Raw genomic sequence first — 144,179 nt, forward strand, 5'->3', positions numbered from 1 at the left:
GTATTCAATGTACAAAATGGGAGAAAAACATAAAGAAATTATATACATAAAAATGAGGTGCTCATAAGAGACATGCCAACACAAAGAGATTTTATATTTGTGCAAATGTGAATTTTACTAAATAACTTAATAAATAGCTCTCTAAGTAGGACAAAATCTCAAATTGTTTATGTACCAACCCCTAAAATTTTTATAGACTTATTTAAGATTCTAGATGATCAACATGTTGGTGAAGAGGCAAAAGAATTTGCACAACACATGAAAGAAGTGCATGCACAAGTAAATCACTCAACAAAAACATTATTATGATTTTTTGTTGCAACAATATTACTAATAAGTCTTTTCCTCCATACGTAATGTCCAAATCCATATTAAAATAGTTTGCCCTTTACTTATTTTTCTAGAAGAAAAAAGTGTTGATTAACACCCATGACATGAGCTTTAATATATATGCTCCCTTTAGGACATAGTGGACACTTATAGCTTATCTTAGCTTCTAAAACAAGTTTGTAAGTGTATCTAAGTGCATTGTACTATTCTCTTAATTAATCTCTTTACCCAAAAATTGAATTACATGATAGTAATGAGTAATAAAGTGGAGAGAAATAAACAATACGTTATCAATGTAAAATAATAATAACATTAAGTCCAACATTAAAACAATTATTTAAGCTTCATTATACATTAATGTAAATTGCAATTATGAAATAAGATTTGGTCCTTGACCTTCAATATTTTAATCTTCTAATTTGAAAACCCTTCCTAGTAAATGCCCATTCTCCTTTCCAATCTAATTTTTCATACTATCTTTCTCAAGTATTATCATCTCCATCTTCAATGAATTCAACCCATTTTTACATGTTGCCTTCCAACCACTTATACAGAAATATGGAACATGTTATTGAGAGACTACAATGTCAATCCTATTATTTTGTATTGAAATCTCTTTTATTTTCTTTCTATAATATTTAATTTGAGAATATAATTTGAAACATGAAATGAGATGTACAAAGGACACCTGCTCAGATATCAATACTTGAGTTGCTCAAACTCTCACCAAAGCATAAGGATATCTTGGAAAAAGCTCTTGTAGAAATAACAGCTCCAAACGATCTGGATATCGATCGGTTCCAAGCCATGGTGACACATATGACAGTGCCATATAACATATCCTTTTCAGAACACGATGGTGTCTCCTTGAGTCATCTGCACAACACCCCGCTCCATATCGAAGTCCTAGTCTACAAACACTGGGTGAAACGAGTACTAATAGATGGAGTATTTGGTCTCAATATATGTACCTTAAAGCTTATATGTGCATTGGGCTTCTCCGAACAAGCTATTGATCCTAAAAAGAAGATCACAATCAAAGCTTATGAGGATGAAGAAAGGTCATCTGAAGGAACTGTGGTACTACCCATTCAGGTAAGATCATTGCAAAGAGACATATTGTGCCAAGTCTTGGACATAGACTTGACATACAACATACTATTGGGTCATCCTTGGATCCATGAAATGAAAGTGGTACCTTCCATGTACCATCAATGTCTCAAATTCCCCTACAACGAACAAGAAATTTCAATATCAGCAGATACTAACCCCTTTCAGTACTGCAATGCTATGGGGGCAACTCAAAATGTCCTAGTTCCACACAACAAGGAGGCCCAAGCTTCCTCATCATCCAACCATAAATAAAAACTCAATTCTCTATCCATGAATTTTGAGCAAAAGATGAAGATAAAGGACCAAGGTATGGGAGAATACTCATTTGAACCCCTGTGTCTATCTAAGTTACCAACATCGCCAAAATATCATGGACAACCTTCCACATCGAGACATCAAGCAACACAACCCATCAAGAAGTTTGATGGTAAATCTATCCAAATGGCACACAAACTGAAGAACCAGACAACAAATACATACTCAACTGGCTATACAAGGATGAGGAAGAAATCAGAGTTGTTGCCCTAGAAGTGGTCTTTCCCACATAATAGTATGGAAATGGGTTCAGAATCATGCAACGCATGGGATACAAAGGAAAAGGACCTATTGGAAAGCATCAAGAGGGCATCCTAGAACCCATACAACCTCATTCACAACTGGCAAAAGACAAATCAGGACTTGGATATGCCCAACATGTTCAACCTGTGCAAAAGAGAGATCACCATCAAAGGCCTCTATGGAGAGAAAAAGTAACACCAAACAAAGAATCATGGCAAGAGGTGCTACACCATGCATCGACATAGACAAGAAAAAAAAAGAGCATGAAGAAAATGAGAGGTGAAAAGAAGAACTAGCTATCCAAAGAGAGGAGGCTTCTTATAAGAAAGTACATCATGTACAAGCACCTGATCAAACCAAATGTGAGCCACAACTTGAGGAGATTGCTACTTAAAGAAGGGAAATTGTGTATGATAAAATCCAAAGAGTACAAACAAGTACAGACCCTGAATTAGAACAAGCTACCAAACTTCTATCGATTATCAGTGACCCTTTCTCGCCCTGTAACATACTTGTCAGATTCAGTGGAGTGACCTGGGACAGCGATTCTGAAACAGATTCCAATGAGTATGAGTGGGACACTTGTTCTGATATTACTGAGGATATTGAGGTGGATACAATCCATGCATACAAACCCATTTATTATGAGTGATAAGGCTCGAGATCTATATTGTTTGAATTTGGCCCACAACATATCTATGAGGCTGGTGAGAATGAACAACTTCAATACAAAAGAGGCAATATCGACGAGAGTACCATCGAAAACCATGAGAGTGTTATAGACCTCACCCATGCTATGAACAAATATGAAAATATCTCTATCATGATCCTCACAGCGACTGATCTTGACCCACCAAATGACTCCCTACCTCTCATATATCCTGACCTTATAGACTAGGAAGAACCTAATCACAATATACCAATATTCCAAAATGATGAGGCCATTGTTCAATAATTCTGCTCTATTAACCCAGAAACATGCTCCACCAGTAAATCACATAACAATATCTACAATCAGGGGAGTGCCAAGTCTCTCTGTCATAAAATGAACAAAATCAACAATCGATCTAATGGTGAAAACCATCTAATGGCAATATTAGATCACAAAAAAAGTAAAAACCAAGGACGCATCTAATGGTGAAAACCTCTTTGAGGCACCTGAAGATGGGAGATTTGACACTCTTCCTAAACATTACTAGGAGAGATCACCAATCTTGATTGAGCCAACTCAATCAATAAATATCAGCACTAAAGCAGTAGCCAAAACCATACATCTAGCGGAATCACTAACGGAAAACAAAAACCTAACTTTGTCAAATTCTTCAAGGAGAAGCAAATCAACTTTGCTTGGTCTTATGCAGACATGTTAGGGATAGATCCAAATCTCATCATGCATCACTTGTCAATTTCTCTTGGAGCTAAACCTGTCAAACAGAAATTAAGGAAGATGAACCCACATGTCGCCATATTGGTCAAAGCAGAGCTGAAGAAGTTACTTGATGTAGGATTCATCTGGCTCATAGATTATGCAGAGTGGATTTCTAACATTCTGCTAGTCTCTAAACCAAATAAAAGCATCGAGATTTGTACAGACTTCAGGGATCTCAACAAGGCTTGTCTGAAGGACGACTTTCCTTTACCAAGCATCGACACCATTGTTGATCTAACGGTAGGGCATGCAATGCTATCCCTCATGGATGGTTTTTTCGGCTACAACCAAATCAAGATATCTCCACAAGATCAAGATAAAAATGCATTCACATGTTTGTGGGGTACATATTACTGGAACGTCATGACTTTAGGCTTGAAAAATGCAGGTGCAACCTATCAGAGAGAAATGACAACAATCTTCCACAACATGATGCATACTTTTATGGAAGATTATGTGGATGACTTGCTAGCCAAATCATTCACAAGAGTAGAACACCTGGACATCCTGGATAAAATCTTTCAAAGACTAGAGCAATTCAATGTCAGATTGAATCCTAAAAAGTGTGTTTACAGAGCCACATCCAGAAAACTCTTGGGCTGCATTGTATTAAAAAAAAACATCGAGGTGGACCCCGCAAAGGTTCAATATATCATGGAAATGCCATCTCCCATGAACATTAGTTAGCTACGATCTCTTCAAGCCAAGCTACAATCTATCAGAAGGTTCATCGCTCAATTAGCAGACAAATGTCTCCCATTCAACCATCTACTTCACAAAAATGTACCTTTCAGATGGGAGGACAAGTCTTCAAAATCATTCCATTAGTTGAAGAAATATCTCATGAATCCACCTATTTTAATACCACCAATAGCGGGAAAGCCACTCATCCTCTACATATCAGCAACGAAAGTGTCATTGAGGGCATTAGTAGCACAAGAGGACTCAATAGGAAAGGAAAGAGCCATCTATTACATTCGCAAGACATTGAATGGCTATGAACACAATTACACTTTCATCAAAAAAGATTGCTTAGCTGTAGTGTTCACTTCCCAAAATCTGCGACACTATATGTTAGCTCATACTATCAATCTAGTGGCAAAGTTTGACCCACTAAAATATATACTCAACAAAGCCGCTCTCACATGGAGGTTAGAAAAATGGGTCATGATCCTAAGCGAGTTCAACATTCAGTACACAGAACGGCAAGCTATCAAAGGACAAGCAATAGCAGATCAATTGGCAAAAGTACCTCTACCAGACAAACACCCACTACAGGTGGAATTTACAGATATGGATGTACTCATTGTTGCACCAAAGCAATGGACCCTATACTCTAATAGATCTTATACACAGCATGGATCAGGTGTCGACGTCGTGTTCGTCACTCCAGAAGGACACACAATTACACGATCCTACAGATTGATGTTCCCATGCACCAATAATATCATTGAATATGAATCTCTAGTGACAGGTATCAAAGTAGTCATGGAATGGAAAATCACAGAATTGAAAGTCTATGGCGACTCTCAATTAGTTATAAATCAGATCAAGGATGATTATCAAATGAAATATGATAAGCTTATGCCCTACAAATGCATGGTGGAATATTTTAAGAAATACTTTGTACGCATCACATTTGAACAGATTCCAAGGCTAAACAATAGAGTTGTTGATGCAATGGCCACTATTGCCTCACTTCTACAAATTCCAGATAAAAAGAATCGCTGTGAATTCCTGGTAGAGCAATTTTTTTCCCTGACCTATAACAATTCAGAATCCCAAGTTATTTGTGCCCTAAACAATTTTGATTCACCCCTATACGGGAAGATCTATGCCTACTTGAAAGATAATACCCTCCCACCAAACCTATCTCGTAACCAAAAATGAAGCTTTATCCGACAAGAAGCCCGCTATACCTTAACTGTTGATACGCTTTATCATCGAGGTCTTGATGGTACTCTTCTTTGATGCCTCGATCATAACGAATCTGACTTCGCCTTACATGAGCTTCACGAAGGTATTTGTGGTACGCATTCAAGTGGTCCTACTCTTGCCAATAAACTACTAAGGATGGGATATTATTGGCCGACAATGGAGAAAGAGTCCTATCAGTTTGCTCGGAAATGCCCTAAGTGCCAAATTCATGGCAACCTCAAACATGCACCAGCACAAGAGTTGCAACCATTCACTACATCTTGGCATTTCTGTCAATGGGGACTCAAACTAGTGGGAAAGATTCATCCTTCCCCATCAAATGGACACAAGTTCATCATCACGGAAATTGAGTACTTCACCAAATGGATTGAGGTAGTTCCATTGACTACAGTGACCAGCAAACAGATAGCTTCCTTCATTCTGAACTACCTCATCTGTCGGTATGGCATCCTTAGTTCCATTATCACATATAAAGGAAAACCTTTCAAAAATCAAGATGTCCAAGAGCTTTGTGAGTGATTTCATATCCAACATCACTTTTTGACACCTTATTATCCATAAGGGAATGGCCAAGTAGAGGCCTCAAACAAGACAATCTTGGAAATCCTCAAAAAGACAATGAATGATGTTGGTAAAGATTGGCATGTCCATCTTAATCCTGCACTTTGTGCCTACAAAATTAGTATTTGCACACCTATAGGAGCTACACCATACTCATTGGTGCATGGATCAGAAGCTATCCTACCTATTGAGGTAGAGATTCCATCACTTCGGGTGTCATTGAAAGGCCTCATTCCAGATGGGGAATATTGAGTCAATAGGTTGCAAGAGCTCGAGTTGCTAGATGAATGTCGTCAACATGCCTTTGATCATCTCAAGGCATATCAGCAAAGATTGTGCAGAAGCTACAATCACAAAGTCATCCCACGAGCATTCAAAGTTGGTGACCTAGTCCTAAAGGAAAATCCCTGGAATCAACAAGATTGAGAAAAGAAACGGAAATTTTAACCCAATTGGTTGGGACCCTTTTTTATCATATCAACTTATGGATCATGAGAATATCAGTTATCAACTTCAGAAGGGGACATTCTTGATGAGCCAACCAACAGCATACATCTGAAGAAATTCTACACTTGAGTCATCCAATGCACATATCAAGCAAAAAAATCAAAAAAAGTATCAAAAATCATCACTACAATGAAAACCTGGCAAACATGCGCCCTGTGACACAAAAAAATAATAATAATAATTGAGAAAAAAATACAAAAAAAAATGAAAAACAAATCAAAAAGTGCAATAAAAACAAGTGGTGAAACCTTGGCAACAGGCGCCACTTGTGAGAGAGCAGTTCCTCTATCTATCAATACTCATATCATATCCATTTGATCGGAGCCCATAGCCACCACAAAACACTTATACACACAGTGTTATCTTGGACATACTTAGTGTAGTCACTTTACCTGATTATCTGAATCATATCCCACCTTGGCTTGGTGATCAGTATAAATATTCATACCGAAGTAGTATAAAAGCAAGGGGAAAAATCCTGACCTCGTTGGGGGCATTTCGCCTTGAGGGTTTTAGACATCAGACCAAACACGTAGCAAGACAACAAGTACTAGAACAACCAACAGTAACCACAACAAAGCAAGAAGGCTAGACATCAAGGAATTGAGCTGACCTGAACTAAACAAAAGATCTATTTTCAAGATGTTTTACTTGACAAGAATACATTTCAATAGCATGCATGCTTACTTATGGTTGCTGATTTTTTCCTATCATATCTCCTAAGAGACTCGAGGATGTCTCAACGACTAGAGAAGAAAGGAAGGAATGTGATGTTTTCTTTGTCTGTTTTTTGGGAGTGAAGTCTTCTACTATGCAAATTTTTCTTATGATGTGATTGGGTAACATATCACCGAAGACATTTCGGATTTGTATAGGACAAAGGTTAACTCTTGTCTATTTTATGCAAGCAACATTCAGGTCGTCTTGGTTCAATTATACCTCCACACTTGTGTCATCTTGCAATATCAAAATCCATGTAAGTTATACTCAAGTCATTAAGCTTTAATTATACCATTATGCTTGTATCAACTTTCAACAAATCAAGGCCCGATGATGAAAATGAGGGAAGCACTGGCACTTTGATCAAAACAGATGGAAACATTTGGGAACAAGAATACATTAGCATCATTAGTATCATTTTGTTATCATTATCATTTTAATATTGTAATAGGTTGCATATCAATTTTAATCTGGCATTAGGTTGAACATCATTATCATGTTAATATTGCATTTAGGTGCATTCGCATTATTATTTTAAAATTGCATTCGATTGCATTATCATTTTCACGTCACATTATACATCTCATTTTCAAGATACATTTCACAATTATCACATTATACATATCATGTTCAAGATACATATCTCATCATACATCTCATTTTCAAGATACATCTAACATCATACATCTCATTTTCAAGATACATCTCATCATCGTCATCTAGTCACATTCATCATTACATCCCTCGCATGCATATCTATCGCATCATCATGGAATCTTTCTTCACTTTCATATCTTCATCATTCATTCAACTCTCATCTATCATGTCTTATACAGGATGTATCTTTCCTGAAACTAGATGTTTTGATCAAGTCTTATATAGGATATATCGTTCCTATACCAGATGTTTTGATCATCTTTGTCTTATACATGAGGTATCATTCCTAAAACTGGACTTGATCTCAATCTTATCAATTCTATTAATCCATTTCATCCGATCCATTCTATCATGTCTTATACGGGATGTATCTTTCCTGAAACCAAACATTTTGATCAAGTCCTATATAGGATATATCGTTAGACGTTTTGATCATCTTTATCTTATACAAGAGGTGTCATTCCTGAAACCAGACTTGATCTCAATCTTATTAATCCAATCAATATGATCAATCTTATCAGACCCATGCATGTCAACAACTATCCACTCTTCTATCTTTCAAATAACATTCTCCTTCTTTCGAGAGATCATTCATGCCTTTGGTGCACGAACGATCTCCCGAGGGGACTTTATCATATCAAATCTCGACCTCAATTTCATATTAATTTCATATCGACACCAGCTTCATATCAACTTTTCACATCAAATCAATTCTTCATATCTGGGGCATCATATCGAATCTCGACATCAATTTCATATCAGTCTCATATCAAATCAATTCTTCATATCTGGGGCATCATATCAAAAACATTTGACGACAAATTGAGCATTTTTCTTTGAATCAACATGTGGTCACATGTTGACTCAAAGAGGGGCAAAATGTAGACACCTAAAAGTTGCACAATGAATTAAGTGAATTTTATTCATTTAATTATCCCTAATTCTTACAATTAATTAAATTAAGATTTAATTAAGATCCCTATTCTTCTAATTAGCCTTTTAATCAAATTAAAGATTTGATTAAATCCATTTCCTCTAGCCTAACCTATTAATTAAATTGGGGTTTGATTAAGTACCCTTAGCCATTTAAATGAATAAATCTTATTTATTTAATTAAAATCCCCTTTTCCCCTTTTTGATTAAATTTACATTTAATTAAAATCCCTTTTACAATTAAATTAATCAAAATTTATTTAAAAATCCCTCCACTTGCAAAATCCTACAAAGTTGCATCCCCTTTTTGGCTAAATTAAATCATTTTAATTTACCAAAATTACCTATTTTCCCTCACCCACTTGCAAAATCCTACATTCCCCTAATCATTCTTTTAGAAGTCTTCTAATCCTATCCTAATCATGTCTTATTCTCCTAATCATATCCCATCGCTAAAATTGGGGGAGTCACTTCTCCAAATTTGGAAGAAAGTTTTCAAAATGCATTTAAGACTTTATCTATTTCAACAAGTTAACTTGTTGAGTCATCCAAACATGTAAGGCTCTTACATAGACCACTAGTGGTTTTCCTCTTTGAGCAACTTAGCCTCCAAAGTCTTGAAAAGGCATTTAATGCCACTTACAAGCCCACACCCCTTAGCCATGATGGTTGCTCCTTTAACCATTTTCCCATGTTGCACAAGAGTTTACCTCTTGGGTAATAGCATGCCTCCCTAGTTAATGACATTATCCATGATGTCACTCCTTGAGGTTATCCTTGATTACTTGATTAGCATCCCCTCAAGCCCTCTCAGGGTGACATTTGTCAACTTGGGATTGGATTGAATCTTTCCCATGGATTGATAACTTTCAATCCCAGCCCTTGTTGAGATTACTCAATCTCAACCATCCATTTCTCTATTTTCCCTATAAATAGATCTCATTCCTTCTTCAATTCATCAAATCTTGTGCATCCAAATTACAGTCATTTTGTAGGTTATCAAGGAGCTCATTTGTCATCTTCGAGCATCTAAGTCTTCTAGCATTTAGCTTAATTGCATTGTGTTTTAGATCATTTAGCTTAAATTGCATATCAATTACATACTTTTTCATCTTCATCTAGCTTAATTAGCTCATCATAATCTTCAATTTGGAATTAACTTAGCCTCATATCATCTCCACCATCTTGATCATAACTAGATTTTCATCTTGCATCCTTAGCTTTTATTCATATCATCATCTTAGCATTCACTAGGATCTTAGTTGCATTCATTTTTATCCTAGAATCATCATTTAAATCTCGCTCTAGGTTGACATCCAAGAGATCAAGTGCTCTTCCAAGTGAGGGACACCTCGAATCTTAAGGATCTTTAGAGATAGAGGAAAATGAGACGAATTTGAGAGATTTAGATTGACTAACATGTTTTGATTGATTTTAATCTCTAATGCAATGTCTCATTGGTGTGTTTGTCTTGTTTGTGTGTCTTTTGTAGGTTATACAATCTGAGCATACACCTTTCATTGATGTTTTTCACCATTTTCTTCTCTTGTCTTTACATTTTTTCTCATATCTAGAATATTCAATGAGTTGATTTACAAATTGGATTTTCTACATGTCTTATTCTATAAATGATTTAAATGACTCTTTTACCCCATATTTCACTTGTAAAATAGGAAATATCCTTGTCATCTTCATTGTAGCTTTGGTGAGGGCTCACCATATTAGATTAATCAATTAACTACTCATTAGCCATTTTTTTCATTGTTTAAAACTAAAGCAATTATTATATTAATGCATAACAACGTCTATAGATAAAATGCTTTCAAAGTTTATTTTCTCATACATGACTTAGTCCATCACCTCAATTTCCCTTTTATGAAACCATGAACCCTTCAACCATACTTCATATTCATGGAGGCCTTTTGATCGACACATAAGCCAAACAGTATCACATATTGTAATGATATAGCAAAATTTACAAATTAGCACTCACAAACCAAATAATAGCACATGTCATAATGGCATGGAAATTTTTAAAAAACTAGTACCCATATTCACAATTAAATCAATTGACATTATTATGTATCATCATTAATCTTGTTCTACTAGATTAATTAATTTCTTGTGATATTAACCATCACATAAAATAGCTATAATCTAATAATTCAATGAATATATTTCAAACTTAGATACTATTTGCAATTTGTCCAAGCCACAAAAAAAAAAAAGTATAGAATCTCTAGTGAATAAAATTACATCTTAATAAAGCATGGGCCTAAATGATTAGTATATTGTCCAAGGATATCATAGATAAGTCTACTCGGAGAATTACATATATAATGGGGAACTCTATCTCCAATGTCGCTTATTCAACATGCATCTAGGTATCATGGCCTCCATGCATCACCAATCTAAAATACCTTCTAAATTTATTTGTTTTATTTCTATTTATGGGGATTCTTTGCATAAATAGAGTAATTCAAAAATGTAATTCATAATTAATTATTTTCTTTAACGTCATAATATGTTGATTTGTGTGATAAAATAGAATAAATATACTTTTTAATCTTCTCCAAAACCACAAAAATTACATCAAACATCCTTGTAGAATTCTCTTTATCATTGTGTACAACAAAATGTATTTGTATATCAAAAACAAAAAGATTGTCTACATCCCATTTTTATAACAAACAAAAATAAAACAATCTCTAAACCTTACTACATATAACCTCTCAAAAATTCAAAGAACTATTTGAGCATTGAGCACTATGTATAGAAGAGGAAAAGCTTTACAACAAAAATCTACAATGGTTAATAGCCTTTACCTAAATTGTTAAAATGGAATTATATATGCCCATTTTTTTTAAAAGCGCTAATTAAATAGTTCTTATGTATGCTCGTCTTATTTTAAGACAAAATATAGTGTGGTTTCCTAAATGCAAATAAGCACAAAAAATTAACCTAAAGTTCTTATGGAACATCGTCCACTCTTCAGAAATGCATGTAGTTAGTCACATTGGTCCACTCTTGGGTAATGCATGTAGTTGGTCAATTTGACTAGACATTGTGTAACTGAAGTATATCATATGGCACTTGTGTGTCATAAAAAAAACATTTCATATGAGCCAATCATTTTAAAGTTATTTTTAAATAAAAAATAAAAATATCAAGAATTGTCATTGTTTTGGTAAGTTACTTGGTTTTGAAAGCTAACATTTTTGTAAATCAAGAGGAAGTGTAAGATTCAATGAATATCAAGACAAAAAAATAAATCAATGGAGTGAAAGCAACATCTATTCAATTTCTTAATTATTTGAGTTTTAACCTTTCAAATAGTTAAAGTAAATATTACAAGAGATTTGTAAATGCAATTGTAATAAATCTAAAGACGGTAATTAAATTCATATATTAAAATTATTAATTGAACATTGATTTTTATGGATTTTATTGTGTGAGAGTTTTTACCAACAACATTTCAAATCCAAAGTGATTAAAAAGAGAGGGGAAGGGAGGAGGGAGGAGGGAGGAGAGGTTGCACATGGAATTTAAAGAGAGTGAGACATAAAAATAAAACAATTGATTAGAGAAAGGAGAGAAAGATAAACATTTAAAAATGTATCTATGTAGTTATTAATAGAATGAAAAGAACAAATATCTTTATAAAGTATTTTCAGATGTATATGTAAAATGGTTGTCCTCTAGTCACTTCAACCACTTTCCTCTTAATAAAATCTATATGCACTTACTTCCCATTTGGCATACTACTCCTCATTTGAATCATAAGTGGAAATGCAGATTCAAGAGATTGTTACTTCTTTAAAGATTGAAAAAGGTTGTCCTCTAGTCACTTTAACCACTTTCCTCTAAAGAAAATATATATCTAGTTATTTCCTAGTTGGCATCCTACTCCTTGTTTGAATCATAAGTGGAAATGCAAATTTAGATCCAAATTTTGGATCAAAAAGAGTATTCAAATATGGAAATCTAAAGCTAACTTTGATACTCAAGCGCTGACATGGAAAATACTACATTACAAGATACCTATGGGAGATAGATTGAAATCTATTATGGTCCAACCAGCTAAATGTCCTTTTTGCAATGGTATTGTAGACACTTAAATTTGGTTAACTGATTTAATCAAATTTGATCCCTTTTAATTGTCTATATTAATTGAATAATTAATATTATTTAATTGATTATAGTATCCCTTCTGGCTGCATTTATTTAATTAATCGAGTCATGTCTAATTAATTGATTAATATCTTAATTGATTAATTACCCTATCCTTCTTCTACTAAATAAAATAAATAATTATTTTATTTGGTTCATGTCACCTTTTTCTTCCTTTTATTTGAATTTGAATAATTCAAATAATTCATTTTGGTCATGTGTCTCCTAATTCTACCCACCATCTAACCTTGGTTGCTAGCCAATCTTATCCTACCCTATCCAAATCATGTGCAAATTTCTTATTTTAACAAATTAGGAAAAGAAACTAATTTAGGTGTTTTATTCCCAAATTGACATGTGGCTTACCTTCCACTTATCATTTCTTGCACTGAAATTTGTCACTCCTTGCATTGCCACTTGTCTTCATGTGAGACAAGTGGCACATCCTCAAGCCTCCTCGCATCCCCATCAAATCCTATTTAATCCCCTCATTTTCCTTCACAATCCATCCACTTTCATGCTATCGTAACGTCATAATGTTGTTTTGATTTCTCACATCCATGTTGGAATAAATAATTTATATACTAGTTATTAACTTAATTACATTAATTCACTAAATAATTGATGCCTTAGTTAGTAATTAATTATTGGCTTTTATTAGTTAGTTAATTAATTAATTACGAATAATTAATTAATATTTGTCTCCATGCATAATGCAAACTAGGAAAAGAAAACTATGTTTAGATTTTCGAGAGTTTCATGCATTAATTAGTCTATTATGATATTAGTGCATAGATGACTTATTCATGCATTGTGTTTCAAACTCTTAGTCTATCTTGTAGATTCCACCATTTAGGGTTTCTATCTTCAGAGTTAGATTTTTTTATAAGGATGTCATATCCTTCATTGTAACTCAAGCAATAAGCAATAAACAATACAAGCAATTTCAAAGCAATACATTCAATTATTGTTAATTGTCTTCGATTATTCTTTTTTGTTCAATTCTCTCTTTATGTGTGACAGGTATTCTTGCAAAAGACAATTGGGCTTGTGGGATTCGCATTTCACGAATCCTAACATGTTATCAGAGCTCCAAATCTGAAGATTCATGTTCGCTTTTTTGGAGATTATTTGCATTTACACAACAAATTGTTCATCTTGGGTTAATTTGGAACTCACCATAAGTTCCAAAAGGCTCAAGAAAGACAGGATCGCCTTTCGTTTCATTGAAATCCGATATACAAAGTCCATTTTGCAAGGGTTTGAAGTTCGAGGGTTTTTCTCTATTGCAGGGGGTACCTCAAAATTCGGAGCTTTTTGAGCCCAAAGGGACCTCACGGTTGGATTCAGAAGGTTGTTTCCATGAAATTTTGATATATAATTTGCCTATTCTCGGCATCAGGGGCATTTGGGGCATGATTTTATTTTGACACATTTTTTCGAGGCACAAAAATCTATACGGTCGTACCTGCACCTATGTCAGAAATATTTTCCAAAAAAAAATCATTTGGCTGCCCTTCAAAGTTCAAAAAAGCAGCGGTTGGTTTTTTGCTCATAACTTGAGCATACAGAGGTGTTTGTTGGCAAACCATATACCGTTGGAAAGCTCTTTCCAAGCCCGATCTAGATATTAAGGTATATTTTTCTAATTTTTTCATTTCACAATTTCTCTTGCCATTTGAAGTCAGAAGTTGCAGTTTGCACTCCTGGGGGCATATCTTGTGCATCTGGACTCTGTTTTTCATAAACGAGATATCATCGGAAAAGTGATTCAGAGCTCTATCCAGATCCTGGGTCTATTTTTGCAGATAGCTTTCTTGAACACTATCTCTTCCTTCCAAATTAATCAGTGACTTCTTGGCCCTGTTTTCCCTCCTGTGATATGAGCTCCATCTTTTTGTCTTAGATCTCTATTGGTTTTTTCATCATGGAGAATAGCATTTAGATTCAGTGTACATGGCATACCTCTCCCTTATGAGCATTATGGGGAGGTTTCTATTGTTGTTGCCAATATTTCCTTGGTTTTGAGTTGGATTCTTCTATGTATTCAATACTTGCTCCTATGTACTAGGAGATGCAGGACCGTTTACCCATGCATTGTCTGTGAGATGGAGCACTTATGTATTTGTTCCTATGTACTATGAGATACGACGGCCATTTACCCATGCATTGTCAGTGAGATGGAATACTTACCATATCGACACTCTTCCATTCCTATTTCTGGAGGTTAGATTTCAACATCATAGGAGTCATTCTACGACAACATTTGCAGCTTCTTCATGCTTCAAAGTTTCTTCATGCTTGTCTTTTGTTTCTCTTTTGGATAGGAGTTTTGTTCCCATTTAGGGTTTTCTCCTTTGCTTTGTTTATGATAAACTTTCATGTTTGTTCATGGGTACCTCATCAGGCTTTAGGTCGGGACCCATCATGCATTCATCTTTGCATGATTTTTCTTGTATCTTTGTCTCTCTCCCAGTTGTGCATTCATGGGGGATGTTAGAATAAATAATTTATATATTAATTATTCACTTAATTGAATTAATTCACTAAATAATTGATGCCTTAGTTAGTAATTAATTATTGGTATTTATTAATTAGTTAATTAATTAACTATGAATAATTAATTAATATTTATCTTCATGCATAATGCAAAGGAAAAGCAAACTATGTTTAGATTCTTGAGATTTTAAAGCATTAATTAGTCTATTATGCTATTTGTGCATACATGACTTATTCATGCATTGTGTTTCAAACTCTCAGTCTATCTTGTAGATTCCACCATTTAGAGTTTTTATCTTTAGAGTTAGATTTCTTTATAAGGATGTCATATCCTTCATTGTAACTCAAGCAATAAGCAATAAGCAATACAAGCAATTTCAAAGCAATACATTCAATTATTGTTAATTGTCTTCAATTATTCTTTGTTGTTCAATTCTCTCTGTATGTGTGACAGGTATTCTTGCAGAAGGCAATTGGGCTTGTGGGATTCGCATTTCACGAATTCTAACAATCCATCCATCTTGCATACATTTTTAGTCGGTTTTTTTCATATCCAACCATCATGGAGTGTTTTCAAGCATCTTTGGAGGCATAGCATCGAGCATGCATTCAAATCAAAGGACAACCAAATCAATGAAATTGAGTTTGTGCTTTTTATTGTTTTATAATTTACATAATTTGATTTTCTTTTTAGCATCCTAATCATGAGTGTAGGCTTGATAATTGTGTAGTTTTAGGTTGTCGTTTGCATTTTCAATCTTTTTGTTTTGCACAATTTTCAGCTCAAGTATTGAAAGTTTAAAATATATATTTTGGGACTGCTTGTATGTTAAAAAGCAATGATTTGTTGTATTTAAAGACTTCTCTATAATTTTTAATCATGATTTGAATTGGAAAGAAGCTATTCTTGGTTTTGGCATTCAAAATTTCTATTCAGCACGTGGTTTTCAAAAATATATGAAAAAATAGATGCGGTGCTATGTTAACAATTATCATCATGTAACTAGTACTCTAAGGCTTTACTTTGATATATTTCTTCAAGTGGCCTTTGTTTTCTCCCAATTCAAACATTATACAAGAAGAATGCCAAGGTTAAGCAATAGCTACAATAGACTAAAAAAATTATAAAGTTTCAATCTGAGAGTAAACTCGGTCCTTTTAAAGATGTTATGTATCTTATTCAATTGTTGTCATTTTGTTTTTGCCCTAATTGTTGGACTGCTAGTCATTCAACTACCTTTGTAGCTTCAATTTTGTAATCTTTAATTTCTTTGTTCAATATAAAATAAAAAATTGTATCTATAAAATCATCATATTTACAAATATTTAGATAAATGGATATATAAAATATTTAGATAAATAGATATATAAAATATTTTTAAAAAATTAAGTAGATATACTAATAAATATTTAAAAACTTACAAAAGAAATCATACTAACAAATATCTCATAATATTAACAAAAATAAATAAATAAATGTATATAGATCTATGAATAAAACTAACATGCTAACCATCTTAGAAATATAATTGAACACATTATAAATTTATTTATTAATATTAAGATAAATAGATTTATAAATATATTTTTTTATAAAATATAAATATATTAATAAATATCAATAAATTTGAAAATGAAAACGAACAATCCATTAAAATTAAATTCTGTCAAAAACTATAAACTAAAGGAAAAAATCTATAAAACTATCAACTTATAAAAATTTCAATAAATAGATTTATTTAAATAAAATATTATTTAAATATATAAAACCATAAAAAATATAAATAGATATTTTGTAGCTATATTTACAAATATGTTTATTTAAGTAAACATATTGTTTTTTCTTTCAAGAAATCTTTCTTTAGCATACTTCTAAATCTAATTTTTAATATACAAATATTTATAAGTTGGTTAGTTTTATGGTTCCTTTTTTTATATGTTTAAAATTTCATTTATTTAAACAAATATATGTATAGATGCACTCCTCGTTTTATTTATTTCTCTATTTAGATTTATTTATTTGTTTGTACTTTTTGTTATATTTTTGTATTTTTTCTTTTTTCCCATATATTTATAGATCTTGCTTAGTATACTTTTAAATATATTTATTTATATATATATATATATATATATATATATATATATATATATATATTTTATTTTTATTTTTTTTACAATTTTAGAATAATCTTTTTGTAAATATTCTTATTTCTATTTTATTTTTCTTTTATATAATTGATTTTATCATGTCCAAGGGGTGTTATATTCATATATGTAAAAAAATTAAGTAAAAATTTAAGTAGAATAATGAACAAATATGATATCTTTCATGTGCTTTACCTATTAGATATACTAATTTATAAATATGTTTATTAATAAATTTATTCTTTTCATTTTATACTTCTTTTGAAGCATTTAACTTTAATTAGTTATTTGTTTTCATTTTGAAGTCAATGATATTTATTAATATATTTATATTTTTTTATAAATATATTTCAATCTATTTATTTAAATTTTATAAATATGATAGTTTTATAAATATGCTTTCAATTATATTATGAGTTGGTTATGAGTTGGTTAGCATTTTAGTTTTATTTATGGATATATTTATCTATATACATTTATTTATTTTTACTAGTATTATGAGATATTTGTTAGCATGTTTTTTTTTTGTTTATTGATATTTCTTTATATATATACACATTTAAGTATGAAGATTTTATAGACAAATTTAAAAATACTATTTTAAAGGTATTTGTTCTTTTCATTCTATTTTTAAGTATATAGATATAATTTTAAGTGTTTATCTTTCTTAATTTTTTGTAATTAATTGTCTTGTTTTTGTGAACGATATACTCACCCAGAACACGGGGATTTGAACCTTGGTGGCCACTTCGCTGATGAAATGTTTTAACCACGACACTACACATATAAAGACAAAATATTCTCACAAGGCGGAAAAGATCAAAACTGCAATAGAAGAAGTAATGAATGGGAAGAAAACAATAGGAAGGGCTAAGATATACACTAATTGGGATGCACAGATGGAGAAGAAATGGGTCCTCAAAGAGCCACATATAAATGTGATCCCTACAAAGTGCCATGATAGAAATACCATCAGATGGACAACCCCTCCGAGGAGTTGGACAAAATTGAACTTTGACGGTGCCAGTAAGGGGAATCTGGGGTATCAGGTATTGGAGCCATAATCTGGGATGAACAGGGCAATATCCTTCATGGGTTGTTTGGTGGCATTGGAGTTGCCACAAACAACGAAGCAGAGATTCGTGCATTAAAGGCAGGATTACATCTTTGTGTCCTGCAAGGAATTTCTAGAATCATAATTGAGGGCGACTCACAAATTATAATAATGGGATCAGTCGATCAAGTTTTCATAGCTGGCAGCTTAATAAATGGGTCCCTACGATAAAAGAGCACTTGGAGAGAATTGGGATCTACAAGATTGAGCATGTCTACAGAGAGGGGAATCAGGTTGCTGATTACCTTGCAAACCTCGGTGTGGGAGACTATGATGTTCCTGTTTACTTTTCCCAGACATATGTAGCGGAGGATATCAAAGGACAATGCTTGAAGGACTGTCGAAGATATCCTGACAGGGGATCGGGTAGCATGTCTACGATCTTTTGGACCCTATCGGCAGCCTTGCTGACCTACTCGTCTCTATTCCCGATGAGCCCGTTGATTAGAAAGAAAGGTAGTAAATTGTCCTCTTAACATTTTCTGTCTGGGAAAGAATCGACGGAATAGCTAGTAGCATAGAGGCCATTTTTCCCTCTGAACCAGCTTCTATCTATAATAACCTTGACAAAATGCAGGACCTCTCCCCTAACCTTTCTGCTTTGATTTCGCTTTGAGAGGCGAACCCTAAACTAATCTTCCTCGTCGATTAATCTCCGAACCTGCTATCTACGGGCCTCCGAACCTGCTATCTATAGTTGTCCTCCCATCCTGCCATGGCATCAGTCTCATAGGGTGAGTCGGTAAATGACTATGCTTTTCCATATCCGGTTGGAGTTCGAACAGCTGGAGGAGAACGAACCCCTGGCGAATAGTAGGTAGGGGTGGGAGGGAATCTATAGTTCCGCTGACAAACTAATTGTCGGTTCTGCGACTTGTATCTTTTCTCCAGGCTTTCGAGCAAGACCAGCAGGGTTTCTAGCGAGTGATGTTGTAACCGGTCGATAGCTCTCCCTTGCCCTATTCTTTTTTTGGGTAGATTTTAGGCGATTTGAACTACCCCCCGCGAATAGCAGGGCGGGTGGGCCCGGCCTATTTTAAGACCGGGACATTGTGGTGGCACCTTGATAAACACTGGCAAAGTACGAATCTGAGGCTGCGAGCAGGAAATTGTCTCTTTGGCCGTTCGATCACATGGCCCCGAGCAGCTCATCATGACGCCTAGAAATTGCTATTACATCGATAATAGCATTTTTGCATAATGAGAGATCCTAACAGGATATGGACAGAGCGCATTTGATTGACATCCCAAATCACAACTTTATATGGTAAATTAGTAGGGCAAAGGTAAAACATGGAGGTGCGAGTGCCATTTCGAGAGCTTTGCAGAGAAATTTTTGACAATGGCATACTTTGGAAGGGTCAGTTGTGTGAACTGTGAAAACGCATTGAACATGCAGTTGAGAAACCTATTTTGCATTGAAGATTTCATGTATGACTGTGCGAGGGCTCGTGGGCATCACTCTAAATTATGATAGACATTGGTGTGATGCTATGGTGTTGGAAGCCGTTCTCCTGCCACTGGTGGATATCATCGATTCAAAGGAGCGTGTGGTTGAACTGTTAGCAGGGTTCATAAAACCATTTATCGCAGATAGTGTTGCCAACGCCACTCTGAGTTTGGAGGAAGAAGTCAAAGTGAGCATTCTGAAGATATACTTCCAGTTTGATAACTACTTACCCTCGGACTCTAAGGATGATGGCGATGGCGATGAAGATGGCAATGAGGAAGGGGAAGATCGTGAGGAGTATGTAGAGGATGAGGAATCTGTAGACAGTGACACCATTCGTGAGATGGCCCGCAGGGAAGTATGGAAGGAAGAGCGGGAGAGATTGAAGACATTCGGGGAGAATGCATGGGAGATATTTAGGTGTGCGGTATTCAATGGAAATATGGAACCCTTTCGAAGGGTAACCAAGTTTGACGATTGGTGGCTTCCGAAGAACTCCACCCGCAATGCAATCAGCATTGGTGAATTCACTGTTGTGTCGGAATAGTATTGGGGTATACTTGGATAAATGTGGGACGATAACTTTTTGGATATTTATGTAATTTTGAGTATATTTGTATAAAAAGGGGTTGGGTGTGCATAGACAAGTGGGTTTCTCTTGTCTAAAAGTATATGTAATTTTTCATAGTCTCAAGTAATATAGGGAGCTATCCCCATTAATGATAGCACTTATATTAAAAAATAAAATAAAATAAATATAGACAAAATATTCATCTTAAATGAGTGATATTGTTTGATTTTAAATGAACATTTAAATTATATTTTTTGGGGAAATCTTGCAAGGCATTGAATGACTTCAATTTGGGAGAGATGAGGTCAAAGTAGATGATATTAGGATACCTTATTCTTGATTTGTGAGAATACAAAGAGAAATGTGGATGGGGTCGAAATATAGTTTGGAATTACTTCGAGATAACAATATGAAAATGTGATAGAATGTAATTTTGTGTAGAAAAAGTTGTGGTGGTTATTTTTTATCCTCTTAAGAGGAGATTACACGTGATTGTAATAAGAGGGTTGTTCAATGTGATAAATTGAGAAAGTATCTTTTCTTACAAAATATGTAGCAAATTAAATGAGCTTCATTTTGGAATACATTAGAGTTGGAATATTATTGGGATGGGTACTAAATGGATCATTCCTTTTAGAATGTATTAGAGTTGGAGTAATATTCAGATAGGTTTTCTAAGGAGAATTAGATTCATGTGAGCCACTACTCACAAAATACGGATCAATGAATTTGATAAAATCGATGCGTGTCTTCTCTTCTTATTTTGCTAATACTTAAAAAAGCACTTGCTCAAAATTCATTTTTGTTACTAGTACTACTAAAAGGGTTAAAGGCCACGTAAATGAGAGGAAGTTGCCCTTGTGTGTGTTATATATTAATTAAGATGTTAAGCATGCAATTATGGAAAAGCGCTTTGGTGTGAATACAAAAATAAGCATGATTCAACAAGTTCGATGTATAGAGAATTGAAGTAAATTATGATTTTTAAATATGTATTTAAGTCTTTATTGCCATTGATTTGACTTGATTGGTGATTAGTAATGTAAAGACCCAACTTGTAAGTCCATCCATAAAAAATTTGAGTCTAATGGTCCCTAAGCTCTTGATACCTTAATTTCAAAAAGGGAAGATTTAGGACAAACCGTCAAAAAAATTATTTTACACCTTTTGATAGAATTCCATTTTGAAATGCTTCCCACACAAAATACTCGTTTGCCTCCTAGTTTCTTTACGATATGAGTTGACTACTTTGCATTTGCTTGAGACAGGAGCGATGGATCATTTATATCTACACATCTATAGAAAACTTGAATATAAGTCCAAGGCTCTACATTTTAATGTGATCTCTCGTGAACTATTGACTGTCTTACAAAAAGTTAATTTATTCCAATGAGTTTAACAGGCCGATCAAATTAAGTTCAATATCAATCACAACTTCACGTAAATTTGATAGTTACTCTTAAAAAGTACAAGCACGTATTTGAACTGTCAATACTTTTTAAAATTCATTAAACTGGTACTTTCATAGGGACTCCTAATCAATGCCTAATTTTGCTAGCCATATTTAGGTATTTTTGTCATAAAATGCAACCAAAATTTTAAGAAGATTGTATTGCATGAAAGAGGGGACTTTGCACAAAACAACAAAATTTCTAGAATACATACAAGGATGTCTCAATATTTGAAGGACAACTTCAAAATAATAACTGTCGTGAAAAGAGTACTTGATTGGCAGGGTCAACCATCAAATTTAGCACCAGCTCCCACTCCATTTACAATGAAGCAAACCTTGCCTAACTGGAAATACATATTACAGCAAAATCCAATGAATTAATTGTCTTGATTTTAAAATTAGTAAATCACGTATGAAACAACTAATTGACCCTACCATTCCCCACTTGAAAATACAACAAAACATAAGAAACTTTATCCAACAGAGAATATAAATTTTTTGTTCTAGAAACACTAAACTACAACTGAAAAAGGCTGTATAATCGTACCTTCCACGCTGCCATTAATTCATAATCCAACAGAACTAATAAAAGCTCATTTACATAACAAGCTACAAAACAAATAAATATAGAACAGTCAAAAATACTTACCCAGAGTGCTATTCGTCCAGCAGGACCTCTTCCAGTTGTAATGTAACCTACATTCCTTAAGGCCCCTACTTTGGAAGCTAATCACCAAATGCAAGACTTTCATCCTCCACTGCATTTTATTTATTGTCTCCACATTATTTCACTGCATTTCATTCATTGCCTTTATACATTCTCTAAAAAATTTTACAATTTCACTAATTTATGTAACACATCTTCTTAACACAAATTACATTATAATGGTTCAAATTAGCATATAAAATTGTGTTTATAATTCATTTTTAAACATAATACACAATTGTAACTTCATTTATCAGTATGTGTATTGCAACATACACACTGAATGCTTGTATATTTTTCGCAACATTCTCATGTGATGCATGTATGTTCCAAACGATAGCATTACTGATAAAATTGCATAACAAAAATATATTGATCTTCAATATCTCTAACTGTCGAATTCCTTTTATTATGGCTGTCATTCTCATGCCTCATTGCTTTATACTAAAAAATTTATTGTATGATAAAAATGCATTCAAGAAACATTAATATCCTGAATTGAATGGTGTGTGTAATTCAATTTTCCAGATATTAAAAAAAACTGAGGCGGCATTTATTAGCCTCACAATGTAAACACACCGTGCTTGTATATTTTTAACAATGGTACTAATGATGAATATATGATTATCATTCTTACTCCGGATTGCTTGATACTAAAAAGCTATAATGTATGACAAATTGCGTACCAAGAGACATCAATATGCTAAATTTATCAATATGGCATGGTGAAGTAATAAAAGATGGTTGGCAGCTAAAATTATCAATGTCTCATGATACTCCTAATAAATTTATGGATAAGTGCAAATTCTTCCTTGTGATATGATTAATTTATTTAAGATGCATGATATTTATATGAACAACATTGAAAAACAAAACCTAGAAACCCATTTGGCACCAAGCTATTTATTATGCGCTAAGATTTCTATGCCCACTAGCACCGAACTATATTAGAGTCACAAAACCAACCAAACCACTTTCCACAGAAATAGACCATAGGCAAAAAAATCCCAGCAGCCCATTTTAGTACCAAACAGTATTCCAGGTCCAAAACCTACCATTCCAATTAGTGCCAAACTTAATTGAAGTCACAAAATCCTGGAAATCACTCAACCAAACTACATTTAAGGCCTAAAACTTAACCTATTTGGCCCCATATAAAGGCCTAAGGACTGCCACATAAGTTAACCTCCAAATTCATTTCAGTTCTCAACAAACTTGCAGTTTCCCTAGCGTTTATCTTTCACTGCCCTTATTTTATTAAAACTTTTAGCCATCGTTGATGTTTATTTTGATAGTTCATATCTTAACCAGATCATTTGGCATACCAAATGTCATTTACTAGGCAAATGGACATGGTGAGGTGGCACGTTATTTTGAAACCCAGTCCAATCTTATGTCTGATGCAACAGTATATATCTAGATCCACCACAAATACCTTCAGTTTAAAAAGCCAGAATTCCACTGAGAATCCAGATTAAAGATTATAGCAACTGCATGAGTTGGCATTGATCACCTTGACCAGTATATTTGCTTTTAGATCTTCTACTTGCCTTCCCCCTAGCCTGTTTTCTTTGAAATTTAGACCATGTAATTAAAATAAATAATTGCATAATATTTATCATCATTATCATATTTGTAATGAGAGAATTAAAAAAAGTGAAAGAAATTACAAATCCTCCCAATAGCGATTAATTAGGATGGTAATACTTCTGTGTTCCTCCATCCATACCAACACATCACATATTCAAAAACAGGTTTGAGCAAAACTTCATTTAACATTGGCCACAATCTTAAATAAAATGCATATACACAGTTCAATATTTATTGAACAAGCTATTGTCACAAAACATTGCTTAGTCAAAAAAAGGTATCAGCAAAACTTTATTTAACATTGACCACAATCTCCAAGAAAATGCATTTAAATTTTTCAATAAAGAATAACATTTGTGATATTACATCCAAATTCTGCCCAAAATCAAACCCAATCGTTGGATTTGTTTTTCTGGTTTGAAAGAATAGGTATGACATGATGGATGAACATTGCACTAATGAAAAAAAGCTTTCAAAAAAAATATGGAAGAAATTGTCATCCAAACAGTAAACAATAAACAGTTCTCAAGTCAATATTGAACTATGCTCATGTTTATTGTCGTGTAATGATTCCTTGGCATGTTACTGAAATGGAAGTTTGGTATCAATGGCATTTAAGTTTTAAGCCTTGATTGAAGTAGCTGCAAAAAATTTATACATAAAAAGAGGCCTTCACTGATAAGATGCAAGCAGCACAAATCCCATCAAACTAAAAAATTACTAGTATAATGCCCTTTCGTTATGGCTATGAAACAAAAAGTCAGAAATGCAAAAAATGGAAGTTGTTAAAGCCTGAATACAAGTCCAAAAGTTGTAGGCACGAGAAGGATGCACATAGTACAAACCTGTTTGAGAGAAAGATCTGTGACCGTTATCTGTACAGACATTCCTCCATTTCTCTTCAATATATCACAAGACATCTTATAGTCCAAAAAAGTGACATACCAAATGATCTCAATCATTAGCACAATGAAATTATAGTTACAATGACAAGAGTGATCAAAACATTTGAAAAGTGGAACTCCCTTTCAATAGTTAGAATTACTCAACTTTCTTCTTCGATTTTCCCTAACAGAGTTTGAAGAATTCATGTTCTTAGTAACACTTCTAGTTCTGGGGCGTTCTAGGACTTGTGGAGACCCTTTAACACCATTAAGATTTCTTCCCTTTGCTACTGTAGATGGTGTTCTCTGACTTCTAGTTCTTGATATGATTGACTCTGGAGGTGGAGAAGAGAAATCAGAAGATAAACATTCAGCAGAGCCCTCTAAAGGAAACTTCTGTTTATTTTGAGGAGTCATGATTGGACTGTGCATAGACTCTGGGGGAGACTCGAGCCTCCCTTCCGTACCAACATATTTAACATTTATTTCATTTGTACTGCTGACACTATTTGTACATTTATAATCATCAACTACAGTATGTACATCTTCATTTTCTGTTTTATCTTCCAGAATGATAGACTTATCTACATTTTCAGTTATTTCATTAGAGTCTGCAAGTTTATTTAAATTCTCAATTGGCTTGCTGACAGAATCATCACATTTCTGATCATTGACCACCATAACGCTATTTTCTGGCATGTTGCCAGCAGATCTGGCACAATCCTCCATAGATGAGGAAGGTTTACATTTATCTAGTGATGTGAAATCAGCATCATAATCATGGTCAGGAGACTGTCGGTCGGCTTGGACAGGCACAGAAGAGATATTGATGCTCTTTCCAGGATCTTCACAACTCCTAGCAACTGTCTCACAATTACTCACATCTGCAAGATTTTGCAAATCAAAATTCTCTTCTGATAAAGATTTTGATATCTGCTTCCACAATGTACTCTTATCATTGTCAGAAGAGAGCAACTTTGTATTTCCTGGTTTTTCTTTCTCTAAACTCAGCACAATATCCTTGTGTGATGCATTGTTTCCAGAATCTCTAGCCATCATATTCTCAAGTAGTAAACTATAAGAGTCTAATCTTGGCTCTACTGAAATGCTCATCTCCTCAGCATTCTTCAGGTCCATTTCATTTGCACACTTTTCAAGTTCTTCATCAGGCATTATAGTTGTAGATTTTTCAATTTCTTCCGAATGCATTACAGTGTCATCCAGAGCCTTCAGTTTCTTCCTTGGTCTTGTGTCATAATTCGACTCTGTACATATTCCGATATGAGATGGTGACTCTGACGCAGTCGGCAAGCTTGTGAATTCTGATCCCTCTTTGCAAAGAAATCCCTTGGAAGAACTTCCTGGATGTTCCTTGTTATTATCAACTAACTGGTTAGTATTGGGACTGTGTTGATTATTCATCAGACCACGCTGAATTCCTGACGGGACTGCTGGAGGTACAGAAAAATATGCAGTTTCTTTGTCACTTTGTCCATGGTCACTGGTTACAAACTGATAAAGTAAGTCAGAAGATAATTGATTTGTGCCGCTTTCAGGAGGCATATCCTGAGTAGATTTCAACTGTTGTGATAAGATATCACAGTGGAATGACCCAAACTGTTCTTCATTACCAATGTGATTATCTGTTTCAATTCCACCATATTCAGCACAAACAAGCCCAAAATCTTTCTCAAAACTATCCGCAGTTGTGGTTTTACCTGCCCGGCATAAAAGTGTTTGAGCATCTGCATCTGTATGACCTAGAGAAAGTTCATTTACTTTACCAAACAGAAGACTTTCAGTACATGCTTGGTTAGGTACACACTCTTCCAAAACACATTCTACTTCCTGACTTGTCCCTGTATCTCTTTGTCCTTGCTCATAAAGCTGATGATTTGCCCCATAGCCTGGTATGGAGCCAATGCCAGAGTATTGTTTAGATAATTGGTGGATGAGCTTTCTTATATAGAAACGCTTTAACAAAGAAGCCTCGGCTGGTAAAAACCAATCCCTGCTAAGCTGCCAAAGTCAACTAGAAATTAGAGTAAATCAAACTGCCATGAAACAATAACAAAAAGGTGAGATTTACTTCAAAAGTTTCATAATGAAAAGCAAATCAAGATGTTGTAAGTCTAAGACTTCGAAGAATGTATCTATATCCACAAAAATTTAGCATAGAGATTATCTTTTTAAAACTATATACATAATCATAAAACAACATTCTTCTGGACTTATGCATTCAAAAATCTGATTAACTCCACAAAGAAACTTATAGCAACACCTCGACAGACCACAAAGAAACTTATACATAATCATAAAACAACATTCTTCTATAGAATAAACTTATAGCAAGCACCACGACAGACCACTTGTTGCAAGAACCCAAGCTTTTCTCAGATGGCAGAACTTTTTCTGATAAAGAAAGATGCCTTACTATTTGAGAATGGGTCATCCTTCACTTACTTTGCCTTGTTGAAACAGTTGTATCAACTAGGGCCATTTGCTTTAGAAATTAACTGCCTAAAATGCTTAACCCTGCTGCTTCACTACAACCCAATTGACTCACTATATATCTCTGAGACTAAAAAGAAATCCTAAGTTAAAAAAATTCAGCATGTTATCCAGCATCCAATAAAAAATGAAAAAAAATCAAAATAAATTGTTTCACCAATAAACTACACATTTTCAAATTGCATCCAGGTTGCCAGTGAAACATTCATCCCTTCATTTGGTGTACACATAATAGTACAGTAATACCTGAAGGTAAAATTAAAGCAGATGACCAGATTTATATAGGCAATATAGGGTTAAGGGAACTCAATCTTGCATAACTGTCCATACAACTCTTTAAACAGATAACTCTCTAATATCAAATGCCTTCAGTAAAAATTCCAACTCCCCGTTGCAGTGAGTTATATCTTCTTGAGCATTCAATAGAGCTGTTGTAGATGGGGCACTAAACAGACATTTTCAACTTGGAACATAAACATTAGCCATCGCATTGGAATCAATTCTTGCTACAAAACTAGCACTACTACATTTGGAAATTGCATGAAATCATGAACTTTATAGCCTGGCAAATCAGAAAGAACACCTGCATATAATCCCAAATGGTGACAATTTATGTGTATCAAGGGTGACCAGATCTGGGCTCTGGTTTTACTGTTCACTATATTCCCCAGGCCACTGCACAGATAGAGCAGAAGCCCAGAGAGCTGGCAAAGAATGATGCTTCCTAGACCAATTTGTACTTGATTGCAAACCAAAAAAAAAAACAGAAAACCTAAAGCCACCAATGAATATTAAGCAAACTTTAGTTGGAAACTCATACCCTCACTCTGGTTCTCATCTCCCATCTCAAAAATGCATCCGTCTTGGATATGCATCACGAGATGTCTTCCAGAAATGTCCCTTAAAAATCAAGAACTTCCTAGTGAATTTTATTGAATGTAATATTAAATGACTGGATGCTTCCGTAGTTAGCAAAAGAAGATCAAAAGAGGTAAAGATATAAACTGTTAGGCATGTATTTTGATGCTTTTTGCATGAAATTTATGACATGTTTTATGGTGAAAGTTATCAAAGCCCATAGTGATATTAATAAGAGAAAATAGTACAACTAGAGATATCGGTAGTTGGCCAAAGAGGGTCAAAAGAAGTAAAGAAAAATACTATTAGACATTTATTTTCATGTTTTTTGAATGAAATTTATGACATGTTTTATAACAAGAGTTATCAAAGCCCAGAGTGATATTAGTAAGAAGAGGAAATAGTACAACTACAGATGTCAGTGTACATAAAAGCTTAAACAATCAATTGAAATGGGTCAGAGGGATAACTCCATGTTAGTAGCTTGTGCTACTAAACAATGTCAAAGACCTTCTAGATTCTTATGTAATGTAGGACTCTCCAAACATCACATTACTTCAAATGCTATGATATAAAGCTGTCTTAAATGTACCCTGTAGAGGCTAAGGGTTTCTGATTAGTAAATTAGTGCTTCCCTTAACTGTCTCCTATTTTTTGAAAACTTAGCATTCCCATCCATCTAATGCTCAATCGCATTTATGATAGCTGTAACAAAAAAACTCTAAAGTAGAAGTGATGTCCCATTTGCATTGTTCAAATGAAGGGTTGAACAAACACCCTAGAACTTATGCCAGCATACACAAGATGGGAATGTGTGTGCTTAAGAAAGAACCAAATAAGTTAGGACTCAGATTTCTCATTCATAACACAGATGTTAAAAAGTGCAGAAGAATATATTCTGGATTTCATAAATGTCAATGATGCTCCCCTGCTTATTTATGTACAGTTTCCTGGATTGGGATTGAGATATCATATCAGAACAAACAATTCACATTAAAATAGAGAGTAAAGGTTAATTGGTGGTATGAGTTCAATATCATCCAGCTAAACATGGTTTACCATTGTTTAAAAGAGGTAAATCAATTCTGGATATTTTCCTGGATTGCAATAACATGTCATAACAATGAATTCACAATAAAATGTGATACGAGATTGATATCATTGAACTAAACATGCTTTTTCAATGTTTAAATCATACCAGCAAAAAACTTTTGGGGAAAAAATGGGCAAACTTAAGTAAAAGATTTTTTGAAAAAAATTGGGATTTAAACGGGAAAAACGGATTTTAAAAAATAACATTAAAAAATGTTGAAAAAGAGACAAAAACTACTTGCTTTTGAAATTTAAAGACATTTCCATAGCATAGAGATATACAAAACAAATAAAATAGAGAGTTTAGCCCATGAATTGTCTATTATAGAGAATTTAGTCCATGAATTGTCCAAATGCTAAGTTACCGGGTTCTTCATATTAGCGGCAGAATCCAAGCTGGGTATGGTTTTGGGCACAGTACAAGCCAAGTTCGCCCCCGGGTTTGTCCCGAGTGACCAGGTTCCCTTAGCGATGTCGTACCCACAGGGAGACTGGGTTCCCTTAGCGACGTCGTAAATGCACTTAGGACAAACCCAGACGTACCCAAGGGAACCAAGCTCGTGGGTGCCCAAAAAACGGGGCCCACAAGTTAAAAACCATTTTTTAACTTCAAAAAAGATGCCTCTATTTTCTCTTTTCATTCATTCACATCATTCTACTTGCATTTTTCACATTTTTTTCTCTCCAAGCAAGTTTTGAAGGTGATTGCATTTTTCTTTGAAGGTGAAGGCTATGGAGATGTGAGACACACATCAAAGACGTAGGAATCATTAGGGAAGGAATATTTAGTCATCAAAGGTGAGTGAATCTTCATTTTTTTCAAATTTTCAAAAATTCTTTTTCTAGATTATTTTATGTTTTTTTGAAAAAAAAAAAAAAATTGAAATTTTTTTTAAGAAATTTTGAATATTTTTTTACACTTTGTATGCATAATAGGAGGTTATAATGCCAATTTTTTTCAATAATGTTGGGTTTTCCTTTTTTTATTTTAGGTTCATTATTCATAATTTCATACACAATGGCTGGAAGTGCAAGTGCAAGCTCTAGTTCAGTTGCCCAAGGCCCAACTCAACAGAACCCTTTAAAAATTGATGTTGATTGACCACTTTGGCATTATACAACAATGATCAAGCAAATGCTTGGTGATGGGAGATTTTTTTGGCAGTGTAACCATTGTGGCGTTGAGTATACCAGCTCATACTATTGAGTGAAAGGTAAATTTTGCATCATCCCTGAAAATGGAGTAAAATTTTGTAAGGGATCAAATGGCAAAGGGCTGCCAAAAGCTCTAATTATGGATATATTAGAGAACAAGAGGAAGCTGATAGGAGAAGCAACAAACCAAAAACTGATCATCCTCTTGCCAACGCAAGCTCGAAGAGGCCTCCTAGTAGTAGTAGCTCCACAAGACCAGCTGGCCCACATCCTTTCATGCCAATGCCACCACCTTCTAAACCAGAGAATGTTGAGGTTGCAAGTAAAAGAAGCCCATTGGATAGTGCCTTCAAAAATGAAATCAAAGATGTCGCACATCAGAGGATTGCTCATTGCATTTATGGCAATGGGCTTCCTTTCAACATTGTTAGATCACCTTATTTTCAGAACATGGTTCATACCCTTTGCAGTACACCTCTTAATTATGTTTGTCTTGAGTATGAAAGGGTGTGAGCCACCTTATTGGCAAAGGACAAAGCTTCTGTAGAGACACAATTGAGAGTCATCAAAGATACAGGGTTGGAAACAGGAGTGTCCATTGTTTCTAATGGATGGAAAGATTGCAAAAATAGGTCATTGATCAATGTTATAGCAGTGTCCCCTAAAGGGGTGATAATTTTGAAAGTGATGGATTGTTAGGGGCAAGTGAATGATGGATGTTTCATTGCCAATATCCTCATAAAATCCATTGACATGGTGGGGGTTCAAAATGTTGTCCATGTTGGCATATCTGATGAAGACAATAATGAGGAGATTATTGGCATATGGAGATGATGATGAGATGAGAAGATAACCGGTAAAGTTATTGTTGGCATAACCGGTAAAGTCGATAAAGTTGATGGAGATTGTTGTCTAGATGATGATGATATAGTTGTAAGTTGTTTGCTGAATTTATTTGTTTTATCATTGATGACAACCATGTTTGTTGAGTCATCTAAGTCATCTAGACCTACCGGTAAAGCCTAACCGGTAGAAGAATATGTTAAACAGCAAAACTGCTAAGTTGCAGTATACCGGTAAGCAGGAACAGTGCGATGATCAAGACACCGGTATGGACGATTGGTGATGAATTAGATGTTGCGGTGTAGAATATATGTTTATGACATTGGCATGAGTCTGTGATTGCAACCGCATCAGCAAATTTAGTAGATTGAGTGAGTTATGATTGACTGTCATAAACTTCTGTGAAGAAGGTATACCGGTATTAGATCTTTAACCGGTAATGATTTATGGTTTGGCGGTGGATCTTATCATGTTCATAACTTAGTGATGACGTGCCGAAAACCGTGTGTAATGATAAGATGGCATTTGAGCGCGTACAAGGATCGGTTTTCTTGGGAAACAACAAAGTCCTTAGCAAAATGTGACAAGGGTTTGACTACTTATCAAATCGATGTGCGATAATGAACGGTGATCATTCAACCGTTGAAATTGTCTTAAAACTTGTTGTAATGATCTGTAAATAATTTGTAATGATCTATAATGATCTGAAATGTAAATTCAATGTGTTTTGAACGTTGTTAGTGTTAATTTTGTGACCTAGATCAGTAATCAGATTTCTAACATTTAGTTATTTGCTAGCATTAAGTAAACCATAATCAAGTAGATGCAAGAATGAAAACAAGAGAGCAAGAGAACAACACAAATACCCTGGGAAAACCTCCAAGGAGGAAAAACCTAGCACTAAAGACCCACAGGTCAGATTATGTATTCAATCTTAATCGCATCAATACAATACTTAGCTTGACTCTTCAGATCTGATTCCTTTTATCATGTTAAATTTGCCCTTCTAAATACACCAAGTCTTCATCAAGGAATACCAAATGACTTCTATCTCTTTGAACAAGTTCGCACAATCCTCTCCTTTATTCGCACCTTCAATTGCAGAGCTATTTCGCTGATTGCATAAGAGATGAAGTGAATGATTGTATTTGCAAGTTGACTTTATTTTTATGTGTCTTAACCTTTATTAAATCCAAGTCAGGCTTCCTCCTTTTGGCGCCAATTTATTTATTGAGGCGTGGTGTATTTTAGGGTGGCGTGAAGGTTAAAGGGCCTGACCTTAACTTGGGGGCGCATTACCCCTTTTAGGACCTAGTCCTATATGGGTTCGGATGTTGCCTTAAGGTAATCCGAACCCATCTTACCTAGTTACAAACAACAGTTAGGGTTATGTAACCGACTTAGTTGAAAAGTGTATTTAGGTCGAGTTTGAGAAGAGATTTTGTGTCGGTGATTTGAGAAGAAGAGTGTGTCAAACCAGATTGAAGGGTCTGCATGTGAAAAGCAGAGATTGAGCTGAAAAGGATTTGTACTAGCAAGGAAGTAAGTGTTGTGATCAGATCATTTGCCTTCTTGTTCCCTAACAGTTACAACAGTTTGAAATCCCTTAACCGGGTAGACTTTAACAGGTCTTATTTGTAAATCCCTTGACCGAGTGGCTCAATAGCTTTAGTTTAAAATCCTCTAACAAGGTTACTCCTAAAAAGGTAGAGCTCCTAACAGGGCTAAGGTAAAATCCCTTCACCCAATGACTCCTATCAAGGTCTGCTCTTAACCAGGCATATTGTAAAGCTCCTAACCGGGCTAGGCCTTTAACCGGGCGCATTCCGAAAGAGTGCAAATATTTTGTGGGTGCTAATTCCCACCGTGGTTTTTCCCATTTGGGTTTCCACTTGAAAAATCTTTGTGTTCATGTGGTGATGCATTGTTGATTTGAGCATTTAATATCTTTACATAGTTTGCATATTGATGAACACTCAAGTAAATGGTTTGGTAAATCTGCTAACCGGTTTGTTTGAGTAGTTACCGGTACTGGTATTTGAAGTGTTTTTTAAAGTATTGCAGATTTGTTTAACTACCAATTCACCCCCCCTCTCAATAGCTACCGGATACTCATAATAACAATCCAAGTCGTAACAAAAAATGCTAAAAATTGTAGGGCAGTTGGGTCTATAGTGGAGGCTACATATGGTCACATTTTTTGGACACCATGTGCAGTCCACTCACTCAATTCAATCATGCAAAAGATTGGCACACAAATTGATTGGGTGAAACAAGTTTACATGGAGAGCGAGGAGATTAAAATGCTTCTAACTAATCATCACATGTCAAAAGCCATATTCAAAACCTTCTCCAAGTTGGAGTTCTTGAAAGTAATTAAAATTTATTTTCAATTTTTTAGTGTTTATTTTTTATAGTTGATATATGACGTGTATTCTTTTATTGCATGTTAGGTTGCCAAAATACGATTTGCATCTCACACACTCATCTTAAGACAACTTGTGAAGGTGCGAGAGGCCTTGAGTGCTATGGTCATCAACACCATGTGGAAGGTATGGAAGCAATCAAACACAGGAAGAGCCCAAAAAGTAAGAACATTGATCCTTGATGATGATTGGTGGATAGTGTGGAATATGTTTGAATTTCACCAAGCCCATCATGAGCATGATTAGGCATGTTGATAACGTCACCCATGTTTGGGTGAAATTTATGATGGCATGGATTGCATGGTGGAGAAAATAAGAGCAATAATAGAGGCCAAGAAATGAAAAATAAATTGAATGAATGATTCAATAATTGGATAATTACATTGAACGATATACACACGCATATATAGAGGTTACAAGACGATGTTCTATAAACAGAACTAGTCGTTAAAGTGAAATCAAATAAGCTAAATAATAAAAAGCTAACTTAAGTTAAATAAGTCGACTAAAAAGCTAAATAGCTAAATAAGTCGACAACTAAGATGACTGCTAAAAATAGAAGATGACCATTATAGAAGATATTAATATTATTTTAACACCCTCCCTAATGGTCATCGTACTCAAAACCCTACAGAAGACACTGCGGGTGTTTTGATCACAAATGCAAAGAACACTCTGTTGCTACAGAGACCCTCCCAGGATCTGCAGAATGTAAATGACCAAGAGTACCAAAAGCCATCCAAGCGAATGTAGCCTCCACATGCGAATTAAAGATCTAGCACACACAAATTACTGAAGCCTGAAACAATGATTTTGACGAAAAAATCAGCAAACCCTTTTGTAGAAGAGTACCAACTCCAAAACTGACTACAAGATACCACAGTTGCAAATGTTCGCCCTGGCAGGTGCGACCCAAACTGACTACAACAAAGCTAGATTTTTGAGAAGAAAAAACAATCAAAATCAGAGAACTTCGCGAATCACAAATCCCACGCGAACTTCGTGTATTACAGATGATTTTTGAGGAAAAAATCATAAAAACCAGCAAACAATTTTTGAAGAAAAAATCATGAAAACCTAGAAATCCCACGCAAGCATTGCGGATGACAGATAACTAAAATCTTACATGAATACTGCAGCGAACAATTTTTGAGGAAAAATCGTGAAAACCCTAGGACTTGTAAGACGAGATCTGACCTAAATCAATCTGATCAAGGCAACGATATTCAAATATCGTGAACATGCACTGTTTCCAAGTGTTGTGGCAACTATTGAACTTTTGTCTGTGTTCCAACATGATGTTGGTCAAAGATGCCATCACAAAAACTGAAGTTGAACATGGTCAACCAAGTGAAGGCACAAAGAATGAGATGGAAGATTCTGATTAAAAATCAGAATAGAACCCTATAGGAGAATTCTGGCACGAATTCCAAGGCATGAATTTTGAGGTTTGGAAGAAACCCAAAAATTAATTTTTTTTGCAAACTTAAAACAGCATAAACGGTGCCCAGAAGACAGCAAAATTCCCGACGTCCACAGAATTAGCAGAAATTGCAAACTGTTTTTAAATTCCAAGGCAAATTTGTTGGCACAAAATTCAAGGCACAGAAAACGAGGCACCCAGAAAAATCTAAGACCAACCCAAAAAAGCTCTCGAAAAACCCACCAAGAATCTGAAATCAAAATGCATATCCCATGGCTCAAAAATCGAGACATGGAAAATGATGCACCTAGATAAATCTAACGACGACCCAGTTGAGGTCTCGAAAAACCCACCAAGAATCTGCAACCAAAATAAAATTGACTTGAACTGAAGGGTAAACCCTAGTCAAAAATTGCAGAAACCCTAGGAAAATTTTCAATCTGCAAAAGTAAACTCCAGGTTGCAAGCCCGAAAATCTCCAGAACGCTAAAAAAAACATGACCTGCTGCCCAGCACAAAGAAATTCACCCACGAACCAGAAACCCTCAAACCCTAAAAAAGCTTTCAAAAAAGCAAAATCGTTTTTTTTATAAAAACAATTAAAAAATATCTAGAAAATATTCCAAAAAGAAGGCCATGAAGTTTTATTAAAAAATTCGCCAAACTTTAAAGAATCCCATCGACCTGCTCTGATACCATGAAAAATAAATTGAATGAATGATTCAATAATCGAATGATTACATTGAACGATATACACACGTATATATAGAGGTTAAAAGACGATGTTCTATAAATAGAACTAGTCGTTAAAGTGAAATCAAATAAGCTAAAAAGCTTAAAAAGCTAAATATAGCTCAAAAGGCTATATAATAAAAAGCTAACTTAACAAGCTAAATAAGTCGACTAAAAAGCTAAATAGCTAAATAAGTCGACAACTAAGATGACTACTAAAAATAGAAGATGACCATTATAGAAGATATTAATATTATTTTAACAAGGAACATGACCCAACGGAAATATTTTTCAAAGTTGTGCAATATATACCATTGGAACAAGATGATCACCCCCTTACAGCTCTTAGCATTTGCTTTGACACCAAAGTTTTATAGCGTAGAGATGCTTGCATTACCAAGCAGGGTTCCACCATATAGAAATGTGGAGGTTGCTACCTCATATATGACTGTATTTAAAAAGATATATTTAGATGAGGAGACTAGAAATATTGTCTTGAAAGAGTTTGGCCAATTCGTATCTACAAAATATCATGATGATGTAGCTCTTCAAGCTAGATATGGGATGGATGCTGATGAGTGGTGGTATGTATGGTCAAGGCTCCCTTTTCTTGCAGCCTCTTTCAATTAAAACTCTCTCCCAAGTATGTCTTTTTTTATTTTTTTATTTTTTTTGTTTTCCAATTCCATCAATGTTATCACGTTAAAATATTTTTATTTTATAATTTACACTTATAATTATGTTTTAACAGGTTGCAAGTTATTCAGCTTAGCGGAATTGGAATACAAATTACTTCATCCACTCGGTCAAACATAATCGTTTGCGTACAAAAAAAGCTGAGGATTTGGTCTACAATGTACATACACTCCAACCTTTGTCTATTGTCACATAAGAAACCTGAATATAATGCAGGTTCGACAAGAAAATGGGATCTAGCCCCTAAGTGTGCTGATTTAGATGCTACAATTGCACAGCTTGTGCAAGTCTCTATAGATGAGGCAGCTGTGGAACTTGACAGATATGTAGCTAGTGGGAGTGGCAATCCAATGGATTGTGGTTCAAAAGATGTTGAATTTGAACCAAATGATGACCTTGGGCTTGGGCTTGGGCTTGGGCTTGTTCCTTCAGATGAAGATAAATATTAAATCCCATATGGCTTGTAATTTGAATTTTCATTGCGTCATGACATTTTGAGACTTAGTAGTTGAATATTATCATTTTTGCAAATTATGAATATGATATTACATTAAAAATATTATGAATCTTTATTGGCAAATATGGATGTATATGGGAAAATTAAAATTGTATAGATTGTATCATTGTAATAACAGGAGTCACAGTTTATATTTTATAATTTTTTATGTTTGAAAATGTGTGTACGGACATATCTATACCCATACCCAAGGAAAAAAATGCAGTACCCACAAATCCATACCCGATTCCGTATCCGTACCCGTACCCAAACCAGTAATTTAGTCCAAACAAAACATATGTCTAAAATAGCAGAATGCAGTGTAGCACGTTAAGCTACTAAATGATTCTTTGGTAAGTTATGTATGAAGTTGATAAAAATATTACAAAGTTAATAATAAAAACAGTTGAATGATATGCAAGTAGACCTCTAGTCTTGTCGTATGATGTGAGTGGATAGTAAAATATTACTAACAGCACTGCATTCCAAATTATTATTAATATCAAAGAATATTTAATCATTGAGACTGCATTCTGGTAGGATAACAGGAAAAAACAGTTTATCATCACAAAATTCCGAAGTAAGAAACTTCAAACAATATATCATCCAAATAGAAATCTAATGAATCAATAAAAATAAAACGGTAAATAAATTCTGGATATTCAAAGCCCATCACTAATTGTGATCAATGTTAACCAAACGAACTCACCCCAATGAATCTAATGACAATAAATAGCACTTGATGTTACAGGACAGAAACTCCCCCAAGAGAAAAGTAACAGAGAAAATAATCAGAACAGAATTTGTTCCATGGAAATGTGCACAAATTCACCCTATTTTCATCTCTCTAAACAGCAAGTGTAATAAAAAAAATATATGCCATAGTTCGCTTTTAAGAATTTAAAGTACATTGATCTGTTGCTTAAGAGATGGAGTGAAAATAACCATTAAAACATCTGCCTTAAAATTACAATTATCCTACAATGAAAATTGCTTGCATGCTATGTTTTGCGGCATTTTGGGGAGGGCATAAATATATAACAGCAGAAAATAACATGACAATGTTAAAATGATGTTGGACGGTATCTGAAGAAGCCTGCATGCCAACCACATTCCAAAAAGAAATTATTTATTTGTAATGCTTACACAATACCACACTATACCATACTATGGCAAATAAACCTTTGATATCATATCAAGAATTTTGAAGTTTGTAACTTTTTTGAACAATGAAATCAGAAATCCAGATTATTGCTGTCATGATTAATTTAACTGCTGTTGAAAGGCTGGCTGTAGTGGTATACTTATTGCTGTTGTCAATACTGCTTTTATAATGCTGTCATGGCATATTCAACAGTCTTCTTTTGATAGTTATGAAAAAAATTTAAAAAACATTATGAAAAAACTGCTTTTCTATAGGGGTTGCCTAACTGTCCCTGGGACAGTCAAGAGACGTCTGAGACGTCCACAATTTCCTTAGGGATGGCTAGGTGTCCCCTACATGTTTCCTGCCATCCCGTATTTTAGGGATGCATTCAGGGATATTTCTGGATTTTTTTATATTGGGACGGCCAGGGGACATCGCCTGGCATCCCCCCATCCCCAAAATGCCTCAGGTGATGGGGACGGGTTTGAGAGGTGGGGACAAGTCCCCATGTAACACAGGTTGCATGCTAATTTTTCTGCAAATAAATTCTGAACATACAAAAATATTTCAATACTAAGTGCACAACTGCCATCACAAGGATTCAACAAGCAAGAAGAGACAAGGATGAAGCTTACAAATTTGGAAACTTTTCTCTTCAATTCCAAAAGGTTAAACTTTGCTGGAGCATCTCTTAGAAACATTTCAACATAATGGAGCAGAAAAAGCCCACAATCAAAGCAATTATCTTGCTGAGGTGCCTGGGGAAGCAATGAAAGAACAGAATTTAGAATCTGAAATTGAGCCAACTAAAATCAAATAATACAATGGCCATGTTCTATCTTCTGTTATAAAATTACAGAACTAAAGAAGAATAGCCATCTTTTCCAACAACAATAACTACTAGTCAAAGAAAATCCATTAAACTAAATAAAAATTTGAACATGACCAGTCACAGTAGAAATATAGCAATTTTAAAAAAGGACAGCCAAACAATTATCTTGCTGTCTGTGTGGAGCAAAGAAAGAACAGAACTAAGAATCATATCCCTGTTGCATCCTTTGTTATAACATTACAGATATACAAAACCATAGCTATCCTTTCAAATGACAATGCACTACCAAACAAAGCAAATCAATAAAAGTAATAACTAGCATAGATATCTTAAATACATCTAACTAAAAGATGCCGAGAGATATCAGTCTTCAGCCACCTATATTGGATTTGTAACATAGATTAGATTGGCCCTTCAAGGTTGATATCTCTCAGTGTCGTTTAGATGGAGTATTTAAGATATCTATGATAGCCATTTTTATTATCAACTCACTCAGTTACAACCCCCTTTGCTGCCCTTGCAGTCATTTCTATCAGCATAATAACTCAAGCATGACCAGCTATTGCAGAAATCTAACAATTCAGAAAAAGAATAAACAATGGTCCTTGTCACAGATCTGTAACTTCAAGTACTTCAGGAAAATTGTCCTTGCAAAATACTCAAAACAATTCATAGTCGCTACTTACAGCCTCATGCCGTGACCATGTTCTATATTAACTGATTTGTAGCTTACAAAAGCGACACTAATGCTCATTTAATTTGTTTACTAGTTTCTTGTGAATTGACTATTTTTATTGTATGTAGAATCCTATAATTATATGTTGGATTCTTCAGAAACAGTCTTAATCTTAGTATAACAAATACTTCATACTAGCAAATACTGCATCTTGTTTCAGAAGATAAAAACCAACATGTAATATAAAATTTCTCACCTTTTCATTCTTTTGAGGACATTGTCCATCTCAGAAATATTTAACATTAATGAAAAGTTCACAAAACAAGGTGTACATACTTTATGTGCAATAACACACAAATGGATTATCCATACACAACTGTATTATTTTATGTGCAATGAATAAGAATGAACAAATTGAAATAAAACAATCATGCAAATGCAAACTGCAACACTGACCTCAACAATCTTAAGTCAAGAAAGACACTACAGCAGTCATGTTCATAAATTCCAGACATGCTGATGCGAACCAGGATTATATATTAAGTTCCAGACAGACTGATGCAAACTCAACTAACTAAGATAACCATTGCATCCCAAATAGAAATCAAAAGCAAGCAAGAGCCTAACCTCTACAGAAATGAATGTCATATTTGAAAATCTTTCATGAGCAGTATTGAACATTGCTTCATCCTCCATATGTCTCTCACGCCATTCCTCCCACAAGTAACTGCACCACAATCCTTGTATAAAATCAAAAAATGATTTCTATTGCATTCAACAAAACTGCAAAGATATCAGTGATACATCATTCTACAAAATAAGCCTTCATTTTCATAGATCTATTCATTTTAAATAATCATGTAAACATTTCCAACATTTATTTATATAAATTATATTGCAAAATGGTGTAAATTATCCTCAATAACTGATGAACACGATAAAAAAATTCCTGAATTGAAAAAAACTCAAGTTAGTTCAAAATAAAGCAGTACTGCAATCAGCCAAGACTCTTGGTTACAAATTTGAGAATAGAAATCCACAGCAAATACATCTCCACAGTGGGAACAAAGAACAAAACAGAACCTAGCTCTGCACTAATTAAAATCAAAAAATATAACAGAATACATTGAAAAGATGGGTTGGGGAAAGATTTGAGTTCATACGAATAAAAGCAAGTTGCCTTCATTTAAAATTATAAATCAAGTTACATAATAAAGCAAAAACCAAAATTGTGAATATGCATGCAAATGGCAAAACTAAACATGGGGTCATGTATTTTCCATCTGAAAAAGTTAAGAAAAAAAACATAGCAGAAATCTCGGAGGACAAAACCATGAACACCAACAACTAAACCAGAGAAATAAGTATGATGTGCAAGGGTTGTCAGACAAATCTTTCATCCATCCTCTCAAGGATAAATAGCTTATGTCTGAAGTGTAGAAGGATAGACCAATAAAATATGAACTTAAAAACTTAATCGATATTAAGTACATGCTTTATATTCAGGAATTAAGCCTCGCAGAAAGCATTATTAAAATTTTCCACTCCAATAATTTTCAATACACAAATTCAGCCTATGATGATGTTTCTAATATAGTCATATGCTAAATTATGGCTCGAATATGGTTAACTGAAAGCCTGAGCACTACCTAAATCATAAAGACCAAAATGTCCATTCTTTTATTTTATTTTTTCAACATTTTACAGGATTTTCAATCTAAGTTTGTAGAAAAGAAAAAAACAACTGTTTGCATCTGTCTGATTCTCACAAACATTGCAAAAAGTTGAACCACCTCGTCAGAAAATTAAAAATAAAATGCCAATGTTAAGGTCCCAAAATACCTTTGGATGAGCTTTCTGAGACTTGTGTGGCTCCCAAGTGAGTCCATGTGTAATATGCATGGTGTTTTTGAATGATTTTCATCTGCAATCCACACCAGTTAAAGGACTGCACACTTGAACAGTTACAGTTATAAAGTGATGATAACTATTAGCACTCACCTTCCAGAACTGCCCCAGGATTGCAAATAACAATCAAACTCCAATGTAAGCTGCAATAAAATAGGATCCATGATGTAAATTGTATGATAAATTATTTATAATTATATCTACAAAATGCTTTGTCAAACTAGAAATTCAAATATAATACCTGTAATTTACAGGTATAAAAATATAATCCTTCTCAAACAAGTTCACTCTTCGAGTCCATTTTCTTACACGCTGGAAAGCCTGTCGGTTCACTACCTCAGTATCTGGAGCCTTATCCAAATCAGCTAGCTTACGAAAAAAAAAGCTGTTAAAGAAGTGACAAGCATCTCTCTTTTCATAAGAGATTGTAGACTGCAGATACCTGCCCAAGAATAAACAGTAGTGGTTAAAATTTGCAAGCATCATATAAGAATATTAAGGTAAATCTTCTATATCTGTCCATTATACATTATTTGTCCCATCTCCGATCAGATGGTTCAAGATAAGTATACGAATTATTTTTAAGAGTAGACCATTTAGCAAGTTATTATAATTTTAACAATAAACATCATAACACTGAAGAGACTGTACAAAAATAAATACAAAGGTTAATCTTTCATTAAATAATACAAATCAAAATCACAGATTTTACCATAAGGGTTCATTGAACATTTGATAATAAGACAAAAAAGAAAGCTAGAAAACATAGATACCCAAAAGGGGTGAAACCCACAATACATTGTCTACTCTACACCAACCATGGCCTTACTATGCTGGATTCAAAAAGGTTCCTTATTTTGCCTATCCATGCCTATCTCTTATTTCATGCACTTTACTTGAATATGCTGTGTTCTCTTTGTTGAAAATGTTAGCTAAGTTCGGATATCTGATTATCGAACTTTGATGTTAAATGATAATTAAATATGTATATGTTATCTCAATGTATTTGCTATTGGGCTGGACCCAAATGTAACGTGGGAAAGGCAATTTGATGTGTCATTGGGCTGGGCCCAAAATGTAACATGCAAAGGCATGTCAATAACTATTGGTCTGGACCCAAATGTCCAACGTGGTAATGTGCAATAACAATATAACATTAAATAAATAATGTTGCAAGCCGACCTAAGGGTGTCTACCGCCAAAAGGAGGATATATATAATCAACCTCAAGATGAAGTCAAACACATTCATTTTTACGTGCAAAATGCGATCTGCTCTTTAGCTATCTGCGCTTCTTCACTTAGCGATCTGCTCTTCTACATTTAGCGAATCTTCTGTTCTACACCTTGGCGAACTTCAAGGACATTGTTGAGTGAAGTTGTCAAACTCATCTATATTTCTGCTCCAGTCTATTGGAGTTATCTTCTGCTGATCTGCTCTCTTGGTCATCTATCTGCGCTTCTTCACTTAGCGATCTGCTCTTCTATATTTAGCGAATCTTCTGTTCTACACCTTGGCGAACTTCAAGGACATTGTTGAGTGAAGTTGTCAAACTCATCTATATTTCTGCTCCAGTCTATTGGAGTTATCTTCTGCTGATCTGCTCTCTTGGTCATCTACTGCTGGTTAGGGCTGCATCCTCTTTCATCTTGTCAACTTGCTGTTTGGACAGCAATCAGAGATAAGTCTGTTATGTTGTAATTGCCCATCATTGAGATAATATACTTCATAGTTTAAGGCTGGGTTTTTCACCTCCAAGAGGGAGGTTTTCCCCGGGTACTGGTGTCTTGTGTCTTGTGTCTTGTGTTTCATTACTGTTACAGTTTATTCACAGTCTGAATATAGTTAATTAGTTTGTTTAACATCTGAGCACTTAAAATTAACACTCTTCCCCAAGGAAACTCTTTCATTCTCCTTTCTATTTCCTGTTCTCATATTTGATATTCTGTCAGCTCCTAGAACTTGAATCTCATATTTTAAAATCTTATTTGACATTTGATATAGATATACACACATGTATATGTGTGTGTGTCTATGACACATTAACAAAAGCAATATTCTAATTAATTCTTTCAATAACATTAATAACAAATTCGACCCCTAACATTAGATAATAAAACTCTGAAACACAACAGGAAGTAATAATCTACTCAAGAACAGGGGCAGTGTGGACAAGAGGGACACATTTATGGGGCAGATTTTTTGGGATGACATTTTGTAGGGGGTAGAAGGGGACGCCTAACAAAATAGGGAAAAGATATAGGAGATTTCAAATATTCATAACCTTATAACATAACATTAGAGTTCAGTTGAGTTTCACATATAAGTTAAAAAACATGTTGACAAGATTAATTGTTCTTATAATAAATGTGCGTATACACTATATAAAAATTACAACATGATGCCCAAAAGCTGCAAATCTCAACTACAAAATGACAAAAACATAGGAAATTTGCCACTGTCCCTAATCAGTATTTGCTAACACTACACCAAATTTGGAGTTTGAATATGAGCCAATGCCACTACACGGGGCTGCTTCATCCAATGGAACCCCAGCCAATGCCTTTTGTGCCTCCCCCTCATCAAACTTTGTGACATCTTTGGAATCAACATCCCAACATCTAGCTAAAGTCTAATGATACTCAAGAGCCTATCAATCTTGATGCCTCAAGGCGCCACACACAGCCACTAACTTCTCTACTTGTGGAGAGGTATGCATAATCCTCTTGACTAAATAACTGATAATATGTGGACCGATTTCTCTTTCGAATGGAGAAACTAGCAACATGTGAAAGGATGAGACTTGCAAGGTATCATCAACTTCGAGTCATCCTTTCAATACCACATCCACCAACCAATAGGGTCAATTTTGGCTACTATGATTCTATTTGTCCCGACCTCTAGTTTGTTAAATGTCAGACCAAAGAGATTGACAAAATCTAACCACTAGTCAAAATAAAAGACTCCTCATCAATATACATCTTTCAAAAGGCCTTCATGAGCCCTTCTTTCACCACTTCATCATGAAATTAAGGCACTGTCTTGGGCTTTGTTGCATACCATTTGGGATTTAGAGCTTAGGCTGCCATATGAAGTAGGGTGTCCATAGTATTCCACCACTGCATCAATGGGCCTAATATGTTCCTCATAAAATTTTAAAATTTGTGCATCCCCCTCATCAACCTCTATGGCAGCTTTGGAATCAGCAATCCAACATGTAGCTGGACTATGATACTCAAGAGTCTATCCATCTTGAAGCCTCAAGGCACCATAGTAGGCCACAAACTTCTCTACTTGTGGAGAGGTATGCATATTCCACATGAGCCCTTCTTTCACCTCAACATCACTCTCTCAGGATTTGTTGCATACCATTAGGGATTTAGCACTTAGGCTGCCATATGAAGCAGCGTGTCCGCAGTATCCCGCCACTGTCAAAATGGGCCTAATATGTTCCTCAAAATAATTTTTTATTAGAATCCCTAATATGAATGGCTTGCTTTATCTATTCAAACATATTTTCAAGTGTCCCATAAATCTTTCCAAGGCCAAGATGTTCTATATTAATATATCTTTTGACCTACACAACAAGTCAAGATGGATCAAACATATTTGCAAACAAGTTGCAAAAAATAAAATTTCAAAAAAGATTAAGACTCAAATAACAAAGAGTCAGTGCTACTGAAAAAAACAAAATTGATTCACAAGTTAGAAACATTAATTAATTAACAATTTAATAATGTAAAAAAAGAATCAGCAATTTTGTACCTCACTATGGATCACCAACCACCATCAAATATCTTTTATTTCACAAATTTCCCTTCTATCATGCTTGCATTTGGCCATCTACCCCACTTAGATTAACCATAATCAACTATAGAGACCTTTGTACCTCAAACATCCTACCCAACAAAATTAAGTAGCTAACATATCTAACATCCACGGGTTCAAGGAATTCCTTCTTCGAAAACGTCCTAAAGAAAACAAGGTGTGATGGTTGCAAATGAAAATTTGTATGTCCCTAGCGTCTAATACCACTATCTTCACCTAATCTATTTTTTCAATGTCTTTCAATGTGTTGTTTAATGCATGAATGTAACAAGGGCTCTAGAAAAAGTGTTTGTAAACACCCTCCATCACACTAACTTGCACACATGGATTGAAGTGGTCACCATTTGTACAACATTGGAGGGCCCAACCTCTTATATGGTGTCCTTCAAAATCTGAAATTGGATGTTTGCATCTTTGTTTTTGCCTAAACAAATAATACTTCTAAGATACTAAAAGTCGTTTGAACATGTAACGATTATATTGATGAATGGTTGATATCTAATATCAAATCACCCATTCTTGATAATATAGAAACCATCCCTTATCCAAGTTTGTCTTGGTTCCTCCATCACTACACTCACCTTACAATAGTCTCCATCAAAGAAGATTGTATGTAGCTTATGTTCTCCAAGGCGCAAATGAGAAACCAACAACAATTGTATCTTTGAACATTTGTTTAAAATTGGAACAACCAACCACATCAAATGGTATGGCATAGGCAAAAAACAAATTGGCAATAGCCACTCCTCATGATTGCATATTAAACATCCCTACAACACCAGTAGTCATTTTCTTTCCCTTGGTAAAACCCTCTCCCCTTTGACTCTCATTATCCATGGTTTGGGTAGTGTTGTGACGTATTCACACATCGCCCATTGCAAATGGGGACCCCCACTTTTTACTTTCTGGGGTTAGTCCTTTTGGTTTTGTTGTTAGTCGTTTTAGTGTATTAGTCTTTGCATTGAAGGGTCGCTAGGGGGCTCATTAGGATAGCAGGCTCTACTTGAGTCAAGTGGATCTACTCAAGAGGTCAGGTCAATTGAGTGATTAGGGTTATTTAGATCATTCCTAAGGTGTTTTGTGTGTACTATCCGATCGCACTTCAAGTTGCTAAATCAAACCTTGGTTGAATGCATAATGTCCTCCTAGGTCCCATCCCTTACATCAAGGACAGAGCGAATTCGCCTTTAGAAGTATGGAATGTCATCCTGATCCTCTAATGTCGTGAAATTTGGCTAAGTTTAAAATGTCATCCTAATCCTAAAATTTGACTAAGTCTGGAAAATTGAAGAATCCTCTAAAAACTAGATTTTGCATTATAACTCCTGGAGGTCCGAAACCACTCTCAAACATCCTGACAATATATATGGAATATAGCTTAAAGTATCACTTATACTTAAATGTTATATTCCATATATGAATCCTGACGAGGAACCTAACATGTCAAATTTCACTCCTGACCCTTCCAAAGGGTACAGAGCGAATTTCAAAATTCGCTACTGACCCTTCCAAAGGGTCCAGAGCGAATTTCTCAAAAAACATGGATTTTCCTCACAATTTTAAAGCAAATTGCCCTCGAGGTATTTTCCTAAGATGGTTTGAAGCTAAACAAGCAAGCTAGGAGAAAGCTTTCTCAAGGACAAGCCCTATTTTGCAAGTTTTGCTCCTGACCCTTCCAAAGGATCCAGACTGAAATCCTTGGGATAGCCTAAATCCTTGCCAAAACGTTGAAATGGACACCACTTTGAGAGCAAGTTAGCTTAAATATGATAAGATAAAGGGGAATGGGCAAGTTCAAGGCAAGTTGGGATGTGGATGGAACCTAAAAATGTCAATTTTGCTCCTGACCCTTCCAAAGGGTCCAAAGCGAAATTCCTAGAAGGACTCCCCAATTTTGCCTAATGCACTAAAAGAACCTTATTTTAAGCTAAATTGATGGCAAGTTGACTTGATGGTGGTAGAAGGAGGTTTGACAAGTTACATACAAGGCAAAGAAAGGAGATAAGAAGTGTGAATTGAGCCTAAGGAAGAATTTCGCTTCTTACCCTTCCAAAGGGTCCAGAGCGAAATGTTTTCAAGCTCCTAACCCACCCTTGACCCTTCCAAATGGTCCAAAGCGAATTTTCTTGAAAACTATTTTTTCTCCCAATTTTGTGTCAAGCCTAGTGTTGATTGATGTAGATTGAACTTAGAGGCATCCTTAGGCATGCATTTCAGTAAGTTGTGGTCACAAAATGTGAAGAATTTGTCCTAAAATGCTAAGTTACCGGGTTCGCCCTTGGACCCCCCTGGTACTGGTCCTGGTTCGAACGGGTTCCTGGTTCGCGTTCGGTTCGGACTAGGTTCGACTAGGGTTCGAAAAACCCAAAGGTGGTTTGTCCCTGGTCAAACCCGGGTCAAACCCGGGCAGCTGGGTGGCCCAAAAAAGCAAATTATATGCAAAATGTAATTTTTTTTTGAATTCCGCCTACTAAAAAGTGAAACTTATATCCTAAAAGTGACTTCTAAAACATTATATTCACTCATTTCACCTCATTTGTGTTGCAAACATATGTTTTATGAGAGCAGGTTGAAGAAAGGGTGAACAAAATTTGGCTTCCAAGATCAAAGAGGAGGAGTTGAAGACTGATGTTTGTTTTGTTGTTTATATGATGCTACGTGACATGCAAATTTTTAATTCATGCTTATAGGCTTCACAAATATCAAAATATATATATATATATATAGATAAAAAGAATTTACATGTTTTTGTACTAACAAACCCAAACGAACCCAAACCCCTTTTCAAAATTTTGCCGTACCGGCATACCAGGTTCTTCGAACCCGAACCAGTGCCCGAACCCAAACTGGTAACTTAGCTAAAATGCAAATTTCGCTCCTGACCCTTCCAAAGGGTCCAGAGCGAAATTCTTAAAACCTCTATTTTGCTCTATGTTTGAAACCAAGATTATTGTTCCTATGGCATGGTTGGGAAGGGATTAATGTGCTCTTGCCTTGAGAAGAGATTTGAGGCAAGGAGATGATGAAATTTGAGCTAAAATACCAATTTCACTCCTGACCCTTCCAAGGGTTCCAAAGCGAAATTCCTTATAGGTCTTGTCCTTGGCCAAGGTCCAAGCGAAATCCTTCTTTTTGGTCTTTTTGGGGGTCAAATCAATGATGTCTTCAGGAGAAAGGGATTCAAAGGTCAAGTGAAGTTCAAGGCTAAAAGGAATGTGAATTAAGCGTAAAATGCAAAATTTCGCTCATGACCCTTCCAAAGGGTCCTGAGTGAATTTTATCATAGGGCCTGTCCCTGGAGAGGATCTTGAGCGAATTTCATTCCAATGCCTTCTTGTTGATGATTTAAGGTAGGAAATGCTATGTTAGAATGAATATATTATGTATACTTAATCATCTTTTGTTTGTTTTGCAGATCAACAAAATCAAGTTCGAAGGAGACTAGGCCAGGACAAGGGCGACCTCTTCAAGTTTCATCATTATCGAGGACACTTCAAAGGCATGGAGGAGGACTCAAGGTGCTTCTAAAGCGTTGGAAGACTTCAAGTGTTCGAGGAGTTGCAATCTATCCTCAAGACCTCATTCTACCACATGAAGAAACCACAGGATGTTAAGAAGAAAGATCTTATAAACACTTCAAGGCGAGGTGAGCTACTAGAGGAGTGACTTGACCGGAAGGAGGCCTCATCAAACATAGGAGGGTCAAGGAAAGGTGCGCCACTCATCAAGTGCATCAAGGACAAAGGAGGATCAACCAAGGTCATCACAGAGCAAGTACCAGACAAGGTGGCACCCCAGTCATTGTTCTTCCAATCAGATAGCTCCACCTCAGCATGTCCACATTCAATGTACCTGACTCACCAATGATGGCACAAACTTCGAGGCACATACCCCTGCTTCCTATTGGTTTTCAAATTTTGAATGTAATTTTCTCATTGGCTAAGGGAGTTTGTTGTAACAAACCCTAATTAGGGTTTTCATCTTGTAATCCTAGCCATTGATTGTAAATCAACCAAAGCCATCGAATTGTAAAGAGCTCCTTATATAAAGCTCTGGCTCTTCATTTGCAAAGGTTAATAGTTAATAGTTAGTTCATATTGGTTAGAATAGCTAATGATTAATAGCAAATAGAATAGCAATTAGAGTAGATTAGGAGAAGGCAAGAAATTCTTGCCTAAATTGTAAATGAACCCCATTTTCATTGAAGTTAAGGTGAAATGTGTTCTTTCTTGCAATATGCATGGTTTCTTGTTGAATCTTCAATTTCAGACGGTAGATAATTAGATTGAATGGAGAAAAATTGTTGAATGCACTCGCGTGGAATCCGCCTAGTCCAAACCACTAGCCTCTTGCTGATTGTAAGGGCACCCTGCATGGTCAACTGGCATTGAATGAGCTTAATCTCGAGTAATTACGCGTCTATTGTTCATGCATTAACTTGAATGGTGATCAGTGTTTGACAGTGATGATTTGAAGATCTTCAAAACTACCTTAGAAGATCGCACTGAGTTAGTGTCGGATTGTTCAACCTGATGGTGAGACCCGGCCCAGTAGGGCTCCACCTAGTTGTTCATCCATCTTCTTGCATTCTAGGTCTTAGATTAGATTCTCCAAACCTATATCTTTTACCATTTCTTTATCTTCCAGCCAGTAGATAAGACTTGAGTTCCAGCAAATCAGACGCTCAGGCATTCGGATGTAAGTCCCCTTGTGAATCCAGCATAATCACATCAGACCAAATAGAGCTTATCCACACGTAGAGACCCTACATATAAGAACCTTGGAGTCTTCTCGAATGATCCTTAGGCGAAATCTTCAGCATTCGAGGAAACTTTGTTCAAGAGAGGATAAGATACCTTGGTATTTTATTTTGTGTTCGCATATGCATGAAAAACACATCAACAGGTAGGCAATGACATAGTAGGCTACAAATCTCTATCACCATACCCCTATTTCTTGCCTCACTCTCTATGTACAACCTAATCACCTCACCTTACTCAGCTAAGGTGATATTTTCATAACATTTTACCTTGTCTGGCCATTCACAAAAGATGAAGGCAAACCCTTGTGTTTAAAAAACAAACATAGCCATATTCTACTCCTAACTGGATTTTTTTTTGTCTTTGTTCATTGCTATTGTGAATTGTATACTTCCTATATTAAATGATCCCTTTGCATAAGTTTTGATAAGTTTAGAAGGGCATTCAAATAGGTTATTTGAATGCACAATCCATGCAACACTCCCAATTCCAAAACCCACAATAGTACTTCTATGACCTCTTTGTTGAATTTGAATATCTTCACCCCCATTACCCTTATTGCTACTCATCGTTTTATTTGCTGGAAGTCTAAATACAGCTGCAAGTTCAAACATAAAACAAAAAATCCTCTATAAGTGGTTTGAAACTTTGTTAAAATAAAAATAAAGAAATGCAAATAAATTTCTGCTGATGAAAAATAGATAGTAAACTTATCTCAAATGATGTAGATTTGATCCTCTCTTGTCTTCTTTATACCGATTTCTCTTCTCTCGTCAAATTTGCTATCTTTCTTTGTCTTCTTCATAATTTAGGAAATGGCAAAATGACTATCTTTTTGCTGGTTAATATGGTTATCTTAGGCTTAGGGTTAAAGTAAAGGGTTGTGGGGGTCCTGATGGACCTCCTCTACCTTTTTTCACCCATTTTTTTGCTTTTGATGTTGGTTGAACCATAAGAAACTACTAGTCATCACAAGTGTGGTTGAGGGATGTATAGACACCCCCTCTAGCCATCGCCTCTCATTTCCTACTCGAATTTTGACATTTTGGAACATTTCTGAATTTCTTCCAAAATCGAGCAGGAGGTGAGGATGTTTTTGACCCATCCACAAATCCCCGAAAAGTCCTCTACAGCAGATGGGTCAAAATTTGTAGGGGACGTATCCCCGAAGTACATAGCACATTAATTTCTAAGCAAGGTCAAATTTCCCTAGACCTTGTGTATGCAAGGTAAGCATAGGAATTTAAAGGAATAATGAGAATAATAAGAACAGTAAAAGAAGCACGAGTATATTCTTACAATTCTTGGGGTCCTGTTCTAAAATTACTTTAATAATATAAACATCAATTAAAAAGAAGGAAGCATGCCATGTTCACTTACTTGATATAAAAATCTATTAATGTGTCATTGATGAATGTTTCTGGTTGTAGAAGCACAATGTCTCTTCCACTAATTGCAACAGCATCTGGATCTCCTTTAGGGAAAACAAATTCACAAAACGTTTCCTCAAACCTGCAATTATGATGATAAGCACAAGTTTTCAAAGATAAGTTATGTTTACCATAAAAAAATAGATAGCCATCTAAAGCTTTAACAGTCACCTTCTAGTTTGACAAGCACACTCAGAAGAAGAGAATTTGCAATGCTACTTATATTTATTAGACACAGCTTTTATGCGTTAGAAAGTAAATTATTTGGATCTCAGAGAAAACTTTTTAGGAGGCCAAAACAGAAACATTAATAAGAGCAGCAATCTTATACTACTTACCACAGTTTCAAATATTCCTGTAATTAATGTTGTTTTTTTTAATTCTTTTATTTTATAATAGATGAGTTAGTTTTCTGTGAACGAACACAATAAAAGTGAAGGCTTTATGAGAAACGCTCTGATACAATGTTAGAAAAGCTTTGAATACCATAATAGAAATGTTAGAAACTAGTACTTAACATAGGTTATTGAATAATAATTAACAATGTATGTGATTATGTAATCATCACTTTAGTTAGTGTAGATTATTAGCTAGTTAGTTGTTAGGTGGTTTTTGAGTAGTTAGTAGGTTGAATGGCTATATAAAGCAATTGAATGTAATTATGTATAAGTGTTAAAGATGAATGACTAATTTGTGGGTTTGGACATCCGGCTCTTTGTTTGTCTCAATTTCAATAAAAAAAACCATGGATACTGGCCTACAAAAGCTCTGATAGCATGTTAGGAAAAGCATGGATACCAGGTTAGAATATCAATACTAGCATGTGAGAAAAACATATGGTTCTAGTGCCATGTGAGATGGGCAGGAAAATTACTCTCAATCTGTTTTTAAAAAAAAAATGTTAAGATTATATCTTCTTCAAGAGATCACTATAAACACAAAGCAAATGTTATGAATCTGAATTCAACAAATATAAATAGCATAATAACATTACAGTAATACACTCCTCTCATGGAGTTTCACTCTCTAATTCCTCTTCTTTCCATTTTCCTCATTCCACTTCTTGTGTGAGGGAGGAAAATCTAACTTATCAAATTTCTTAGCTAACTCTAAAAATGATCCTAGCAGCCATAATGCATCACACTTAGTTTTGACTGGCCAGATTACATGGTTAATTCTTATTGGCTTGCTTGCATAACAGCTTCATTTTTTAAATTCCTAATTACTAAAAATAGGCAAATTAACTTATTTTTCTTATGCAGGATAAAGCTCACTTGTAAACTTAAGAAATAAGGTGTAAAGATAAAGATGGAAATACTATATATATAGTTGATTTGACAATAATAAAGATGGAAATACTATATATACAAGGACATGGTGGCTAGAACACAAACACAATAAGATTCTGGCAATGGAGAATTTTAGATAAGGTGATTTTGAAACCTATGGGAATGAAGGTACATGCAGACAAATAAAGGGGATTGTTTGATTTGAAGATATGACCACAATCCAAAAATTAAATTCATCAACACATAGTATTCAAAACAAATTGTGCAACCAGAGACCCATCCATTTCATAGTAAAGCAGTCATCCATACGTCTGCCTATCGAAAATTTAAGATATTCATAACAGGCTAAAATAGCTTACTTCAAAAATTCAAGCACAAAACATAGAAATATAAGTATAAAAAACTTCTTGTAAAATCCATACTTGAACAATCAAAGAACAAGATGCAGTACTTTTATACACAATGAGTAAGTAGCAATATAGATGAAGCGTTGATTTATTCAATATCAAAAAAAAATTTAAAAATGATACCCAAAAAACATTAATTGAATCATATCATTCAAAAAACAATAATCAGAATAAAGCTGGATCATTTTACATATTTTGGGGGTTTTGGGCTTAGGAAGAACCCAGATCAGAGATAAATGAAAATAATTTATCAAGCGACCATTTTTCTTCCCTGCAAACATTTCAAGATGTCAAATTAGGAATGACAAGGGCTGAAATAATGAGCATTTATGATGGCTATTATGGATACTTATGAGCACATACAAGAAAAAGTAAATATCCAAAGTAAGTTCAATAGATTATGATATACAATCTTCTAATACCCTAAATTATGTAACTATAAAAATCGAAGTATGCACAAGTGAAACAAGCCCACTGGAGGAAGGACATTGTATATTAAGCATTCCCACAACATTATGGGAACTTTTCCCCAAAGTGAAAAACAAAGCTATGTTTCCTTGTAAATGATCCTTTGGAATTACGAAGAGGGTTATTGTTATATTTATTTGCTTCTTTGGCTGAAAGTGAGATAAAAATGTTCCTGTTGAATGTTTCAAGGGTTCTAAATCTAGAATTTTGAATTCAACGATGAATGATAGTGGGGAAAATAACACCTCTTGGAACCCTATCCCAAAAGAATGGGTGAAATTGAACTTTGATGGGGTGGCTCGGGGAAACCCTAGGACAATAGGAGGTGGTTCTGTGATATGCAACTTAACTGGAGAGCTACTTTATGATGATTCTCTTTCTATAGGTGTTTGTACAAATAATGAGGCGGAATGGGAAGCTCTCATTGCAAGGCTAAAAGCTGCAAAGTCACAAGCTACTAAGCACTTGATTGCGGAAGGAGATTCAATGACTGTAATTAATGCTATGATTAAGGAACAAAGTCCAGTCTAGAAGATGAATATGCATACAAAGGAAATGTTGAATATCAAAAAATCAGTTCATTCTATCAAGTTTTCTCATTATTAAAGGAGGTATAACATTGTGGCAGATTATTTTACCAATGAAGGTGTGCAACAATCTCCAATTACAACCATTTATAGTCAAAGTGTGGCTCATTGGCCTCACATCATAATCTTTTTTTCAAATCTCTTTAGAAGGCGTTGGTAGGCCTGGTCTTGGTATAAGTGTCTCCTCTTAGTTCATTATTGTTGAGGTTGTTGGGAGGTATTTCAACAGGTTTACATCAGTTGGAGATAGGTTCGGCAAGGGTTTCTCCCTTGCATAGGTGGCTACATTGAACAGTGTTAGCATGTAGTAAGATTCCCAATATTCAGCAGCATGAGTGTTTATGGAAGTGATTTTGATGACATTTATGAGGAATTGTATATGTTAGATTCTCAGAGAAAATATAGTTCATTTAATATCATATAAGGCTAGTTATTATTGAAGTGAGGAGTTAGTTTATGTTGATGATTTATAGCTTCAGTCGGATAAAATTAAATGTTAAATTGGCCTTAAGGCCTTCAACATTTAATAATATATATCATTATGTTATTTATTATTATTATTGTCAAATTGATTAGATAATAATAATTATTACTATATTTAATTAATAACATTATTATGTAACTTCGTGTTTGTTAGTGTTTCGATTCTTTAATGAGTCGATACAGATTTATCTAGCCACCTCTTCATGTTAAAGGGACACAGCCCTTAAGGAAGGATAACGTGATTTCCTTAGAATGCACGAAGGAGAATATAACAGATTGAAATACTAAATCGGTGAAAAGAACTACGTACGTGGAAGATATAAATTATCTGTGTGAATCTATATATATATACATTGTAATCTGCATCTATATCAGATTGAAAGCGAAAACTGTATTCTGACAATCACTTAGCAGTGAACCTAAATCAGACTGAAATTAAGTTCATTGTGTTCAATATTTAAAATATAAAATTACCTAATCATATAAATCTGATCCAAACTTAACAGTTTAGGGCCAAGTCACAAGGTTCGCCGAATTTCTAGCTTGAAGTTTGAAATTCGGCAAACTTTTCAAAAAAAGTATAAAATTTGTAAAATTCGTACAATAAAAGTAGCAGGTTTTTTTAATTAAATTATTATTTTGCAAATGCATTTCCGTTTACGTTCACGATAGTTTTTTAAATAAATCGAACGCCCATGCCGGTATCAACAAAGCATGAATCTGGGAGTCTAGACGTGGCTAATAAGAAAATTCGTTCAGCTGGTGAGTTCAGTACACTTCTTCTGCGACGAGCTGCATGTTGTCAACCTGTGAAAGGTAAGGCGCAACGAACAACAGGAGGGCGTTAGGCCAAGGCGTAATAGCAAATTGGCTGCCGCTGCAAGTCTGCAACTCCCAGCTTGGCCATGACGACTTGTTTTTAATTTAGATTTTTTATTTTATTTGGTTTTTAGGTTTTTTTAATCACCATTTCTATTTTCGTAATCGAGATTATAAAAAATTAATATTATTTTATTTTTATTAAAAATTAACATTTAGATCTTAATAGATTTAAATTTAATATTATTATTTATTTTTAATTATTGTCGAATATAAACATTTGATAATTAAAATTTAATATATTGATATATTTAATTTAGAAATATAAAAATTAACAAATATAATTTTTTAAATTTCAAATTTTAACTTATCAATAGTTTTAAATTTATTTTATATTTATCAACATTTTTCTATTTATTATAATTTATTTCAACTTAATATAATATAATATAATAATATTTATAGATTATATACTTTTTAAATAACATTTAATTTTTTTATTTTCTTTAAAATTATATTTAACTTTAAATATGTATTTTTAATACATCTTGCAATTGTAATTTCTATGCTTCCTACTACTAATTAAATTTATATATGGCAAATTTAATGTCGAATTTTTTTTGAATTTTTTACCCTCGTTGAACTTCATCCAAATTTTATAGTTGCCGAATTCGAACTTGAATTCAAACCTTGTGACTTAGGTTTAGGGCATGTATGTAGGCATTATGTTTGTTTCATGGCAGCTATAAAATTCCTTACTAGGACTGACTGCAAATAGATATATATTTCCAGTTTATATAGTATTTGATTAGCCGGTTGAACATCGAGGGCCTATGAATGTCTTTTTGAAGTATAACCCATGCAGTTTCTAATTATATTTCATGATGCACCTGTTGAAGTTGCAGTGGCTGTTGATGCCAACCACGTGGCTGTCTGCTATCGGAAGATCTTCATGAATGCACTGGTTGAACGTATGAATGTGTTTTGCACTTAGCCTCACGGAACAACGGTTCGTCCGAATCACTTCTTCACGGTCCGCCATGCACAGCTAGTCTGGAATATGCCTCTCCACGGTATATGTTACGCACAGCAATGTCTTTCGTGATTACAGAGCGAGCAAGGGTAGACCAGATATTGGGTTTACTGGATGATGACACTCCTGTTAGTTCAACTCCGCTACACCACGGGCAGGGATACTTCCACGGAATACTTCCGTTGCACCACCATTTATGTTACTTCTGCTACTCCACTGGGACCTTCGGGAATGCAGGACCAAGACGGGAATACACCCGACGTCGGACCTCTGTTTCACGTGAAATGAACAAGAGTTCGTATTAAAACAACACCCGATATCGGGTTTCTCTGACACGATAGGAAGAATAGAATTTATGTGCCTTTCCGCTAGGCTTCGGGTAGTCTCCGTGAGGAATGAAATTGGCATGCCTTCCTGATAACTTCTGATGGTCCCTTTCCAGTTTGTATGTATGAATACGTGTGACAATAATATCATCAACACTCACGTCGTAGACTACTCCTTGATTCACAGTTCCAATAGGCCAGTTATGGCTGGCGAAAGGAAATCATTCATAGGCTTGATATCTCACAGATAATCAATCTTCACTTCAAACATTGCTTTGTATAAAATCCGATATCCTCCATCTCGGGTGCCCATCCTTTTATTAACATCAAGTTGGTTTAAAAATCCCGTAATAGTTAAGACTATTTACGGTGTTAAACAAAAATACATGTAATTAAAAGACCTGCCTTTTAACCATAATATATGTAAATATTAATTATTTATATAAATGAATGGGAAGGTTTATATAAAATAATTAATATTTGTTTTAACATTCGTCAATCATTTATTAGGGGACATGACAGCAGCGCACAAATTATATAGTATATGATTAGTAATGGCACAAAGATTTGAATTCTTGAGTTAGGCAATGGCAGTGTGGCCGCTATTAGTTTGTCAAAAGTGCTTCTTTTCTCCCTTCGAGAAGAAATTTGCATGATTTTGGTGATGTCTCTTGTTGGGCTTGTTGCCAGGTCATGAATTATGAGCCACAATTCCTTCCTGATAGTGATACTTTCACAAGGAAGTATTTCTGACTAGTAGCTACAATGTATATTTGCTTGAACAAAGTTAGCCAAGCTAGTGTTTGTTAGTCTTATGAGATCAATTGTTGCAAGATGGTTGCCACTATACAAATGCTAACTAGAAAGACATCCATCAACAATCTAGCTCTTTTTCTCCGAAATGTGGAGTTACATGTATGGTTCCTAAAGATATTTTTTCCTAACTAACTTGTAGGCATGGTGGTGCCAGACATGAATTTGGAAGCAGTCCCAGATGAACCAATGCTTGACACAAAAATTGGTTTGGCATCTTCGACATCTCCACAAGAGGAAACTTCAAGTGATATAGAGGAGCTTTGCAGTGAAATAAGGATTTTGTGAGTTGTCATGCCCCCTTTTTGAGCTAGCATCATTTAGAAGATAGAAGCTTATTTTCTTACCAGGAGGCTAAAGCATAGTTGTCACAATCAGCAAGTGCTTGCTGACTTCTTTACTTGGAAAGTTGCTTGTAAATCATGATCATAACTTGTCAAGTTTCTAGTGAGTACTCGCCATTGTTTTTGACAAGTACTCACCAAAAACTCAACATGTCCATGAAAAAACTCGATCAATGCTGCACAAATGAGTGGCATGCCTGGGACGCACTAAAAAACACGTAAAAAAAACAATTTTTCTTTTGCTTATAGAGTCTCCCAACGCCCTCACTATTCCTCACACAGCAATTGACGAGCAAATTTCAAGAATTTCAAGGGCATGTTAGTAAATATTTTTTCTTCTCACGCATTTAAATTCATTTTAACAGCTAAAATCAAACACGTAGGCTATGAAAAGCTCATAATTTCTTGAAACCTAGTAGTATTTTGAGATTTGATTTGAAAAAATTGGATTTAAAACCATCTTGTTTGCATCTATGGTGATTTTTTTAGAAATTCACTATTTGTTTATACACATTATTTTTATGATTTTAACCTAATTTTGGGAATAAAATGATTAGATTATATTAAATTTATGCTGATTTAAAGTAATGTATCTTAATTTAGATAAATTTTAGGATTAATCTAAACTGATTTTTTCTATTTAAAAATTAAAATGTTGTATTTTCACTTTGTACATATAGGTTAACCATTAGATACAATGGCAAATAGAGCGGCCTCTAGATCTAGATCAAGCTCAAGCTCAGCCCAATCAAGGTCGGTTATAGTTACTCGTCCAGTAATAGCCAGAGACTTTGCTTGGAAATATTGCATACAAGAACCTACACTAAGGGTAGATATTTGCATTAGATAACATAAACTACTTTGTGGAGGCATAAATCCCCTCAAATGCCATCTTCCAAGCATTATGCATTTGATGCCAAGCCTTGTAACAAGGCCATAGAAGAGATCAAACGCAAGATGAATGCACACTTAGCATTAGAAAAGGAAAAAAAATATACAAAAGAAAACAAAAGCAACCATATCTAGTGCAAATGGTCATCAGGCAAAAATAGATGATTAAACAACGTTTGAAGCAATAGTGAGCTCCCTTAATGGTCCACATGTAGTAACCACATTGGCATCGTCTTCATCCACTTCAACTAGTGCACCTACACCCGTTATATGCATGCCACATAGCTTTTTTGTGCTCAAAAACACACCTAGAGAACAACCATCGTTGGAAGGTACAAGGTCGAAAAGGGAAGTCCATCAACAAGCAAATAAGGCATGTGCCAATTTTTGGTACTTCAATAACCTTCCTTTCAATGTGGTGAGCAATCCTTATTGGGAGAATTTGGTAATTGCATTGTCAATTGCGGGAAAGGCTACAAGGCACCTTCTCATAAAGACTTCAACGGCAGGTTGGTAAATTATGCTAATTTAAACTAACATTAAAATTAAGTTAAATTTAGGCTCAATTTATGTTGATTAATTTAAAGAAATTTAATGTTGAATTTAGGATTTTTCTGTTTTCAAAAATTTTAATTTTGTATATTCACTTTGTAATTATAGGTTGCTCCAAATTCAACCAAAGAGGCAAGCTAATAGTGAAAGAACAACAGAAGCGAAGGAGAAAAATATGGCTGCACTATCCTTTCAAATGGATCGACATATGAGAAAAATCACACCATTATAAATTTTTTGGTAGCTTCAAATGCTAAGGTGATTCTTTGGAAATGGTTGATGTCTCTAACAAAGTAAAAAATGTGATACAAATCATAACTGACAATGCAATAAAATATGTGGCTACTGGGAGATTGTTGCAAGACAAGCATTGGTCACTCTTCTCAAACCCTTGCCCAACACATTGCCTTGACCTTCTTTTGGAGGAAATAGGCAAACTTGATTGGGTGAGACCAGTTGTAGATGTTGCAAAAAGCATAACAAAATTTATCTACAATCACACTCAAATTCTTAATTTGATGAGAGATCACACCCAAGGGAAAAAATTGGTGCAATCAAGTGTCATAAGGTTCACGACGATTTCCCTAACATTGCAAAGCATTATTGATTTGACTTTGCTGAAATAGATGATTGTAAGTCAAGTACGGCTAGGCTCATCATATTCAAAGAAGCTTGAAGGGGAAGAGTTGCAAGTATAGTCTTCAACAATCTTTTTGCACAAAGAGCTACAAAGTTTGTTCAGGTAACCTCAAAACATTGATTTTAAATTCAAATCGAATATTTTATTTTTTAATTTATGTCGTTCATTATAAATTTGTAACTTAAATCTTTTTGTATTTGTATTTTGTAGGTGTCAAAGCTCTAGGTTAGAGTTATTTGTTTGGTATATGAGGATCAAAACCCAATGGGGCATATTTATGAGGCCATGGATCAAACCAAAGAGTTCATCCAAAATTATTACAAGCCCCAGATTTGATCCCATTTGGGAGACCTCATTATTCAAGCATTACACACAAGGCTAAAGGGGGCACGCTCTTCTCTTCAAAGCTAGCTATTCGAGAAGAACCACTCAAACACCAATTAATAAAATTTGGATACTTCATATCACATGCATCTTAAAACTTACAAATTTACAATTATTAATAATTTGATAAAATATGGGTTGATTTTTCTTTCTAACGCTTCAATATTTTATTTTGTAGATTCTTGGTGGAGAGATTGGGGTGCAAATACTCCAAATATCCAAAAATTAGCCTCCACATTTTGTGCCAACCTTGTAGGGCATCCAATTGTAAATGCAATTGGAGTTTGTTTGAGACCATCCACATGAAAAATGGAAATAAATTAGCTCAAAAATGTCTCAATGACCTTGTCTTTGTACAATACAACCTTTGGCTTCACACAAGTGTGGATTTCAAATCAAAGGATTTCATTGATTTGGATGAACAGCCTTAATTGTTTATTGAAGATGAGATTCTTGATTTTGAGAGGCACGCATTGGAATATGTGGGTGCAACAAGAGATAGAAGATTGGATGATAGTGATAAGGTTGAGGAGGAGCCATTAACATCTACTAGTACAATGGAGGTCGACCCACAACCTTCTATGCCAAGCGAAGAGCCACAACAAACTCCGAGGATTAGAACTTCAACCTCTCCTCAAGTTTCTAAATAAATATAAACAATTTTTTAAGTTGCTGAGTTTTTTAAGTTTTTGCCAACTCAATAATTTTGGGTCTATCAAGTTTTTGCTAAGTCTGAGTTTGGCAACTACAAGCTAAAGGATTAAGCAAGAGAAAGGACAATGATGATATGTTTGTAAGATATGAATCCCAAGTTGCTATGTCTAAAAGAACAATGTCCTACTGCATTGACTCAATGGGGTCTATACATGAGCCAATGCCAATTTGATTAGGAACAACAAAAGATGAAGATGATCGAGATGGGATCTCAATGTGAGTAGGAACATGAAGAAAGACCTCTGATTCCATTGGAACATGCAACACTTAAGATATACTCAAGCTCTTCTAAAGACTAAAGAATCATCATCCAAGGGTATGAAATCTGCATGTGCAAAGGAAGACAATTTGTTGCAAGATCCTCTAGGAATGGAGAGATACGAGATTCTCCGTGCATCTCCCAAAGTTGACTCCAACGTGAACGAGGACACTCAAGGTCCAAAATAGCACACAGTGTCATAATCAACACTAAAAAAATCACACCTACAACATGGTCTATGATATTACCCCAAGTGGGGTCAATCGATCAGGTATGAGTCCATATAAATAAGGCAACATATCTAGCCACTTGAGATGTGTCAAGATGCCATGACACCAAGACTCATAATTGCTCGTTGCCAAGTGGACATCCCATGATACCTCCTGAAAGGAAATAATTACTCCAAAAATCTCAGCACATGTAAAGCACATCAAATATAGCCCTCTCCAACAAACATATCCATCCCAAGTACCAAAACATCCAAGTTATTGAGCAAATAGTGAAAATACAAAAAATTGAGTTAAATATACATGGGGCAAAATCTGGAAAAATAGACCAAAGGTCTAGTTTTAAAAAAACGGAGTCTGAGTGTGCAAGATATGGCCCTGTAAGCATAAACCTAAAGGCTGACTTTGAAGGCCTAGTACGGAAAATTGGTGCAAAACTTGACAAAACTAGCTTTCCGATGATATCTCATATGTAGGACTTCAACTCTATGTGACCAAATTATGGCTAAAAACCAACTGCATGTCAATCACGACTTGGGAGGTTTGAAGGGTTTGCATAAATAAAAAAATTCCAAAAACAATAAATTTTCAAAACTAGAAAGTTTTTGAAAATAGAGAGTTTCCAAAAATAGAAAATTTCCAAAAAACTACCCATCTCCAAGACCACACAAGAAGGCAAACTCGATGACCCTGTAACGCTTCTAAGAAAAGAAACTCTCAAAGCTCAAGAAAGGGTTTGTTGAATCCACACTCTGATACCATGTTAAATTTTGCATCACAAGTTTGCAAGATCAAACAGCAAACTAGAACGCCTTCCACAAACAATAGTAGTAAGAAAAATATGCCATATTCCTCAAAAGAAAAAATTACAGGATAAATTACAATGCATAATGATGTGCTTATATAGAGAGAACAAGGATGCCCTAAACTATATTTTAGAGAGCTAAAGAAAAAGCATGAGGAGCTAAATAAATCTCAACTACAACTAAACTAAAGTTAAGCTAATATTATCCTAACTAAATAAAAGCTAAATAGCACCTAAGTTTAGCTTAAGTGAATAAAGTAATTAAAGGACCTAATTAATAAATAATTAAAAAATTGTTCTAATTACTCCAACAATTTCTCCTCCTTTGGTTTTTCTTTCTCTTGCCTCCTCTTCCAAACTTTTGTGGTTCTTCCTTTCACTTAACAAGGGTATCCACGTTCTTGTTTTGTATAGGAGGTTCAACAATACCACCTACAACACTAGTTGTACTTAGAACACATAATGTTCTAGTCCATTAAAGGAGAAAATGAATTGCAATTTCTACTTAAGAACCCAAAATTATTATTAGCATGTGCCCTACAATCCATACACATAATGTTCTAGTCCATTAAAGGAGCAAATGAATTGCAATTTCTCCTTAAGAACCCAAAATTATTATTAGCATGTGCCCTACAATCCATTGCTTTATGACCAAAATGATTACCAAAAAAAAAGCAATAACCAAAGCAATAATTTTGGAACCTGGTCATGTGAAACCGCCTTGTGTTGATGTTGTAGCTAAGGTCAGACCCTTGTTTGGATTGACTTAGTAAGTATAAATATAGAATATAAATTATATTTTATTATGTATTGGGTCGACTTGTGCAAGTCCGCCACCCTTGGGAGAAGTCACATTGTTTCAATAAAGAGTTGCCTTTGCATAGGAATAAAGGAAGATTATATACCTTCCATTTTAACACAGCAGATCATAAAAATTACACTGCAATTCACATCTTCTGACAGATTGAATATTCAAGTGCTCGGCGGAGACAATCGTGCATTGTCTATGGTTGGGAGGGCAAATCATTGCCCGTGGTTAAATGAGTATATAACTAACATGGTATCAGTGGTTCCTATGTTCCGGAGCATCATCTGCAGAGCTATGTTTATCGGTGTCGTTAAAATATTATTGACTACCGATATTGACTCTGCATAACAAGGATTTGATGGGTTGTGTGCAAGCTTGATTTATGACAGTGGTCTGAAACAACGGTTGTTGAGATATGATGCAAGAGAAAGGGGTGAATTCATGCCTCATATCATGGAGTCGCTATGCATGTCTAAATCGATATTAAACTGAAGGTCATTGATCACCATGCTGATGTAATGTGATTTTATTAATATTGGTTGCCACTCAAGGTTTGAGATCATTCACCAAGCATGGCATGAGCTTTATTGAGGCCAATATAACAGAAGGGTTGATTCCTATTTCCCATCTAGCTACTTAATTCTCCGCCTCTGATATTGATGTGATAATAAAGAGAGGTGCCACAAATATAATTCGTGTTTGCCGTTAATAGGTATTGGTGATTAAATAGAGGCGCAACTCTTGTAGAGGTTTGGAAAGACTATAGCCACTTTGGGCTTTGGCTATCCACCAATTCGTGGAGGAATAGAGGCACCAGTTCGTGGAGGAAATAAAGGTGCAGCTGTCTGATTTCTATATCAGAGATTCGAACAATTGTTGTAGGTATCGTTGTATGCAAAGTCACAGGATACGGCGATTTTCATGGATGAGGTTAGAATTTAATCGAATTTCAAACTTCTATAAAAAAAATCGAATTTAATCGAATTTCCTCTATAAAGCACTGCTATCCGCCTCTAAACACAACTCAGCTGGTCGTGGGTATTCTTTGTATATACTTTGTATCTATTGGGTCATGGGTGTCTACAACTGCTGGGTCGCCCTCGGATTTTCTCCAACAAGGGTCGCTATTCTGATAATTTATTAGAAGTATACATATATTTAAAGATAAACAAAATTATAGAAGGTGAATTTTATCCGAATTTTTTTTCGAAATTTTCCCTTGTCGAATTTCATCCAAATTTCATGGCTGTCGAATTCGAATTCAAATTCGAACCTTGTGACTTAGGTTGTATGTATACTTGGCTTGATGCTCTTGGGATGATGCCATCCCTGAATAATTATGCATCTACAATCTTGTTTCTGGCTAATGGTAGGTTAATTCTACCCTTCTTGGCTGTCATAAGATCGAGCCACAAACGTGTCAGAGGGCATGGCGAAAACGTTGTGGAACGATGTATGCTTCCCTGACAGAGGGAGCAGCTGGAGGTGTGACGAAAACCCTGCCATTTGGAGAATATAGGAAAGGAGCTCAGATGCAGACCTGAGTCTCTCTTTTCTGAGTCGATTGACCAAGAAAGCTACAGGAGGAGAATTGATATTCAGTTCTGCATCTGCATTCTACAGAAGCAGTCATTAGTCTTGGAAGTATCTGGAGCTGCTTTTCCATGGCACCAATATTGTTTGTTTAGACCTGAGCTAGTCCAATCAGATTCCACATTTACATATCAGTAAGTCTGTAGAAGGAGCGCACCTGGAAGGAGTAATATCCAGCAAGGAGAATCTGTGACAGAGACCAGATAAGTCTGCTAAGTATACAAGATTACAAGTATCAACAGTTGTATATAGTGATGCTGATGATTGACAAATCATTCGATCTTAATCTGCTGGGCTATGTGCTGATCGCTCCATTCGTGTCCTTCCTGTAGTGGAAGCGGATAAAGGTTCTGATCATGTTAGTACAGTGAGATAAGTATTCCTTGCTTGTATCTTTGGAATCACCTTTCTGGGCTGAAACTCAGTTTATCTGACATCGATTATTTGGATAATGTGATTAGTTGAGGTCATGGTTACTTTTTGTGGTGACCACTGACATAAAATCTCTTGGTGATACCATTCACTCATTGTGAGTTGTTTCGTGGTAGTTGTGAAGATTTATGAGAGTGTCTCAGAAATGAAAGGAGAACTGCAATCTCAATTGTGATTAGTTGGTCACATCGATTCCATTCTCTATGCCCATGGATTGTGATGGTGCCTTGAGAATCTTGGTTCTCTATTGAATATGTTGGCTGCATAATCTGAATTGAGCAGATTGTCTTTTGTGCTGAGATTAGCACTTCCGAGAACAATAAAGATGAAAGAAAGATATTTCAGAATCAATAAAGATATAAGTATTTTATGTTTGTATCATTGAATAATGTTCTTGAATCTTCTTGAATAATGTTGAGAATATGTCTATGTCACCGCATTCGCCGAATTTCATGATTGTTGATTTTTCTCCTCAACAATCGTGTCTGAATTGTTTCTGGGGTTTATAATTTTTCCCTTAAAAAATTATTCTGGGTTTTGTAAAAATTATTGTCTGGGGTTTATATTTTTTTCCCTTAAAAATTGTTGGTGGGTTTTGCTCAGTTCATCATCTAAAAAATCGTGTCTGGTCTTGATCGATTTTTATCCTCAAATCTTGCGTTTTTTTTATTTTTCTTCTTAAAAATCGTTTAGGTTTTATAATTTTTTCCTAAAAATTATTTGGTGGGTCTTTCTAAGTTTTTGTCTTCAAAAAATATTATCTGTAAGGGTTTATAATTTTTTCCTTAAAAATTATGACGGGTGTTCCTGTTTTAGGTCTTTTACCATTTTCTCCAAAAAACAATGATTTGTAAAATCCAATCTTTAGGGTTGGACGATTTTTTCCACCAATCGTGGTTTCTTGCAGCTCTTCTGGATCGCACCTAGCGTTGCTAGGGCAACGGTTTGCACAATGGTTTGCCGATTTTTTTCCTCAAAATCGTGATTGTTTTTTTGAAGCAATTCGGGTTTGACGATTTTCTCCTCAAAATTGTTGTTTCAGTTTGAGAAGCTATTTTCGGTATCTCTGGCTACAAGGAGGGACAATTTTGTTTCGCAACATCAAGTTGGACGAATCTCAGTTTGTTTTGGTTGTCTTGGTCATTTTTAGAATTTTTACAGAATCGGAGAGCGTCTCAACAGCAGGCTCATTTTGCAGAGAGTTCTGAAGAGAAGGGGCAGCTTTCTCTATGCATTCATGACCAAAAGGGGGCAGCCTTCTATGCATTTCTTACCAAAATACCTGTAGATTATGTCTTATGTAGGGTAGTTAGAACGGTGACCATTTAGGGAGAGTATTAAAATATTGTAATGTTTCTTTAATGGTCATCTTAGTTACTTTAGGAATTTACCTTTTTTGTCTTTTGTTCACGATTGTTTCATTTAGAAACATCGTCTTTGTATATCTATTTAAGGAGACTTTGTCTCCTTTGTTTAATACATCGATTATTTGAACAGATTCTTCATTGGCTGCATTAAAACCTCTTGATCCATTGTTAAAATATTCTGATGAACTGATAGTTCTTGACTGCTCTATGGACGTTGTAGTCGGAGGTAAATAATTGAGGCTACATGGTTCGATTTTATTATTGTTCATACTCAGGACATTCACATTACTGTGAATTGAAAACTCTTTTGTAGGACACAACCAGTTCAGAGTCGTTGTGAAAAAACCAAAAACATGAGCGGGAAAATCTGGCAAAAAATGCACGAACAAAAGAAAAATCCGTCACACAAACCTAAGTCACCAGGTTTGAATTCGAGTTCGAGTTCGGCAACAATAAAATTCGGATGAAATTCGACAAGGAGAAAAAATTCGAAAAAAAAATCGACATTAAATTCACCTTATAAATTTAATTTAAAAAATAATAATAAATCCACAAAATTAAAAAATATATTAAATATTAAGATTTAATATTATATATTATTCATATATAATAAAATAAAATAATATCAAATTTAAATCTATTAAAAAAATTAATAAGAATAAAAATAATATTTATTTTTTTATAAATTCAATTTACATATTTAAAATGTTAGAGAGCATACGAAGAGCTATAGAAAAACTTCTAATAAATATAAAATAGTTAAAGGCACAGCAAATACGCAAATATTCCAGAAGAAATTCGCGCAAAGTTTTCCCGTGGTCGAAGAAGAAATCCGTGGATCGTTGCTCCGACTCATCAGCCGAAATGTGTGGCTCATCTCTTTGACTCATGTCACACATCACAAATGAAATGCCCTAGCTGCCAGCAGGCAATTGGAAGAGCTGTGAATCAGAGGCAAAACAAATGTGTGCCCTAATTTAAAAAACCTGTAAAGAAAACCCTACAAAAAACGTTTTTTCTGAAAATATATTCTAATAAAAAAACTGTTTGTTTTTACAATATGAATATAGATGCAAAAATTTTGCAAATTCCATACCTATTTTAAATGTTCGCCAAATTTCAAACTCCAAGCATGAAATTCGGCGAATGCGGTGACATAGACACAAACCACGAATTTTTGTTTTCCAAGAAAACGCAAAACCCTCGTTTTCACGTGAGTAACAAGATCATGGGCTTCAAGCAGAGAACAAAACGGCTTCCTTTGAGAAAACCCACAAATTCTCCAACGATTTCGAAAAAAACTCCAACAATAAAAAATAAAGAAAACAAATTTCTAGAAAAAAATCCAAATAAGAAGAGGCTACGAATTTTTATAAAAAAATTCACCAAATTTTATGATATCCCATCGACCCACTCTGATACCATGTTCAAATAATCGATGTATTAAACAAAGGAGACGAAGGCTCCTTAAATAGATTTACAAAGACGATATTTCTAAATGAAACAATCATGAACAGAAGACAAAAAAAGAAACTTTGTAAAGCAACTAAGATGACCATTAAAGAAACATTACAATATTTTAATAGAATCCGTCTTCATCTTCACCCTTCAGTTTGACGGCATAATGCAATTGGCACCATATTCTTTGCACATTCACATATCAAAGCATATCTTCTAGGCTCCTATGTGTTGACATTGCATAAAAACCTGAATACATATTCTAATCAGTTCCAATTTTCTTTGCCTTATTATCCACGACTTGCTTTCTTTTTCATTTTTGAATCTAGTTATGAATTTATGCCATGGCCCATTTTGAGTTATGAATCATGCTAATATTGTTAGGTGTAAATATTTAATTCACAGTTTGAAATTTACAGGTGATGACATGCTTATTCACAACCATATAGCGTATTCCACAATATTCTATTGTAAAGCAAAAATTGTCAACTACACATCAACTCCAGAAACTACAAATTAATGTCTTTTCTGAAACTGAGAAATAGAATTCTTCAGTGTACCACCATCAAGCAGAAGATCACCCTAATTATCAACTTCATCTACTCAAAAACAGAGAAAAAACCAAAAGCATAACCATAATATTTGCTCATAATTTGAAAAACAAGATCACAAATGCAAATCTGTCAACAGAACTGCCCAACAAGAAATAAATTGCTAAGACCTAGCAATATAAACTTGAGATGGGAAAGTTGTCAGAAAATTTGTTATTTAAACTTTGTCTACAACTCTAATTGCACCAGATAACTATTTGCAAAAACCTATCACTATTTTGCAAAAAACAAAAAGAGTATTTTCGTTCATTTGCAGCCTGCAAGAAATCACATCATAAAACTTGTATTACAAGGACTCACATTTTTGCTGAAAATATTAATGCTACAAGAAATACGAGATAAAAACTTTTCTCCACAATTCAAATTTCACTAGAGTTCATTTTACTTCATGAGCTTGCGAAAACTTTCATTTACTCCTAGAAGAAATATAATGATGCATGCAAACTCTCAAACCTGCAAGAAATCACCCTAGCAACTTTTGCTAATTACAAGAATTCCATTCCTTTGCAAACTGTGAGTGAACGTTGACAAAATGCCTTCCATCAAATTAAATTGTTAAGAATATCCACACATTTTGAGTTTCTATACATACACGATGTGCTTATGAATTTGAAATTCTTTAAATCATTTCAGATTCCGAGGTTTCAATATTTCTCTCAAAATAATTTCTAGATTTATTAAGAATTTCTCTTGTATGTCAATGTCTCCTAGGTTAAATTATTGACATGAAATTATCATAACAAGCATTATAGTTTTGGGTGCAGAATTCACTTTATCTGTAAATATAAAATGTCCAATCCTACAAGACTCTTAAATAAGAAAGTTGAAACAGTTATGAGCACAGGATAACCCTTCTGTGAGAAGATTGCATACCTTCCAAAATCCTGATCTTCAATAGCAAAAGAAAGATTTCTGGGAAGTAATTCAAATATAATGTCCTCATTCCGAAATATGCTCCTGAAAATACAGTCAACTTTACTTCGAAAAACAAATTGAAACAATAACCTCACAGTAATGTAATCTGTACTGCTAGAGAACATCAAGGGAAAGCTGTAAATCACAACAAGGTGTGGAGATATGAAAATCTTGCATGCATTGTGAACTAATCCAAGCAAAGGTAAGACATCATTCACCTGAAGACGTGAAACTTAAGGGAAGAAGGAAATATGAAAGGATCAATTAAATTAGACAATATGAACATCAAAAAGCAACAAATTACATAGATCTGTTCATAGATTGATCAGTGTAGGGAAGACTATAAATTTTATTGATACTAACTCGATGATATCAAGGTCAAATCCTGGCATGGTTCATTTTTTTTCCACATCATTAATGTAATCATGTTATATTGAAGATGAGTTGTAAGGACGTTTTCCTATAAACATAAAGGCCACATTGTAAAAAGGTCCATTATAGGTGGCAACAAACCTATGGTTTTAATTTTGCTCCATATAAAGTTTTCCAAAAAACAGAACCTTTAAATTTTTATTATCTCGTATCACACAGTTTGCTTGAATACATAGTATTTAATGTTTGGGCGTCATGCAAAAGAAAGTGAAAGCTTGAAGGTAGTTATGAGGTGGATATTCAAGTGAATGGATAAGGCAAAAGGCAAAGAATTTGTTAAGATTAAGATCTAAGCTAGTCAAAGAGGAGGCTGGAAGCACCAGGGTTTTGAGGATTCCCACATTTCAAAATGGCTTCTCGCTCTAAGATGGTAAATTGTTTGAGAAGCACCACCACATTTGTGTCCCTTGCCTTCATCAAGCAAGGGGATTTTGACAGTCCTTAGCAATCTTTGTGGATGGTGTAACCTTCAAAATAGGTGAGGCTACTAGATCTGCATTCACTTGTTTTGTTGATAATGTAATCCTAAAAATAGGTGTGATTAGCATATCTACATTCATTTTGTTCCTGTGTACATCAGAGGAGGTATTCAGTTCCCACACACTGATGAAAAGTTATTGACACTTTTGAAGGAATGCAGACTCTTCGAGAAGAAATGTTCTCTCATTTGAGGGCACCAGAGGTAGAATTTTGACACACTTGGAGGAGGGTGGACTCTTGAAGGAGAGTTTTTTTCTTGCTGTGCATGGAGGTTGGGATCTATTCCTTATGTGATACAGAGGATTTGTAACCTTTGATAGTTAAAACATTAACATATATGATTCAATTTGATGTTGAGTGAGTGGAAAGTTTTGAAGAGGTGTGTCATCATATTTCCAAATGTGCTATTGTGTTCAGTCCATGTGATGTTAACATTTATAATTTTATTTGGATTGATGTACTAAGGGTGGGTATGTTGAATTATAATTACATCATTAGGTTAGAATATAATTAAAAATTAATGAGTTTGATTATAGATTAGTAATGGTTAATAAATAAATAAAACAACTGTTAACAATAAGTAGCGGTCTTATAATTAAATTAGGAGTTACTTCGATTAGGTAGTTGAGAAGAGTAGTTGTGGGGTACAAGAAAATTGAAAGGCTTTATAAGCCAATGCATTGTAAAGAATTATTAATCCAATGAAACATCATGTAACATTTTATTTCTGCAACAATAGTGTAACAACAGTGAAATAATATATATGTGTTTGCTTTACAAATTTCAATTTTGTAGGTCCAGATTCATCCCATATTTTGTAGAATAAATTTTCAGAGTTTTCATGGTGACTTCCTTTCATTTCCAGCACTGTAAATTTTCTAGTTGGAGTGACGTTTACTTCTCTTAGATATTGCCATTTGATTTAAGCAGTTAGAATAATATGTTCATATTCTAGTGAATTCTACATTACAATTGGGAAGTTCAGAACTTAACTTTTTCGCCCCTAAATCCCTAACAATAATCCCAGCTCATACGCACCCTCCTTCCCTCCCCAATCCCTAATTATAATCCCAGCCCTTGAAACTCATAACTTCTCCCACAACTACCATTTGTCACACCCACAACTCCCCCCTTGCACACCCCACTTCCATCCTTCTATTCAACCACCCAATCCTCCACACAAAAACACAAGTGATTTTCCCTTTGAAGATCATGTGTCCAATGTGCAGTCTGCCAACAAGCAAACTTTCACAAAGACAATTCCATTCTAGAACAAGATATCCACACTTGTCAACCAATTCATGGATATTAAAGATGAGTAGAGTTAGATATTCTCTTTGATGAACCTAAATATTATTCTTATATTTTTCAAATCCTTCATTTCACACATCTCATTTGAGTAGTTGAAATTTATAATACGGAACCAAACTGATTGTATTATCTGACTTGTCTGATGATGCATTCAAATGTCATTAGATGACATCAACGTCTACACCTCAACAACATCAATCTTCTATTGTTCCTAAAGCCATAATTCACCCTCTCACCATTTTCCCCACTAACAATAAAATCTATATCAACAACTCAACAACAAAAAGATTTTGCCTATTTCATATCACTCACAAGATGGAAGATTTTTAAGGATGCCTCTCCTTTCCTTGCCTACCGCATTCAAAAAGTCTCAACAAGGATAAAGTTAGGAAGGAACTCCAAACAGGTTGCTATAAATATAAATATACCTATAAATGAACAAGGAGAAAAATAAAAAACTTTTTAATCCCACAAGTTTGTGTCTACAAGAGAAGGAAAGGAATTTCAACACAAAACAAACATGAAAAGGGAGTGCAGCCAAGCATCACTTTGGATCCTATGCAGTGTATGATGTTATGCACACCCACATTCCAAGGTAAAAAGTGGCTCTTTCCAAGAATCCTATCTGGAAATTAAACCTAGTTTCAGCTGCTGAAATCCCTTTTGGTTCTGACCCTCTTACCCATTATCCAAATCTGCATGTCAATCCTTTGGTCTGCACTCAATTCCGTTGCCAACATAGTGTGCAACACTCCTCCCTTGCCACCATGTCATGCTTGATATCTTTTTTCACCTATGGCCCTTTCCCTCACCCCTCCAACTCTATCAGCTATCAATAGGCATCTTTTCCATGCACTCTCTTTACTCACAATTCCAACTGAGTAAAGTAGTCCCACAAAATCTGCCACTTCAACTGGCAAGCGAAAAAAATTCCTATGCTTGACCCCACCCTTCTAACCTTATTCCATGAGATTGCCAATGCCATCCCACTTCAAAGGAAAAATGAGGGAAGTTAAAATGGAGACAAGATTATTGCACTCATTACACATTGTGGGGAAGCTGTAGAAAGAAATGAATACAACAAATAATCACATTGACATACTCAATATTATTATCCAGAACCATGAGAGCACCCTTCAAGCCATGTAAACCTTGCTGGTGTCATGAAAAGATCAACAACAAATAATTGACATGGTTTATGAGCATGCAGATCTTTCAGCCCCAACCCTAACCCAATACCTTGGCAGAGAAGCTCATATAGCATTCCAGCCAGAAGAACTATTTGATCTGCAGGGCTTCCTCAAACCTAGATGATAATGAATCATCGGCATGCTCTCAAAGAGGACGTCAGCTTTCAGTAACCTCACATCTGTTGGTGTTGGAAATAAGCCAGACCCTGACCGACAATGGACTGGTCCAGGAGGGGCCAGTAGCTCAGAGGTAGAGCACTCCAGCAGCGTATGGAAGGTCCTAAGTTCGAGTCCTACCAGGTCCATGTCTCAACATGCTGGCCATACCTTTATGCTGATTATGTCATTACTTCCTACAAGTTTGGAAACAGATCAGAAAGGAGGAAGATTGAAGGGGCCCTACTATTCTGGCACGCCATAATAGTCAGTAGGTAAGGACGGGTGAACAATGTGAGAATCGCTGCCTTTAATCATAAATGTTTATATGGCTTCTTGAGTTTACATGTAGTTTCCAGTCACTTGCAAGGTGAACATCTGATGTTTCATTGAATTTAATTAAGTTTGTTATTGGCTGGCCTAGGTGTTTGGCCAGATTGAGTTAACAGATCTGCTCTTTCATAAAATAACTCTTACCAAGTTGATATGTCCTTATTCAATAATTTTCTGAGTGTTTTGGTAAGCTATAATTTGGTACAGTATTTCCCAACATTGGCATGACACTTGGTTTGTGCAAGTTGACAATGCTGCAAAATAGTATCAAGGTTACTTTTATTATTTCAGTCTGCTGTGTTGACAGCTTTGAGTGATCCTTGCGTGCAACTCCTACATGTCGTCACTGAGTTGAAGATAGATGATGAGTGATGGCGAGGCCCAAAGGCCACGCAGTCATCATCAGATGCTTCATTATGACCTAAGTGGATGGTAATTTCATTGCTAAGCGAAATTAGGAAAGAATGTTGAGGACTAACTTATAAGAGATGAGTATTTTTTATGGTTGAATAATGTTCATGAATTTTTCATTCATGCTATTTGGATTCTAGCATTGATATTTTCTTGAACTATTAGTAATCTCTCTTAATGCTTTCAGGACGGACTGGGGAGCATAAGGATGATGAGAAATTGCATTCAAGAAAGGAAGATCTTGATAATTGCTTGCATTCTTTGAAGAGGAAGAATCAATATTCAGAGCGAGTCCAACATACCGTCAAAAGCAACGAGGAAGGTTGATATTAGCTTAAGAGGAAGCTCGTCAGCTTCAGCGGGAGCTTGTTGTTGTTTCAGCTTTAGAGGAAGCCACATTTTATTAAGGCCATCTTCCGGGAGAAGGTTGAGGTGAAAGCCCTCGGTTAAGGCAATCTTCCGAGCGAAGGTTGAGGTGAAAGCCCTCGTTCCACCCTCTACGAATAGGTATGGTCGTTCCACCCTCTACGAGTAGGCATGGTGGTGATGCATTCTTCTCTAGGAGAAGTCTGAGGTTAGAGCCCTCATTCCACCCCCTGCGAGTAGGCATGGTGGACCCACCCTCTGCGAGTAGGCATGGTGGATATTAGAATCCATGTTCGTTCACCCTCTGCGAGTAGCTATGGTGAACGTCATTTGGTTTCCATTCATTGGAGTAGCCATGATAGACCTATTCACCCTCTTGGAGCAGCTATGGTGAACGTCATCCATGGGAGTAGCCATGGTGGTTGTATTCATTTGCATCCTTCATGGGAGTAGCCATGCATCTTGAGAAGGTCTCCTCCCTAGCTAAGAGGGAGTGTTGTTGTATGTAGCTAGGTCGGAGCCCTTCTAGAGCCAACCTAGCACATCTAGCGTAGTTGTGGCCCTATTGGTGTTAGAAGATAAAACATGTTGTATTAATCATGTCCTATGTGGGTGGCGTATGTAACTTGTGGGTTTATCTTGTTCATAACAAGTTTTGTTAACCCTACCCTATCTTGCTTAACGTGTTGAGGTCATCTATAGCGTGTAGACCTAATTTGTTTTGGTGTCAACTTTGAAGCATTTAATTATAATTAAACATATTCTCTATGCAAGCCAACTTGGAGAATCTAAAGGCTATGTCGCCTATATATATACACAAGTCTCCAATAATTATCACATACGCAGCAATTGCATGCTCTATCAGCGAATTACTTCTGTGATCAGCGAAGTACAGTTGGAGGACAGCAAATCATCATTGAGAGCACAGCGAACATATTCTGAAGACAGTGAATATATTTAGAAGATAGCGAACACCTTTGAAGCATAGCGAACACTTATGAAAGGTAACTGAACTATCATTGAGCTGTGGACATCATCAGCGAACTTCATCCTAGTGACAGCAACATCTGCAGATAAGTTCACTATTACAGTGTGCCCTAGATTGAAGATTTGTGTATATATATATAGGTGACATAGCCTTTTGATTCTCTAAGTCGGCTTGCATAGAGAATATGTTTAATTACAATTAAATGCTTCAAAGTTGGCGCCAAAACAAATTAGGTCTACACGCTATAGATGACCTCAACACGTTAAGCAAGATAGGGTAGGGTTAACAAAACGTGTTATGAACAAGATAAACCCACAAGTTACATATGCCGCCCACATAGGGCATGATTAATACAACACGTTTTATCTTCTAACACCAATAGGGCCACAAGTACGCTAGATGTGCTAGGTCGGCCCTAGAAGGGCTCCGACCTAGCTACATACAACAACAACATCTATCAGAGTTTAGGGAAGCACTATCTCCTTCATGCCTCCTGACATTCCTTTGCCGAATTTCGTCTCTTATGTACCATGTCATTAAACATTGCTAGTCTCTAGGATATCTTTTCAGCAGAAATTCTGTATTATATATCTGTTTGCTAGTTGTTTATCAGCTGTTGTTCTAACTGTCTTTTAATTTCCAGAGCAACCATTCTGTATTTCTCAAAAGGGCTGTAATTTTTGTATAATCTTTAAACAGATGCATATATTATATGATTCACATTCATGCCAGTAATGGTAAACATACATGAACAGCAAGCACAAAAGCTTACTACATAATTTCTAATTGCACTCTTTGTCCGAGAGAAAACTACCAAAAGAAAAACACAAAAATAAAACTTTTATGACATTAAATAATAGCTGACTACAGAGTAGTTTCCACTTGCAATCCATGTGACTACTGCAAATCTTACTCTTTAAACAAATTTTATAGCTTAGATGAGATGAAAAATAACTAATTCTTCAATGATTGTATTAAACCCATTCTCATACCATAATCCTAAGTTTAACGATTTCAAATAATGGCTGATCAAAAGAATTAACTTACCCGTCCAGAGATTTCCAAATAGCACCATATGCATCATTTAGGGACACAATGTGTTGGAATTGTTCAAGCCAACTTGCGTCATTAAATGCAAACAACACAGACGTACCTGTCTAGCACAGAACCAGGTTATCACATCTAACACTATAATCATTAAGTACGTAACCACAATATTGAAAACACCACTATGCAACTAACAACATAGTAACTCTCATTAGTCTAATACCGAAGCAGTACAGAAAAATCGTAAATTGTAGAGTAGTAAGAAGAAAACCATGCATGAAAGACCTGTCCCTTCTCATCAAATAATTTAATATAAAAGAAGGTGATCACTCCTCATATGAAATCAGACTCCCTTATATGGTGCCTGATCATAATGTGGTAACCTCTTACAAATGTAGGTAGCTGTAAGATTTTTACACTATCTCAGTTTCATATTCTATAGTTGTTTCTAGTTTTCTGTTCAGTTTCATATTCTAAAGTTGTTTCTAGTTTTCTGTTCAGTTTCAGATTTCTCTTATAAGTTTGTCTGTTCAGTTTCAGATTTCTGTTATATTTTTTATTTCATATTCTGTAAGACTTAAAACAGCTAGAGCAGGTTTTTAGTTGAACTCATAACAGTACAGAGACTGCACTGACCCAAACATAATTGTTATATACTTGCCATACAATTACTCTTTGCTCGCAGTACCACATCCTATCAGCAACCTAAGAAAGTCATTTAAATCAAAACGTGCACATAATGTTACTTTGGGCTTCTTATTTGTGTTATGATTCAACATATAAATCTATTTATATTTACAAAGTCCAATGCACATCAGCCAATGGGGCAAATATTAAGAAAGCCAATTTATCACCCCATAGACATGAAATCTCTGTAAAATACGTACTACATACACACGCATGCATGGATGTACCCACACACCCACCCATACTTCTTAAAGCTTATACATGTATTCAGAAATTGTGTATAAACTTATCATATATAATTACTAGCAATTGCACCTTGGTGTGCGATGGGTACGCCGAAAAAAGTGTAGAAGGCCAATTAGGATTTTTTTAAGTGTTTTTGGCATACAAATGATGTTGTATGTGCAATGAAGGTCTCAATGGAGATGTTATAGCTTCAAATCAATGATGCATCCATTTATAGGGATCCAACAATGACTGAAACGATATCTTTGAATAAAATGAGGAGGGATATGAAGATTAGTATAGGAAGAGATAAAGTGAGATAGGAGAGAGGGATTGGTAGAGGTGGAAGAGATAAATATGTGGAGAGGCAGAGAATGAGAGAGGGAGAAATGGAAAGATAAAGATAGAGATAGGAAGTGATATATTGGGAGAGTTATAGGGGTAGAGAGAGCTGGAGAGATAACAAGATAGATATAAAGGAAAAGATGGAAGAATAATTATGGAGAGATAGAGATAGAGAAGTAAAGAGATATAGATGTATAGGTCTAGGAAGAGGGAGAGGGAGACAGCGAAAGACATGTATGGATAGAAAAAGGGAGACATGTCTAAAGATAGAGGCTGAGATAAGAAAATAGAGTGAGAGATGAAGAAGAAAAAGTAGATAGAGACATAGAGAGAGGTAGAGGAAGAGATAAAGATAGAAATGGGTAGGAAGAGATGGAGTGAGATATTGGTAGGATCTGTTGATTTTGTGTGTGTGTGTGTGTGTGTGTGTGTGAGAGAGAGAGAGAGAGAGAGAGAGAAGTCTAGAGTTAAAGGGGAAGAAATAGATAGAGATATAGAGGGAGAGATAAAGAAAGATATAAATATTGATATAGAAAGAGAAATATAAGGAGTTATAGAGAGAGAAAGAGGGAAAGAGGGAAAGATAGAGATATATGAGAAGAGTAAGGGAGAGGTGGTAGAGTTAGAGAGATAAATAAGGAAATAATGAGGGAGCAAGAATGGGAGAGATAGGGAGATAGAGAGAGGAAGGGAGAGAGACATGTCGAGGGGGGAGAGAGTGGGGGAGAGATAGGTAAAGTAATAGAGGGAAGAGGGGGGAGAGAGGCAAAGAGATAGATGGAGGGAGAGAGAAGAGGGAGGTAGGGAGAAGAAAAAGGAGAGAGAGGGAAGATATAGCTTAATATATAGAGAGGAATTAGGAATGGGAGTGGGAGAAGGAGAGATGTAGATAGAGGACAATGTCGAGAGAGAGATAAAGGGATAGGGAAAGAAATAGAGAGGTAGATAAATATATCAATAGAAAAAGATAGAGAGAAGAGTGAGAGGGAGAAATAGAGATACAAATATTGAGTAGGAGATGAAGAGAGAAAGAGAGAGGAGTGATATAGATATATATAGAGAGAGTGATATAGAGATATATAGGAGTGGTATCAGAGCATGATCTTGCCAGCCTGTAGGGTAAGGATAAATCGTTTATGCATTCTAATCAATGAGAAGGGATGTATTAACTCCATCCAAAAATATGACAACTAAATGATAATGGCAAGACAATATGAGAGATTGTTGAACATACGTGTTTTGTGCAAAGAAGACAATCAAGTATATAATATATACACTATATTAAGAGAAAATATTATGGAGATCTAAGGTGAAGTATATGAAGAGTCGGTAACAGACTTTTGAGAAGAGATTGTGGATACTTTATGACAATATTATGATCGGATTATGGAAGACTTTATAGCACATTTGTGGAAGAGATTTATAGTAAATTATGTAATTATGATTACCCCAAGAGATGGTTCTAGTCCTGGTTGGACGCTCCTGCCTCTTGTGGATAAAGTGAATTGGCCCAAGAGAAAGTTCTGGTCCTGGTTGGACGCTCCTGCTTCTTGTGGATAAAGTGAATTGGCCCAAGAGATGGTTCTGGTCCTAGTTAGACGCTCCTGCTTCTTGTGGATAAAGTGAATTGGCCCAAGAGATGGTTCTGGTCCTGGTCCTCGTTGGACGCTCCTACCTCTTGTGGATAAAGTGAATTGGCCCAAGAGATGGTTCTTGTTCTGGTTGGACGCTCCTACCTCTTGTGGATAAAGTGAATTGGCCCAAGAGATGGTTTTGGTCCTGGTTGGACACTCCTGCCTCTTGTGGATAAAATGAATTGGCCCAAGAGATGGTTCTAGTCTTGGTTGGACGCTCCTGCTTCTTGTGGATAAAGTGAATTGGCGCAAGAGATGGTTTTGGTCCTGGTTGGATGCTCCTACCTCTTGTGGATTGGTTACTCTGAGAGATGGTTCTAGTCCTGGTTGGACGCTCCTACCTCTCGTGGATAAAATGATATATTGATTGGCCCAAGGGATGGATCTGGTCCTGGTTGGATGTTCCTGCTTCTTGTGGACCAAGTAAACTATATCTACATGTATATGCTTGTATATGAATATATCCATGTGTATGCTCTGTGTTTTATGTGTATACTCCGTGTTGGGCATATCTACTACATGAATATTTATGATTACTGATTTCTATCATTGTGAATTCTATTTTTTTGTTGACAAGAAAGATGAGTTTATTTAAGAAAAAATATTTGCAATTAAGGTCTTATATGTGTGTCATGCTTCTAATCCTCTTCTCAATGAATGAGGATTTCACCTTTGTTGTCTCAAGGAAACAATCAAACATAGTTCTTACAATTACAATTGATGAGAGAGAACTTGTCTTAAGATTACAAATCTTCAGAGGTTAGTTAGGAATCCTTGCATTGGGAAAATTTAGCTAAATTGATCATTGCTTGAGGACAAGCAATCTTGAGTGGGGCGAGCTGTAATGACCCCACTTTGAAATACAATTTAATGATAAATGATAATAATAAAATTAAAATTAAAATATAAAAGAATACAATTAAATATGATTAAATTTTAATTAAGTTAATGAATGGTTGAAGACGTGAAATTAAAAGTTGTGACTCCCTCAAACATGAGATATATAAGGGAGAAGAGAACCTCATTTGAAAGAATAATTTGGGGAATCAGAAGTGCAGATCTGAATGTGGAAGGTTGTGTTCCTTTCAAAAGGCAGAAATAATGAAGAGTTGCTCTCTTTCAAAGGGTGCTAATGGTGGAAAGGGTGTGTCTCTTGCCAAAGAGGAATACATGATGAAGAGGTGTGACCTCTCCCTCACATTGGAGGATATAAAAGGCGAAAGTCTCATTTGAGGAGGACATCCGAGGGAGATCAATTTGAAGAATAATTTATTATTCTCAAAGGGCAGCAATGAAGAGTGATGACTCATTTCTTATGAAGAGGTGTGACTTCCCACAAATGAAGATGTAAAGAAGAGATTAATTCAATTGAGAAGGGGGAATTGGAGGAACCATCCATAAGATCAAAGAAGACAAAAAGTCAATGGATCAATATCTAATATCAGAATTAATAAGGGTGAAGATTAGCAGACTTTGATATTTACAAGGGCAAGATTCGGGGCAATCCCAAAAGGGGACATTACACATTTAATTTCTTTGTGAAGTTTTTTGGCATATGCATGGGAGTTTATGGTGGTCTTTATGTGAACCTTGTGTAGTACCACAATGCTTTGTTGACTTTAGCAACACAAGCATTCATTAATGAGGGCATGTGCGGACATGTGTGGACATTCTGTGACAAGGTAGTATCGCCCAGAGCCAGATTGCAATAATGGTTTCGGGCTTGCTTTGCTATGTGTCATCATGCATTAGTGTTTTAGAGGTGGATTGTTCATTTTCTCTATGGGTTATGCAAAAGGCATGCATGAGGAAAGGCCAATTAGGCAAGATTCTCAATGCATGGGTTTATTTCATATCAATGCCTACAATTCATGTTCATATGCAACTCAAAGGCAATGTTGTCTGCAGTTGTTAAACTCATTCTTGGAGAGGGCAACACTGATGATGAAGGACAGCCAGACTCTAAGGAGATGAGATTCCATTAATTTGTGCTAAAATAGGCTCAAAGAGTCCCTAATACAGCTCTAAGGATGAGGCTTCCTCAAATGTTCTTGCCTATACAATTTGAAGGGATGCTAATAGGTTCCAAATTTAAGCCCAGTAGAAGAGAAGAGAAAATTTGCTAATATGGATGGCATGAAAGTGGATATAAGCCAGCTCTCATACAGGAGAAAGTTTTGGGATAGAGCAGATTTTGTTTTTGTGTGCCTACTACTAGTATTTGCATCAGGTATTGCTATTTATATGTTTTGAACTTTCATGACCAGCAACCATATGATTCTCACATTTTGTGGGAACGCGCAGCATTGAGCAAAAAGAAGAGTGGCAACCATGCAAGGGGTCAGGTTAAATGCTCTCAATCCTATGGCCCCGTCCAGTGTTAATGCAGTTGAGAAAATAGTGGAAAATGGAGAAGCCTGCTCCTAAGGTGTATGTCATTGGACAATTGATTGAGTTGGCAGCAAGGATGAAATATTATTATTTTGTTATGGCGTTTTGTGGCAGAAGGAAATTTCTTTGAGAAGGTAGTGTTTTGCCTGTGATGTCGGTTTTGTATCTTGCCTCCTCATGTAAGGATAATTCAGGCATGGTAAGAAGAAATTTCTGGTAGTTGGAGTTTTTGGATCATTTGTCTACTTTGTGTCAGCTAGTCACATGTGCTCTGTGAGGATTTTTCATTGTCTATGTCTTCTTGTCATCAAGCAATTTTTTTTAACATGGCCAGAGGCTTTGGTCTTAAGGTGACAGAATAAATTTTTGTGCCTTGTTATTGCAATCATGTTATCATTTTTTTATTACCTATATATTGTTTCTTAGCTTCCCTTGGTGGGGTGACATACATCTAACAACTTAATCTAAAAAGGCAACCACGTGTTCACTAAACCATGAACACCCCCCCAAACACCCAACCCCAATGTACCACCCATATTAAATATATTTGCAATATCTACATGAAAGGTATGCCATGCCTTCCACTACATTTGTGTGTTCTAGCAACTGTATTTAATTAGAAAATCAGTGGTTTTCCACATTTTAAGGTTCTTTTTATTGAAAATAAAAAAATCACTAGGATGAAGCATGGATGGAACAGTGTCATATCCAAACATATCCAGCAAGGCAACCTATTTGTTTTCATTTTGGGTATGGGCAGATACAGTAGCCCAGCCAGATCTGAGCCATACCATAGCCATGCACATATCTGATATGGTGGTATAAACACCAGGAGAGAGGAAAAGCAGTATCCTGCTACTCTAGAAAGAACGTATGGCAGCATAGGTAGTACTGCACAGATTTATAATACCATCATATTAAAAATAGCTTTGTAATTGTAAGCAACATTATTTGCTGCAATCATAATAACAGATATGAATTCAATAAACAGCACCATAAACTAAAAAAAAATATACAAGCATAGGTAATATTTGATTCAAGCTGCAACAAAATCTCAGTATACAAGTCAGAACACGTGCAGAGTACCACAAGGCTTGAAACATTAATATAGAATGTTCTCACTTTGAAACACATACCAGTCACTCTGAAGAATGTCTCCAGTTCATTATTGCAGCCCTTTTTAAGATCAAGGATTGCCACAGCAACATTGACCTGAAAAATCAACAATTTTCGGTAAAAGTTTACCGCTAGAATACCAAAAACATGTAGTTAACAGCTAATGGAGTTAGGACAGCCACAAAAGCAGTAATTTACTAGTTTATTTGCCACTTAAAATGCCAATAACTGGCATTCAAAGAAAAATAAATAGACAATCATCACACTCACTCCAGAAAGCCAGTAAGTCTTCAGATATTCTACATCAAATATGTTCCATTGAAAAGCATTGACCTCATCCAAAGACGATTTATGGTCAACAATCTCAAGTTTGATCCCTTCTGCTGAAAATATTAACCGGGGTGCCAAGAAAGTAACATCTCCAAAGAGACCAAACTCTGGATTAATATAAATCTCCATATCTTCACTTCCCTGTTATTCAGAGAACATAGTTCAAGTCATTAATTGAAATAACTGTTGGCGGGCAATTGTACAGGAGAACTCCATTTCTAGCAGAAGGAACTCAATGTAAACTTTAAAATAGCTAATACAGGAATATATTCAACCATCAAGACATTCACTCTAATATACCCATTGAAAACTGATGCAAAAGTTTGAAATGCATTTTCCTTATAGATTGATTTGTGATATTCCTTAGAACTCAGGCAATCATTCAACAAAAATGTTAAATATTACGTCAGCTGAGTTCTATAACAGCTTCCGAACAAACACAAACAAGTTGGATATATATTTATTTATGTGAATATCCACAATCAGGTGTATCTAACAAGTAATTTAATAGATTTCCAATTTAAATATGTTGCCATGCTGATCCTTTCTGCATCCTCACTTCTTCCCCAATCAAAGGTAATGCAATTAATTTAGAAAGGTCCTTACATTCAACTGTAACCAGCTTCACACACAATTGTATTGTTGGAATTCAACCTAAGTTGCCAGTTCCAGTTCTGGTTCAGGTTCAGGTTTGCAGATTCGGTTCACAGATTCAGTCCAAAAAAAAGTTGGGGTTGGGTTCTTTTTGTGTGTTCATCCATATAAAAACTTATAAAAATCACAAATATATAAAATATTTTAACCATATTATCAAATTTAATACATATCGATTCTCTATACTAAAGATTATAAATAGCTAAAAATCATAAATTTATAAATAAATTATATAGGTTAAATAAATTAATAATATATATTAAAGATTAGTTAATATTATAAAATATAAGTTCTTCATTTACTATACCGTACCCATATAGGTTTGGTTTGGGTTTAGGTCCCAGGTGGGTTCCCCTCTAGGTTCACTGATAAAATTATAATATCTAGTCACGGGAAACTAGCTATTACTGAATATCAAGAATGCAATACAATCCTATTAGGCACAGAAACCAGGACCACTACTCACCTATGTGTCTTTAACAAACATTATAGGGAATCCTTGTTGATTCTTGAGTTGTCAGTCTCATAATATTTAATCCTTTAAATCCATAAGGCTATGTCTACTAATACATTATGGCATAATTTCAAAAAAAAAAGGTATCCAGTGTCGAGAAAAGGCTAGGTCTTGTTTACAAATAATCTATTATCTTCTACCAAATTGCATGGAGGGGTTCTCAATCAAAGCATCTTCTAAAAACCAAAGATCTAAGGGAACACTCATTGCAATCAACAAACCAATAGACAACAAGGATATGTCTGCCCTAATTATCAATAGCGCACCACCCTCCTTTGAGACTTTTGTGGAGTCTCTCAACCTGTTGGAAAAATGCTAAACTTTGACCTTTGACAAGGTAAGTTGCTACTCATTGCACAAGAAACGTCAACAAGAGCATATGAATATGCATTTCTTCCAGGAGTTCAAAAAGTGCACTTGCTGCAGAATTTCAAGGTACACACCTTAGAGCTCTTCCCACTTCATAACCACAAAAAAGGTACAATACTTCTGATGCCAGAAATTTGGGTATGTGAAGAATGATAATGATTGCAAGAAAAGACAATGTGATCTATCCTACAAGCCTCAAAATGACGCTAATGTGGTGGATACTGCTGAGCAACACCATGAGAAGCATACATTTATGGCTTTTCCAAACAGTGGTAAAAGTAGTTGTTGGTTCTTTGATTCAAGAGCATCTAGACACTTCACATGTTGAAAGGATTAGTATGTCAAGTTTACTGTTGATGATAATCACAGGGATCTATTTCAATTGGTGATGGCAAGTCCCATACAATATCGTATGGGACTGGTGATGTCAAAATCGCATTCAATGATGTCATCAAATTTTTAAAACGAAATGTTAGCTATATATCATGTTTGAAAAAAAAAATTATTCTCTATTAACCATTTTCTCTCAATCTCATTCTTCATTTTTTACCAGCATCGGTAAAAAGCTAGCATTGTGGCACCACTGACAGATGTACCAAATAATTCATGGGGTGTTCCAATGTGTCAACCTTTGGATGGTTACTTACAGATGTATCAGCAACACAAATATTAAGCTGTCACCATTCTAATTGGGATTCAACTCATGTAGAGTTCATCTTCAGTTGAAACTTTATCTCTGCAACACTTACCTATTATGGCTTGGAGGCCCAAATGGTACCATAAAGCCTAAAGGTGAACCCAATGATGATCAAATTAGATGCATCACCTCGAAAGTTAGGCAAACCAATTGATAACTCTACAACAAAGCATGTTCATTGTGTTCTTTTGCATATCATTATCATATGCCTATTGAGTGATGAAGATTGCTTAGAAAATATTTCTTCCCGTTTTTGCATATCTTAAGGAGCATATGACTAAACCTCCAAATCCTCCTAGCTTAGTCAATAAGGGGGGGTATAGTTCAATATTATAATAAAGTGTATGTGTACACTAATCCATAATTAGTAGTTGTAACAGCTTTTGTCTCTTTTTAGACTACCATCTATTCTTAGGCTTTTAGCATGTAACTACTTTCAATTTTTTGCAAATGATCAATAATATAATGCAACTCTCAAGCAAAGTAAGCATGCCATTTCCTCTCAATCCCATTCTTCAGTTTTTACCAAAAATCCCACCCAAATCAACTCAAGATCCAAACCATAACAAAATCTAGGACCTTTTATGAGCAATCTAGCAATTTAGGAATTAACCAATGTTGCTCAAGAGGTTTTGTGGAGTTTGGTGATAGAAAACATTTCGAAGAAGGGAGGATATGGAGAAAGAAGATACCCACCACATCCCCTTCTTTGGCAAAAATAGGGGAGTCTCAAGATGTGGAGCTCAATAAGGGACATACCCTAGGCCTAGGGCATTCCCCACAAAGAGGAAGCTGAAAACATGTTAAGCATCCTAGCATCCCAATGATGTATTGAGGGCATCTAGACATCCCTATGACATACCAAGGACATCTTGTATTCCCCCTATGGGCATCAAGTTTATGACAGTCATTAAAAATATCCTTTTTTAACAAAAGTAATATAAGTTAGAAGAATTGCATCACCAACTTTCCAGCCAAACTTGAACTCTCTCATTCTCCTTTACAAACCAAGTTTTACTGGAAAGTTGAAACCATATATGCTTAAATTAACATTATGATTGGTGTGATTCATGCTTGAGACATATACTTGTAGCTTGGTCATGAAAAATATATATTTACACTCATTAGTATTCTTGCTATAGTTCCACCGGAATACAACTGTTCTATGTGCATTCATTGAACTGCAAATACATCAAGATCAACTTCTACAACAATCATTTTTGAGTCATCTTGACTACAAATCCATAATAGCTATTCTTTTTGGGTGCATTCATTAGTTCATTCTATATAATGATATTTGGTGAAGTAAAGATATATTAATCTACGAACTGCTACCCAGTTAACAACAAATTCTTCTTTATGCAACATGAACACTAATGTTTACATATAAAGAACACACCATGCTTGCTTCACACCTAATTTTCAATTCTTGCTCTTAACAAAATGCGTCCTTTGGCTGCCAACATGACTTACTATCATATTGAATTATTTATCTCCTTTCAGTCCAATGGTGTTCCCAGCAACCATTAAGATGATTAATAAAAGCATTGTGCCAAGATTACATCAGATAATTGGCACGCTATGGTAAACAGCAACCCATGATGCACATCCCCAGCTTCACTCTCATTCTCAAGCCACTCACACATGAAATAGGCTTTCTAATTGGGAAATTTTATAAAAAAGATATTACACAATTTTTCATGTAAAATTTACCTCTATATATATGTACACGGTACACCAACCCCAAATTTTAGAAAAAATTGTCATCCCCAAAAACCCTATCCCTGTGTCCCTGAATGTTGGAGAAACACTGGATTTAAAAAGATAAAACCATTTTCCTTCAGAATAAATCCTCTCCACTAACTTTTCTTAATTGGAGTTATAGTGTAATGATATGGGATACATTTGTAAGGCGCAACAGACATTCAACACTCATTCTTTGTGATTCAGTGACCTGTAACTCTAGCAGGCATATGAAAAGTTGGCCTGCAATAATTATAGGGTATAGTCAAATGCAACCCACATTTACAAATCTTCTAAATGCAATCTAAGTGTGTCCCACACATCACTTAAGGCATCCCATGACCTTGCCCAGACTTATCAAGCAAAAAAACAGCTTAAGATAATGGGCAGATGGTTTAAGAAGGGCTTTGGAATACCCCTTAGAACTATTACTGTAGAGAACATGAAAGAAAATAGCAATGCAACAGAGTTTCTTGCTTTAGGGTCCCATTGCAGGAGCAAACACGAGCAATTTCCAGAGCCAGTACATCCGTAGAAGAAAGGTCATACCCTAGCCAAATTCTGCAGGATTTATTTTAAAAAATATTCAATCACGATACTAGCAGGCTGTAATTTTCCGTAAAAACACCTTAAGCATTTCCGAACGAAACCTTAAATTTCTGTTTAACAGTCTGCTTAATGGTAAAGTGAAAACTCCTCACAAATATCTGGAATTTCTTTGAATAATCCACATATCTATATAATCTGTCCTCTTCATTTCTAGATCTGTCCATTTAGTCCAGCAGCAAGAAGCAAATTTTGACAGAATTTCCCCTCAATGATTAGCTGAAGCTCAACCTATAATGTCTGTCATATGAGGAATCCTTATCACTCCTGTTCATTATAAAATTGAAGACAATCAAACTCAGGCTTAGATAAACATATGATAAAATAAACTCAACATTTTCACTTTCAGAGATATTGTTGATATTATAATCCCATGTAAAAAGGAGTTGTAAGACAGACTATTTTTTTATTGTGAACGATGATATGCTTGTCACAGCACCCACAGTTAAAAATTCAAGGCTTAATTTTCAATATTAGAAGCTTTTGTGTAGACTTTCCTAATGTGCAAATATAATATAACAGCTGTAGCATCCATTTCTTCATCACCTTTTCACCATTTATGCCTCCTATTCAAACAAGGCAGTTTTCAACACTGAATTTTTTTCTAAGCACTACAGTTTTTTAAGCTGACGGATAAATATTTGGATATTTTGTAGTATTCTGAATCTTGCAGGATTTTTTTTTTATTATAAATTATTTATTTATTTTTGATGTATTCTTATATATTACGAATTAAATATATATATATATATATACAAACTACTGAAAAATAATAAAATTTTCATAATAACATTATAAATATATTAAAAAATTAATAATTATATAATGTAAATGTGTATGTAACAGCCATATCCAGCTGTACAAAACCTGGGGTGGAGGAAATGCCGTAAAGGCATACACAAACTGATCCTTCACTCGAATCAGCTACTTAGAAAACTAGAAAAAGAATTGTTTTAGTGACATTTTGCTATCTCTATCAATGACCAGCATCCCAAAGTATCACAATACAGACAACAATTTATTTACCGTATTTTCATATTCATCCGAATTGTGAGAGGTATCTTCATATGAGTGTTCTGAGGCACCTGAAAAATAAAAGAGAGCAAATGAAGCTGATGATTTTCACACTATAAACTATAAAGACAAATACATTAATCTAATAAATATTGAGAATGAGTGCACTAACCTTCATCATCTGAGGCTTCAGACATGGCATTTGATGTGCAAAACCTCCTTTCAGAATGACCTTCATCCTCTGAAATTAAGTCAACTTGCTCTTCCTGATATTTAAAAAATTCTTAAGGCATTTCTCAAGCATGGCAAAGAACCTTGAAAATCACTATTAGAAAAGAACATAAAATAAAAAATAAACTGTACAGATTTTTGTTGTTAGTAATGCTTCTGGATTTCAACTGTGTAGAGATTTTCAGTATCAACGTTTCAGATCACACTCTGTGATGCATCATCTGGTTATTCTCTTCCTGATGATGGATCACAAAGTGTGATGTGAAACATTTGTCTCATGGTTATTCTATCCCTGACGATGGATCACAGAGTATGATCTACACAGTTGACATCCAGAAGCATTACCATGGAAAGATCATGACTCTTATTGACAGATTTTCTTTAAGGGCCAGCACACATACTCCTGAATGATCATGAGTGCTACTAGTCATTTGCTTCCCTTCATCATTGTTAACTGGTGCATCTTCATCGAGACCTGCTACAAAACAATCCATTTTATAACATATACTAGCACAGTTCTGCAGTTCATGATGAAGATGCTTTAAAGCAAAATTAAACTTTAAATTTATGGACTTGTATCGCTTATCCAATGGTCACCTCTATAATCTGCTAGACTTTCAGTGTGGTCATCAGCATTGCTTTCTGTTATTTCTCCTGCATCATTAGCTTGCCCATTAGCTCTGCTAACCACAGAAAAACTGAATAACATAAAGAAATTCTAAATGCTATCTCTTTATTCAATATTGTTTCTTGCTTCTTTACCTTGTTGGTAACACACATATTCTGAATTAAGCTCATCATTTGTCTCCATCAGATGTATACTACTTTTTCTGGAAACTGTAAACAAGAGATAAGGCTTAAAAGTTTACAATGCAACTTTAAAGTTTAAACATTTTAGAAAATTCCATGGGAAAAAAAAAGTCAAAAATAATGGCTTGTGCTTCCATTAGAAGTCTACAAAAACAGTATATCGTTTGGATTTTATTACTCAAGTACCAAGCATTAGGAAAATAAAATCAAAATTTGTGAAGTCAAGATGTATCTCCAAAAGATGCTGTGCTTAAATTTAAAAGACACTGTTGCGTGAAACAAATTCTCCACCAACTAGGCCTGTTCAAATACATTTAAACATAGAAATCCAAGTTGGCTCTTACTTTTCGTAATAAATTCCAGCACAATTCTACAGAGATTCATACCAGATATATTATGGTAGTGTAAAAGACAAACACTGCAATGCCACGTGAATCAGGTTGCAAGTTTAACAGCTAAAGAATACAATCACAAAACTTGTAATGTAAACAGGTTAAAATCAATAATAGGGACATGCATATTGCAGATATTGGAAGTTGTAATTAGTGCCATTGCAGGAATGATGTAACAACTCGTAAAATTGGTTCGTGTGCAACAATTCAAGTCATTCGTTGAGGAGATCTTTTAAGTTTTATTGAAGTGAGAATAGGAATGCACAATATAACCTTCTAAAAGTGTAACCAAATTAGCACAAATAGCAATGTCTATCATATACAATCAGAGTACATAATGTACATAGTGACCTTGCATATATAGGCAAGGATGATGAAGCAAGAAGGTAGGAGACAATGACTAACTACCCCTCCAAAGATGGACATTGGTGAGCTCACTTGACAAGTGTATGAGCAAGTAACAAGTGTGTACAATAGGTGTCTCACAAAGTGAGGACACATGTCTCAGCCACATGAGGTGAGGCAAAACTCTAAAAGTCCCTAAGTGGAAACTTAAGCAATGTGAATATGACTCTCTGGTTATGCTAGAAGCTAACTAGTTTGATAAAGTCACTATTTACTCCAACACCCCCACTTAGGGAGTAATTTTATACAATGATGATGAAGGGTTCTAGCTACTAGCCATGTTAGGTACCTATGTACAAATTTCTCATAAAGTGTAGAAAAAGAGAAAACCCAATGGGAAAAACTCCTCTCCAAAAGAGAAATGATACAAAGGCAATGAAATGTACAAGTGAAGAAAATAAGTGATAGAAGGATTATTGATGATGATCCCCCAAGGACTACTTCTAGCACAACATACAATGAATATTTCCCTCCATAGGAGAGAAAGAAGAGACCATGCAGCCCAACCTAATATGATGCTCAAATGCTCCATGTATTGTCCTGCTGGAAAGAACCTTTAAATGCTCTCTATTTACACCAACAATATCTAGGATCTAATTTGATGAATTCACTACTTATAACAACAATATCTAGGATCTAATTTAATATCCATTCATCAGAAACAGCATATTGGCCTTCTTGGAGAATATGGAACATTCAAAAGTAACCATTTCTGGGACCAAAGCTATCTTTATACCATATGAACACTTGAAGATTGACATAAGCAATGACAAAAATCATGTCAAAAGCTTTATACCAGCATTATTGTAACAACCTTTCTTCACCTGAAACTGACATGCTCCAAAAGGCATTCCAAAGCACTCAAGGTACCAGTGCTCAATTTATCCTGCTCACAAGACAATTTGGGGACATTTAGATTTCTTGGAGAGTCACTGCACATTGTCAACATCACTTGACTATCCCAGAGACAACTAGATGTCACCAAATTCAATATATTTTCCTACTGAAATATTATATTTTATTAGATTTGAAATATTTATAAATTTACATATTTCCATTTATTTCCTGTACTTTTAAATTGTTATATACATGTTAATTAGCTGTTTGCAGTCGTCCCCAAGGCCTGGGAAACTTTGCACCATCAGAGAAAACTATTATCTTCTCACCCAATTTCAAAAACTTAGAGAAACATTGAACAGCTGTGATGTCTTTAAACCAGATGCATTACCAGCACTGGTGCAAATAAAAGTCGGATAAAAATCTAGTCACAATCCTTTCAATTCTTTATAATTGGCTTAAAAATGCTATAATGCAAGAGTTAGACTTTTCAATCTAGAATAGCTATATAGAAATTAGGGAGATGAGGATCTTACGGTGAACATTTTAATATTACATGTGCTAAAGTGTTTTTCTTAAAAGAAACTTGGAAAGAAAATTAATGCTATATAGTGTTAAAGCTCAAAATGTTGATACAAAAGCTCACTTTTAATAGACTTGCAATTTTTTACCTCCACATTCACCAAATTAATCTAAATAAAGAGCAATCACAAATTGCATGAGCAATTTTTAGATCCACACTCACCAAGATAATATTTCAAACATTGTTCCACAGAGTTTCCTAACGAGGGGGCAGGTTTCGGGGACCAGGGCCCCCTACCCATACCCAGCGTAAAGCCTTCATAAACAGAGGACTTCAAAAAGTTATACTGTTGACTTTCAAAAAGCACAGTAGATTTACGATTCTTATTCCTCACCTTGTTGGTGCTGCATAGTCCCATTCCCAGGTCCTGGTACAGCCAATGCCTGCTGAGAGTCCATCATCTCCAGCAGAAAACTGATTCCTGCTGCAGCCTTCCCTTGCTGTGCATCCTCACTCATCGTCGCAGTGCTGATATAAAAATAGAGGTGGATTGAAATCTTCAAGGCAAAATCTGCAATATAACATCTCTGTGACTACCCTATGAAAGACCAACTAGTTTTCACGAAGTTAAAGGTTGCAATTGGTGTGTAATGGCATATGCCTTATAGCAAGTGACACAGCAGCGACTCCGACAGAGGCAGTGGGTGGATGTTTCCCCCCAGTCCCCAAGTCTCGGAAACGACACCCTATAGGGGAGACAGATTTTTTCGGGGGGTGTCCCCGTGGAACACTGGTAGGGGGTTTTGATTTAGACGGGATATATTGTGAAATCTCTTGAAACAGCTCCACTGTAAGTGAGACCAAATGAACACATTATGGCCAACTGTAAACAGGTTTGGCTCCCTCATGCCACTTTAATAGATCAAAAAAAAAATACAAGTGGTACCATTATAGAGAAATATTGAAACATTTGACTTTCTTACCTTTTCAAATACCTATTTGCATAAAATCCTGCATGCGCTGTCTCCTTGAGAGTTTAAAAATATAAAATAAAAGATGTAACATTCATGAGTTATGGCTTTGAATATTGAAAATCAAATTTAAAGGCTTCATATATCATATGGAAATGAAAATCAGAATCACAAGTCTGAAGTCACATAATTAAAATGTCAAGACACTTAGCTACGAGCATTAAGAAACTGGATCAACAAAATACCCATTGGGCTAAAAAACTCCTCATCACTGCTGGACAAAAAATAAGCTACCTCCTGGCAACATGACCCCAACTAATCCTGGCTACGCGCTGTGATCCAAAAACCTTCCTGAGCTTCTCAAACTATACATCCAAGCATGTTGGACTCTCCTTGTGCTCAAACATCTTACAATGAGCAAGGCATAAGGCACTATGCATATCAAATAGTGTCTTTACCCTTCTAGAGGTAACTCTTTTCCTCATTATAGAGCGGATTATGCTATAGGTGAACAAATTCCTCTTAGCAAAATAAGAACCAACAACTTGTCACCCGGACTTGCAAAACATCCAACTTGAAGATCAATACTGCTTTGATTTTGTTTATTAACAATAGTTTTTCCCCCTGTTTAAAAATATCTTCCTAAAAGACTTCTGGACAAAAACATCTGCACATGTTATCCAAAAGAGCTTTGGCAAACATTACACGGATTTTCAAGATTTATTTTGTGACGCACTGTTATTAAACAAAAATTAAAATAAATTTTGTTCTTTCTAGAATTTCAGATGAAGGATAAAAAAGTTTGGGACTTGTATTCTGACAAATCAAGTAAATGTTAAGACATGAACTTGTTTATCTTAATGGATCTATCAATATTAATCCGCCAAATGATTCAAATTGAGCATAGAAAGTCGACTACTAAACCAGTACAAAAAATAACTACAGGCTGCTGCAATTTCCATGTTTACTATAGAAATCAAGCAATTTCTTTATTTTCATCTGTATAGCATGAGAAATCTAAGGTACTAAAATTGCTATAAGTTGTTGCGTCACGTTGTTCTCTCAAGTAATTTGCAACAAGTTAAAAATGTTAGCAACTCTCCTAAACTCATTTTTGACTCAACTGTTGTCTCCAGAGTGACAAGCTAATTTTCTCCTCATGTAGTTTTACAAAAGGTTAAAAACGTGCTTTTCGTTGAGAAAATCTATGTAAATGTTGAGACATAAGCTCGTTTAAACCAACAGATCTGAAAATATTTAACCAACACAAACATAAAATATAAGACAAAAGCGCAGTTAATTCATAGAATAAGTACAGGCAGCTGCAATTTGTATATTTTCTACACAAAACGAGAATTTCGTTTTTCTTCTTCTGTAAAATACTAATATAATTTATAAAGCAAATTCAGAATTCTCAAAGTTCTACGAAGCAAGCCTTGTAAAAATCTACGGAAATATTCATAAATGATCAAGTTCGTTCAGGAAGATAAACCAACATTTCAATGCCACATGCCAGAAACTAAAAGAACATAAAAGCAGAACAATAACACGATACACAGTATGATTATTGAACACTAAAATTCGACTATTTTCTATTAAAAATAAGGCAAACAACTAAATCACAAGCAGAGCACAGCAAACTCACAGCATCTCATGAAGTCATCCTTAGTAACTGTCTTGTTAGGGTTTCTGGGGTTCTTGTCACGGAAGGAACCATTTCTCCCCCAATTTACTGGGCAATCGTTGAAATCGAAGTCAAACGCTGACATATCCTTACCGGAGGCGCCCGTCATCTTCGTGACCGCTGCCAAAACAAAAACAAAAATCAAATTAACCCTAAATTTTGACAAATTGAAAAATCGCGATCAGAGGCAGGATATTCCTACGAGGTTGAGCCCTAAGTAGACAAACTAAGAGCTAAAAGCATAGCTTACCAGGGTTTGAATAGCTCACATGACGAGAGGCGCGGAGTTCCTTTTCATTTTGTCGTCAGAGACTTGAGCATTAAAAGAAAGTCATATTACATCGCCGCGAGTTCCCTTCATAAATTCCGATAAGTTTTAAGGGTTTTGCGGTCTCGCGTCCGATTCTCTCAAGCAACTCCTTTCACGGGAGCTTTCTCAAACCTTATGGCGCACGATTCAGGTCAGGCTCGGATTTGAGTCCCACAAAGCTTTGTACTTTTCGAAACAGTGAAGAATTAAATTAGCGCTTGACCTCCAGTTTTGACGTAGTAATATTTTTGTTCCACCACATTATTAGTATGCTAAGTTTGCCCTCCTGTGAATTATGAACCAAAAAAACAGTAAAGAAATTTTACAACAAGAACGGCCAAAACACAGTCTTCCTCGGGGAAGACCAAAGGTATGTTAATTAAAGCTTTTTGGCCTTTATTCACTTATTTTTGGGCGTTGTGACTGGAAAATGAATTTTAGCGATATAAACCCTAAGATAATAAAGAAAAACAGTTTTCCCTTTTCTCATTTTTTTCTTTTAACTATCATAGTTTGTATTATTTTATATAAAAAAAAATATATATATATATATGTGTGTGTGTGTTTAATTAAATATTAGTTAGTTGATAGGTTTCTTGTGGGGTCTTATTAGTCTAGAAAATTGTTTCATGGTCTGAAATATCTTTATAAAACTATTCCTGTGTGCAGGAAAAGCGGGTCTATGAAACTCAAAATGTGGAAAAGTGGTCTCAAAGAGGCTTGTTCACACACCCACAGGACTTCTTGGTGCAAGTTATGGAGTCATGAAGAATGACTCAACTTCCCAAGGTTGGTTTCATGGTTCTCTATCTCACAAAATCCTTCAAGCCAATGCCTTTGCTCTCAGATCACTAAGCAAAGTGACTTAGGGATGGCTAATGCAAGAACGAGGGATGCTTTAGGTTGATTTAGTTATGGAAATGCATCCTAAGCTATGCATGATTCTATAAATGCAACAAACTAGATTATAAGATGACAAGATTAGTAGAAACACTATCCTAACATGATATATCAGTTGATGTTCTAAGATAATGATAAAGAAAATACTCTAAAAATGCTTATTTAGACTATTTCCTAATACAAAAGAGGCTAAATGTGTTGATAAAATTGAGCATAAATGAGATACTAAAGCTTGCATGGATCTTTAAAATGGAGGAAGGAGAGTTCTATTTATAGTGAAAATAGGGCAATGGATGGCCAGGATTGAAAGAGTTAATCAAGGGTCAAGTTTGAAAGTTGGCAATCCATGTTTACAATTTTCACCAATGAAATGGTGACAATTGTCAACATAAGACCAGTTGAGAGGAGAGGTAGGAAGCATTAAATGTTTGAGAAGACCTCATCGTTACCTTAGGGGGTAAAGGTTAAGGTTAGGTTAAGATTATCTATTGGATAAAGCTTTTACCCAAAGGATAAACTCTTGTGCAAGGGTTAAAGGGATAACCATGGTCAAAGCAATGAATGCTTGATGAGACACCTGGGTTAGATGTGGGTTGAGTTTAGAAAAAGTCTCTAATCATGTTAGAGGGTTGAGTTAACCATTAATGGTTTGGAAGACTTTCAAAGTTAAGTTGTTGAAGCCTTTAATGGTTTTCAAAGACTTTGAGGGTTTGAGAAGTGACTTCCCCTTTCTTAGGGATGTGACAATATTTAGGAGATGGGTTAGGCTAATTTAGAAGTGATTAAAAGAGTCTAGAAGGGGGTTTAGAAGGCAAGTGGGAGATGTAGGATTTTGCAAGTGGATGAGGAATAAAAGGATTTAATTAAAATAAAATGTTTTATTTCAACTTAGTTGCAATTTGGGAAATTGAATAAATTAGATTTGTTCAATTTGGGGTAAACTATTAATTAAATATAAATTTAATTAAAAGTAGAGAGAAGGGGTTTAATTGAATAAAATGATTTATTCAATTTAAATGACACAAGTGAATTTAACCAAGTAAATTGAATAATTTACTTAATAAAATAGAAGAATGTAGGTAAATTAATTAAAATAGATTTAACTAAATAGAGGAATGAACATAAAATATTCATTTTAGGAATATGGTCATTTTTATACGTCTACAATTCCAAATAAATAGCTTGAAAGGATTATGAAAACTTAATCAAATTTATGGAAGGTGTGAACCTCTCTTCAACAACACCACTTAATCAGCACACTATGGGAACAAATTCTTTTTTTAAAATTTCAAGTCACATTCCACAACCTATCATCCAAATGAGATTAAAAAACAAAAATGGTCAATCAATTTTTATGACTCAAAAAAAAACTACAAAAGAAAATAAGGATGGAGAGGAACAACATAACAATAGAATTAAATTATAATAAAATAATCAAGGAAGTACAACCTAAATTGGCCTAGTGGTGGAGAATTTGTGCTCTTGAATGAGAGGTCACAAGTTCAAATCCCACAAGGAGGTAGGGTATGTACACCTTATCGGCTTTGACCCATTACCGATCAAAAATAAATAAAAAATCAAGGAAATAAGACTAGAAAATAACAACAAAAATGAGCACAAGAATGATTGTAGAATCAAGAAATTGAAATAATAAAGTTAAGAATGGAGATCAAGACTTAAAATTTTTATATGTAAATGATAAATAAAAAAATAAGCAACCAATGTATAATTTCACAAGGGGAAAAAAGAAATGAGGAAACAACTAAGCATAAGAGTACATACATAAGGATAGTTGTAAAAGTTTGAAGTGTATCCGAGTGTAGATACATAGATAAATAGATATATAGAGTTGTAAAAATGCAATATATGTGCACGCATATATACTTATATATATACATAACTATGCATGTTTTGCATTCTTACACTTACCTTTATGTATGCACTCTTACATTGAATTATTTGCTCATTTCCTTTTCAATATGCAAATGTGTGTGTGCACACATATATACTTATATATATGCATACCTATGTATGTTTTGCATTCTTACATTTATCTTTATGTACGCACTCTTATGTTGAATTATTTGCTTATTTCTTTTTCAATATGTTTTTGTCTTGGTATATCATGCATTGGTGGTTTAACTTTTCCACGAGATATTCATTATTCAACTTATCCAATACATATGTATGTGTATGTATGTGTGTGTATGTATATGTATATGTATATGTATATACACATCCACATGTATATGCATAAATGTTTGTGTGTGTGTGTATGCATATGCATATGTGTATGTGTATGTGTATGTGTATGTGTATGTGTATGTGTATGTGTATGTGTATATATACATACATGTACATGTACACGTACATATATGTATGTATGTATGTGTATGTGTGCGTAGGTGTATGTGTATATATACATACATATAAATGTACACATACATACATATGTATGCATTTATGTATGTGTATGTGTATGTGTATGTGTATGTGTATGTGTATGTGTACGTGTATGTGTATATATACATACATATAAATGTACACATACATACATATGTATGTATGTATGTATGTATGTATGTATGTATGTGTGTGTGTATGTGTATGTGTATGTGTATGTGTATGTGTATGTGTATGTGTATGTGTGTACATACACTTATGTATATGTACGCATATTTATAACTCTTTGCGTGTGTGTGTGCATGTGTGTGTATCATGCAAGCAGTTTTTCCTACAATCATGTCCTCCAATAAGTTGTCAAAAATGGGCTATTGTGTGGTGTGATTAAATGTAGCGAGGTTAAGGACAAATAGATGATACAAGTGATCGATTCATACAAAGCGTGTTTCTACGAGAACAATATGGAACCTTTTCTCATGTCCATTTTCTCAGGCAAAGAGAATTTTTTATTTTTTTTACTAGTAATATGAAATTTGTATTTTATTAATAGTTTAAAAATTTTACATCATCCATTTTTTAGCAAAGACATTAACATATTCTGGGCACTGCAAGAGAAAAAACCAATGTCATATATACCTATCATCTAGCATTCCACCTGACACTCCAAACATCCCTAGAAACCCTACGCATGACTATACATTTACATTTTTGGCAAGTTGCCAACCCTGTCACTCGAAACCAAATATCCAAAACAAAAACAAAAAAAAATCAGTAACAAAAAATGGGGAGACCCAAAAAATCGCTATCCACGTAACCAGAAGGCCAAAAAAATAGGCATGGTCAAGAAGCAAAAATGTGACAGAAGGAGAAAAACAAAAACTTTGTGTCAATTTGCAATACCAGCATCTAAGCCACTCACCACTCGCTTCCTCTTCGCCACCCTGTCATGCCTTTGTCCTTGCATACCCCTGCCACCGGTCATATCACCCAAAGCCACCACTGCACCAACCTTTTGTGGCCTCCCTTTGTTTAAGGAGGGTTTTCAAAGAATCCCAAGTGATAAGAGCTTCCACTCAATGCTTGTCCTGGTTAAACCTCATTGACCACCTCATAAACAGGACCAATTCATGAATTTCTATCATCACAGGGTCCTCGAACCCCTCACTCGCGTTGAAACCAGCACTAGGGATTGCCCATTCCAACGCCAAATTTAGCCCCACCAACCACTCATCATCCATAATCGACTGAACAACCCATAGAACATTTCCAGTAGAATCTCCCAACTCTAGACCCCAAGCAACCACCATTGTCACTACATCCATATTGTTTGATAATGGTGCTTCACTTGTTGAAAAACTTCACTTAACAACATTTCCATCAATTGAATGAATTCTTCATCACCTAGCTTGAAAAGACCCTTCATTCTCCTCACCAAGGCTAAACCAAAGGAGGAAACTTGGGGTTGAGAGGTGATAAGAGGGAAATTCACCTCCATGATGTTTCAACCTACCCAAAAACTCTGCAGAGTAGATCGTGAAAAGCACAATCAAAGACTACCTCTCCCAATATAATGCCATCACAACTCCTCGTGTCTCATCAACCAAATCCCCATCATCCTAATAAATGTTTCTATCATTTCACTACATGCCAAGGATTTTAATCATTAAATACAAGGTTACCAAAATCCTTTGATCGTACCTCCCCAATTTCATCAATCTTCATTGCCCATTTTGAAAGGGAATCGTCCACCTGATTAGTCGTACATCTCACATGTCCAATTCGGAAAGCCTGGACAGTTGTTAATTCATTTTGGATGGCTGCAATGAACTTCCTTAGGTGCCATGCTTGAATCTCCCCCAATATGATGGCATTAATAATGATTAATGAATCACCCTCCAAGTGCAAGTCTACAACACCAATTTTCTTCTTGAACTTAATTGCATTAGAGTCGCCAATGCTTTGGCCATATTATTTGTTTTGTCGTCGATTCTTTGAGCCTCCATCGCAAAAATACTCCTTATATGCAATCTCGTGCCACAAATCCAATCCTTGATGGTCCAAGATTACCTTTTGACACCCCATCAAATTTGATTTTTAACCATCCCTCATCTGGACATCTCCAAACTTCTTCAATGGACCTAATAGGATTCAAATTAACTCGATTAAGCCCATGCACAAACCACCAAAGAGAATTTTCTTACTGCAAGTTAGGTGGAGAGAATATTAGAGTTAGCAATCAAGCTCTAAATGCTTCATACATGCATGCCCAAGGAAAGATATTGTAATTTGTTTAAATTAGTAATCCTTTTTGTTTGATATTAATAGGAATGGATATTTCAACCCTATCTACTATTCATCCAATCTATTTTTAATTTAATCTAGTAGGAGCCATAGTTGAGCCAAGGGAAGACCCTAAGTCAACAACTTAAGGCATGATACATCAATGACTATTTCCATTGGCAATATCCATAGGGTATGGCCAAGCTAGAAATGCACAATAATATGTAATATCAATGTTACTTGTGTTGTAAGTAGCAATTGACAATACCAATTATAACATGAATGGTGACAATCAATGTCAATTGTGTTAATAGTGGCCATCAATGTCAACTATTTGTGACCAATAACCATCATATATTGAATATATCATAAGTGGTGGAAATTGATTTTAATCTCATGTATAAAAAATGGTAGTTGATAACATTAGACCAATTTTATTATAAGAGTGTGAACATTTAACTAGCTTTTAATCATGTTGTTGGACATTAACATATTTATATATTCATAATATTTTTTAGATTTTTAAATGAAATTTAACATATACTCAACACATATTATATCACAAATACATTATATCCTACAAATTTCAATTTGGAGCTTGAAAATTTTATTTCAATCTTAAGGTTTCCAATAAAAAGTTTAATATGTAACCTTTGTTACAAAACTCCTTATTTTCCTATAGGAAAAAGGGAAAAATTTATTCATTTTAATGGTGAAAAATTAGGCTTTCACCATTAAATGTAGCAAGACCACTAATTTTTGCTTGATTACCATTACATTGGGGAAACACGGAATTTGATAGATCTAGCCTTAATAGATCTAGATTCTAATCGGATTCCTCATTTCCTGGATGGAGTTTTTCTTTCCCTTGAAACTGAATTGAATTTGAATTGAATTAAGATTAGGGTAAAATGGTGGATTATTGAAGCAATTATGCATATACAATGAGCTACAATCATCAAATAGAGCCACAAACCTGGATTTGAGTAGTTGATGAAAGTTTGGATCTGTTCCTAGAATTTTGCCCTGAATTGTCAGGACCGTGGTGGTGGTCGCCTTGGTCATCCTAACTTTTCACCATCCAAAGGGGAACCTGTTCGTCTTTGCGAATTATGTCATTCCTCTAAAATGAAGTTTTGCACCTGTTTCTGTACATAATGAAAGGGGGAAAATTGTTGGGAATAGGGGTTTGCCTTAGGTCATGTAGTATCCTAAATTGCACCTAGTGCATTTATGACACTTGTGCATGGTGCTTGGTGATGGGGAGGTTACTCAAAGAGAGCTAATACCTTGTTTAAGGGAATTCATGCTTTGTCCATATTGTCTTCTAATAAATTTAGACACCTAAGCTCTCTAGGAGTGCTCCCAATCTAGATGTACTCACTGATTGCTCAAACATGGTTGAGATTCACTAGGGTAAATCCAACCTTACATTCTAAAACTCCTAACAAGTGCTTGCAGAGGTTTTAGCATGTGTTTGTAATGTTTTCCAAAGTCAATCAATTGGTTTTGAGTGAGGGTTTCATTCTTTCCCCCATCGCTCCTTCCTTTTCCTATTTTCTAGGCCTAGTAGCCCTAGAGCCCCAATTAGCCCTACCTAACCAGTTTTTGTGGACTTTCTCCCAACTTCTCCAAAGACCCACACAAACTCTTTGTTGATTAAGATACCCTTTTGGAAGTACTTTCCAACTTTTGAACCTAGGAATCTCAATTTGACTGAACAGGTATGAAACCCGAGAAATGCTTGTTTTAGGTGATTTTAGGCTTGTTTTGGTCTTTTTCCAAGGTTTAGGTGTCTTCCTTGATCTGCCACACCTCCAAATTCACACATATGTTCTGTCACACATCACTTAATCATCCCAAACACTCTGCAACTCCAACCTTGCTAATTCTTGCAAACACTTGCATAATCTCATTCATTTCCTAATCGGGCTATGACTGAGCTCGCCTAGGAAATGATGCTCATTGGCCTTTCAATGACCTCCAAATGAAAATAAAATTTATATAAACTATACAAAGGTTCCATGGCTCAAGTCCCAAGGGTTATTGAGAAGAACTCAAAGGACTTCAAGCTGGAACCATGTATGGGCCTCTGAAACCCTTGCTCGGGCTAAGAGCTTACAAGATGAGAAACTCAATTCAAACCTGCAAATAAACTAATCAAATTGCTTCCTAAGCACTACAAGAACATATAAAAAACAATAAGAAAGGTAAAACAATGCAATCAATCCATTAAGTACGGATTGTTGTTCTAATTCTTGACAAAATGCAATGTAAAACTTCAAAATTGGTCTCAAAATGTATTCCAATCTATTCCAGGCATTGAAAAAACTCATTACATTGATTCTCTGAGATTTTATATGTCATTTATGGCCTAACTAACTCTTCATCAGTTCCCTAACCAACCCTTTGCACAAAAATGCAAAAAAGTTGCTCAACGTTGCAAAAAGTTGTCAAGCAACTTTGACAATTTTTGCCAAAAAGTGCATTTTTGCCTTACATGCTTAATTTTATCCTCCAAACCATCTAAGATGATTAAAAAGAATTGCATTGAAATTTCCTAATTCCAAACAAGTATTTTCAAGGCATTTTTCATCAAAATGCAAGATTTTGCCATTAGGCTTACAAGGGCTTACAAGCCAAATTTGAGAAAATGCATTGCCCTAAGGGCATTCAACCTACCAAAGAACTACAAAAACATAAAGAGACATAAGAAAAGACTCTTATTCACCACTCCAAACCAAATTATGAACAAACACACGAAAATATAGAAATTAGACTCAAAATTAGGTGCTCCTGCACCACTTGGTGCATTAATGGTAGGTCCATGATCGAAATCTCATCATTTTGACATCATGGACCCCGAAGACAAAGTGTCCTTGTTTTTCCTAAAACCCCATTTGGGCCTTGTGCACCACGCTAACGTCTTGATAGATCTGCGAAATCTTGAATCCTGCAATTAGTCAAGTGCTTTCTGACCCATATCTTTTGAATTGCTTCCGACTGTAATGACTCTTTGCGCCTCTTCCTAGCCTTAAAAGCTCTTCTTTGCCCATGTTGAAGGATTCCAGTCTCTTGGTTCTCTCTCTTGGATTCTTGGTTCTACTCTTTGGCTCTCTTTGATATCTTTCATTAATGCTCTCTTGAAGGCTCTACAAGCACTATCAAGCTATAGATTTTTACAACATTATTGCAATCATCTTGCAACCACAAAGCACACATTTTGAGCTTCATCATGCTCGTATCTCGAAAAGGGGGGTTTGGCTACATACCTTGTCTTCTCTTTGTCTTTTATCTATCTTTTCATCGTTGCATGCGATCTATTTATCATATCTCTAAGTGTATCTATTATCTAGGTACATTTAGTTTATCGATACATCACTTTTATCTATTTGCAATAGGGGTTTGCTTCCATTAAGCGAAGTATAGTTTCTATTTTCATTTTATCATTTTATCTTTTATCAAATCTATCTATTTGGATGTCCATGGAGGTCCAGAAATACCAAAGCGAGGGTCTGACTAAGGCAGACCCCTATATAGCCCCAACATTTCTCCTCAGTCTTCGTGTGTGCAAGTGGCGAATAGGTGGTCGTCTGTGAGATTTTGTGTTTTCTGATCGTTCAGACTACAATGCACCGCGTTGGCATCTGCACACTGTGCTAGTGTCCAAAACCCGAGACCTTCTTGACTCTCTAGTATAACTTATTTTCAGTCTTGGATCTCCTTGTTAATTCAGATTTCTATATTTCATCATCTCTGCACATTAATAGTTTTATTTTATTTGTTTATTAGTATAGTTTTTTTAATTATTATTATCCCCTGGCTAACCCTTAGCACTAGTTTAAGTGAGGTAGTGGTGGATCAATTTGTCCTTTGAGATTCATCATCTTAGAGGTGACAAATCCCCTCCTCTACAGGTCAAACCCCAGTTTTGGAATTAACCATGAAATAGAATTGAAACATAAATGAAGTATTGTAATGAAATGCTCTTATTTTGAGGGAAAGACTGAAAATATCTGAAACACTAATGATATACCTTTTAATGAAGTTTTGTTATCTCCAATGCTTGAATCTTGACTTCACTTATGCTCCAATGATTGATAGAAGACTGATTGTTTGCTCACTCGATTGTAGGATCTCAAATTTTCTCTCAAGTTGATATGAATTTGAATTAGGATTGAAATGAGAGGGCTAGAGCTCTTTTTATACATGCTAATAAAAAAAATTAAATTTCTGACATGGGACCTAGGTTCTCACTCAAACTGAGTGACCGTTATGAGGCCCCAAAATGGGTCCTTTTTGAGAGGACCATGGCACTCGACACCCTAGTCCTAGACATCAAGGTCCCAAGATTAAGGGGTGAAAATTGCAGATAGTGAAATAAATTGAGTTTGGTGACTAGTGTGAATAGAATCAAAGCTTCAATTAGGCCTAGGAGGAAAAACACCAAAGTGAAGCCTAAGTGATGAAAAAATTATAGGCAAGTGCAATTTAGGACTCTACACTTAACCCCCACTTTAGCGGGAGTATGAGACTAAGCATTCTCTCAGTAAAGTACAAAGGTTTGCATTGAAAACTTTCATCAAGACATCAAATAGACAAGACACACTAAGCCCCCAAGGGACTTTAAGATCTTACTACTTCAATATCAAGATAAAAGGGACACCACAAGAGAGTGAAAAGAGAGATAATCGTGACTGCTAGCCCAGTAAGGTTCACTTACTACGAGTCATGAAAAAGAGAAATACCAAATTACAAAGAAAAAGGCTTGGTTTCCAAAGTAATTTGAGTATCGAAACATGAGATAGTGTGTGCACAAAGTGAAACATTGAGCATAATATATGCCCCCACGTTAAAGTGATTGCATACGCCTTATCGAGAGCAATCGCTTTAAGGTAGCATGCATCCAAAGACAAGCACGTTACTATGATGATATGCCCCTAAGAAAGGACAAATCAAAGGATAATAATCACAAAACATAAAAACATGTAAGGGATCCACTAATTTGGGGGTCAATATGCTCTTATGATAAATAATTTATATCATGAATATTTATATTGAATTGACATCATCCCCCAAAGGTAGTGGAACCACAAGCATAACGGAAGAAGGGAACATGTGTCTTTTGAGTCAATATGGAAGATACCAAAAGAGGTCTCAATGCTTTGTGGAGAGAGGCAAAGTGAGTGAGGGGATGAAATGGTTAGATGATCAAACAATAAGCATAAAAGGATTCAAAACACAAAAACCAAGTATACCTTCACAAACTTGTCTTCTCCCTCAGATTGAGCTTGATGAAGTGAAGGCGCCCTTTTGATGCTCCACTTGATTTCTCTTTGCTCATTGTAGACATGGATTGCTCTCGAATGCCAAACAAGATAGATGGATTAAGGATTTGGATTTGGATCAAGGATAGATGGATATGGATAACAAGTATTTGATAGAGGACTATGAGAAAATAATAAAAATGTGATAGAGGGAGATGAGAGGAGAAATTAGTAGCATGATGATAGAAGAATGGAAGACTCCCTCATTTTGAGGAGGAAAGATGCTCCAATTTATAGATTGGAGGAGGCCAATGGAGGGCCAAGATTGATTTGCTTATGAAGGGCTAATACTGATTCAGACAGTGGACATGGATTAAGGATGCATTGGAGAAATAAAAAGGAATATAAAATTCCTTGAGAAAAAGGGGGTGGGAAAGAAATTTAAATTTCAAAGTGAGGATGCATAGGGGGGTTCAAAGAAATTTGAATTTCTATGAGAGGTTCAAGATTGATGTGACATGAGTAGGGGAATTTAAAATTGGAGGATAATGATAAGTGGGATTATGAGAGATTTTAGAGGTATTAATTAGGCTAAGTGGGGTTTAGGAAAAAGTGATTTGTAGGAATCATATGATTAGGTTAGTTAATTAAAATTAATTAACTGAGTGGGTTTAGAGGAAATAATTATTGGAGGGACTTTAGAAGAACAGGGAAATAATTAATTTATTTGATAAATTAATTATTGGAAAATAGTGATAAGATTAATTAAATTAGATTTAATTAACACCGAGAGGAATACAGATAACACAGTTAAATCAATTAATTATGTTGACAAGCTTAAATTAATTAAATATTGATTTAATTAATTTTAGGTGTCTACACTTTGCATCGTCCCCAAGTAGACACCTCAAGGGACAACAAATAAACAAAATGAAGCAAATAGAAGAATGCCACAACAAATTTGGCCTCTTTATTACCTTGCACCAACAGAGTGACAAGGGTCATCCAAAGAGAACCTAAAAAAAAACACATCACGGGGGAAACACATTACAAACAAGTAAGAGAGGAGATATAATCTACGACACGAATGAAGCTAATCAAGCAAATCATCTACCTCCCAATCTTGTTGAACATTATTTTTGAAAGGTGGACAAGATGCAAGAGGAGAAACTTTGAGCATGGTAGATGGAGCTCCTGCAAGTTCCAAACAAGGACCATGCCCTAATGATGAGTCACTTTGTCTGTCACTATGAGCTAGGATTAATGCCTTGGAAAATTGTTTAGATAAATCATTGTCAACATCGACAAGCTCATACATATCATCATAATCATTAAAATCAACATTGCTATCACGAACAACATCATCATCCATTTCTACATCAAGATTAATAAAAATAGGATCTCTAATACGAATAGAACATGAACCATCATCTTTCTTAAGCATTTAATAATCTTGGTGATTTAGGTTGAACTTCCACCCCAGGGTTAGGTGAAGGTTGGATAAATGGAACTAAGTCAATATTTGGTGTCTTCAGGGAGGAAATGGGTTGAGAAATAAGTTCACAAGCCTTAGCACGATGTCTTCATCAATGTTCTCTTGCACAACGGTTTCTTTTAGTTTTAGCCGAGGGTTGTGAAGGTTTAGGATCAATGGACATAGACTTCTTCTCTTCCTTTAAAGGAGGAGGAATAGGATAAGGTCTACTAGGTTGAAAAATAGGAGATGTCGGGCACTTCCCTTTGTAGGATGTAGGAGGCAGGACTACAACATACATAGGAGGAATAACATGTGTAGGAAGGATACTAGGTCCATCATGAGGAGGATGAATAAGTCTAGGACATCTAGGCTTACTCAAAGTTAAGATCATCTCATTCTTCCACTTTTGATAAGATATACAAAGAGCATCACTTCGAGGCTTAAGCGGTTCATATAATTTAGGCCAAAATTAATCAAGGGTGACATCTCCCTGCCTCACCGTGGGCTGATACATGCTATGATTGATTGTCATGATAGTTCCATTGTGAGGGAATTTAAGACATTTATGAATAGTAGAAGGGATCAATTTAATGGAAGAGAGACAAGGATGTCCCAATTTCACACTAAATTAATCTAATGTAGGAATAATAGAAAAAATGACATCTAAGCACTTAGTACCAACCTCGACGGGAAGAGTAATAGAACCAATAGCAGGGCTAGAGAAACCATCATACACCTTGATCACCACATTAGATTTGTCATATGTTACTTGATGCAATTGTAAAGTATAGAGATATTCTTTAGTGATCACATTCTCATACACGTTGGATCAATGAGAACCCCTTGTGAGAGTTTGTCTTTGATCTTCACAGTGATATATAGTGGGCCATCAGGTGCAACAATAGTCTCACTAGGATCAAAGGTAATGCATAGGTCCTTAGGAGGTGTAGGTTTGTCAACAAGATTCACAACATTATTGGATTCAACACCAAGGTCCCCAAGAGAATATGCAAGAGGCTCAAACTCAACCACATTAGTAGAATGGGAAGGTAAAGGATTAGTAAAGATTTTGAGGTTTTGATTAGGAGGAGCTACATATTTTTTCCTTTGCCATTCACACAAGCTACAGATTTGGTATTGTTATCAATAAAGTCTCGAATCCCACTCCTTATGGTATAACACTTCTCAGTATCATGATCGAGGTTATGATAAAATTGGCAAAAGGCTTTAGGATCATCATAAGATGGCAAAGGTTCAGAGGTATCAATTGGCTTGATGGTGTTGGATATTGTTGAGAAGTTTGCTAGAATGATGTGTTGCCATTGATGTCAACATATTCCTCTGTGTGTTCCAATGTTGTAGTCAGATTAAATGAGCTAGTTTGGCCAGTGTGTTGCAGATTAAAGGGTTTTGAGATAAGCATATCTAGTTGATCCAGCTATAGTTTTAGAGGTTTTCATGGATATTTGATCAAGTTATGAGAACCGGTGTTGTGGTTGGTTTCGCAGTTGTTCGGTGTTGATCAGTGTTTTGGATTTTGCCTTGCATTGTTCCACATTGAAATATCTTGGTTTGCGGATTTGGCAGAGTGGTTGGTGTAATACCCTAAAAATGGTCATCTAAACCACGAGCCCCTAATCTCGACAACGTCACCAAGGTCCTAACCAAAGGCAATTAAATAAATCTTGAGCACACAATTAATTCCTAAAATCATCAAATGTCACATGGCAAATCAATCAATCAATATTAATTAAATATTTATTTAATTAATTAAATCATTCCAAGTAAATCATTTTAAACAATTATCTTATTTATTTTAATTAAATATCCTAGCATATTTAATTAAATAAATCAAATTGCCATAAATCTTCAAAAAAGGAAACAAATCAAGAAAGAGGAATTAATTTAAATCAATTGAGCACAAATCTTAAAAAATGGAAATAAATCAAAAAAGAAATTAATTGACAAAAAAAATTAAAATTTGAGAAAAGAAATCAATTGGAGATAATCTTGAAAAAAACAAATTAAAAATTGAAAGATAATCTCAAAGAAAAGAATTAAAACAATTAAATATTAAAATTGAATGAAATAGAGAATAAATCAGTTTTTTTTCTTCTGATTTAATCTTAATTTTAGTTCAATTTTCTTTAAATCAGTTTTTTCTTGATTTAATCTTAATTTTAGTTCAATTTCCTTTAAAACTGAGAAAAACATCCAATCACATCAATTCACATGGATTGTGCTTCCTCTTGGGAAATCTTGACCGCTCATCATCATTTGATCTCAACCGTTGGTTTCTTTTTGAATTTTCTATAAATTCAGGCTCATCTCTCATTCAAAGAGAGGCTGGAGAATATATTGTTATTATACTGTTTTTGCTCTAGACTCATTGAATATTGCATATTAATTATTTCATATTGATTAAATCATTTAGCTTAATATTGCATCCATCTAGCATTCATCATGTTCATATAGATAAAATCCTTCGTCTTGATGTTGTCTAGTCACTGGTATTGCTAAATAATCTGAGAGCAATCTTATACTCACATCTTTTAGAAGACAATGGGTCGATTTGTTATGGTTTATTTATTCATTGATTATATCTAATTAACTATGCATGTAATGACTTGATTGAAGTGTTGTGTATTGCAGATACAGATACAGGTCCACTTTTCACACACCATATTTCTGGCACCCACCGTGGGGCTCAAATCCACAACTACAAGATTTCTAATGTTTCTTGAACAAATTTAATGTTTGATTTTTATAACTAATAAACATGTGTTAAATTTGCAAATAAAAATCTTTCTTTTTTTATTGTTCTTCTATGACAGTAAAAAATGGTCTCGGTTTGGAGAGTATAACTTTTTATTGAACCGTTGGATCTTAACCAATTTTTTATATGTTGTTGAAAAAAAAGTTTTTTACAAGTTCACCGAACGGATTTGCCAAAATATTTTGGGTTTGAAAGTTATGATTGATAGAGTGCAGGACTGTCATTTTACCTATTCTTCTGTAACAGTAAAAAATGCTCTTGGTTCGGAGGGCATAACTTTTTATTAAACCGTTGGATCTAATCAAAATTGTAATATGTTTTTCAAAACCAAGTTTTCCACATTTCCACCGAAGCGATTTTCCAAATTATTTCTGGTTAAAAAGTTATAAACAATAGAGTGCAGTACTATCAAAAATTGTCATAACTAGGATAGTCATAAAATGGAAATTCTTGTTAGATTAGTTTAATTTACAGTTTACATGATAGAATTTTCTTTTGATGATTTTTTAATTTTATTTTGGCAACTAATTTTGGGATTTTAATGTTTGTAGGACGCTTGTCAAAGAATCCATCAATCAAACATACGCTTGCCAAAGAATCAAGAAGAAAATGACTACTGACATATTGGTTTTGCAGGTTGCTTAAAGAGAATCGAATAAATATTGTGTATTCATTTAGTATTTTCTTAGGCACTTAAATTGCTATCTGGTTAAAGAACAAATCTGTCTTTCGTGTTTTCAAAAAAATCTAAGAGGTAGGAGAGTATGCTTTTGTCTTTTATAGACAATCAGAAATCTAGACCCTCGAAGTTTTTTTCTAAGTTTTGAGATTTGTGTACCTTTAGCAGGCCTGTCACAGTGGGAAAAAGTAATCACCCTGTGAGAACAACCCAAGTGAGTACAGCTGGACCTGAGCATTCCAACTCACTATAATAAATAGGCCTCTGGTGATTAAAGTCTCAGAGGATGGGATTATTTGAGTTTTCTCTTTGAGATCTCTCATATCGAGTATTTTGTAGGGCCTCGCGGTCTCAATCATGTTTACGTGATTATATCTTGTTTCGGTACCTTGTTGGGCTATAGGCCTCTGTATATGGTGAAAATGGATAACAATAATAACAATATTGAAAGGTTAAATGAATTCAACCACAAAACCCTAACCTAACCTAATAACAACAAAGATCCACCATAACATATGGAGATCACCTAAGACAATGCATCAAATGAAATCACAAAGATTATACCATCACATGTCCAATAGGGTTTCCATTCTTCCTATATCCATTGATCTTGCTTGATATATTTGCTCTCAGATTTTATATGCGCAAGAGCTCAACAAAGAATGAAATGTGGTTGTAAGTAGGATCGTAGTGTAGTTAAGTGTATAAAAGATGATTCATTAGGATGATTAGGGTGAATCATTAGGGTTTGATAATGAAGGAGGCATCTCCTTATATAGAAGACACAATATGAAATGGAGGGATGATATTGAGAGGTGTAAAAGGAGGTCGGCTATGATTAGAGGGTAGGTAAAAGAAATAATAAAATAATGAAAGGGGTAAGTAGTATATGAATTAAAAGATGAATGACATGTGTCATGGGCAGAAAAAGTTAATGAATTAATTAAATAAATAAAGATTTATTTAATTAATAGAAGAAGTGGGATAATTAAATAAATAAGATATTTATTTAATTTAGGAAAAAGGATAATTTAAATAAATAAATGTATTTATTTAAATGAGAAATAAGGCTAGAAGAGGATAAACAAATTAATTAAATAAATAAAGATTTATTTAATTAATAGAAGAATTAAGCTCAGATAATTAAATAAATAAAATATTTATTTAATTAGACATGACAATTTTAGGTGTTTACATTTTGCCCCTCTTTGAGACAATGTGGCTTGTTGCGTTGTTTCAAAGAAGATAATATGAATTGATACAGAGTTGCCCCAGGATGGGAATGATATGCCCCCTCGAGAGATTGGATGAAAATGTCTGAAAAGATTGCAGACAATCTCTCGATAAGAAAGAAAGGCTAGAATAGAATGACCGGATAAAGTGACAGAGTCACGGGATAAAGAAGACTGACTCGGGAAACGAAGGCGAGGGCTAGGGTAGGCTATAAGATAGACCACGGGAGGAAAAATACATCCTCATTGTCATCTACACATCCACGAGAGCAGATTGCAGAGCAAAAATAGAGTAGCAGCAGTCAGCAGCGATGACTTTCATTCATAGATTCAACCGCGTTCGCCGATTTCAGAAGCCAGCAGAGGCAGGAGAGCCGGTAAGTACCACCAAACCTCCTCATACTTTGACGCATTTTTGTCTGTGTTTGTGCCAGGCGTGTCTGCGTTTGAACTCGCGTCTGTGTCAAATGCGGCCGCGTTTGTGATGGTCAGTAGCGTCTGTGCCAAGAAGACACGTCTGTGTCGCCCAAGCACGTCTATGCAGAGCATAGGCACGTCTGTGTTTTTTAGGCGCGTCTGTGCAGTCTTCAAGCGCGTTTATGTCAGGTAAGCGCGTTTGTGTTTTAAAAAGTGTGAAGTTGCGTCTTCTAGGTCAAATCGACAGTTCTGTGATGAACATATGTTGTCGATTGGATAAGCTGCTGAGAGGATACACTCAAGCAGGTCCTCTGGAAAGACTAGGATAGATCCAGACACTTTGTGATGAACAATGAGTACCAAGATATAGTACTTTGTGATGAACAGGGAGTACTAGAGTAGAAGCAACACTTTGTGATGAACAGTGAGAGTCATTAGGATAGATAGCAACACTTTGTGATGAACAGTGAGTGTCACTAGGATAGAATGCCATATGTATTTAGATAAAAAGTAGCATTTTGTGATAAATAGGGAATGCCACTATGACTGACATGAGTGATTTGCTTGACTGCAGGAGTATTTACCGATGGTGGAGTCACGGGAGAGATTCCCGTCTACTCAGAGGTTGCGACCTGAGTTGACTTTCAAGGACCGAGTAGCTATTGAGGAGATGGGATTGAGACATGTTCTGTATGTGCTTGAGTTTCGGGCGAACATGGGATTGCTGACTGCGCTAGCGGAGAGATGGCACTCCGAGACCTGTACTTTTCATTTGTTGATGGGTGAGATGACAGTCACCTTGGAGGATGTATATAGGATATTGAGGATACCGATCGATGGGGAGCTGATCCCATACGATCGAGATGGAGACAGGGAGGCCCTGAGACAAGTATTCTAGGATCCAGGACTGGAGATGAGGGCAGGACACGTGACGTGGGACACTATGACAGCCATAGGGCTAGTGCTGCCAGCGGTGGTAGGAGGAGCAATCAGCGGGTTCCTGTGTCCAGATAGGGCGACACGAGGGTTGGCTGTGGGCTGGGGAGGAGCACTGGAGACACTGGTGACGCAACACACCAGATATGCTTGGGGACCGTGTGTGCTGGCACACCTCTATTATGAGCTGCATCAGTTCGTATATCACAGATCAATGGGATTGGGCTGCGGGGTGACATTGCTGCAGGTATGGGCTTATGAGCATCTGCCAGTGACGAGGCCGATACACTTCAGAGGCAGGGGGCATGGACGCAACTTTGTGCATCTATATGATATGATCACGTCGCAGCCACGGATTGACATGTTGGAGCACTGGCGACGGGTGATAGATGATATTGATGTGGTCATATGGAGGCCATATCTGGGATGCGAGCAGTGGGAGGACGATGCAGTTGAGCTTCCTTACACCTTCCGAAGCAGGTATCTGATTGGGCGGACGCCCTATGTGCTGGAGAGGCAGCTAGTGGACAGGGTGAGCCGACAGTTTGGCAGGATTCAGAGGATGCCGTGGGGCTCAGGCATGTATGCACGAACTGTCAGAGATTAGGCACAGTTTGGGCCCTTGCTGTCATATGATCAGACAGTTACACAACTGGTAGAGATGATGCCCCTACCCTAGGACATGTGGCTAGAGATTGAGGATGTCGGGATGGATGCTGAGTACACAGCATATTGGGCAGAGCATCCATTCCCACGATTGACGGATCCAAGAGAGCCATTGGATGGAGATGGGGGTGGGGATGATGATGATGGTGGAGGTGATGGGGGCAGAGGCCGACGGAGGAGGAGGGGAGTAGTTGGAGAGATGAGGGTTGCACCTCAGAGGGAGGAGGGTGAGGAGAGGCAGGCTCGGGTGGTGAGGGGTCGCGGTGGATTGCCGCTACAGGTGCCAGCAGCACAGGGTCCTAAACAGGTACAGGTACAGGGACAGGGACAGATATAGGGATAGGTACCAGTACAAGTACAGGCACCCGTATAGGGGGAGCCACAGGCAGAGGTGGAGGGGGCTGACGCAGAGGAGGATGAGCTGATAGAGCTGAGGGAGATCTGCCAGGGCCAGGCAGATGAGATCCAGGAGTTGGAGAGGGAGAGTGATCGGCTTAGGAGGAGGCTCAGAGATACTAAGCGGGAGCGTGATTAGGCTATTCAGCGTTATGCAGAGGCTGAGATAGCGCTGAGGGCGGGGAGACAGGCAGCGGAGGACATAGGGGCAGGGTATGCTTATGTCCTACGAGTAGGGGAGGAGATTGCCTATTGGCGGGATCTCTATTATGGTACAGTGCTAGCAGATCAGTGGGCGAGGAGCTTCCATAGACCGTCGCGTACAATGATAGCTACGGGAGGGAGCCGGAGGAGACATGCATCGAGTGGTGGGGTTATGGGTTCTCCACCACCACCAGATAGAGGGGACAGGCGGGATGATCTTGGGGTGGGTCCTTCAGGGGCTCAGATTCCGTCGAGGCCAGGCGGCTCCGAGGGAGGGAGTTCATCATAGCCATAGAGGGCTCCCTATGTATCAGTTTTGTACCATTTTTTGTATGATGATGTAGACACCTGCGGGTGTTTTTGTAGCCATATGATTTTGACATCATTGTATCATGACACTTATGATTATATATATGAGATAATTCATTTTTGCGGCAGCTATATGCATGTGTACCTATGTGATGAGATGTTCTTATGTGATGTTTGTTTTATGCTATGGATGCCAATATTTATTTGATGTAATGCAATATTTGTTCTTTTATGTTTTATATGTGTATGCATGATGCAAATGTGAATGTATGTAATGCAGATGAATATGATAATGCAAATGTAAATTGTGCTAACAAGTGTTGTGTGCAGGATGTGATGCAGTTGTGATATCGATATGTATGTATGAAATGCTTATATGTGGTAATGCAGGTGCAACTACATGAAATGCAAATGTTTTTGGTGTGTCATTATACTCAGTCATGTGATAGCAGGCTACGCGGACTCGAGAAGGATGATGGAAGTCAATCAAGAAAGGGGGATGGAAGACAAAAGATATGAAAGTGAAAGAGCTTCTTGTGCGTTATCATCATTGAGCTTTATTATGACAAGTAGGTTATGACAATCGAGGCATATGTTCGACCTAGAAAGTCATTGTACCTGTTTGCATGGAGATAAGACAGTCACAAATAAAGAATGCCCTAGTTCATACTAGACTCATAGTGTCCTCATATCCTTGGAAAAGTCATAGCATTACTAAGAGACAATCCACAGATAGCAAAAGAAAAATAGGTGACGATACCCCATCCTCGCCTTTCTAGTCAAAGACATCCTGGAGATAGAATCTCTAGTCAAAGACATCCCGGAAAAGCTAAAAGACATGTCACCAAAAAGATAAAATTAAAAAAAAACCAAGACTCGACACCAACATCCATTGTAGTCCTCAAGTTTAGTGTCTCTTGTCACTTGTATAAGTCTTATTTGATTGTGGTCACAATGTTTACTTTCACAAAAAGGATAGATAACACTAAACCATAATGTTGTCTGAGTCTGTTGAAAGATTTGATTTGTTGAAGCCCATTGTTGCTGTTGTGTCTCATCTGAAACTGACTGAATCCATGAAACTGATACTTTATTGTGGAGAAGATGAAACTTTATTGCGGATCTGTGATGCAAATGTTGCTTTATTGCGGATTGTGCGCAGATAGATTGAAGGAAGCTGGAAGAAACTGTACTCCTCGAAACATGTGATGTTCTCAGTTCCACACCCATCACTAGACGTAGGATTTTGCCTTAGCTACAGATAGGATCTGATTTATTATGGATGGAAAGGGATGTGAAAAGAGCGATTTATTATGAATGACTAACCAATCTTAGGGAGATCAATAACAAGCCATGATGGGAATGGGTAAGTTTATCATGAACGAATAGGTTGTGAGTGTGCAAAGTGAAGTGATGAAAGTGAATCCTCAAGGAGGGAGGAGCAATGTCTCTACGCATGGCGCTGGTGACCCAGTTTTCACCATGGTACTTGCCCAGGGCGCCACCGAAGTGGTTTTCACCGTTGGACGAAATTATTTCTCTTTACTTTTTTCGATTTTTCAATGTTTTTTGTGTCACAAGGCGCCTGTTTGCCAGGTTTTCACCAAGTAACGATTTTTTATTTTTATGATTTTTTTTTTTTTTTGTATTTTGAAATTAGGATAGTCTGAAGAGCTATGTGTAGAACCTGCGAAGGTGCATGTTGTTGATAGGATCCTCCAAAGGTTCACCTTTTGTAGTTGAGAGCTGATATGCACCAGATCCATATGTTTCTGTAATAATGTAGGGACCAAGCCAATTTGGTTCGAACTTGCCCTTCTTCTCTCTGTCTTGTTGATTTTTAGGATTTTCTCTGAGAACTAAGTCCCCTACCTCAAATGTGCGAGGTTTGACCTTGTGATTGTAGCTGCGTCTCATTCGTTGTTGGTAAGCCTTGAGATGACTAAAAACAGTTTGTCTTCGTTCATCCAGTAGTTCTAGCTCTTGTAAGAGAGAGACCTTATAGTCTTCATCACTGATGATGTTTTGCAAAGAAACCCGTAAAGAGGGTAGCTCGACCTCAATAGGCAAGATGGCTTCAGTACCATAGACAAGTGAATAGGGTGTAGCTCTTGTAGGTGTGCAGACACTTGTGCGGTAGGCCCAAAGTGCAGGATTAAGTTGGATATGCCAATTACGACCAGCATCGTCGACTGTCTTCTTTAGGATTTTAAGGATTGTTTTATTAGACGCCTCAGCTTGGCCATTACCTTGGGGGTAATATGGTGTGGAGAAACGATGGGAAATATGGAAGCGGTCACAGAGTTCACGAACATCCTGATTTTTGAAGGGACTCCCGTTATCAGTGATAATGGAAACAAGAATACCGTATCGACAAATGATATAGTTAAGGATGAATGTAGCAATCTGTTTTCCAGTAACTTGTGTGAGAGGCACGACTTCAATCCATTTTGTAAAATACTCTGTGGCAGTGATAATGAATTTATGACCATTGGAAGAAGGAGGGTGAATCTTGCCTATGAGATCGAGTCCCCACTGACAAAAGGGCCAAGGAGACGCAAGTGGTTGAAGTTCTTGTGCTGGCGCATGCATGAGGTATCCATGAATTTGACATTGCTTACATTTCTTGACAAACTGATATGAGTCTTTCTCCATATTGGGCCAATAATATCCAGTCCTGATGAGTTTCTTGGCCAAGGTAGGACCACTAGCATGTGGACCACATATCCCTTCATGCACTTCCTGTAACGCAATCTGAGCTTCGTCGCTTTGTAAACATCTAAGAAGAGTGCCATCTAGACCTCGCCAGTATAGGATATCAGCTAAAATGACATATCGAGAGGATTGGCAAATGAAAGTGCGATGTTGGTTATTTGATAGATCAGGAGGTAAAGTATTGTCACATAGGTATGTGAAAATGGAACCATATAACTGGGATTCGGGACCGACAACGCATATCATCTCAGTAGGCATGATCTCATATGAAGGGACCAAAAGGTTATCCACCAAGAACTCATAGCGGGTCTCGTTTGGAGGTAAATCAATCAGGGAAGCAATTGTAGCCATGGCATCTGCGACGCGATTCTACTCTCTTGGTATCTGCTCAAAGTCTATCTTTGTAAAATGTTGTTTCAGGTCATCCACCATTTGTTTATAAGACATTAATTTCTCATCTTTTGTTTGGTAATCATCAGTTGCTTGATGGATGACAAGTTGGGAGTCCCCAAAAACACGAAGCTCTTGGATCTTCCATTGAACTGCAATTCGTAATCCTATTGTTAATGCCTCATATTCTGCTATATTGTTAGTGCAAGGAAATGATAAGCGGTATGATTTTGGTATAGAATCCCCTTGAGGAGTTATAAAGAGGATGCCAGCTCCTGCCCCATGCTGTGTGTATGAGCCGTCGAAGTACAGTTGCCATGGCTTGGCATGTGACATTGTCAAAATGGATTCATCTGGAAATTTTGAACTTAGAGGAACATTATCTATCATGGGAGCATCTGCTAATTGATTTGTGATGGCTTGTCCTTTTATTGCTTTTCTGTCCACATACTCAATGTTGAATTCACTCAAGATCATTACCCATTTGGCCAGTCGCCCAATAAGTGTTGCCTTATTGAGAAGGTATTTCAATGGGTCTATCCTGGCAACTCACTTAGTCTTATGAGTAAGCATATAATGTTGTAATTTCTGCGAAGCAAAAACCACGGCAAGACATGCATGCTCAATTGGTGTGTAGTTTAGTTCATATCCCACCAACGTGCGACTGATATAGTATACTGCTTTTTCCTTGCCCTCAGCAATTTGTTGTGCTAAGAGTGCCCCCAATGCTGTTGGAGTAGCTGATATGTATAGTAACAGTGGTTGATCTGGAACTGGTGGCATCAGCACTGGCGGATTTAGAAGATAATCTTTGAGCGTCTGGAAAGCCTGTTGACAGTTATCATCCCATTTGAATTTGATGTTTTTATGTAGCAGGTGCTGAAAAGGATTACACTTATTTGCCAGTTGTGCTATGAATCTTCGAATGGACTGGAGTCTACCTTGTAAGGATCGAAGTTGACTGATATTTCTTGGTGGTTGCATTTCCAAGATGGCCTTGACTTTTGTTGGATGAGCTTCAATTCCCCTTTTGGATACAATGAATCCTAGGAGCTTCTCGGAGGTTACTCCAAAGACACATTTCTTGGGGTTTAATCTTACTTTGTATTTTTCCAACCGATCAAAGACGACTAAAAGTATGTCCAAATGTGTATTTCTGTCTATTGATTTGCCCAAGAGGTCGTCAACATAATCTTCCACGGTTACGTGCATGAGATCATGAAAGATAGTAGTCATGGCTTTTTGATATGTAGCACCTGCATTCTTTAGCCCGAAAGGCATGACATTCCAGCAGAAAGTTCCCCACGGACAAGTAAATGATGTTTTATGTTGATCCTCGGGTGCGATTCTTATTTGATTATAACCAGAGAATCCATCCATCAATGATAACATTTCATGACCTGCTGTGAGATCAACAATCGAGTCAATATTTGGTAATGGGAAGTCATCCTTTGGACAAGCTTTGTTGATGTCTCTGAAATCTGTGCAAATTCTGATGCTGCGATCTAGTTTACTGACAGGCACTAAGTTGGAGATCCATTCGGGATAATCGATTGGGCGTATGAATCCGACATCTAATAACTTCTCAAGTTCTGCTTTGACTAGTAATGCCACTTGTGGATGCATTTTTCTTAATTTCTATTTTACTGGTTTTGCCCCAGGTTTGACTGTCAAATGATGTATTACCAAATCTAGATCCAATCCAGGCATATCAGCGTATGACCAGGCAAAGTTGATTTGTCGTTCTTTGAAGAAACTTATGAATTTTGACCTTTCGGACTCTGTCAGTGATTGAGCTAGGAATATGTTGTGTGGAACTTCTTTTGTACCAATGTTTGTTTTGATAGTCTCCTCTACCAACATGGATGACTTTTCCTCATATGATGCTGGGAGAATGTCGAGCCTTCCATCTTCGGGTGTCTCGGAGAGGTTTTTGCCCTCAAATACGTCCTTTCTTTTTACTTTTTTGGGGTCAGACAACGCCACAGTGTGGTTTTCACCATAAGACCCTTGATTTGTTCTTATTTTCACATTTTTGCGACTGGAAGGTCTGACACCCTCACCAAAATATGCCACGCTATTGAGTTCTATAGTGTATCCCGCTTTATGGTCTCCCGAAGGAAGATCATCTCGTATGCCCAGATAGTCAATAAAAGCTTCATCGTTTTGGAATATGTCAAACTGTGCCGGTCCTTCATGATCCCAGTCAATGAGTTGGTGGTGAACAAGGGGAAGGTCGTTAATGTCTTCGAAGTTAGCGAAGCTAAGAGTAAAGATGTAGTTATATTCGGGTATGTCAAGGTAATTATCGAGGTCATCGATGGCACTCTCCTCATCAGTCTCGATTGCGAGCGAATCCAAATTATCATCACTAGTAGCGCATTCTGGGATAGGTGTTCTCATCCTATGTGATTTCAACCTAGAACCTTGAGACAAGGACTGTGTGGATTCCTCATGGGTTGTTTCTTGACCAACTCTGAACTTGTTATAAAATTCCTCTTCTTCTGTGGGTTCATCTGGCTCTCTGAATATCTCGATGAGCTCGTAGTCACTGGAAGACTTGTCGGAACCCCATTCCCATTCATTGGAATCTGTGGAATAGTGATCCTCTTGTTGAATTTTGGCAGCTTTGATTTGTAAGGCTTCTTCTATCTTTTGGGTGTGGACCTTGGAAGTTAAGAAACCAAGCCCTTTCAAGCGTTCCTTTTTGAAAGTCAATTCAGGTTGTGAAGGTTCAATGATGCCTTCCTTTCGTAACCCCAGAGGGCTTTTTCCATCATACCCAAATTTTTGTAGAATTTTGAAGCCTTTGCCATATTTCTCACATGGTAGACTGATTTGATCTTGTGTTTCCTCTTCATTGTCTCTAAAAAGCATTTGGTATAAATCTTCCTCTTCTAGTTCACCCCATCTTTGAAAGGTAGTAGGGTCCCATTTGAGCGTCATGATGGAGATTTGCTTGTTAGGATGTGGTCTTCCATATTCTTTTGGGGAACTCATGACTTGTCGTAAGTACATGGTTTGATTTAAAGTATATTCCCCCATGCCTTTGTCCTGAAACTTGCCTTTAAGCTCACCTTGTTTTGATGTTGAAGGTTTTAATGACTCAGGATCGATGTATGTTGATGAAGGAATAGCCTCACGATTACTGGGAATGATGGTCTTAGTCTTTGATTTCAGGTTATTGCAGTATATGAATGGATTAGGATCACCGTTAACTGTTACTTCCACGCCATTATGAGGAAACTTAATGCATTGGTGATATGTGGATGGGACTGCCCTCATTTCATGAATCCAAGGGCGTCCTAGCAATATGTTGTAAGTGAGATTTAAATCCAGGACTTGACAAACCACATCCTTTGTAACTGGCCCAACTCTGAGAGGTAAGGTGACTGTGCCCTTGGATGAACGCTCTTCATCGTCATATGCTTTGATGGTGATTTTGTTTGTAGAATTCACAGCTTTATCAGAATATCCCAATTGTGTAATAGTGCTTAATGTGCAAATGTTTAGACCTGCTCCTCCATCTATCAGGACTCGTTTTATTCGATGTTTGTGTATGAAGGCTTCAATGTGTAATGGTGCATTATGTGGCTGACTTACGGAGGCGTCATCGACTTCTGTGAAAGTAAGTGAATGTGGAACGGAAAGGTATCCCACCATGGCTTGAAACTGGTCCACGTTCAGATCAATAGGAACGGCAGTGTCTCTCAAGATTTTGTCAAGAATGGCTTTATGAGCAGGGGATATGCGTAGGAGCTCAAGAATGGAGATGAGCGCGGGTGTTTTCCCTAACTATTCTACAAGGTCATATTCAGGTTTGGTTGATCAAGAAGCGGTGTTTTTAGTTGGAGCACCTTGCAAAGTGATTTTACCTCGGCGGGTTGTAACATGACATTCAGAGGTAGGTTCAGAAGAAGATCCAACACCTTTTAAGATAATCCTGGGTCTCCGAGTAGAATTCTCAGACGCTTTGTCCTTGATGATAATGGTAGAGACATAATTGTCCATCGAGATGTGATTGATGGTTGAATCATAGTTGTAAGATGCTCTTGTATAATTGGTTTGATCCTCTGTGGCTTTAGCTTTTCCCTTGTCATGTTTTGGGAATGGTTCCTTAAACATTTCATGTTCTTGATTAGACGAATGTCCCTCAATCTCAATGTCACCTCTATCAATGAGATCTTGTATGATGTTCTTCAGTCGATGACAATTTCCTGTCTTATGACCCTTGCTCTTATGAAATTCACAATACTCATCATCATTCCACCAATTTGGTTTAACCTTTGGTTCATATGGAGGAAAATCTGGAATTGTGATTACCTTGTTTGCCACAAGCTTCTTGAAAACTGACTCAAGTGGTTCTCCCAATGGGGTGTACTTCCTTCATGATCTGGAAGTTGTTTGAGTATTCACTTGATTGTTTGTAGAACTTGATCCCAAAAAGATGACTTTGGGTCGCACTGTGTTGGCATCAACAACACCATCATTGACTGTGTTCTTGTTTTTATTCCAAAATCTTGGCTTGTCTTTTCCTTTAAAGTCATCTTTGTTTTCCTTGAATATCTTAATGACTCCTTGTTCAATTAGGACCTTTTTTGTCGCTAAGCCTTTTTCAATGACGTCCTTGAAGGTGGACAAACAAGCTTTCCTAAGATCATAGCCAATGTCTTTGTTAACATTTTGGGTGAACATTTCTACCATTTGTTTTTGTGGAATTTCACAAGAGCATCTGCTAGCTAGATTTCTCCATCTTTGTAAGAATGATGCAAAAGATTCTCCCTCTTTTTGCTTGGTGTTGCACAAAGTAGTGACTGATATGTCTGTTTCTACGTTGTAGGAGAAATGTTGGATAAATGCCTCTGCTAGATCACCCCATGACTTAATTCCAGGTGGGAGTTGGGAGAACCATTCCATAGCTTGATCACCTAAGCTTTGTGGGAATAATCTCATCAAATATGTCTCTTCTGCTACTACCTCAATGCAAGCTGTGAAAAATTGTTTTATGTGTGCCTTAGGATCCCTTTTTCCTCTATACTTATCAAATTTAGGCGTCACAAAGTGTGTAGGAAAAGGAGGCATTGGAATGCTCTTGTCAAATGGATAAGGACATATGTCTCTCATTGTGTATGTTGGCTTCGGTGTATTTATGTCTTCCATTTTCTTTTGTAAGTCCCTGATTTGTTGCTCCAAATTGCTCTTAGGTGGAGATCGACTTCTTGGACCATATCCTATGTTTGAGGTACCCATTGGAGGAGGAGCATGTTGCATATATGGATGATATTGATCATACACATGTTCATATGGAGGAGGTCTATAGCGATGCTGCGTATATGGACCACTTGGTATAGATTCATGTTGAGGAATGAAATATCTATTTTGTCCATGTATACCATACTCTACAGGCATGTCATGTTCTAATGTGTTGCCCCCAAATTTGACACGGGGTTTCCTTGTGTCCAAATTTTGAGCATATCCAATTGCTTTGGTGGTTGATCCTTAGCATTGGTATGTGATTGAGCATATTTCTCTCCATAAGATTTCCATAATGGTCTGCGAAGGTAAGTATCATATGTTTGACCATGTGTATGTGGGACCTCTGGTTTTTGAAGCAAAGCTGATGGTGATTCAGGTACCATATGTGGTCCTCTATTGCCTCCACTATTAGGTCTCCTTTGATCCATGTTGGAGTGAGGTTGTTGCAAAGATCGATTTTCCATTATTTGAGACATGTCAAAATCATGAGGTATCTTGGCTCCACTTTGTGCCATCATTTGTAAGAAGTATTGTCTATCCCTCCTCGTTATTTCCTCAATCAGTCGATTGAAGCGGGGGTCCATAATGGATTCTTCCACATCTGCTGAATGTAGTGAAAAGTTGTCCATATTGTCATTATGTATAGCATTGTTGTTTGTAGTGTCCACGTTCTCAACATTTGGAATGTTTCTATAGGCATCCATGTCAGGTAATGTGGTATGATCAGAATTGAAAAAGATATCATTGTCATACTCATAAGAACTCATGTTTGCAGACTCTTGAGCCTCTTTAGTTTCTCTCCTAGATTTTTGAAGACGGTTTTCAACCATGAACTAGGTATTGACCAAGATGTGAGAGACTAGATGAAAAATGGAAAGAGTATGGAAGACCAAGAGTTGGATGGAATGTAAATGAATCTGAGGTTTACTTGCAATGTCCAAAGTGTAAGACCAAGTATGTATGTAGTAGAGTAGGTGTGACTTCCAAAGAGAGGATAGTTTCTCTTGATGAGGTAAGTTGACCTTGACTCTAAGTAAGACCAAATGAGACCCAAAGGTAAGAAACCTTGATGAGGGGCCACTTAGCAAAGTGTTGTTGTATGTAGTGTGTTGACAAAGTATGACGAGGACAAGCAAGTGACCTTTTGACTCAAGTTTAGACAAATGTGAATGTAATGTGAGATGTGAAGCAATGATGGATTTTGTGAGACCCAAAGACAGGTTGAATGCTAAATGAAACCCTGGAGAAATGACCTAGGAAGCTCAAGAATTCCGAAACTGACTGTGTTTGTTTGCTGGACTGTAACAGTTTTTTCAATTCTGAACACAGACGCGCCTGTATACTTCACAGACGCGGTTTCCTGACACAAACGTGGCGCTGTTTAACACAAACGCGTTTCTGAGATTTTTTTGCAAAGTGTAATGTTGACTGTTGGAACACAGACGCGATTCTGCCCTTCACAGACGCGGTTATACCACGCAAATGCTATTATGTCCGACACAAACACGTTTCTGTAAAATTTGTGCAATTTTTTCCAATCTGTGAAGTCGCTTTGTTGTGACCAAATCTGACTGTTTGACTATTTTTTCGTGATAAGAGGACACAGTGTTGATGAAGACCCAATGTTTGCAAGTGTCTAGACTCAAAATGACTCCAAGAAAAGTGTGTTGTTTGATGTAAAAATGTTTTGCATCCACTTGAAGACACAAAAGACACAATGTTTTGCTGTTTGGTCTTGAATGTTTTGAATGTTTTAAAATAAGTCAAGCACAATTCTTATGGCTGGCCAAGACAATAGTTGTTGATCCCACATGGGGTTTTACCCCCGAGGCTACGCTATTCAGAGCGGATACTTAGATGCTTGACCTCACTGGCTCCACCCTCGACACTCACTTCTCGGGTTAGCCAAGCATCAGTCCCCATGAAAACTCCCTATGACGAACTTTGTATCTCTACTAAGAACCGTATGTGTGTGGGCCGCTACCAGAAGTCCGACCTCCTGCCCCAACAACTAGAAGGATTTGGGCTTCTAAAACAAAAAGGTGCTAGTAAGGGCATCTGCTCGTGTGGCCATACATGCGACACTTTCAGCTCTATAAATACAGAAGTCTCCCAGCCGGTAGGGGTTACGCCCTACAACTGATCAAATAAATTTGATCAAAAGGGTTTATGGGGAGACATAGTGTCGGTATGAACTAATCAGCACGCGTTATTCATAGTTTTCACCATGAATACATTTGTTCATAGTGGTTCGGAAGAGGTGGGTTTTCCTCGCTACCACTTGGGTCGTTCTCTTCTCACAAGTAGTCCTAATGACCACACGGGAAGACAGGCCCTCTAAAGATTAAACAAAAAAGAGCCTATTGCTCAAGACACAAAAGACAATGATTCAATTTTAGTGCACCAATTGAAGTGTTTGCTAGTCTATGAAAATAAGACACACAATAAAAATCCAAAAACCCTTGCCAAAGAGTTGTTAGTAGTTTGGATTGTTTCAAATGATCACCCCTTCCTGCAAGCACACAAGTTAGGTAAATTTTAAACCCAAAAGACTTTGTGAAAATAGGGGCCTTCAACCAAATGATTTAGCTTTCAAGACAAGTTGCACCAATTTTGTTAGCTAGATCTGAAAATGTTAGCTCAAAATAAACCAGATTTGAAACCCTAAATGCAAAATCCGAAAACTGAATCAATAAAAACCCAAAATTTGAAATTGGTGAACACAGACGCGATTACCCTCAACACAAACGTGACTTGGTGACACAGACGTGGTTCTGTGAGACACAGACGCGACTACAGAATGCAGACGTGTCTTCTAGACACAGACGCGACTAAAAACAGCGCAGACGCGACTTTATAACACAGATGCGCTTTCCTGGAACCTACAAAATAAAATATTGCCAATAACACAGACGCGACTCCAGATGTCGCAGACGTGCCAGAAAATAAAAAACGCGATCCGAAAGTACACAGACGCGAAAATATCAAAATGCTGCCGAAAATGTCGGATTTGCAACTTCAAAATACAAAATCTGCAACAAGGAAGTTAAATACAAAAGGGACAAGAGTCCCACCGGGCGTGCCAAAATGTATATGGTGAAAATGGATAACAATAATAACAATATTGAAAGGCTAAATGAATTCAACCACAAAACTCTAACCTAACAACAACAAATATCCACCATAACATATGAAGATCACCTAAGACAATGCAAATCAAATGAAATCACAAAGATTATACCATCACATGTCCAATAGGGTTTGGATCTCCATCCTTCCTATCTCCATTGATCTTGCTTGATATATTTGCTCTCAGATTTTATATGCACAAGAGCTCAATAAAGAATGGAATGTGGTTGCAAGTAGGATCGTAGTGTAGTCAAGTGTATAAAAGATGATTCATTAGGATGATTAGGGTGAATCATTAGGGTTTGATAATGAAGGAGGCATCTCCTTATATAGAAGACACAATATGAAATGGAGGGATAATATTGAGAGGTGTAAAAGGAGGTCGGCTATGATTAGAGGGTAGGTAAAAGAAATAATAAAATAATGAAAGGGGTAGGTAGTATATGAATTAAGAGATGAATGACATGTGTCATGGGTAGAAAAAGTTAATGAATTAATTAAATAAATAAAGATTTATTTAATTAATAGAAGAAGTGGGATAATTAAATAAATAAGATATTTATTTAATTTAGAAAAAAGGATAATTTAAATAAATAAATGTATTTATTTAAATGAGAAATAAGGCTAGAAGAGGATAAATGAATTAATTAAATAAATAAAGATTTATTTAATTAATAGAAGAATTAAGCTCAGATAATTAAATAAATAAAATATTTATTTAATTAGACATGACAATTTTAGGTGTCTACAGCCTCAATCATGCTTGCGTGACTTCAAGGGGTAATTTCAAATGGAATTCCTGAAAGAACTATAAGATAGAAGCTACCCGATTCACCTCTGAAAGGTTGATAATCTTTGTACAAGAGAGATAGTAACTCTCCCAAGACACTTGCCATATCGTGCCCCCATTAGCATTTGGAGTCGGCTAATACGACGTTGAGAATCCATTGCATGAGACTCAATGACCGTATTCAGATTAGCTATTGGGTGTGTACCTAAGTCAGCAAGCAAAGGTTTTCTTCTCTAAGCCAACTTCCGTAGGGTTAGCATGCTGTGATTGAATTATTATATGTCTTGCATGTTTTCTATGTTTTCATCCCTAAAACTAAAACTGGAATACCGAAATTGGAGAAAACAACAAACAAAATCAGTGATAAACTCTGTTTGTGTCCAAATTGGTCTCTGTCAGTCATTGAAACATCAATCCTTATCAAAAACTAGTAGTCGTCAGTCATTGAAACTCTGTCTGTCAGAATCTCATCTTTGTCCAATCCTCTGTCATACGAATTCCTGATCTTATCAGTCAAAATTGTCAAAATTGTCTAAACAGTTTACAGCGAGCCTAAAATTGGTTACCATCCTCTTGAGCATAAACAACCTTGATAATGTACCTCTATCGTTGCGTTGCACGATTTTGTCGATCATCTTTAAGCTAGTTCAAACGAACATTTTATCAAACCTAAGTCAACTTGGATAACATCTTACACAGGATAAAGCGTTCCTGAAACCAGACTAGATCTTAGTTACTTCTCTCAATCAGTGCGTTAAATGAACTAGTAGCTACAAATTGATCTTGACTTCTGCAACACATCTTGCTCTCGGTCCTGTCGGTTAAAAATGCCTGTTCAAGCCAAAAGCTCTTCTAATTTTTTTGACAAAAGTAAGAATCTCTTGGATACCTTAGCTCCAATTCCCATGGCTGCCTATTCTCAAATGCTTCAAGATATAAAGAAAAAAATATATGACATGGAAATCCAACAAAATAGATCAATGACTCCATTTGAAAAACAAATGTATGATATCAAGTGTGAGAAACTTCAAGAAGTGCTAAAACGATTATGTGATGTGTCAAGCAAATACCAACAAATGATTGACAATCAAAAGCCAAATCTCAAACAAGCTCACAAGACACCTTCACCAAGACAAAAAGACATCTATTCCCTAGATAGACAGTTTACACCTTTGGGGCAATCTATTGAGTTCGCTTTGGAAGAGCTTATTAAGAACAATCTTATCATATTGCCTAAAAAGACCACATGGGGATGGGAATTTATGAGTAAGTATTGTGCATATCATAGACAAAATGAACATAAGACTTCGCATTGCATAGAATTAAAACACAAGATTCAAGATCTCATTGATAATAGTGTCATTGAAATTGAAGATCCTAATGACTCACCTAAAGAAAAAAAAGGAACCATTTCCAAGCATAATCAAAATCATGAACCTATGTCTAGCAAGGCTCCATATGTAGCTTCCATCCCTTTCATGATGCCTTCATCTCCAGGAACTTCTTAGCAACAATCCATACCATCTCCTTCAAACAATGAAACTTCTCATGTTGACCTTCAAGGGCTATCTCCTATGGAAATCGAAGTTAATGTCAATATTGATACAAGTTCCTCCAAAGATTTAAAAATACCAGATCCTATTCCATCATACACTTCAATTCCAAATGTACCCACTCCAGAAGGCCATTTCCAAAGTGCTTCCCCATCATGTCAAAATATGGAGACCTTCCAAGAATCCCCTACGCCTATGAAAAATCTTATCCCTTCCTTAGGAGTGACTCCATGTCAAGAGGATAATCTGGAAAATAAAAAAATAAGTCCTACCATAAATCAAGATCAAGACACCAAAAGTCCTCAAACCCATCTAATGATTGAAAAAGATCCTATTCTCCTAGAATCCCATGATGATCCCCTTATACCTTTCCATTTCTTCCATCTCAAGAGCAAACCATCCTTCCAAATCCCATTCCTACTCCACTTCCTAAGCAAGATCATGATGCCTCTTCCACCTTTTCAAATGATCATATTCAAAATGAAGAGTCAAACACCCTTCCTACTCTATCCAATGATCCTATTCCATGTCAAGATCAAAGTATCCCTTCATCTCCTTGTCATAATCCTCCATGTTCACCTCAAGAGTCCATCATGCCCATAAAGCCCTCTCACAATCCTATTATTCCTTGCAAGCCACCTCCACCTCAAAATGAACTTGCCTCTAGCATCCAAAGTAAGAAGAAACCCTTTGTTAAAAAGATCTTTCAAAGCATGCATTATCAAAGAAAAGGGTTGGACATTCATGAACGAGGTATATTAGAACCCCCTGCTATTAAAGAAAATGTTAAAGGTCATGGCCTCAAGGAAATTTCTCAATATGTTGGTATCTCTCATAAATCCTACATTTCTCCAGTTAAATCCAAATACACGCTTTCCCCATCATCACTTCCATCCATTCTAGGTCCCTATATCCCTCCATCCCTTATGAAAGATCAACAAAGGCACACATCTTTGAGTACCTTCCATCAATATAAAATATCTCCATATCATTCCTATCTATCCATGCATCTCCCTCCAAGCAATTTGGATGCCAAGCATAAAAGTCATAAGTCAAGCAATCCACATGTATTCAAAGATCAACATGTACCATCTAATCGACATGTCAAAACAAAGCAAAATATGATCTAAAAAGAAAAAGAAAAATACAAAATGCCACAAAGGCCCACAAAGAAAGAAGAAAAGTCAAAAGTTATATGGGTTCCTAAGGCACTTGTACAAGCAATGCGCTCCAAGGAACTACAAAAGAATCAAAAATCAAAAGCCATGTGGATCCCTAAGCGGCTACTTGAAGCACAACAGTCTAAAGAAAAATCAAAATTGGCATCCAAAATTGTTGTTCCTCCATCCAAACCTTTTGAGTCTATTCCTCCATCACCTCCTTCATCCATTTTGGGTTCTTATGCCCCAAAATATGTAACCTTTCCTCCATCCAAATCTCAAAATCTGAGATTCAATTCTCTTCCATATGTCCACCATCCTTCAAGGCGTGTGCCAATGTTGATCTTTCTAGCATTTCCATCTATCGATACACAATTCTTTCAACATCCTATCCATTATCCAACACCTCTTTTTCACCCTTCCATCCCTCTTATCCAATCCTTTGCATAAATCCTTGGACTAGTTTCATTTCATTATCCTACCAACATCTTTGAGCATACCTTCATAGCCATGGTCTATTGAAACTCATATTCTAAGGGTAACATCCAAAGCAGCGAGACATTGGGGTCCTTCTTCCATCTCGTCTCATGCCTCCATTATCTTCCAAAAAAAAAATGATGAAAAAAGTGAAAAAAAAAAGAAGTAAAGAGAAATAAATTCGTCCTTGTGTGAAAACCAATTCTTGTGGCACCTTGGGCAAGTACCATGATGAAAACCTGGTAAACAGGCATCATGCATAATCCATTACCCTTTGCACTTTACACTGGGGGCAAGTTCCATCCATGTACATCCTTCTATTATCCATCTTCCTCCATTATCCTTCATCCTCCATTATCCCTCATTCACTCTATCTACATTCATATCGGTTTTCCACCTTTGATCTTGACAAGGTTAAGGATCTTTACAGGTTTTGTATGTCCTATATATTGCACTTGATCCAAACCATTTAGCTCCTATCCATTGCTCGCTTACATCCTTCATTACCACCTTTGATCTTGATTATCCTATCTGCCTCCTATCTAGATTTATTCCTTGATCTTGATCAACACTATGGACAAAATGCAAAAACATGCTTTCCACAAACCTCTTGACATGTCCACCTCTTTGGACCATATGGCTTTGTTACGCTATATCCTTGCTTTACATTGCTAAAATCCTTACATTGCTAAAATCCTTGCTTTACATCACTAAAATCTTTGCTTTACATTGCTATATCTGGACCCTGTGCTTGGATTAACGTTGTGAGATAGTCCCTTAAAGCATCCACCATCATTCGCTTATCCATTCATGTACTCAAAATCCCTTTTGCCTTGCTAGACACTAGGGGCAAACATTAAAAATCCTCAAAATCAGAAAAAGTCTTGAAGAAATTCTAAAAATCGGAAAATGTCCTGAATAAATCCTAAAAATCAGAAAAATGTCCTTAAAAAAATCATAAAAATAAAAAAAAGTCCTAAAGAAATCCTAAAAATCAGAAAAATGTCTTGAAAAAATCATAAAAATAAGAAAAAGTCCAAAAGAAATCATAAAAATCAGAAAATGTCCTGAAGAAATCCTAAAAACCAAAAAAAGACCCGAAGAAAAAAAAAAAGGAAAAAGAGAGAGAAAATGCCTTGGTGAAAACTTGGTAAACAAGCACCTTGGTAAAAAATAAAATGAATCTCTGCCAAGTAGGTGAAAACTTGGTAAACAGGTGCCTCTTGTACTCAAGCGCTCCATCTATCAACGCAACGTTGGCATTCCCGCTTTCATGCATCTTTGCTTTCACTTGTACATATTTCAGTCACTTTTGTGACATCCTAGTTCATTGGAACCCTCATGGCTTGAAACCGATCATTGTCATAGTCTTAGGGTAATCGACATAGCACATTACATGTCCTAAGCAGTGTCAACCAAGTCAATCTTATGTTAGTGAAACCTGGTCATCCACTCCGAGTCAGTTACCTGTCTCCTGACTACTGAAGAGTTTTATCACTGAGTTAACAAGAAAAACAACAAAGCTGAAAACAATCACTAAACAGTTTGAGCTATGCATGAAAATTTTCTTTGTGTGCTATCTTTTATATTGGTTTTCGATTATTATCCCTTTGAGTAACTCGAGGAAGTCTATCTTAACTAAGAGGAGCAAGGATTGGGGGCATAATATTTTCTTGTTTTCTGCTTGTAGGAATGATCCCAATGATCTGGAAACATCTAAATTAGCTAGGTGTCTGTGATAAGAGCCTTCACATCTAGGTGGAATCACCTCACATACCTCGACTCTACTTATTTGAATGCTACAGGGAGGTTCCCATCATTTCTTTGTCTGTTTTGAGGAAATTTCTTTATTGTGCAATCCAGGTCCATGCGTAATTTGTCCAAGGATATGAATGAAAAAAGGGTCATTGCGGACAAGATAATTAATATTGCACATGAAAAGAAACGAACTCTATTCTGCCTGCTATAATTGTAAAATGCTCAATGATGACAATTAAGCTTTTCAAGGTCCAGTGACTAGGTTTAGGTTGCATCTCATTTTGCATCTCATCTTGCATTTTGTGAATTTGGAGTGATTTCGGTATAGTAACAATGCTTCCTCTTTGTCTGCTAAATGAGAGTTGGAGCGTCATCATTTCTTCGCTAAGTGGTCTCTTTTCATCATTTCTCTGATCGAGTACTTGTGTTTTGAGATGTTTAGCTGCATACATAAGCATATTATATAGATTCATACATTCACTATCATTCATTTGCATTCATCTTATTGCATAGAAAAATGAAAAAAATTGCGTTACTCATTATTCATTACTTATTTGCATTATCATTTATTTGCATATGAAAAGAAACAAAAATAGACATCCATGATCATTTGCATTGCATACATTCATGCTGAAAAGAAATGCATACATATAGAATAAAGCATATAGAACAACATCTCATAATCCATCAACACAAGTACAATGAAATCAAATCATGAGCTTGTAAATCGGTTGTCTTGAGTCCATTGTCGGGGTCGAAATCGAAAATCGAGATCATTTTGCTAGTCAATTTCAAAATTTGGACCACTTAGCGCTCTTTTCATCAAAAGTTCATTCTCTCTTCTAATTGCGCTCAATTTCTCGTTAATCAACGTTGAATCTCAATTTAATTTCTACAAATCAACTTTGCGCTCAATTTCTCGTTAATCAATGCTAAATCTCAATTTAATTTCTGCAAATCAACTTTGCGCTCAATTTCAACGCAAAATTTTCAAAAACTCCTCTAAATCAATTTGTGCTCAATTTCAACGCAAAATTTTCAAAAACTCCTCTAAATCAATTTGTGCTCAAACAACTTATCATCACTCAAAATTGCCTATCATCATGTACCCTCGCTATCTTTCGATTTCGCTCCCGAGGGGGCATACTCATGACCTTATGACCTCACATTCTTCAATATCGATAAAATTTTCAAATCTTCATCGAAAGTCGAGCAAATAAAAATCTTTTCAACTAAAGAAAAACAATCAAATAAGATCTCATCGCTAGGGGCATATCAGTTTCATCACTTCATATCAAGCTGATATTTGTCTTTTATCTGAATCAATCTCTTTACATTAATCAGTTCCATCGCTTTTCATCAAGCTGATTTTTCGTTTAAACTCAATCAAGGGTTTAAAGAGTATCTTTGATCATGCTAAATCTAAACAGGTGTTATGTTTTATTCGTTTCTTGATCAATCTGAACAGTTTATCTTCATCGTATCTTGATCAATCAAGTTCAAGATCGATTTTTATTATCACTCACTGTATCTAAGTTCAATCAAGTTCAAGTTCGGTATCTTTTGTTTTCTATCGTTCCCAAGTTCAATCAAGTTCCGGAATGGTATCACATGAATCAGACTTTATTCAGCTTTGTCGCTTCAAATCAAACTAAACACCTCACTTTTTTATGTAGTTCGTGATCAATCAAGTTCATAACTAGTATATCCTAGACATCAACTATTCTTTGAACCAACGCGCTGCTCGCACATTAATTCAAAGAGGGGCAAATGTAATACCCTAAAAATGGTCATCTTAACCATGAGCCCCTAATCTCGACAACGTCACCAAGGTCCTAACCAAAGGCAATTAAATAAATCTTGAGCACACAATTAATTCCTAAAATCATCAAATGTCACATGGCAAATCAATCAATCAATCAATATTAATTAAATCATTCCACGTAAATCATTTTAAACAATTATCTTATTTATTTTAATTAAATATCCTAGCATATTTAATTAAATAAATCAAATTGCCATAAATCTTCAAAAAAGGAAACAAATCAAGAAAGAGGAATTACTTTAAATCAATTAAATCAATTGAGCACAAATCTTCAAAAATGGAAATAAATCAAAAAAGGAATTAATTGACAAAAAAGAATTAAAATTTGAGAAAAGAAATCAATTGGAGATAATCTTGAAAAAAATAAATTAAAAATTGATAGATAATCTCAAAGAAAAGAATTAAAACAATTAAATATTAAAATTGAATGAAATAGAGAATAAATCAGTTTTTTTTCTAATTTAATCTTAATTTTAGTTCAATTTCCTTTAAATCACTTTTTTCTTGATTTAATCTTAATTTTAGTTCAATTTCCTTTAAAACTGAGAAAAGCATCCAATCACATCAATTCACCTGGATTGTGCTTCCTCTTGGGAAATCTTGACCGCTCATCATCATTTGATCTCAACCGTTGGTTTCTTTTTGAATTTTCTATAAATTCAGGCTCATCTCTCATTCAAAGAGAGACTGGAGAATATATTGTTATTATACTGTTTTTGCTCTAGACTCATTGAATATTGCATATTAATTATTTCACATTGATTAAATCATTTAGCTTAATATTGCTTAAATCTTGTTAGATCAACATTGCATCCATCTAGCATTCATCATGTTCATATAGATAAAATCCTTCGTCTTGATGTTGTCTAGTCATTGGTATTGCTAAATAATCTGAGAGCAATCTTATACTCGCATCTTTTACAAGGCAATGGGTCGATTTGTTATGGTTTATTTATTCATTGATTATATCTGATTAACCATGCATGTAATGACTTGATTGAAGTGTTGTGTATTGCAGATACAGATACAGGTCCACTTTTCACACACCACAGTTGGGACGTTTTGGTGTGTCCTTAATTTAGATGGTTTGTGATTTGGAGTTCCGCAAGTGAATCTTTTAGTTTGACAGTCAATTCAGTTAATGTTTTTTAGGTTCGGTATAATGATGATGAAGATTCTAGTAAGTGGTGATGTTGTGGTAATTCATGATGCTTGTGGATGTTTCTAGATCGTGTCCTATCCATGTTGGTGGTCTGCATTGATTGTTGTTCTTGTCATTGATAATTTCTCTTTGATTCGGTGGTGTTCTTCATGTTCTTGGCTGACATGATGATTGTAGCGTGTTGCGGATGTTCGAGGCATAATTCTTGGAGGTGTTTCTTATTCGTGTTGATTTAGGTCCATACTATGTCTTAGTCGACATTGGTTTGGTCTGCATGTAATGTTGTAGCATGTATGGTTATACCTTTGTAATTTGTGATGTGTGTTGAGCCGACCTTGAAAGATAGGTTGATGATATGTATAAATAAATTTAATAATCATGTGAGAGATATATATATTTGTGTGCAAATAATGATTTGATCTTTCGGGAGCAACGAAGTAGTGCGAAGAAGTGTGAAGAAGTTCGAAAGAGCAGTATATGTGCTTAACCATAATTGTAACCACCAGGCATGAGGAGATGCTATTTTATTAGTTCATGATCTTCCGAATGTAATCCAAATGTTTTTGTAAGACACTGAGTCTTCCCAAGGGTTGTAGCCCTTCTTGTTATGTGTTTTTAGCAGTGAGCTCTAGGCAGTGTGCCTGAATGCATGTGCATTCCCCATTGTAATATTTCATGTACATCTAATAGGGTATCATCATATTGTGAGTAGGTTCCCATCATGGTTTTTCTCTTAACCAGGTTTTCCACGTCAAAAATCTTGGTGTTGTGTGTGTTATTAATGTGGTGTTGATTTATGTTTTCATTGTTAATTATCAGATTTGAAATTGAGTTTGAGTTAAGTAGAGTTTTGAGAAAACTGATTCACCCCCCCCTCTCAGTTTTCTGCCTTGTTGCCAATAGATGGGAGGAAGTTTCAACACATTTTAATTTATTAATTATGTCATTATGCTATGCAAAGACTAAAAAAGAGGAGTAAATTATTTTTTAAAGTATTTGGATGAAGGGGCCACACCTGATGTCATGGCTGCCACTTGAGTATTGATGTTCTTGTTTATCTTGATGTATCCCTCGTTTGGTTTAAACTTCACAAAATATTGTTAAGCACTCTCATTCTTATCAATCAAAGTCATTGAAGGAGATGATTCAAATTGGATCACTTGAAGTTGATAATTGTGAAGCACTGCACACAACTGCGTAAAGGAAGTAAACTCAATAAAGAGAAGTTTATCCCTAATGTTTTTTTGTAAATTAACAATAAAAATTATTTGAACATCATGATCAGGCATGGGATAAGCAATTTGAAAATACAAATGTTTATATCTACCAATAAAATCAGTCACTTTTTCTTTAATGGCTTGCTTATGACGAATCAAATTAGTCAAAGTTATCTTAGGACCAATATTATTGTGAAATTGTTGAATGAAAGAATTAGCTAATTTTTGAAATGATGTAATAGAATGAGGAGGAAAAGGACAATACCATTGCAAAGATTTATCCCTAAATGTTTGAGTAAACAATTTAGCCACAAGTCTTTGATTATGAGCAAAGTCACTACACAAAGTTTGGAATGTTTTCACGAGTCAAGGGATCACTTTTTCCATTGAAAAAATCCAATTAAGGGACTTCCATATGTTTAGGAGGGACATCACAGACAATGTCATCGGATAATGGGCTCACTACATCAAACGTGGGCACATTAAATTTGGATTGGGTAATAGAAGCCAATTGTTGTTGTAGGGATGAGACAGTTTGGGCTAAGTTATTGATGGTTATGTATGGATTGAAATTGAGCATATTGGATTGTGATGGAGGAGTAACATTATTATATGCAGGTGGATGTTGAGAGTAAGGAGGTGGAACACTATGATAAGTAGGTATGGGAGATGGTTGGATTGCAAATGGAAGACTCATAGAAGGAGGTATATTGGAATTTTGATTAGCAAGGTTGTCCCCTTGACTAACATGTGTAGGATTAACATTTTGCATGGAAGTAGTCATGATAGAAGATGTGAATGTAGGTACACTAGGCAAGGATGTAGGCATGGGAATGGAATGATTGAATTGACTAGTGGTTTGAGTGTATCCAAGGACTTCAACACAAATTTTGATAGGCATGATATTAGTGTCAACAATATGAGAAAGGTCACACAACAAATCAACACCAATTTTATCACTTTCCACCATTATTTTTAATCCTTCAATCAATGGGATTGCCTCACTTTTCGAGTTTTGTTGACTTATCCATTGTTGAAGATTTTTGAATTCATTTTCAATCTTATCCAATTGTTCAATGGCAACCCTAGTAAGTGATTCATCCTCATCATGAGAATAATGAAAAGAAAGGAGATAAATGTCATCATTTGTTGGGTTGGAGGAACCACCAACATTCTCATGAAATAATTTTTGCAAATTAGGCTCTATATCCTTAGTAATTAAACTTTGGGAAGCCTTAATTCTACAACTCCTTATCATGGGAATATTGTAGGTAGGACTAGCGGTAGCAAAGCACATGCACAAAAGAGGGAAATTTGAATTTCAAATTGAAAATTGTGATTAAACAATACAAAATATTGTAAAAGTATTTGATTAACCAATTAATTAAGCAATGTAATTTGTGATTTGAAAGATAAAGGCCTCTAAATCATAAAATAGCATATCATAAAGATCAGATCTAGAAATAGATTTGAAAAAATTATGTAACCCACGAGTAAATTTTAGAATTACAAATTAAGTTTTTTGTGAATTTAACCTCTAAATTTATGTTATTCAATTAAAAAATGAGTTTGAATTTTAAATTGTATACACAATCAGATATGAAATAATAAATCCAACCTAGGCAACCCTCAAGTTCAATTTTATAATTAAAAACCAAGGTTTGTGTGATTTTAACCTCGAAATTTATGTAATTCAATTGAAAATTAAACTTGTAAATGTAAATTTGAATTTGTAAATGTATAAACACTCAGATTTGAGATCAAAAATAAAAAATTAAGGTGTAAGATGTTGGGTTCGCCAAAATGTAATGGTGAAAATTAGGATTTCACCATTAAATGTAGTAAGACCACTAATTCTTGCTTAATTACCGTTACATTGGGGAAAGATAGAATTTGATGGATCTAGCCTTAATAGAAATAGATTATGATTAGATTCTTGGTTTCCTAGATGGAGTTTTTCTTTCCCTTGGAATTGAATTGAATTAAGAATAGGGTAAAATGGTGGATTATTGAAGCAACTATGCATAAACAGTGAGCTACAGTCCTCAAATTGAGCCACAAACCTGGATCTAAGTAGTAGATGAAGGTTTGGATTTGTCCACAAAAGTTTGGGTTTGGGTTTGGGTTTGGATTTTTTCATCATCCAAAGAGAAACCTATTCATCTCTGTGAATCTTGTCATTCCTCCAAAACACAACTCTACAGCTATTACTGCACATAGTGAAAAGGGGAAAATTGTTGGGATTATGGGTTTTGCTCAGGTCAAACCCCAGTTTTTGATGCAAGAGAATCACCAGGTCACAACAATCTCACATCAACCAAAATCATTTTCCTTTCTATTTTGTTTACGGTTTCAGTTTTCTTTCTATGTGTCTCGGTTTTGGCTCACCAGATCCTGTGGAGTTGGATTCTACTTGAAGACTTGATCATCTTTCATGCTTTCAAACCGCATATCATTTGGATCACTTTCCGGCAAGATATCGCTATCGGTTTCCATGACAGTTTCTTGTTATTGGTTGTTCCTTTGTTACTGGTTGCCTGAGACCTATTTTGGTGATCTATCGAAACCCATTCCGAAGCTTGCGAAGCCTTGAGCGTTGATCTCGATGTTTCTTGGTGTGTGGTTGACCTTCTATGTTTCATCCTTTGGATTTTCCGGAGGAATTTCTCGGTGGAGGCCAACCTTGTTCATTTTGCACGTTAGGTCTTGTTCTTCGGGTTTTGATCCCTTTTGGACTGACTGGATCGTTTGGATCGATATATATATTTGTAATCATGCTCTAGAATGTAGTCAACTAGAATCAATCAAAGCATCAGATAAATAGACTGTTCCTAGATGATAGATCTTTCGATTCAAGGTCCTGGTTGTGACCTATTCTACCAGGCCTGCGTGTCGGTATGTTGTAACTCAGTTGTTACCAGTTGGATGTAATCAATTTTCATGCAATAAAACTATTTATTATGCATTGCCTTCATCATATCTGTGTGTTTCCGTTGTGTTTACTCTTGCTAACCGGTCCAGATTGATCTCCTTGAGGTCCCTCCTCACCGATGACTGCTTCAAGTGGTATCAGAGCGAAGTTTCATTTCGGAGGTTGTGTGTCCTGAAATTTTGTTGTAGGGTGGTGAATTACAGATCCGACCTACAATTGTAGAGGAATAGCGTTAATCAATGGCGTGAAGAGGAACTAGGAATGGTGGAGTGTGTGGAAATGCAAACCCTGTTGTGATGGAGATGTTGCGAGGAATATCAGCCCAGTTAGAAGTCGTGGAGACAACCGAGAGAAGAGGTCGACATATTGAAGATGTGAGTGAAGATGAAGGAGACGAATCCCTGGTAGAACAAGTGAACCTACCAGCAATTGATCCAGATGAAGAAAGGTTTTTAAGGGTTTTGAGCAGGGCGAACACTAAACCTCATTTGACCCCACCGGAATATGATGGGAAGTTAGATTCAGATGAATTGGTGGATTGGATCCTGGAGATGGAGAAGTATTTTGATTTTGAAAACACTGCAGAATAGAGGAAGGTGAAATATGCTTGTAACCGGTTGAAAGGTCATGCATCTCTCTGGTGGGAGAATTTGCAAGTTGATAGACAAAGAAGAGGTAATGAAAAGATTAAGACATGGGATCAGATGATTGCTAAGTTGAAATCAAAGTTTGTCCCGATGAATTATCAAGTGGATGTGTTTCAAAAATTGCAGAACCTGAGACAGAAGGAGTATACCGAAGCATTTTACAAATTGAACATCACGGACATGTCGATGATGAAGTTGAACAAATTGCAATATATTTAAATGGATTGTGGATGTCTATACAAGATGAACTCAGTATGATCAAATTGGAGAGTGTTGAAGAGGCTTACCAGTATGCACTAAAGGCTAAAGAGAAATTGAACAAAAGACATGAGTAGAGACAGAGAGGTAGAGGTGGAAGGTTTACCAGAGGAAGATTTCAAGGAGGAAGAGGATATACTGGAGGAATAGGAACTAATACAGATCAGAACAAGTACAAGGAAGTGAGAAAAGAATGTAATTCATACTGGAAGGATGATAGAAATTTCTACCGGAGGAGAGAACCAGATGGTTACTAGAATGAGAACTTTGGAAGACAAGACAAGAGGACATTTAGAGGAACTTGCTTTAAGTGTGGAGGAGAAGGACACCATTCATTTGAATGTAAGAAGACAAAGGTTATTGGAAGAGAAACAATGGTGGAAGAAAACCCCACCAGATCAGACAATAAACTGGAAGATGAAGAACTGTTGATGATGAGGAGAGATTTATGTCACACCAAAGGAGATGAAGAACCCTTGCAGAGGAAGAATCTATTCAAGACCAGATGTAAGGTATCTGATAAGTGTTGTAAAGTTGTTATTGATAGTGGTAGTTTAGATAATCTTGTTTCAGAAGAGACGACAAATAAGTTGAAATTGGAAAGATTGAAACACCCCAAGCCTTATCAGATAACATGTATTTAGGATGAACATAAGTTGTTAGTAAGTGAACAGTGTTTGGTAAAATTGAAAATTGGGAATTATCATGATAAAGTTTTGTGTGATATTATGCCTATGGATATTTGTCATCTTTTATTTGGAAGGCCTTGGCAGTATGATAGGCAGGCAATACATGATGGGAGGAAGAATACATACACTATTGTGGCCAATGGTATGAAGCAAACCTTGTTACCTTTGGAGGAACATTAGAAGAGTGAAGTCTATACAAATATCAGAATCTATTTAGTAGATGGAAGGAAATTCATGGATGGACTGAGACATGAGAATGCGTGTTTTGGCTTAATTCCTAAGAAGACTGAGAGACCAGAACCGGAAGAGAACACCCAACGGAGATAAGAGATTTGCTGACAGAATATGAGGACATCATTTCAGATAATGTACATGATGGATTGCCACCTATTAGAAGTATTAGTCATTGCATGGACTTGGTTCTCAGAGCTAGTTTGCCTAACAAAGTTACATACCGGTTGACACCGACAAAGAATGAAGAACTAAATAGACAAGTGCAGGAGCTATTGAAGAAGGGTTTGATCAGGGAGAGTCTGAGCCCTTGTGCAATACCAACAGTATTAGCACCTAAGAAGAATGGAGAATGGAGGATGTGTATCGATTCAAGAGCAATAAACAAGATCACGGTGAAATGCCGGTTTCCTTTGCCTAGGATAGATGACATAATGGACTGTTTGAGTGGAGCAAAATACTTTACAAAGATATTTGAAGAGTGAATATCATCAGATCAGGATCTGAGAAGGTGATGAGTGGAATACAACATTTAAGACAAATGAAGAACTATATGAATGGTTGGTGATGCCTTTTGGATTGACTAATGCACTGAGCACTTTCATGAGGGTGATGAATTAGGTATTAAAGAAATTCTTGGGTAAGTTTGTTATTGTGTATTTGGATGCCATCCTAATTTTTAGTAGAACAAAAGAGGAGCATTTGTTGCAGTTAAGACAAGTTTTGCAGAGGTTGAGAGAAGAAAAGTTGTTGATCAATATCAAGAAGTGTACTTTCATGAAGGATGAGTTAGTTTATTTAGGATTTGTGATAGATGAGGATGGTTTGAAGATGGACCCTAAGAAAGTGAAAGCCATTGTTGAGTGGCCTACACTGGAAAGCATTGGAGAGGTAAGATCATTTCATGGATTGGCTAGTTTTTACTGGAAGTTTATCAGAAATTTCAGTTTAGTTTGTAACCCTATGACTGAGACCATGAGAGGAGATCAGAAGGAATTCAAATGGACCATTGGAGAAAACAAAAGTTTTGAATTGTTGAAGCAAAAAGTGACCGAGCAACTTATGTTAGCTTCACCGGATTTTAATAAGATATTTTAAGAGGATTTTGATGCAAGTGGAATAACAATAGGAGCAATTTTGAGTCAAGAAGGGAGAGTAGTAGCCTATTTCAGTGAGAAATTGAATGATGCCCAGAAGAGATATTCAATGTATGATCAGGAAATTTATGCCATGGTTTCAGACAGAGACACTAAGTTTGTTGGCTATTTTTGGAGAACACTTTGGAAGAAGATGAAGACAAATTTGAAGTTCAGTTCTACTTTTCATCCATAGATTGATGGACAGACATAAGTAGTTAACTGGAGCTTGGGAAACTTTTTGAGATGTTTAGTGGGAGATAAAACTGGAAGTTGGGATTTGATCCTTTCACAAGAATAATTTGCCTACAATAATTCAGTGAATAGAAGTACTGGAAAAGACCTTTTGAGATTGTTACCATGGTGCATCCTAGAGGAATAGTAGAATTGAGAGACATTAGCAGTGAAGATCAGAAGAGTTCAGAAGCAGGAGATCTTGCAGATCACATGGCAGCACTGCACATTCAAGTTAAACAACATTTGGAAGACATGAACAACAAATATAAGGAGAAGGAAGATGAGAAGAGGAGACATAAGGAATTTGAAGTTGGAAATGAAGTGATGGTATATTTGAGAAAAGAGAGATTCTCAGTTGGAACTTATAATAAGTTGTTGATGAAGAAGTTTGGACCTTGTAAGATCTTGAGAAAGTTCAGTTCTGGAAATGCATATGAAGTAGAGCTACTAGATAGTCTAAGTATTTCACCTATATTCAACATTGTAGATCTTCATGAGTACCATGAACCATAATTCAGTGAGGACAATGTTGCAGACCTTAAGAAACAATTGCCCCGAAAGGAACCAGATTAGATTGAAGAGATTTTGGACAGTAGGATTGGGCATAGTACCCGGAACAGTCAGTACAAAGAATATATTGTGAAGTGGAAGAGCAGACCAGTTGAAGATTCATCTTGGATTTCTCAGGAAGAGGTAGACCATCTTGGTTTCCCTTTGACCCCAACAAAGTGAGAGGCTCACTTTTTTAATAACCCCAGATGTCTGATGCAGGAGCATCCCCGGTTCACAACAATCTTGCATCAACCAAAAACATTTTCCTTTCTGTTTTGTTTGCAGTTTCAGTTTTCTTTCTATGTATCCCAATTTTGTCTCACCGGATCCTATGGAGTTGGATTCTACTTGAAGACTTGATCATCTTTCTTTCTTTCAAACCACATCTCATTTGGATCACTTTCTAGCAAGATATCGCTATTGGTTTCCATGACAGTTTCTTATTACCGGTTGTTCCTTTGTTACCGGTTGCCTGAGACCTATTTTGGTGATCTACTAGAACCCATCTTGAAGCTTACGAAGCGTTGAGCATGGATCTCGATGTTTCTTGGTGTGT

The 144,179-nt window shown here is 35.9% G+C and overlaps 1 protein-coding gene across 8 annotated transcripts; it reads right to left on the minus strand.

Moving 5' to 3' along the window:
• Window positions 1–25,207: 25,207 nt before the first annotated feature.
• LOC131064145 (uncharacterized) lies at window positions 25,208–95,942 on the minus strand. 8 transcript variants are annotated; one of them, XM_057998177.2, is made up of 19 exons: window positions 95,219–95,340; window positions 92,997–93,130; window positions 92,067–92,128; window positions 90,398–90,472; window positions 90,233–90,289; window positions 90,037–90,110; window positions 89,577–89,670; window positions 89,417–89,475; window positions 83,748–83,948; window positions 83,498–83,573; window positions 77,080–77,185; window positions 70,324–70,407; window positions 52,091–52,222; window positions 42,365–42,565; window positions 42,217–42,266; window positions 42,058–42,139; window positions 40,843–40,942; window positions 39,343–39,465; window positions 25,208–27,347 (listed from the first exon to the last, which is right to left on the minus strand). In XM_057998177.2, exons 3-19 carry the CDS (start codon window positions 92,077–92,079, stop codon window positions 25,473–25,475), a joined length of 3,402 nt encoding a protein of 1,133 aa, XP_057854160.2. In that variant the 5' UTR covers window positions 92,080–92,128; window positions 92,997–93,130; window positions 95,219–95,340; the 3' UTR covers window positions 25,208–25,472. The 8 variants fall into 8 exon arrangements, with proteins under 8 accessions (XP_057854160.2, XP_057854158.2, XP_057854156.2 ...); XM_057998175.2 differs by having other exon boundaries at window positions 92,057–92,128; XM_057998173.2 differs by having other exon boundaries at window positions 92,039–92,128.
• Window positions 95,943–144,179: the final 48,237 nt, after the last annotated feature.

Source organism: Cryptomeria japonica, chromosome 3, assembly GCF_030272615.1.
Source record: "Cryptomeria japonica chromosome 3, Sugi_1.0, whole genome shotgun sequence".
NCBI lineage: Eukaryota > Viridiplantae > Streptophyta > Pinopsida > Cupressales > Cupressaceae > Cryptomeria > Cryptomeria japonica.

Bases quoted from the DNA above. Each gene is read 5' to 3' on its own strand.
- LOC131064145 (XM_057998171.2), bottom strand. From the start codon at position 95,366: ATGACGGGCGCCTCCGGTAAGGATATGTCAGCGTTTGACTTCGATTTC. The intron at 89,476-89,576 runs GTTAGTGCACTC...TTTATTTTTCAG, and splicing joins TGAAGCCTCAGATGATGAAG to GTGCCTCAGAACACTCATAT. The intron at 42,267-42,364 runs GTATTATATTTG...ATTTTATTGCAG, and splicing joins TTTATACCTGTAAATTACAG to CTTACATTGGAGTTTGATTG.